Source organism: Vigna umbellata, chromosome 8 (assembly GCF_029865625.1).
Source record: "Vigna umbellata cultivar VRB3 chromosome 8, Vumbellata_1.0, whole genome shotgun sequence".
Classification (NCBI taxonomy): domain Eukaryota; kingdom Viridiplantae; phylum Streptophyta; class Magnoliopsida; order Fabales; family Fabaceae; genus Vigna; species Vigna umbellata.
Window position 1 is genome coordinate 40,770,352 of NC_142172.1, and position 126,868 is coordinate 40,897,219.

Here is a 126,868-nt window from a genome sequence, read left to right on the forward strand (position 1 = left end):
AACTTTTTAGATTTCAAAAATGAGTATATAGAAGTCGGTTCCCCCTACATCGAACGTCAATATGGCTGTAGAAGTCGGATTGGCGGGATCGGACGTCTAAACGGAGTTAAAAAGTGAATTTTTAGATTTCAAAAGTGAGTATATAGAAGTCGGTTCCCCCACAACGAACGTCTATATGGCTGTAGAAGTCGGATTGGCGGGATCGGATGTCTAAATGGAGTTAAAAAGTGACTTTTTAGATTTCAAAAATGAGCATACAGAAGTTGGTTCCCCCCACATCAGACGTTTATATAGCTGTAGAAGTCAGATTGGCAGGAACGAACGTCTAAATGGAGTTAAAAAATGACTTTTTAGATTTAAAAAATGAGTATATAGAAGTCGGTTGCCCCCAAATCGGACGTCTATATGACTATAGAAGTCAGATTGGCGGGACCAGACGTCTAAATGGAGTTAAAAAATGACTTTTTAAATTTCAAAAATGAGTATATAGAAGTCGGTTCCTTCCACATCGGATGTCTATATGGCTGTAGAAGTCGGATTGGCGGGATCTGACGTCTAAATGGAGTCAAAAAGTGACTTTTTAGATTTAAAAAATGAGTATATAGAAGTCTCTTCCCCACATCACACGTCTATATGGCTTTAGACGTCTGTTCCGTCAAGAACAGACGTCTATATGTTTGTTTTATTTACGGAAAATGTCACCGGTCATTTTTTACGTTGGATATTCGAGGGTCGGATGTCTAAATGGTGACATTAAAGGCCTTTTCTACACTAGTGCCACCACAGGTTGGTCACTTAGTGAACCAACCCAACCCGACTCATTTATTAGCGAGCCGAAAAAATTCGAACTCGGCTCGACCTACCACAGGTTGGTGGGTTAAACTAGTTGGCTCACTAGCTCACTTAATTATAAGTTGTTTTTAAAATAAATAAAAAATTACAATTTTTTTAACTCAAATCTAAATAAATTTCACTCTAAAATGATGTTCAATTCCAGAGACAATTCAAAGTAAAAGTATATATATCATACAATCTAAGTGTAATCCAAAAGCACAAAAGGCGAACAAAATCTATAATATTTCTCTCTCTTGAAACATATTTTTATCCTCATCTACAATATAATAAAAAAATGCTAACTAATAATATTGAAACACAAAATACTAAATAATTAAATTAAATTATGTGGGCTGGCTCACCACGGGTGAGTCGGGTTGGAAACTAGCCCACATAAAAAAATTACATGTTTTTCAAACCCAACCCGGCTTAAACCCGTGATGAGCCAAAGGGTTGGCTCACGGGTTACAACCAATTTTGACAGAGTTACTTTGATGTCATTATGCTTGTGAAAATTAGATAAAATTATATAAGACAAATTATAAAATGAAAACTCATTATAAAATCATTTTTTTGTAACAAATTGTTTAACAACGAGTATTTGTGATTTTTTTCTAGGTCAATTTCGAATTCCTTCATGTCATTAAGCTTGTGAAAATTAGATAAGAAAAAAATTATAAAATGAAAACTCATTATAAAATCATTTTTTGTAAGATTGTTTAACATGCGTAGAGAAAATGTTGGAGTAAGAGAGATCAAAGAAAAATGGTTGAAAGGAATGAGAGAGGTGAGTAAGGGTTTAAGAGTTTCTTGTTTTTTTTGTGTGAATGAAAATGATTCAAATTGACCTTAAAATTTAGAATCTATAATATACGAGGGTATTTTGGTCTACTAAAATTCGTACACATTACTAAAATGTAACAACTGAAAAACAGCCCTACACAAATTAGCGTACATTTAAGTGATTGTTTTTCTTTTTACATATTTCATTATCTATTTTGCTTTATAAACTATCTTATCAATTATTTTATCATTTATATTTTGTCACTGTTTTTTTAATTTTTTTATGAAAATATATTTTTTGTAAATTTAATAAAAAAAATTATTTTAATTATAATTAAAATAGTTGATGACAAAAGTGATACATGCATTTTTACTAGTAAATATATGATAAAAATAAATTTATTGTATGTTTTACTATTTTAATTTCACGAATTAGAAATCAAGTTCAATCTTTTAAGACTTTTATCATTTTTTTAATTATGTTTGTGAAATATACTTTGGTTCTTAACAAAATTTTAATCTTTTCATTAATTTTAATTTGAGTACATGTAGTTTACCATGGATAATGTCTTTATTTTTATTCTGTTTTTTTTTTAATTTTAATTATCTGTATTTTTTAGTCTTCAATTTCATTTTATACAGTTTTGATAATTAAATTTATGATTTTATTTCAACTTAATTATTTATTTTTTATTTTAAATACATCTGTATTTGAGGATCATACGCATCTTAAAATTTAGAAACTTAATTTATATTAATACAAACAAATATATTTTTAAAACATTTTTTCAATAAATGAACAAAACATTAACCAAAAATGAATCTTATAAGATTGTTGCATTAGGATAAAAACTGGAAATTTTTTTTTACCCTTTATCAGCTTACATACAATATAAATTACCTAATAAAGTTATTTAATAAACTTTATAATAAATACAATATTCGATGTTTGGAAGAGATATTATGTAAATTTATTATCACAAAAATATAATTTGATAATGATTTAATATAATTTGAACAACGTTAATAATAATCAAATCTGTGAAAAGAAAATTTAGAAATCAAAATTATAAATAATGTGAAACCATTTTATATTACTTATATGTTCTACTTTTGTCAATGATTACAAGAGATAAAAGCGAGTATCATAGTTCTAATATAAGAAATAATCTTCATAAAAGCATACAAGCATAGTGAAATGTAATCACAATTAATAAAAATAAAAGATAATCTTCATAAAATCTTTTTGTAACCACCCATATTTTCTCACTATAAATTATATGCAATTGACATGTAACAGAAGTTTCAAGATTTTTTTAGAAGAGAAGATGATTTTTAAAATTATATAAATTGTAATTTGATTTTGTTCGTTAGACGGTTATAACAGCAAAAACTCTATGATAACCTCTATGATTTTGTGTTAGTGTTACATAAAATTAATATTAATGTCACAATCTTAAATATAGGATATTGTTTTAATGCCTTTTTTCTTTTATTTTTCGATTTAAAACTTAATTGACAATAAGTAGAATAAAATTACTAAATATTTTAAAATGAAATCATAAAAATACAAAATCAGTGGAAAATATTCGATATACCATCAAAGATATCCTTAATTTATAATTTTATTTTACTATCTATTTAGCGTAATTAATTATTTAATATTTATATATATTTTAGGACAATTAAGAATTAATAATAATAATAATAATAATTTTAAAAAATAACTTTTTATATCTTAAATAATTATTTAACTTTTAAAAAATGATTTTAAATTACTATGCAAAACAGAAGAAACAGGTGTAACGTTCTATAAAAGCCAAATCTTCCTTCCTAACTTCTTTCTCTTCCTCAGTTCTCTATTTTCAGGAGAAGAAAAAGAATCAAAAGGAGAATGATATCTCCATATTATAACAACTAGGATTGATTTATATTATTTTTTTCTTATATATTTTCATTTCAACAGTTGTTATTCCTTATTTTTGTTTTCTTTCCATTGAGTATCAGTTATTCTTTGTGTGAAAGAATAGTGAATGGCAGCAGCGGTTTCTTCACCGATGACTCAGTCTGTGACTGCAACAGCGGCTCCCGTAACTGCATTGGGCGGAGGACCATTTTCAAATGCCTCGCTGTATGTGGGCGATCTCGACGGAAATGTAAACGAGGAGCAACTTTATGATCTTTTCAGTCAAGTTGCTCAGATTGTTTCAATTAGGGTTTGCAGGGATCAGAGCAAGCGATCCTCTCTTGGTTACGCTTATGTCAATTTTTCTAACGCTCAGGACGGTTGGTTTATTCTAAACTTTTATTTTATTTTTTTCATGATTTTTCGTGTAATATGTGAATTCCTTCTATGTTTAGATGTTTTTATTATGATCATGTTTTTATTATGATCGGTGTTGAGGGGAATTGATTTGTTTGCCTTGAATTTAATAATGTATATATTCAGAAAGTTTAAAAATGTAAATCATTTAATATTTAATATGCGTTCTTATCAAATCCATAGTTTCCATCTCAGTTTAGGTAAAGTGCAATTTAATATTTAATGTGTTATGAGGTATTGTATGCCTTATCGTGAACTCTATGTGAAACGATTGGTGTAGTAAGCTATTTGAGACTATTGGATGTGGTAGTAATGTGTAATATGTTTGTATTGTGTGTAATATAAAAGAAAATTAATGTTGGATCTTTTTATCGTTAAAAAAATAATTTTATACACTACAATCGGAAGGAAAGTCGATGTCTTTGGGGAGTCGATCTTTTATAGGATAGAAGATTCATATCATTAGAGCAACTGATAGAATAGCTGTAACTGTGTGAGAACATTGGCTGGCTGTTGATGGTTTGCCTGTGCTGTTATTTTTTCTTTCTTATTTTGCACTTTTGATCCTGTGGCTGTCTAACTTTTTGACATTTTATCACAGCAACCAATGCTATGGAACTTTTGAACTTCACTCCTGTCAATGGAAAACCAATTCGAATTATGTTTTCTCAACGTGATCCAAGCATTCGGAAAAGTGGACAAGGCAACGTGTTCATCAAGAACCTGGATACATCAATTGATAACAAAGCATTGCATGACACTTTTGCTGCTTTTGGCACTGTACTTTCTTGTAAGGTGGCTACTGATAACAATACTGGTCTGCCAAAAGGGTATGGTTTTGTTCAGTTTGATAATGAAGATTCTGCCCAGAATGCAATCAAACAGTTGAATGGCATGTTGATCAATGACAAGCAAGTTTACGTTGGACTCTTTATCCGGCGTCAGGCTCGGACAAATGGATCACCTAAATTTACTAATGTGTATGTGAAAAATTTTTCTGAAGCATTCACAGACGAGGATCTCAGTAAGTTGTTTGGCTCTTACGGTACCATAACTAGTGCAACTATCATGAAAGATATGAATGGGAAATCTAGATGTTTTGGTTTTGTAAATTTTCAAAATCCAGATTCAGCCGCAACTGCAGTGGAAAGACTAAATGGTACCGCCATTGATGATAAGGTTTTATATGTGGGGAGGGCTCAGAAGAAAGCAGAAAGAGAGGCTGAATTGAAAGCCAAAATTGAGCAGGAAAGAATAAGTAGATATGAAAAGTTACAAGGTGCTAATTTGTATTTGAAAAATCTTGATGACAACTTCAGTAATGAAAAATTGAAAGATCTTTTTTCTGAGTTTGGGACTATAACATCTTGCAAGGTATGTAAGATATGAAAAATATTTGCATTGTATGTCTTATTTGTGCAGTAACTATCACTACATTTTTGTTCATCCTTATTTGAATATATCTCATGCATCCAATTAACTTTTAATTATAGTGAATGGTCATGTATGAAATACTTAGTGATTCTACATTGAATTGAATATGTTAGGTGACTGTCGACTCAAATGGACATAGCAAGGGATCTGGTTTTGTGGCTTTTTCTACACCAGAGGAAGCAAGTAAAGCTGTAAGTCTTAATTTTGTATGGATAAAAAGATCTAGCATATATATTAGGGGCTACCTGTTATTTTTTTTTTCTTATTGAATGGATGACTTTTTTTATCGTGTTTTATATAGTTGAATGAAATGAATGGCAAGTTGATTGGACGAAAGCCTCTTTACGTTGCTGTGGCCCAGCGCAAAGAAGAGAGGAAAGCTCATTTACAGGTGATGCTTTTCTTTAATCTTATTGTTAATTATTCTTGTATGATATAAATCTTAAATACTTTCTATTAAGTAAATGGTACTCGTAGTTGACTGGCTTTTCTTTAATCGTATTTGTTGAGATATTCATCTGTGCTTTATGATGTATGCGTCTTATGATGTATATGTGCTTTATTTGTAGATTAAGGATAATCTTTTGGGGGTTATTTGAGTTTCTCCGTTTTGCTGTCATTCTTATTTTGAATTTGCATGTTGTATCCTCAAAAATATTCTTCCTTTTATACTCATCTGTGCATTTTTTTCCTGAATTTGATGGTATGATAACAAATTGACCTTGTTCAGGCTCATTTTGCTCAAATCCGAACATCGGGTGGAATGACACCTCTGCCTGCTGGCATTCCTGTTTATCATCATCCAGGGGCACCAAGACTTGCTCCTCAACAATTATATTTTGGTCAAGGCAACCCTGGCTTCATGCCCCCACAGCCTGCTGGATATTCATTCCAGCAGCAAATTTTGCCTGGAATGAGGCCTGGGTTTGCCCCCAATTTCATTACTCCTTATCCCCTTCAAAGGCAGGCTCAGTCTGGACACAGGACTGGAGTTCGACGAAATGGAAATCTTCAACCAATGCAGCAGAGCCAGGTGATTATTCTATAATTCTAGGTTTGGAACTAAATAGTTTTTTTAATCCATTTATATTCTCAATGTTGAAAACAATTCAATGTTTCAAAGCAGATGATGATACATCGTAATTCCAACCAAGGGTTTCGATACTTGCCTAATGGTCGAAATGGTCCAACTATGCCCATGCACTTTGATGGTTCTGGAATTAATGCAGCACCTAATGATGGTCAGCGTTCTGGAGCATTGTCTACTACACTTGCATCGGCTCTTGCGTCTGCCACTCCAGAAAATCAGCGCATGGTATGTATAAACTGTATCTTTAGTTTAATCACACACAAGTTAAATCTAGTATTAAATTTAGGATTGGAATTCAGTTCATCTTAACATGAACTAACTTTGAATTAAAGAGCTGCCTATAGACGCATGTATGAAAATAACATATTTCATAATTCACTGAACATTTTTTAGGATTTAATAATCTTTTGTTTGCCTTGAATGGATAAGGTTACAATGAAATTGACCTGTTATCTAATTTATAGCTATAATTATTTGTAATAATACTTGTTTAGTAAGTGTAATCATTGGTTTAAATGGTTGAACCTGAACAGATGTTGGGTGAACATCTGTATCCTCTTGTGGAGCGTCTCACATTAAACCAATACACAGCAAAGGTGACTGGGATGCTACTGGAAATGGACCAGTCCGAAGTAATCAATCTCATCGAATCTCCTGAGGACCTGAAGACAAAGGTGTCTGAGGCTATGCAGGTATTATATGAGGCTACACCTGAATCTGGAGTTGCTGATCAGATTGGATCGTTATCCGTAAATGAATGAAGCAGGTGTCAAAAGTTTTCACCAATATGATATCATTCTTTTGCGGAATTACTAATTTATGAGATGATATAGAGGGTGATGATGATACGGAGGGGCTGAAGGATTTCTTTTGGTAGATTTTTTTAGCAATTGTTTCAGTATTTTTCGACTTTTTTATCATTCTATTTTATTTAGGACTGAGTTTACATTAGAGTAATCGGTTTATTAGCTTTGGAATCAATTTTGGATTTTTAGACATTTGATTTCGGATTTTGGTAGACACATTCTTCACTCATTTAATTTCTTAAGTTATTAATTTTCTTTGTTGGAATATATCTGTCTAAGGTTGAATTATAGCATCAATGGTTTATATGGATTTGTCATTACTATTTGTTTGTGGTTTTTGGGTTTTTAACTTTTTCTGCAATAGCAATGTAATGGATGGTGTTAGTCTCAATCTTCTTAATTGTTAAAGTCAAACAGCAGCTCTCATTGTACAGTTTGGTTTAAGTTGGTTTTAAGTTTACTCTAGAATAAAACCAGTCTTTTAGAATAAAGTTAATTAGATTATTTAGATGAACAAATATATTAGTAAGTTGACATTCATGTGAATAAAATTATATAGACGTGCTTTTAAATGACAATAAATATGAATTGTTCTGTTTTTTTTTTAATTTTTATGGATTAAATTGCATATTCAAAATAAATTGTTTAATGTAGATTTATTTGTTAGAAAAATTTTATGTTTACGAAAATTGTGAGTTCTTACTTTAAGAACACTTTTAATGAGTTATTTGAAATAGTTCTTTATATATAGAATATATTTTAATATAGACCCTGCACGTATATAAAGTGCAGAGAGCTATTTATTAAAGTAATTTTTTTTAATAGGGTTATTTTTTAAATATTTAAATAATTATTATATTAAAATGATGTTTTTATTTATAAGAAACTTTCAATCAAAATGCTGTAATAAGCATTCCAAAGGCTTTACTGAACTCAATTGGTGTGACTATTACACAATTTGGTTTAAAATGCTTCTTCGGAGAATTAATACTGTATTATAGTATTTTTACCAGAAAATTAAATTTTGAGATTTTTATGCATTTATTTTTTAAAATGTAGTGCTAAATCATCTTATTTTTATAACATTTTCAGTCAAACACATTTCTGTATTGATTTTGACATCAGGCCTTCTATGAAACTTTCCCAAAATTTTGATAACCATTTTATTATTCTCTATTCTTAAAATATTTACTTTTTCAGTTGGAAAATAATAGTCTTTTTAACGTTAGAGTACAATGGTTCAGAAATATTTTTGTGATACAAATTTAATAGAAATATACTCTTAACTTTTTATTTACATATTGCTAAAACTCATCCAAAAAAAGTCATTGTCTTTGAACAAACAAAAAAGATATGTAACGACCCAAAATCTTATATATTCACTTGCACAAAAAGATGTATATTTATTCACTTTTACAAAATAATAATAGTTTTTCAAAATATAAATAGATACAAAATATATTTTCTATATTCTTTATACATATAAAATTATATGTACGGAATACGAATTTAAATAGGATAATATTACTTTAACAATATTTTTTTGACAACGTTTTAACATTATTTGTCATTTTGTGATTGGTTCAAAAATTATTCCATAATCAATAATAATCATAAACACTAACATGAACCAATCACAAAATGACACGTAAATGTTAAAATGTTCTCAAAAAAAAGATTGTCAAAGTATCATTATTCATTTGAATATTATAAAACTTTGTAATCGTTATACTCACTTGTATTCCTTTTTTAAGAATACTAATTAACATCTCATTATCATATCTCAGTCTCATATACAAAGATAAATAATTTATAAGTAGTTTTTAAGCATGAAATTAATCAATAATAACGAATTTTAACTCTTACTTTAAGAATTTTTTTTCTAATGTAAATTTAAAATTTAGTAAAGTTAAAATAATCTAATTTAAGTTATTTTATCAATACATTTCACACATAAATCATCTATTATTTCACTATTTTTCGAGAATTTCAAATATATACTCAGAAAGTCATAACTTCATACAATCTAACATAATTAATATATATGTATAAGAGCACATAACAACGTCCAATACTAATTTACCGCTAGCACAAACATAAAAACTTAAAAGAAAAAGTTAAAGAAGATTAAGAAAAAAAAAAGTCTTAAAAGAGATGAATAAAAATTTCTATTTGAAATCTTTATAATCAAACTTATTTATAGTTTGATCTTTTATTAATAAAATATATTTGTCGTTTTATTAGATCTTTTATAATTTTATAGTTATCCATTTATTAAATCTTCACATATTATACAAATAATTGTCCTAGATAAATTTCGTACGAATTTCAATTATACAAAATTTATTCCTACCATTATACACATTTTCTTAATCTTCACAAAATACTATTATTTTAAAATGGAAGAATATTTTCTACATTAACCATTTGTAAGAAATGTAACATTAATGCATTTACGAAAAGAGAAAGTATAGAATATTGAGGGAGTAAACCAAGACTTATGTGTAATTTTGGTACATTAAAATTTTGATATAATTTGCAGAAAAAAAATCTTTTAAATAACACTATCTACTAGGTTTAAGTTATATAGACCAAATTATATTTCTAAAGTGCAATACAGCACGCACATTTCTTAAATTAGAAAGCAGGAATATTTATTTAAGCAATATTAAATTCAATAGAGTAAAAAAGTGGTTTGAGTATTAGTCAACAAACAAAGTAACATTTGTTGTAATTTGTGAAATAATTGAATTTATTCTAAATTAAGTAATGAATAAATAAATAAATAATAGTAATTTTTTATTATTGGGTAGGTTGATTATTTTAATAAAATTCTAATAAATTATAGAAAAGAAGGTTGAAAAAGATACCTAACTTTCTTCAAATAGAAAGAGGAAACGGTAGAGAATCTGAAAAACCCTAGCAGTTGTAAAACATCCCATACACCCTCTCTAATGAACACGACCATGCATTCCCACATTGAGACAATTCTGTGGAGCGAGGACCAAATTTCTCGCCGTGTCTCGGAGCTTGCCGCCGAAGTTTCCGCTGACTTTGCTGGTTGTTCTCGAGCGCCCATAGTCGTGGGTGTTGCCACGGGTGCCTTCCTCTTCTTGGCAGATTTTGTTCGCAAAATCGACTTCTCAGTATCCGTTGATTTCGTCCGAGCTGAATCCTACGGTTCAGGAACAGAGTCCAATGGCGCACCCACCATTTCCTTGGATTTGAAGGTCGACATCAACGCTCGTCATGTCATCTTGGTATTCCTCTTTTTTCCTCCTCTCACCCCTCAATGTCACTGTTTTCAAATTGAAATAAAACTAATACATTGTATTTTCAAATGAGAGTAATTAGTTAGTCCACGTCCGAGCTAAATTTCTTTTTCTGTTGTTTGATAGTGTATTTTTTTTTCTTCGAACTCAAATCCCCTATGGTACTTTTTATATTATACAAGGTTGTACGAGCTTAAATGGAGAATCAAAAAGCTATACAACAATTTTTTTTTTACAAATTAGTTATAATTTTTTTTTTCCATTTTTCTTTGATTATCAAGAGACTGCGGAGAAATTACTCTAAATTGTTATACATGTTTTAATCATGGATTGATAATTAGGTTGAAGACATTGTAGATACTGGTCATACCTTATCTAGAGTCATTAAGCACTTGAAATCAAAAGGAGCATCCTCTGTTTCTGTGTGCACTTTTCTTGATAAACCTGCAAGGAGAAAAGTAAATGTTCAGCTGGTGGGTGAAGGAAAATTCTACCGTGGATTTGAGGTATGATGCATGTTTTTGGGTTTTTACAAGTATAGATTTTTTTCGCACACCAATACATGCCAATGAGCTTCATATATATCATATAGCTGTTGAACATAAACACAATGTTCTTAACTTCTATTGAGACTGACTTGGATAAACTTATCAAGTATTTTATTTTAACATATATTCTCATTTTAAGTGCTTTTTGGGAAATTTATCCAAAAGTTTACCTTGTTCTAGTATCAATGGCCAGTTACCTTTAGGGTGGAAATGTATTATAGATATGTAGCAGTTATGATAAATTTTGTTTTCAATTTTTTTGCTGTAGCTGATTCTTTAAATCCCTAGATAATTTTAGCACGAGTTTGGATATTATGCTCTAAGCAGAAATAGTGACTGCACTTATGGCACTGACATGAAGTGGTATGGTCTAATTACGAAGCAGAATGAGTTGGGAGTGATATCTACTGATTCTGTCTACATTGGTGTTGTATGCAGTGCCCAGACTGTTTTGTTGTTGGTTATGGAATGGATTTTGCCGAACAGTATAGAAATTTGCCTTACATTGGTGTTTTGAAGCCTGAACTTTACGAGTGATCGAGCACTTGTCCCAAATGGAACCTTAAGAGTGTTTAACACGGTACACTTGATTCACAGATAGAACGGAAAATAGAAGAAATGAATCTGCTTTCTGGTTTCCATGTTTATCACAAAATAAACTGTTTCGGAGCTTTACAGAATTGTGCACACCATTATATTATTATACAGTGTACTTGAAAACTAGCATTGTCGTTTATTCTTTTTTCTTTTTCTGTTTAAATGCGCGAAGTGACTCTTAGATGAAGCACAGGTAAAGATGTTTACTTATTTGGAATAATTCAAATATCACGTTAGCATACAAGTGTAGAATAGTGGTGTCTCACGGGAATAGTTAATGGAAGGAAATGATTGCCTATACAAGATAAAATCAAGTACTTTATGAGTATTGTGTATTGTAAGGATTGCATTATGGTCAATATAGTTATTTCTGTTGTAGAAGTATATTGGTTCTCTGTCTTCTGTAAATAAATTAAAAAATGATAATTAAATTTTAATTAATTTAAGGTATATGGATGTGATGAAAGTAAGCTTTTTCTAGATTTCAGTAGTTATCGGAAGTATTAAGTATAGAAAAACCGGGTTGGGCTGAAAAAGGATGAGAAAGGTTAATACTGCGTGTAATGAGAAAGGTTATCCTCGAACAAACCTCTCCTTTCATTCTTCCTCCTACTTCTTGCCTAACCTAATAATGTAACACCAATTCTGGATTGTATCATTGAGTAAGTGATAACATACCTTCTAGTCCTGATTATTTTTGGGTCTTGTAGTTTTTTGATCAAGTAGAATAGAATTTTTGACCACTTAAGTTAACAAAAAACCAAGGCCCAATGTTCACCCAAGTAGATGTCCAACAAACTAGTTTTCATTTCAATTTTAATTTAGATTTATACGAGGGAAATTCTTGCAAACGAAAGTTTTGATTGATAAAAATTTACTATATTCTCTAAATCTTTGAGAATTGATGAGCTAAGGTCAAGTCTTAGTTTTTTAGTGGTCTTAGTAAAGCTTGATGATTGAGAATTTCAGAATTTAATTACACATGCCCTCTTCTGTTTCGTCGTTCAATTTTTGACTTTTGGATTCACTCTAAATGATATGTCCAAAAACTTGAGAACTTTACATAAATTTTTGGAGTTATTTAATATTGGATGGTTAAATGAAATAGGAAAGTGATTTAGTAATAACTTATATATATATATATATATATATATATATATATATAATTTTGTTAAAATCAAAATAAATAAATTGTGTCTCTGCATTTACAGCTTTTTGAATCGAGATATATTGCCTTCTTGGATATAAGTTCAATAAAATTTTGGAGATAAACTAGCTTAAACAAAATATAAGGTGAATATTGAGAGGATATTATTTCAAGTTATTTCTGATATATAGGTATATGTAGGACTATCACATCTTTATTCTTGAAATAAAAATTTCATATGGGACTGAATAAATTTGTTAATGTATTTAATAATTGTAATGTATTAAAGCTAAAGATCTTATTATTAGAGTAGTTACCCATTATGTAATTTAACTTCATAAGTCTAACATTATTATTGAGTTATGAAAAATTTATGACATTTGAGATTTTATCAATGACCTCGTAGAAAACGTATAGATTTTTTTCTTATTAATGTTAAGGATTGAGGTATACACATTATTAAATAAAATGTTTAATTATCGAGAACAAAATTTATTATTAATAATAAGAGTTTATCGGTAATTTAAGTTTATCAATAAATTTACTGATAAATTCATTATTGATACATCTATCATCATGAATTTATCGATAATTGGTAAATTCATCTATAACTAACAATGGTCACAAATAATGGTAAATATTTATCGATGATTTTGTCCATTGACAAATATTACGATTAGATATATTTTTTTCTTGTTTTTTTTCTTTTTCCTTTTTTTTTTCTTCTTCTTCCACCTCGATCACGGTTGTGTTTCCATTCTCATCATCCTCACTTCAATTGCCTCCGAGTCCTCCTCCTTTTCTCCTCTCTTTCTATTTTTATTCATCTTCCTTTTATAAATTTTAATTTATAAACGGAAGTTATCAATGAATTTTATTGACAACTTTATTAAGAATAAATGTTTATATTGATAATTAAAAGTTTAGTATATGCCAATAAAATCAATAAGAAACTTTGGTTTCATTCACAAAATTATTTTCATAAATAAAATTGTCATCAATTACAAATTTCCTTGTAGTATATATATAATGTAGGTGTGTGCATTGTAGTATATATATAATGTAGGTGTGTGCATGGAAATGATTTTGAGGAGATTATATTAATTATTTGTTCTTGTATTATTTATTTTACCATATTAACGATGGGATTGTTACAGTTCTTCCACAATGAAATTTTGTTTCAGATAGTATTAAATATACAAGAAACTAGTTTCTGTCAATGAATATAACTTTATTTGTCTTATTATGTAGTCATGTTCTACTTTGAGCTATATATGTAATTTATGTGTTTTAGTTCAAATCAAAAAGCATATACAAAAGATGAGAATGAATATTTATCTACATTTTTTTATTGTATAAAATACAGGTTTTTATCCTATTTTTTTGAAGTTATGACATGCAATTCTTCATTTTCTTTTTCGTCCTAATGCAGGTTTTATCTTCATAAAAAAAAGTAAATATGATAACTTTCATTAAATTGATATTAATATTTTTTTTAAGAGTAATGATATGACTTAAATGACACATTCCAGACACCTTAATGTCAAGTTAGATAATCCTAACCACACGACATTATTTACCCTGTCCATCACGTCATCATTTTATAAATAATATCAACTCCAATTTAATAAAAAGATATCATATTGATTTTTTTTTAAAAAATAATATTATATTAAGCCAACAAGATTAAATTATTGCATTGAATTATTTCGACAAAGTTTTTTTGAGTCAAAACAGCTATTAAACCTAAAATCTAATAGTTCTATACAAAGTAACAATAAATAAATAAATTTAACAGATAAACTTGTCAAAATAAACATTGAATGTCATATTTAGGAATAGGAAAATGATACTTGAACAATCATTTTTAACAACATTTAGACACGCGCACACGTGTCTAAATTTGAGTGATCCAGTTGAAAAAATTAAATGAAAATGGACCACTCAAATTTAGACACGTGTGCGCGTGTCTAAATGTTGTCAAAAATGGTTGTTCAAGTGTCATTTTCCTTAGGAATATATGATTTCAGAAACAACACCATTAGTATATACAGAGATTGAAATATTGTTTTTGCACTGCGTTTATCTATTGAGTTAGAACTTCAACTCGCAACATTTCTCCATCTTGATCTGTCTTTTTTTTTTTTTGTTAGAAGTATCAAAAGGGTCAATTATACCTATTGAATTATCTATATATATATATATATATATATATAGCTAAACCCACTGAACAAGACGAGTTAGTTCTTGTATGGTAAATTCGATCCAATGCATTGCCTCCCTTTTAGATTTTAGCTTTAATCTACTTTGGTCAACCACTACTTTTTATTGACATGCATATCCCAATATCTATCAAATCCTTCAATAGTATGCCCTATGTTGTCATTCTAGCTTAGACTCATAAAAGTTTAATGGTCTCATCAATCCTGCTACAGCTAATCACCCTTAAGTTTCGTGTTGCACATGCTTTATACATACTGGCCCAGACTTCCCTGCTTAATTATTGAAAGACCAAACAAAACAATTATTAAGCATTTAGTTTTGATATTCTAATACTCCTTCACACCATTAGTCAATGTCTCTTCTGAAAAACCCAAATTTTACTTCACCTTCTCAGTTTTAAATCTAACATATCAGAATAAGAGAGAAGTTTACAAGATTGACCAAATATGCAAATGTACGAAAATAATTTGTAATACCAATCAATTTGGCATTATACATAAACCATTTTTCTCTAATAAGAAAACATAAAAGCAAAGTCGGAATTTCTGATCTCATATCTAGGAAAATAACAGAATATAAAGGGAAAACTTTGTAACAGCCTTAATTAATTATATGAAGATAACTTCATTCCGAAGAATTGTAACAACCTGTTCCCTACCTAAACCTTAGAAACAAAAGTGGTTGGTGATGACTCTAGCTTTAAACAACTTTAATTCAATTAGATGCTCTTAAAGGAAAGGTTTTCTTTTTACTCATTTACTCCAATCATTACTAAATTATGTTTTCTCTATTTGATTAATAATTTTCTTCCAGACAAACCTTCTCTGTTTCTAGCTTTCAATATCCAATTTACCCTTAAATTTTTATAATCAAGTCAAAGTCATTTTTATTCCCTTAATTCAGCAACTATCACGAATTTGATATTCTATTTACACCTCAATCTACTACACGGCATTGACAACTATAAACGATTATGTAGTGGAATGAGAATGTGGGTGGCTATTAGAAATTTCGTGTCACTCCAGAATAACGTTTATGAACACAGCTAATCAACTAGCTACAATAGAGGAATATAAGTGCTTCCTCAGCTTGGGACTGGAGCTAATTTAGTTGGGAAACGCTTAGTTGTCGAATTATATTGTATTATCAAACAGGCCCAACGAAATTTCATAAGGGAGCAATAGTGTCCACGTTTCTTTCATGTTACAATTATTGATTATTGATGTGAAAAAAAAGTGTTAGAAGCTGACTTTGATCAATTGCTTAAACCAATAAATATTATTTTATCTATAATTGGCGAATGCTTAGTTGCCAACTACGCTTCTCGCGCAAAAAATTATGCGGCAACTTGAACTTGATGCCGGTTTGACAACATCGCATGTTAAAACTCATCATTGATGAACCACATGACTGATAAAAATATTGAAGAAAGAAAAAGAATGTAGTAAAGTGAAACAAAGTTGTTGGTGAAATTGTTCCCTTCTCATTCTCATTCTCATTCTCCGTGTTTGTCATATTCGTCCAAATTCATTACAAATGAATAATTATGGATATACACCATTTTTTGGAGTTACCTTTGGTCAAGATAGGCAACTGAGAGAAGGGGAAGTAGGAAGGAATGATGATTTATATGTTAATTAGTTGTTGGGGATTTGAATGGAGCCCGATTCTGGCCATGTGGAGGAAAACATGAGTTTACAAAAAGAGTGCTTTCGAAAGTTCACAAGGCCAGCTAGGGACTCTCTTAATTTAAAGAATCAAAATCAAAATGAAACCAATTGAATAATTTGAGGTCTCTCATCACAGCTCCCTTTTAACGACTCACTCTCACTATAAATATTTCATGCATGCAGCTTTTCTCAACACTCACTAACACCAAACCTCTTCCCTCTCCTCTCTGCACTCCCAACAACAATATCTATCATTGAGGATCTCAGCAGCATTGGGCAGAGGTGATAAGTTTTTTTCTTCTACACATGACTGCTAGGGGCACCGACCCCAAAAGGGGTCGTCTTTGGCCACACATGATCATGGCAATGGCCATTGCTTTGATTTCTACTACTGTAGTTTCTGTCCATGCTGATGGTTACCCTTCCTATTCTTCACCACCACCACCTCCTCCAACTTATGAATACAAGTCACCACCTCCACCTTCACCATCACCTCCTCCTCCTTATGAGTACAAGTCACCACCTCCTCCATCATCATCACCACCACCTCCTTATGAGTACAAGTCACCTCCCCCTCCTTCCCCATCACCACCACCTCCCTACTATTACAAGTCTCCTCCACCACCTTCTCCATCGCCTCCTCCTCCATACTACTACAAGTCTCCTCCTCCACCCTCTCCCTCCCCGCCTCCTCCATACTACTATAAGTCCCCTCCTCCACCCTCTCCCTCACCACCTCCTCCATACTATTACAAGTCTCCTCCACCACCCTCTCCCTCACCACCTCCTCCATACTACTACAAGTCTCCTCCACCACCCTCTCCCTCTCCACCTCCTCCATACTACTACAAGTCCCCTCCACCACCCTCTCCCTCCCCACCTCCTCCATACTATTACAAGTCCCCTCCACCACCCTCTCCCTCACCACCTCCTCCATACTACTACAAGTCCCCTCCACCACCCTCTCCCTCACCACCTCCTCCATACTACTACAAGTCCCCTCCTCCACCCTCTCCCTCACCACCTCCTCCATACTACTACAAGTCTCCTCCACCACCCTCTCCCTCCCCACCTCCTCCATACTACTACAAGTCCCCTCCACCACCCTCTCCCTCCCCACCTCCTCCATACTACTACAAGTCCCCTCCACCACCCTCTCCCTCACCACCTCCTCCATACTACTACAAGTCCCCTCCACCACCCTCTCCCTCACCACCTCCTCCATACTACTACAAGTCCCCTCCTCCACCCTCTCCCTCACCACCTCCTCCATACTACTACAAGTCCCCTCCTCCACCCTCTCCCTCACCGCCTCCTCCTTACTATTACAACTCCCCACCACCACCTTCACCACCTCCTCCACCACCCTACTATTACAAGTCTCCACCTCCGCCTGAAAAGTCTCCATCTCCAACTCCATATTACTACAAATCTCCTCCACCACCATCTCCAACTCCTTACTACTACAATTCTCCACCACCTCCATACTATTATAACTCTCCTCCTCCACCAGTTGTATATCCCCCACACCCGTACCCACATCATTACCACCACGCATTGATTGTTAAGGTAGTAGGTAAAGTTTACAGCTATAAGTGCTATGACTGGAACCATCCCGAGAAGTCCCATAACAAGAAACACCTCAAAGGTACATCATATTCATTTCATTATCTTTTTGTTTAGATATATAGTTTTGTTATGGCTAGAAAATATGACTAATCAAGAAAAAAATTTATATACTCAACATCTTACTAGCACATTTTTTTGTCATTTTACACTTAAAAGAGAATATTGATTATTACATTTTTAATACCTTAAAATGTTTGTCCATTTATATGTCAATTATTATATTCTTAATCCTATTTTATCTTAGTTAAAATCTTAAATGTTTTAAAAATAAAAAACTAATAATGGTAGATAATTTATTAAAAAATTTAAAATAAATAAAGATTTTAATTGAAATTCTTATTTTGTGTCATCTCCAAAGTTGTATACATAAAAAGAAGAAAATAAGCAATAATATATAATTTGATTAGAAGAGGCTAAAACCTATATATAATTAATAGATAAAGAAAACAGTTGAATTGAGAGAAAGGTAATTATCATAATATTATAATGTTGACCAATATAGTGTACTTTCTTATAAGAATAGTTTAATTTATTAACATGTACAAGTATGTTTATGTGTGGTAATTAATCGTTTTGTGGGGGAATGTAGGTGCTGTTGTGGAGGTCGAATGCAAAGCAGGGTCGAAAGTGATCAAGGCCTATGGTGAAACTAAGAGCAATGGAAAGTACAGTATCACAGTTAAGGATTTTGACTATGTCAAGTATGGACCCACAGTGTGCAAGGCCAAGCTTTATGCTCCACCTAAACACTCCCCCTTCAACACACCTACTCAATTCAACGAAGAAACCAAGTTGAAGGTGAAATCTAAGGACAAGTATGAAGTGGTGCTTAAGGCTAAGCCATTTGCTTATGCTTCAAAGAAGTATTTTAAAGAATGTGAAAAGCCTTCACCCACTCCTTACTACTATAAGTCACCTCCTCCTCCAACTCCCGTTTACAAATACAACTCTCCACCTCCACCATCACCAAAACCTACACCATCATACTACTATAAATCACCACCCCCACCTTCACCATCCCCTCCTCCTCCATACTATTACAAGTCACCTCCACCACCATCTCCATCACCACCACCTCCTTATTATTACAAATCCCCTCCACCACCATCCCCATCACCACCACCTCCTTACTATTACAAATCCCCACCACAAGCATCCCCATCACCACCACCTCCATACTACTACAAGTCCCCTCCACCTCCATCTCCATCTCCACCACCTCCCTATTACTATAAATCACCTCCACCACCATCTCCATCACCACCACCTCCTTACTATTACAAATCTCCTCCACCACCATCCCCATCACCACCACCTCCATACTACTACAAATCCCCACCGCCACCATCCCCATCACCACCTCCTCCATACTACTACACATCCCCTCCACCTCCTTCTCCATCTCCACCACCTCCCTATTACTATAAATCACCTCCACCACCATCTCCATCACCGCCACCTCCTTACTATTACAAATCTCCTCCACCACCATCCCCATCACCACCACCTCCATACTACTACAAATCACCACCACCACCATCTCCATCACCACCACCTCCATACTACTACAAATCCCCGCCACCACCATCCCCATCACCACCACCTCCATACTACTACAAATCCCCTCCACCTCCCTCTCCATCTCCACCACCTCCCTATTACTATAAATCACCTCCACCACCATCTCCATCACCACCACCTCCTTACTATTACAAATCTCCTCCACCACCATCCCCATCACCACCACCTCCATACTACTACAAATCCCCACCGCCACCATCCCCATCACCACCTCCTCCATACTACTACACATCCCCTCCACCTCCTTCTCCATCTCCACCACCTCCCTATTACTATAAATCACCTCCACCACCATCTCCATCACCGCCACCTCCTTACTATTACAAATCTCCTCCACCACCATCCCCATCACCACCACCTCCATACTACTACAAATCACCACCACCACCATCTCCATCACCACCACCTCCATACTACTACAAATCCCCGCCACCACCATCCCCATCACCACCACCTCCATACTACTACAAATCCCCTCCACCTCCCTCTCCATCTCCACCACCTCCCTATTACTATAGATCACCCCCACCACCATCTCCATCACCGCCACCTCCTTACCATTACAAATCCCCTCCCCCACCATCCCCATCACCACCCCCTCCTTATTACTATCAAAGTCCTCCTCCACCAGTAAAATCGCCTCCACCTCCAGCTTACACCTATGCTTCCCCACCTCCACCTATCTACAAATAAGTTGCGAATGCGAAAGCACCACTCATGATAAATCACGTAAGTTTACGATCCTTTCTTCCTTACACTCAGAAAGAAATAAAAAAAATCATTACCGGTATATGCATAAATTTTTGTAATAAAAGTTACTATTTAATTTCTTACAGATTCTTGTTTTCATTGAGGAATAAAGACAATCTCCATTTAGAGCCAAGTGATCTACCTTCCTATTTAAGTTTTTTGAATAAAAGTCTGAAGTTGTGTGTCATCTCTGCACTTCTATACTCGTGATTCAGACCCGATTGATTCTATCTGTTTGACGGTCGTCTTGCACGTTCCAATCTTGTTGTGTTTAAATGCCTCACAGCTCAGAACAAGAGAAATTTGAAATGTAAATGACAAGTGAAAGTGAAAAATATAGTACACTTTTAATTTATTTGTTCCTAGATTAATTGGCCATGTACGATTGGTTTTCATCTATGCGGCATTTCTGTATTGTACCATGTCGTATTTGTGATAACAGTACTATTACATTAGAAATAAAGCATTTAAGCATCGCATTCAGCTTTTCTCTTCCCAACTGCTAGTACTAATGGTTACCAAAGTTTCAAATAGCTCCACTGTTTGAGAGTCTTCTAAACATTCTGGATAGCAAAAAATAAATCTGCTGATAAAATTTTTAGTTATTTTCAAATTAACTCAAACAAATAAAAAGTGAAAAACATTGATTTCGTTACTAATTACTATCAGAGTGTCCAACTACATCTTAAATTTTAGCTATTCCAATAAATAAAATGCGCAACAATAACTAAATCACAACAGTAGCAGTGAACTGCGCATAAACTTTATCTATAACACTTACGTAGTTTTCTGTAGTCTTGGAGATCACAGACATATAATAGTGTTGTTCTAACCATATCTCATTGAATCTACTGTTGTTACTTTTCTTCTCTAATACAGTTTCTGAACTCTTTCTTCTCTAGGGCTCCATATTTCGTGTTCTTCCAGTATACCTATTCCTATAACTATTTCTTTTCATATCAAATTTGTCTGATAAGAACTGCATGGAATTGAAGGAAAGGGATTCATGCACTACAAGAAAATTTGGTTTTAGAAACCAAATTATTAGTCTCTAAAATGATCAAATTAGTCACTAATTCAAGTTGAGACCAATTTAGATTCTAATAGTCATAAGTAGCTAAACTTTGGTAGCTAATGCTAGACACCAATTTAGCTTCTAATTTAGAAACTAATTTTGTGACCAAATAGAAACTAATTTAGCAACTAATTGCATAGAAATTAATTTAGCAACCAATTATATCAAAACTATTTTAGCAAGCAAATATATAAAAACCAATTTAGCAACCAAATATATAAAGATCAAAAGATGGTCACTATATTGGTCTCTAAATAATGATAATTTGTTTTAAAATATTTTCTTGTTATTTTATCTACCTAATCTTTCATATTTTTTATTTATTTCTAAATTTAATTTCAACAATTTTAAAATAAATTATCAATAACTAAAATTTACTTTTTACTATAATTTAAATTATTCATTACAAATTCAAATTTAAATATTTTAATTTAATTTTCACCACTATGATCAATTTCGTATCACAAATCACTTTCAGCGAGTAACATGAACAAATTATTCCACAATGTTAATTACTGTAAATTATCAACAAATTAAATGATATTCATTATCTGACTACCGTCGGTTATCTAAACGATAATATATCTGGAATTATTGACTTTAAAAGTGCATTTGCTTCTGTCTCACGTCTGCTAGACGCTATAATTAATAGCTTCGCATAATAGGTACATTGTGACATGATTTTCTCCAGAATTAGTTTTTAAAAACATGCTTGTCTAGTTTAGAATTCACTTCCCAATTTAGGGAAGGACCAGCAGAGTGCTTCCTATGAACCAATCAAGACCTGTTTTCCACAACTGGTGCTATAACATATAACATTCAAACAGAGCAAACCTCACATATATATATGGTAAGGAACGGTAGTAAACAGAGCAAAATACCTGGAAAGGTAGTAAACAGAGCAAAAACGACACTCTTCAAAACACAGCTTGAAATGGTTCAGTCGATGATACAAAATGAGATTTAATAAATCACTTTCACAATATTACCACGAACGCAAATAACGCCTTCCCCCCGAATCTTCCTCCAGTACCTTCACCGATTTGCGCCAATGTGAAATTAAAAGCAATGAATAGGTAATTTGTTATTAAGAAGAGATGTATTGAAGTTAAATGGAAGAGAAAACTGAGAGAAATGTAAGAGAGGAGACAAACCCTAAGACTCAAATGGCAAGCCCTGAGAGCTCTGAGATTGTTTGGTCTTCTTGCAGAATTTGGAAAAAAAAGTAAGCGTGGCATGCAAGAATCTCCGTATCATATATCTCTCCTCAGGTGATTCTCTTTCCACTTACTATTCGTCAGGTTCTTCTATGCAATAAAAAAAAAGTTTATAATTGTATAATGTTTAATTATTAATTATTTCATAAACAAAATCTAGATCTACATAATATATTGACTCAAAATTTAAGTTTCTAGTGGTGTGAAAATTACAAACCAAACAATTAGTTTTTATTGATAAAAAAATTAGTCTCTAAGATAAAAGTGACTAAAAAAACGTTTCCAATTATATGTTAGTGAGTGACTAAAAAAATTATCTTTCAATAAGTAAATAATTTTTACGATTATTAGTTCCAAAAACTTTAATGTCTAATTATATTATACATTTTTATTAATAATATATATTAGTTTAGATAGTAATAACTTTTAATTTATAAAATAGTATGTTTATTTAATGAGTATAATGATTAATCATTTTTAATCAGTATGAATACTTTAACTCATCAAATAAAAAAACAATTTCATTGACATCAATAAAAAAATCCTGACTGACATGATAAAAGAAAAAAAAACGTAGTTTTTGTCATTATTAATTAAAAAAATTACTAACTATTAACATCAATAAAGAAATTTAGCAAACCCATCTTTCAACATAAAAAACAAGTAAGTTGAATTAAGTAAAGTTTTTGTACTTTTTGTTAAATACAATTTAACTTAATTTATTCCTAGATGGGTGTGTCATATGTTATGATTTATTCTAAATTTTCATTTTAAAATATCGGTAAAAAATAAGTTATATTATTTAGTAGTTAAAATATATAATAAAGTAAATGAAATAATAATTATATGGTTATTATTATTATTTAATTATTTCATTCGGATCAAGAAAAGTTCAAAATTAAGCTAAATTAGTTTGAGTTGAATTTAATCCGACTGAAAAAAGTTAACTAAATTTGTTCGTATTAAAGTCATACAATCTAATAAACAACCTTATTAACACTAAAAAGTAAAAGTTAAAACGAACAAACCCTAAAAAAAAGTAAAAAATAAAAACAAAAACAAAGGCTGAGCTTTATTAATTTAATTTAATCTTGAAAAGGAGCCAGGGATCCTTGATCTCTGGCAGAATCGTGTTGTGGTTCCATTGCAGACTGTGGTTCTTATTCTTCCACTTTCAGGTTTAAGCGCCACTCTGTGTCTCTTTGTCGCCGCTGCAGCTGGAACCTCAACTTTTGTTGTCACCAAAAGCAGAATGAGTGGCCGATGGAGGTTTTCCCTCTTCTACGCATTCTTCAGAACCCGACACCCTTTTCGCCAATTCCCAATTGCCCCCTTCACTTCATCGACCCACCCTGCGTGCACCTCGAAGTTCCACTCTTTTTCCTCAATCCCCAGCACCCACTACGCGATTCGGCACAATCCAAGGAGTTTCAGTGGTGGGTCGGCCGAGTTAGACCACACCAAGGAGGTGGACACCATCAACCTTAAGTTTGCCGAGGCGAGGGAAGAGATAGAGATGGCGTTGGAGTCCAAAGACACCGTTTATTTCAACGAGGAAGCCGAGTGTGCACGCGACGCCGTCAATGAGGTTTTGGGCATGTTCGAGAAGTTGTTGGCCAAGTTGCCGGAGAAAGAAAGAGGGGCTTTGCAGAGGTCTATGGGTCTCAAGATTGAACAATTGAAGGCTGAAGTTGCACAATTGGATGAGTAAGATTTTGGTATTTGATGGTTGTGACTTGTGCCCAACATTTTTTAACCATGAGTGGCTAGTTGAATATTTTTAAGGTGTTTCATTGGCTGTAGTTTTGAATAATGAACGCATTGGAAGCCAAGCCAACGGTTCATCACTTATTTGCGAGGACTGACTATTGTTGTTCTTTTCATTTAAAGGCATGTTCGTTTTGTGATACAAACTATTGGATTTTTGTGATAGTGCCAGGAAACTAGTTTATTGAGGTGCTTATAAGATATTAGGAACCTGCAACTAACAATCAATAAACTTATTTTAGTAATGATAATAACTCTTGCTGTTGTTTGCACTTCTCTCATCCTCTGCGAGATACTTGTTGTTCTGTTTATTTTAGCTGTGGGATGAAAATTTGGATACTCTGCTTCCAATTTAGAACATATCGGTATTTTATATTTTGTACCATTCTAATGTAATTTTTTAACAATTTTAGAAAATGGGAAATTACATATTACTACTAATAAATAGCCAAACATTTTTCAAGCCTAAAGACTTCAATTCACACTTCCACTTGTAGCTGTTGAGTTTGTTGCTGCATAACTGATTCAATGTGATGATTAACATATTTAAGTCTATAGACTGTGGAAGTGCACGAATTGTCTTTATTTACAAAAATTGTTAGGATGGTTCTATTCTTTTAGGCATAGCTTAACTTATAGACATCTCTGCACTCTTTATAAGGTTTAGTTAGTCCCATAATATTATGATACAGAAAGACAGGTGTGACTAACATGAAATCTTAATCTCGCTTGAGTTGACATTCCCTGAAGCAATAAAGTGAATAAACCTCAGCTGCTTACTACAGATAGGCTTTATGGCCAAAGGTGTTCTTGTATCTGATTTCGGTTGATTTTGGCAATACTAGTTCAACTGACTTAAATTATGGATTATTAGTGGTTGTCAACTTTTTTCTTTAGCGTAATTTCATGTGTTTGGTGTCGGTTCTTACATACAAAACACAAATACGTGTGTGTAAATATATATAGTAATAATTATCATTTTCCTTCTTTTAAAGATACAATAATTCTAATTGTGTGGTTTTTTACATAAAGACTAATTGAGTGTCCATGTGCTTGTCATTCCTACATTTTTTAACAATGTTAATAGCTGAACATGGAAAATACGTGTAACATGGAAACAATAATTTGTAATTTTGGAGTCTTACTCCCAAGTTTGGTCCTTTCTGAAGACCCATTAAGAAACCATTTGTCCTGCCGTATGGTCTGTCTTAGATAATAATTCTAGGTTGTTCTACGGTTAATATATAAGAGGAAAGCTTGTAGTAGCAAATGGAAAATATAATAACGAATATACTTGTGTCATTCAAAAGATTGTGAATTCGGTAATGACCAAGTGATGCTAATATGAAATGACAAGGTGAAATTTTAGAACTAAAGATATTTCTTTTAAACTACAGTTAGGAGGAAATATTATTGTAAGGATTCTCGAATCAGAAAATTTAGAGGAGGTTTCCGTGATCATCGCAGTTCCACTGATAGAGAATGAAGGTATAAAAATTGGAAAGTAATCCTTGTGTTAGCTCCTGTAAGAATCCATTTTCTTAAATCAGTATTGTTCTATACAGTTACCTTATGGTCAAAGAATCAAGGAACAAATGTTAAAGACTTCAGACATGGTATTACGCATAATTATGAGATGCCAACTTCTTGATAAGTTCAAGATTAGCAGGGAAAATTATCGCAACATGAAAATTGACACATAGTCCCAAGCTCGTGAATGAAAACATTTTTGAAGGACCTGGATTAAATTTCAACAATCACGGGCAAAATTCAGGACCATATTACTTCTTTTTTGTAAAAGACAAAGGTTACATTATTGATGAGGAATACAATGGATACTCAACCAAATACAGTCTTACAGAACAATCCAAAGAAACCAGCTGAGACACAATTTGCAATAACAGTGTTGTAGTGAAAGAAAACAGAAAAAGAAATCTAAAATAACACTTTTTACTGTTGACAAAATTTGCTATCATACAAAAAAGATGGAGGTCCTTGGAGGGATGAATGCAATGAGAATTAAGGGAGATTCAGAGAGGAAACTGACGAGCATGACGATTCTGCCTTTTGACGAACATTGTCTGACAAATGAACGCGCAATGTAGTGTGTCTGATAAGACATGGAAGAAGGAGGGGAAAGCAAGACTTTGTTTCCTTTTGTCTCCTTACACGCTGTTATCTTGGCCCCCACACCTAAGCCTCTCCATATGGGTCCTGCCTCTGTAATGACCCTAAAAGTCGATTCTCCAAAGTAAAAAATAAGGCTTCTATTATTCTACTTCCTACTTCATGATCTGATAACCATTCCAACTCCAAGATGTCTCGAGCCATTGAAGGCCTTTGCGTCTCGTCCATGATAAATATCAAGACCCGTCTCGTCTTACATTCAGAAAACTTTACAGTCATCACTTGTTCACCATTGGAATAGTACTTCGTTAAAGAAAATAATTGAATGAAATTCAGCAAATGCGATGACAAGATGTGTAAACTTAAAAAAATCAGTTCTTTCATTATTGAAGCTTTAATTTTCTCTGCAGAAAAGCATGCCCTTTGTCTGTAGCCATTATTATTGCTCAAGAAATTTCTGAGCCAATGGGACCTAAGGTTCCGAATTTTCCTATTAGGTCACCTCACACCTTTCGGCTCTCTCTGGTCTCTTGTACCCTTTTGTTGATGCGAAAACTAATGTCGCCAAAGAAATTATTTATGTAGAATCAGAATCAGATCTAAAATATTTTTTAAAATAAATGATTAAGTGCGTGTTTAAGCTTCGATGTGGGAGACTTGGAATTGGAAGCGACATAGACAGATCAAAGTGGAGGCAGATAAATTCAGTCAAGTTTTAAGTGCTTGATTTCTATGTCTACAAGAACTTGAGACAGTGCTCAATGAAAACGGGCCTATTTGCCGCTTAAATCAAAGTAAAAACCTTGTAGATTCTTGTGATCGGAAGCTTTAACTCTATAATTCTCAGCTTTGTAAAAGAAAAAAATCATTCATTTTAGTTATTTTTAACTCATATCTTCTGTCTTTCTGCAAGGAAAAAGAATAAAGTGAATTTTACAAAAGTTAACATGTGGATTTTATACAGCAACAAGAATAAGGGTGTTTGAAAAAAAAAAACAAAAAGTTGGTTCCTACCTTAAAACCAATTGGTTGAAGAAATTATCCGAAGAATTTCAAGCAGATAAACTGGTACCATTCAACAAGCACGTAAATGGTGTCGAAACACAAATAGTACTGCTTCACGATCTCGTGATGTGGATAACTGACATCTGTATTTCTAAAACTGTACAACAATGGCCGTTTCAGCGAAACATTAGTTCCTCTATAGCTCCCTACTCTCGAATTTCCACGTTAGCAGCACCATCGTTTCCTTCTCCGATGAGATGAAAATCAATCACACTAACCATTGGAGTTTAGAAGTAAAAAACACAGAAAAAATAAAGGGGTGGAATCAGTTTTGATTTAAGGACTGTTTTATTAGAGGTTGAGAGGTCTTGCCCATCTCCTCAGGCTGGCTCTTCACCTCCATTAGTAGTGCAACCACTTCCTTCATTGTGGGGCGCTCTGATGGGGAAGAGTTCACACAAAACATAGCAATTCCAAGTGTTTGAAGCATCTCTTGCACCATTTGATCTGGTAGACCTTGCAGCTTTGTGTCTAGTATTGATATAACTGGTTCAAAGCTTCCCATCTTCCTCTTCACCCATTCCACTATGTGTTGCCCATCTCCAACATGGGATTCGACAGCACTGCGACCACTTAGAATCTCTAGCAAAACCACCCCATAACTATAGACATCACTCTTCTCTGTTATGTTCATGGAGTAGCCATATTCTGCGTTAGTGATAAAAACATGGTTAGTTTTAAACCAATAGCACCACTAAATGATAAAATATGGATGTCCATATATTCCTGGGCTTCAATTGAATGTGTGCACATTTTTTCTACATTTAAACCAATAGCCTAAGTATTAAGGGCGTTGGTTTTATCAATTATGTAAAGGATGTAAGAAAGGTTCGAGAAAGTAAAGCAAGCTAAACGGACTTACCTGGGGCAATATAACCATAGGAACCAGCAACTCTGGACATTGCATGATGATAATTTGGCGAATGCATTAGCTTTGCAAGACCAAAATCTGCCAGATATGCCTCAAATTTGGAGTCTAGAAGTATGTTATTGCACTTGACATCTCTATGGAGAATTGCAGGTACGCAATCATGATGAAGGTAAGCTAGACCTTGAGCTGATCCGACAGCAATCTTGTATCTTGTTTCCCAGTCTAAGTTCCTGTTCCCTTGTAAAAGCTGTCGCAGATTACCATTTGGGATGTAGTTATAGAGAAGAAGATTAACGCTCCTGTTAGAACAATAACCTATGAGCCTCACTATGTTCCTATGCCGAATGTATCCAAGAATCTGTATCTCTGCAGCAAAAGAATCCACTATTTCATCTGCTTTGCTTGCTTTCCAAAGCTTCTTTACAGCAATCAACTCCCCATTTGGCATCTCAGCCTTGTACACAACACCTGAGCAGCCCTTTCCAATCACATTTTCATCCTTCAAGCAATCCAAGATATTACCGATGCTGAAGTTTACTTTCTGAAATGGGATGAAAGTCCAAGGGTAAGAGAAATCTTCAGTTCCTGATGTGGAAGTTGATGCCCCCAATGTTTTTTCAACCTTGTATCCATGATTACGAGTTACTAGAATCCAGGAAGCAATGAGAATTATTGTAACCGAGGCTAGAATGACTGTGATCAAAGCAATGGTTTTTGCAGATTTCAAACCATTTTTTCGAATCAGACTAGAAGAACAGGTAGCCCCATCAATGGACTGACAAAGCTCAGGGTTCTGGATATATGAATTGGAGGATAGTGTTCTGAAGAATGGAGTTACTGGGATAGGACCTGAGAAATTGTTGTAGGAGATATTGAGAGAGGTGAGGCTAGTGAGAGACCCCAGAACCTTGATTTCTCCATAAAGCATGTTATGAGAAAGATCAAGTGATTGTAACTGTGTCAAAGCAGACACTGATTCTGGGATTTCTCCTGTAAATGAATTGTAGCTCAAGTCCAAGCTGATGGTTAAGCTTGTAACATGACCAATCTCTGGGGGTATTCCACCAGAGAGGCTATTGTAACTCAAATCCAGAAGAGTTAACTTCTGCAAATTTCTAATGGATTTTGGGATTGGTCCTGTCAGTACGTTATTGTTGAGGATGAGCTTGTTCAAATAGCTGAAGTTTCCGAAGCTCCAAGGAATTTCTCCTGTCAAACTGTTTCTACTGAGATCAAGCTGCTCCAAATTTTCAAGCTCCCCCATCACAGATGGAATTTCCCCAGTGAGGTAGTTGTTGTGAACATCTAACAGCTCAAGAACTGTGATATTAGCAATCTCCACTGGTATGCTTCCAGAGAAATGATTCATGTACAGGTCGAGAAACACCAGATTCTGCAATTGACCTATCTCTTTAGGAATCTGGCCTCTGAGCTGGTTCTCTCCAACCCTCAACCTCACCAAAGACTGGCAATTTGCAACACTTGGTGGCAATCCTCCTGTTAATGAATTGCCCAGAAGCAGAAGCTTACTCAGCTTCTTCAAGCCGAAAATCTCTTCTGGTATAGAACCTGTTAGCTTATTCCTTGAAAGATCAAGTGCGTAGAGCTCTGTGCAGTTTCCAAAGGATGATGGTATGGTTCCAGACACTAGATTACCCCATAAGAAAAAGCTCTGTAGAACCTTTAATTTACCTAACTCCCAGGGAATAGTACCTGATAACTGATTCTTGTCGAGCTGAACAGTAGAAAGGCTGGTACAGTTGCTCAACTGCCATGGTATTTTACCTGTGAGTGAATTATCAGATAGATGAAGCTGTTCCAGAACCACCAGCTTCCCAAAGTCCCCCGGTATTTCCCCAGAGAGGTCATTAGAAGAGACATCAAATATAACAAGTGATGAACAGTTGGAAAGCTCTGCTGGGATTGGACCAGTTAAGGCATTGCCCCAAAGTAGCAAGCTAGTAAGTTTTTGCAACTTGCTCAATTGTGGAGGGATAGAACCAGTGAGCTTATTCATGTGCAGATACAGATTTCTCAGCTCAGAACACAACCCAAGCTCTGGTGGCATTGAGCCAGAAATTTCAGTATCATAAAGTGCTAGAGTCTGTAGATTGATCAAGTTACCGAATGTAGAGGGAATGGCACCAGAAAGTCCCGTGGCAGCTGCACCAAAAGTGGTGAGGTTGGTGAGTAGGCCTAACTGTGAAGGGATTTGTCCAGTGAGATATGGATTTCCCCCTATCCGAAACTGCTGCAATGATGTCAAGGAGCCTAGCTGTGATGGGATTGAACCGTTGAGAAGATTGTCTTGGAGGCAGAGAACTTCAAGTGAAGTGAGATTAGAAAGATGTTGAGGAATGCTTCCTGTCAATCTGTTGGAGTTCAAGAAAAGGAATTGAAGTAAAGAGAGGCTTCCAAGTTCAGCAGGTATGGAACCAGTGAGAGAGTTTGAGGAGAGGTCAAGCAGCTGAAGATGGAAAAGTTGACCAAAAGAGGGTGGAATGGTGCCAGAGACATTGGTGGAAGAGAGATTGAGAAGTTGAAGCATTGATAAAGAGGATAGCCGAGGGGGTAAATAGGAGAGGTTGAGAAAAGTATCTGGAATAGAGAGGGAGATTACTCTACCTTGTGGGGAGCAAGTGATACCTTTCCATGAACATGGTGTTGAGCTTGATGGGTTCCATGAGGAGAGAACAGGTGATGATGTTGCAGCAGGGCCTGCAGCAGGCAGAAGAGAAAGAAGGGCTTGTCCATCGGGTGAGAGACAATTGACTCCTACCTTTGTCAGGGTGAGGCAGAAAAATATCATGGAAAATAACAAAGCGGTAACACTCCGGGGAACAATGCTTTCCATTAGGACTACGAAAATGGCTTGGTTTTGGAGATTAAGAACTTGGTCTAATGGAGTGTTGGTTATAGTGTCACCACGTCAGTCTTGCAGCTGTTGAATGATGGTAATCGGTGAAGCTGGAGCTGAAGAAAGTCCACTCTAGGAGACCAAGTGCATGTGAAAGAGGGTCTCTATTGCTTAAGTTTCACACTAGCGTTTTCAATACTAGCATGTGAAAGACTGCATCATTATCTTTAGGAAGATTGAATAGCTGAGATAGACAGTGAAGAATGCAATCTATTTCCCTCTTACCCCAGAAAGTGGCTCTGCTCTCACTACTACCAAATGGTAGAATCAAAGCTAGGCTTCTGATGATGCTTCTGGCTCTTCTGATGCTATGCAAATGGTGGTGGAAATGGTGGCATGGCCATCTAAGTTCTGGCACTTGTGGTGCATGCACTGTTGTTGGTTTCCATGATTCGCGTGACTGCTTACAGGTAATAATAACAAAGGAGAATACCTCAGCGGTGGTAAGTGCGGTGGCTGAGCTTTTCTGAGTTCAATGCACTTTGAAAACCTCCACTCTCAATATCTCTTTTACATTTAAATAGTAGTTAGTGTAGTTCTAACTTCGTTGTTTGGCTGTATTCATTGTTGTGTACATGTACCAAATTGACCCTCCATTATGTAGGATATGTAGTCTGTGAATTGAGATATTGCCCTCTTACAAAAACCAAATTGTTCTCCTATCACTCACTGACACTCCCTTACCCTTTCATTATCTTACTATTTAGGGAGGAGTGGGGCTTCCCTGTTTGTTCTTGTACCTGCTGTAGTGCCACGGACCAAAATTCTCACGCCATTGATGTATCCTGTAACTACATAACCTACAAATTTGAGTAGTTTAATTCATAAAAATACATGCCAAATATCTATTAAATTTAACTTGGATACACTTTCAACAGTGTAAAGTACTCCAATTAAATTTCAAATAATACAAAAATAAGTTTAAATGAAATATCAAAGTTAAATACCATATTAAAAAATATTCATAAACTTAATGTATCAAGATTTTAAATTAAAAGTGTCATCAATTTCTTAAGTGAAAAACTGTGAGGCTTGTGACAATGAGAACAACTTTGATGTAAAGAAGTGATACCTAAAAGGACAAAAGGCCCTAAGTAGACCTGCATGAATTTATCAAGGTTTTATATAAAATGAAAAACAGTACTTGCATGAATGTGACAAAATTAGGCATTGTGGATAAGTTTCATCTATCTAAAATCTGCTGGTAAGAGCTCCGATTGGGACAATGCAAGAGATTCAGAGCTTTATGTGCAAATGTGTCCATGGCGTTGGCATGGCAGTAAGATTGCCTTCTTGGGAAGAGGAAGAGCACTTTGATGATAATATAAGAAGAGAGGCAGCTTAGGAGATCGTGAAAGGTTAAAAGTTTAGAGTAGGAAAAACAACTTCAATGTCTTTTTCTTTGCATAAACCAAGCATCATTAAACGTGGCCTTGGTTTTAAGGAAGTAACACTTGTTATTTTAAAAGGGCATGAAGGGTAAGGTAGCGTAGTAACAGAGGAATTCCTACGTGGGAGGGGTGAAAGTGGTATGTAAATTTTGTAAGTTTTACATTGTTTGTTTATGCTTTTTTAACAGTGTGAGTGATTAGTGTTTGAAGATTGGATTAAGAAAGGGAAGAGTGATTTGGTTACCGAGGAGGAGGAGGTGGGTTTGTTTTGGGAGTGGAGCAAAAGAAAATTGTATGTCACATGACAGAGAGGGGTTTTTGGAATAAATTAGGGCACAGGTAACGATTAGGGTTTTTATTTAGCTTTAGGTTTTGACTGTTTTCTAATTTTTCACCTGCACGAGGCTTGTCTCTCATAAATGTCACAAAATTTTAGAATTCGGAACCTATTGGAATGGTAACTATGATATTCTCAGATAACCAGTGCCCTTGCACCACTCAGAGCAGGACTACGGGTTCATAACATGGCAAATTCTTTTCTTTTTTTTTCTTAAATTGAGTGAGAATATGAAAAAATTAATTATATGTATAATTCTTTTTATTGTATGATTTTAAATTAAAAAAAAAAAACTAATTGCGTTAGTTTTCTTTTTATTTACATTTATTTTTAATATGATTTTATCCAAATTTAAATCATTTCTTTATTTACAATATAAATTCTGTTTTTATTTTATTATCATCATAAACATAATAATTTACTCCCGAGAGTGAAGTTTTTGGAAATTAAAAGTTAGTGTGACTTGTTTTTATATTAATCGGTGAATGAATTGAAATAAAAGTTAATAGCATTTGTGTGAAATGATCAATAATGCTGACTTGTTTTTTCTCTCTAATCCGTTCATTCGTGTAAAGAAAGAATTCAATCTTCTCCTTGAATTCATCTTCACAAATCAGCCAAAATCGGTGAAAGTATCAATCAAATAATTTGCTCTCACACTCTTAGAAATAGTAGATTTCTTGAAGTGAGCATAACAAAAATGTTCGAAATAATTAATGTTCAAAACTTATGCAAAATGTAAGATGCATGAGACCATATTTTTCATTAGAAAGTCGTTGGTGTCAAAGTATTTTTTTGCATTTCGTAAGGTAAAAGCATATCATTGACTGAATGGTGTGTGTGGATTGGTCTCAGGTAGCTTGAAAAATGGTGAATTCGTGAAAAAAATGTTAGTGTGTGTCCGTCCTTTAACGTATATTGTAAACCAAGATCTTCGTATTTAATGTATACACAGTCGAACTAAAGATACACATAATTACGTCTTCTTTTCCTCCTTCTGGGACTACACCAATTTAAATAACGATGGATGACGAAAGACAATAAATAATTTGACCCTGCAACTAAGAATCACTTGAAAAAGATTCGAATACTTTAATGCGCCGCTAAATGTACAACAAGTATTAATACAAAAAATAGTTTCAATTTTAGAAACAAAATTTTATTTGAATTGCATTATGGTTCATAATGGTGTATAGAATTACATTATGTGGCATATCCCGATAGGACATGATGAATCCATTAAGATAAGAAGGTGGACTGAAAAGAAATCAAAGACAAACCTAGGCTTCTGCACTCTGCAGTGAACTACAGAGGGAACATGAATCTATTATTTTACGAGATTTGTATTTTAAAATGGATGCTTTGTTTTAGCGTACAAGTTTAAAGCTTTTATCCATTAAAGTATAGAATATGGTAGGACATAAATGCAATAGGCTATAAGAATACGTAAAAACCCTAGCTAGAGAATGGATGGGTGGGGTATATGGAGTGTATTGGGCTCCCTTGTTTTCCGGGGTCCTAGCTAAGGGTCATGAAAAAACAAAGAAAATGGGCATATTATGTGCTGTGTAGCCCCTCCTGCTTCTACGTCACAATAACTCCCGTGTTTTGAAAGTTCATGACCATATGTATATATTCTAATCATGCTTAAGTTCATAGAGCCCCAAACCCTATGATGAGGTAAGGGGCTTCCAATTTTATCACTAAGATTCTTTATATTAGGATCAGTTCTCCAGTTAGTGAATCAATTTTATTCTATCAGACTTATCACGTTATTCATTCATTTTCGTAAACTTTCATTTGAAACATTTTCATTTTTCATTATATTGTTTATAATTTAAACAACTCCTCTTTTTCTCTTCAAATTCACTCTTTTAAATTCATTACATTTATTTGATATATAGAACCATCTTTTTTAATGTAGAAAATGTATTTTTACTAATGATAATTTTTTGTTGTTAATGATAGGTTACACGATTTACGAATATTATGTTGAAGATTTTTACAAATTTTTAACTTTTGAGTTTTATGAGGATGTTGTTAACAGTAAGATGTGAAACTGTAAAAATCTAATATTTTAAATATAACACATTAAACCTTTTTAGAAAAAAAAAATATTTCATAAATATAATTTTGTAACAAGTTTTATGTGACAAAGGATCAGTATAGTGTTGAAAGAATAAATGGACAAATTAAAAAATATATATAACTAGTATTGATGTGGCTGAAGAAGAGATTTAAGTAATTTGAGAATATATATATATATATATATATATATATATGGGTTTATTTTTTTTAGTTCTGAGAATGAAAATTATTAAAATACTCTTAACCTTAAAATTTAAAATCCATAATATATAAAAATATTTTTGTCTACTAAAATTCAATACACATTACTGAAATACAACTGAAAGTACACGAGTTAACAAACCTATATATATATTTAACTTCAAGTACATTACAACTAATTATCGTGTATAAAATATTATCCCTCTAACAGATTCCTTTAGATTTTTTTAACATTTAAAAACATCTTTCAAATATAAAACTGATGCCGCCAAATTTAAAATCTATATGCATGAAAAATAAAAAAGCATTACTATACAGTTGAATCGAATTTTATTTAGTTTATTTTTTAAGAATAAAATAATTTGAAAAACTTAAAGGAAATAAAACTATTTCCTATAATAGAAAAATGATTTGAAATAGGTTAGCTAAAGAATTATGATCTAATACTTTGGAAACACGCGTTACCATAAGATATTTTCAGGGAATGATTGTTTATTTTTCCAAAAACCTCTTAAGCCATCCCCACAAACACATGCGCGCCTTCATTGCTTTTGCTTAATAAGATTTTCCTGTTGGAACTTGTGTTTATCAGGCATCTCTCAAAAATACGTGTTTATTTAGACATATTGGATTCTTACTCTTTACCACATTAACATGATTAATAAAATGTATATTAATGTAAGGTAAGAATTAGATAATTTGTGAAATTTATTTAATGTAAAAATTAAACTTGTTCGATAGGCATCTAAAGCCCGGTCCATGCATTTAAACTCAACTCTAACATCTTTAGCAGGAAAATGAAGGAAAAAAAATAAGACAACGACGAGAGAAAGAAAAGGAGGAGAAAGAACAAGATAAAAAGAATTACATGTATTTCTCTTTTCATTATCTAGTATAGAATATTTTGGTGGGAATATGACAATAAGTAGATATTACATCAACTTAAGATTGTAAATTAATAAGTTTATGATTTCTTTTATAAAATATTTAATTTTGGGTTAAATATCTTTTTGGTCCCTTAACTTTTATTCAAAATTGGAATTAGTCCCTCTTTGAAATTTTGAACCAATTTAATCCTCAAACTTTAGAATTTAATTTTTTTAATTAAATTTTGTTAACTTTATTTTATGTTTCAAACGCATTTCTTAATTAACATTAAAACAAAAATGTGTCAAACGGTTTAAACAACTCAAATGCTATTCATGAAACGCACTTGAAACATCAAATAAACCTATCAAAATAATGACTAAATTCACACATTTTTTTTAAGTTTAAGAACTAAATTAGGCCTAAGTTTTGAAGAGGGACTAATTCCAATTTTCACTAAAAGTTAAAGAACCAAAAACATATTTAATCCTTAACTTTTTTATTTTTATTTAATATGTGATTTAAATTAATATTTAAATTTTCAACTATATGATTCATTTAACCTGATTATTAAAATAAACATTCAATTTCGATATTACATAAGTCTCATAAGAAGAATTCTCTATAAAAATAATATCAATGAAATATGAGTTTAATCTATATAAAAAATTGTAGTAAAAATAATGACTAATACTCAAACCGCAATTTCCTGAGGCGTGTAGATCACTGTCCTTAAGGACTTATCCGCGGTGTATTGCGCAAGCCCCCCAGGATACAACAGAAACTTCTCAGAATTTCTGAGGATCTCAGAACTAGCAAGGAACTCTAAAGAGAGTATAAGAATAAACCCAGAATAATTTTAGAAGAGGAAAAGAAGAAAAGAAAAGGAGAGAAAACTGACTTGGGATGTTTTTGGAATGGGAGAAAAACACTTTATTTATAGAGTTAGGAAAGAATATAATCAATAAAAGCCATTAAATATTTTGCCGTTGGAGCACTTAATAAAATGAATATGAACGTTGTTGGCAATTAAAGTTTTGACCGTTATAATCCAACGTTTTCTTTTGCAATAATCTAACATTATTACAACAAAAATTACACTATTATAATTCAAAATCTTTAAGGTATGTGGGTTTTCTTCTTCACAATATATCAATCTTTTTCATCTTGTCGTGACTTAATCTCATACTTTGATTACTAGCAAAATAAGATTTTAAATCCCACATTAAATAAAAATAAAAAAAATTAAAACCATATAAGAAATAAAACTCATAAACTTAAAGTTATGGTTTCACATTTGTTTCTTATTATACGGTTTTTAATGAAATTTTAAATGTGAAATATATTGGTATATGATCATATATAATTTTTTTTATAAATATTATAATTTCCTGACTAAGTATAATTATTTCTTTGTAAGTAGTATTTTCATTCTTATATGATAATTGTGTTAAATGAGACGTAAATGATGTTATCAACTAAGACAACATCCTCTTAGTATGAACATCTTGGACATAACAATAATATACACCTCAACCATATTTAGATTCTCAAAAAAAGGTTAGTATGATTGATAAAAAATATTAAGATAAATATACTTTAGTGAAACCTTAAATTGTTCAAAAAAATATCCTAACCCGCGTAATACAGGTCGATTACGTAAAAGTTCGTGAAGATACTATAAATAACATTGTTTACTAAGTGTATATATATAATGTAAATATAAATTAATTTAAAAACGCTTATTTTAAAAAGTTATATAAACACAAATGTATATTAATGTTAAAAGTTTCAATATGCAAAGTCTTAAAATTAATGGAAATATCATTGTTACATGATTGCTTTAGATATGTTTATTATAATACTAAAACTATTCTTTTTAGAAAAATTGCATCGATATGTTTCAATGTTCCACATTCAATGTTCCACATTGAGCTTATTTATCTTTTATTTAATCGTGTTATTTTAAAATACAGAATAATAAATAATCTTAGCTATATGTAAAAATCAATTTTAAAATAAAAATGGAAGTAATCGACGTACACACGCTAGTTGTGTAGAAATTTTGTGTGATTTTGCCTGTTAGCAAAAAGAACAAATCCCTGGACCTAACGCTTTGGAGTCCAGCATGAAAAGCTTAAATATCTTTGGGCTTTCTCCTTTCGTAACACATTGGTGTTAAGTTCACGTATCATTTTTGTGAGAAAATTTTAAACGTAACATTCAGAGGAAACTACACATGTACTCACTTTATTTAGGTAATATATTACATTATTACTCTCCCCGTCTTTTTACTCTGCAATTTCATAATGTCTTCCCTATTTTAATTTCGTGTTTTGTTTGGAATTTTTTATTAGTATAAAGTCATCATTAGGATGTACATATTGATTTAATAATATTGGATTCTTCAATTAACACTGCAACAAGTTTTGGAATATGTAGGGAGGACAAATCCAAAAGCTACACACTCATAATTATGTATAAATAAATTTATATAAGGGAAGACATGGGAGAAACATCAATAGCATTCCGTAAACTTTATTGACAATAACAATGATAAAAGTGTTGATAATTTCAGGCATAATTAATTTTTTTTCTTTGAAAAATTCAAAAAGACATAAAATTTTCTTTAGTGTAATTAAATATTACAATTTTTAAAACTAATTCAATTGGGTTAGTTTTGTTAGATTTATATATGTTACACATCAACTCAGTATTTTTAATTTAATTTAATTTTTTAAAAAAAAATTAGTTAACACGTGTCAAATTATTTTCGCGTGACAGTGTCACAATAATAATATCACATGATAATATTTTGTATTCAATTTAATCTTTATTTTTTAAATGTTAACTTAATTTAGGCGTTGTTTTTTTTAATAAAAAAAATGTTGTCTTTTTTTAAATGAGATCAAATTAATAATGATATATATATATATATATATATATATATATATATATATATATATATATATATATATATATATAATAAAATAATTATTTTAAATTTATATATCAAATTACTTCCCCTAAATATTAAAATTAATTTTATTTTATATGTTTTTTATTTTAATAAAAAATAATATATATTTAAAACTTATTCCAAAAAGACTTCAAAGTCACCCTAATAATTTAGTTCTTTCACTTGGTCATAGATTCATATATTTTTTGTATTAACAATTTGCTATTAGATTATGAATCTAAAACAAATCAATTATTAATGAATAACAAATCTTTTAATTAATTGTGAAGCCTCCAATACCTTAAGAGTATATAAAAGCTTATCTAAATTAGTTGTCGGAAACAACATAGATAAAACCAGAATATGATGTTTCAAGTATAGAACACCTTAAGTTTCCTTTTGAAAAATACTTTATTTGTATAATCATTTAGGCGAAATTTGGGTTATGTTTTTATTTGGACAAATTATGTTGTTTGTGTTTGTTTAAAAATAATAAATTCATATTATTCTTAAATTCAAATGTTGTTTGAACCAAATTACTTTTGGCTAATAATAATCTACCTATGCTTAATATGGTAACTTCTTGTAATAAATCCTTAAATACAAAATTATTTGTCAACCTAAATTTTACTTGACAAACCTTGATGTTTGTGATGAATACGTTAAAGATAAGCATAGCAAAACAACTAGATTATAGGTTATAAGTTTTATAATCTCAAATTAAAGACAATTTTTGTTATATAATAAATGTCATATTCTTTGATAATATTGAATTTTAGGGAATAGTAAGATTAACGACTATCTTAAAAGATAAAATTTACGACAATTTCATATCTTATTCATACAATTGTTTTTCTCTACAGACGCAAACTCAATACCCTTAATAACCTATGCTTCATAAGCTAGTATTTCTACGAGGATTTATGAGAGAAAGACAAAGTGTTATTGATATTTCTCCAATAAAATGAGAAAAATAATAATATAATGAAAGATGACCCAATGGTCTTCCATCAAGCTATGCAAAATCTTATTTCAGACTAATGAATTAAACAATGAACAAGGGATAGAAGTTTATGCAAGACAATACCGTTTGAGAACTTGTTCGTTAAATCCATTACCAAAAAGTGAATATTTAAGAGTAACATGAATTTAAAAAATAATGTGAAAATGTATAAATATGTTATACTTAATTTAATAAAATATATCTATAAAAAAGAGCACATCTTGGAAGATAATTTAAATCGCAACAAGGAAAATATTCCAGTTATAAATTCTAACCACATGTTCAAGTAATATGATAAACTTAAACCACAGTAACATCATTTAATACAATTTTTTACTGTGGAAAATTGAATTTATTCATAAGGTTTTGTAAAATTAAAATTCCTATATTTAATAATTAGAGTTCTTTAAAAAATGGGGAAAAAACTCATGTTATGGTTTATGCAATTTGGTCACAAAAATTTAATCACAAATTTAACATGATTTTGATATTAATTGTTACATACGAATAAAAACAGATCAATTATTAATAAGTAACAAACCTTTCAATTAATTGAGGAATTCCAATATCCCATAAAAATACTATAAACCTCGAATGACCATTAGCCATTGGGAACAACTTAGATGAAACTAATCTTCCAACTCTAGACCACCTTAGATCCTCTCTTTATTTTTTTCCTGTGATGGATAGTGAGAAAATAATAATAATAAGAGGTCACCATAAACTTTTTATGTAACCTATGTTACTTTTTCTAAAAATTAATATTTATAATTTATTCCTCGTTAAATTAGAATATGATATCTATACATATTTAATATTTAATGAGATACATGCTCTTAACTAAATATATAATTAATTAAATCACTTTAGTTAATAATACAATGACTCTAACCCAATTAAGTATTTATTATATATATATATATATATTAAAAATGACAATTTTTTTTTCATATGTCAATTTATTTTATAATTATAGAATAAGCTAACTCAATTAATTATTTAATTTTAAAAATAAAAAAATTTCTTCATGTCATGTGAATTTCTTTCTAAATAATAGTTCTTTATTATATTTCATTTTATTTATTCACACATTTCTTTTCATTTTTTCCTCAATAACAATAAATATTACAAATAAAATCTTATTTCCATGTTAAAAAAAAATGCTATTAGAAGTGAATTTTTTTCTAAGATAATCAGCAGTTGCTTTTTTCTTTTAATGTAATCCAACCTCAGAGGGGTTATTATCCATATATGAAATAAAGACTATAAATTTAATGAACTTGTTAGACTATCAATTGAAAAGATTAAAAACTAGTGGTGTCAAAATGAGTGGGTTGGGTTTGAAAAAAATGTAATTTTTTTTTGCGAGCTAGTTTTCAACCTGACTCACTTAGAACTTGGTTCACCGGATTGAACTCGTGGTGAGCCGGGTTGGCTGACCAACCCACCAAGTTTAATTTAATTATTTATTATTTTGTGTTTCAATATTATTAGTTAACATTTTTTTTATTATATTGTAGATGATGATAAAGAAGAAGATATTTCAAGAGGAAAAAATATTATAGATTTATGTATTTAAGACTCTAGATTTAACAAATTTTTTTATTTGTTCGCCTTTTGTACATATTTTTAGATTACGTCAGGATTGTATGATACTTTTTTTATTATTTTGAATTGTGTTTGGAGTTTAACATTTTTTATTTTAAAAAAGTTTATAATTAAATGAGTTAGTGAACCAATAATAAGTCGGGTTCAAATTTTTTCAGCTTGCTAATAAGTGAACGGGTTGGATTGACTCACTAAGTGACAAATCCGTGGTAGGTTACCCATTTTGACAGCGATGAAAACACATGATTTAGCCTTTTAGGAAAGAGTAAATAAATAATGTTGTATTAAACTGTCATATGGATACTTTAATTTGCATTTTTTCACATACTCTAATACTCATGGTTTTGAATCAATATTTCATCATTTTTTATATAATGAGTTAAATTTATCACTTATTATTAAATTAATAAATGAATTTTATTATTATTTTATTGAAAAGCTAGAAAACAAAATAATAAAATACATTCACAGGAAAATAAGGAAATTATATTATCATGACACCATTCATATCTATTCAAGGCAAGATTAGCCAATTAAATATTCATGTCTAAATACAGGTTGAAATAACATATAAATTTAATTTTTATGTTATTGTAAAACACTGTCTCACGAACGTTTTGAACCCAGCTCACGTACCGCTTTAATGGGCGAACAGCCCAACCCTTAGAACATACTACAGCTCCAGGTGGCGAAGAGCCGACATCGAGGTGCCAAACCTTCCCGTCGATGTGAGCTCTTGGAAAAGATCAGCCTGTTATCCCTAGAGTAACTTTTATCTGTTGAGCGACGGTCCTTCCACTCGGCACCATTGGATCACTAAGGCCGACTTTCGTCCCTGCTCGACGGGTGGGTCTTGCAGTCAAGCTCCCTTCTGCCTTTGCACTCGAGGGCCAATCTCCGTCTGGCCCGAGGAAACCTTCGCACCCTTCCGTTACCTTTGGGGATGCCTACGCCCCATAGAAACTGTCTACCTGAGACTGTCTCCCGGCCCGTAGGTCCTGGCACAAGGTTAGAACATATTGCACACCACTTTACTACATATTTTGGAAATTGGTATATAGTAATTTTATGACTATTTTTATAAATATGTTAAAAAGATTTAAGTTAATTTATGATTGTTAACATTCATAAAAGTAATTTTATAAAAATTTAACCAGAATTTTTTGTTTTTGGTCAGGTTTTATATTTTCTCATTTTTCTATTAATATATTTTTTTCCGACAAATGCGTGAAAATCTTACAGAAATAATATTTTATAAATAAATAATCAGAAAAAACTCTAAAAGAATTGCAAAATATCTAAAAGAACAATAATAATTGCTAAATTGTAAGAATAAAATTAATAATAAAGTATTTTATAATAGAATAGAATGAAAATAGTAATTTTAGAATTGGAACTAACAGCAAAATGTCTCTTTGAAACAAAAATGGCAATTTGCTTCCCAATTAAAAAATTAATTTTATTAAATATAAATAGATTTTAATTACTTTTACTTTATTATAGAAAATAAATGAATATTTGGTTTTTTATTTTGTTATTGTAATAAATTTTTATAAGAAATATCAAGAGACTAATAAATTTAACATAATTAATTATTATTTTTAATCCGTGCATATTTTTTTTTTATAAATTATAAATAAATGAAAACAGAGAGTAACACTCCCAAATTATTACTTTTTCTAAAAGGTTTATAAAATAAGCCTCACACCCACACTTCATTCCCATTCACTACAGCACACAAACCAGGCTATACTCAAACCCTTTCTCACTTTCCAAACCCTAGCAGCAGCACCACACGTTCTCTCATTCTCCAAAGATGTCGAGCGCCGATCCCGAGCACCGAGAGGAGGAGGAGACACCCGTCGCTGGTGATGACGAGGACACTGGAGCCAACATCGCTCCTATCGTCAAACTCGAGGAGGTTGCTGTCACCACCGGTGAAGAGGACGAAGATCCAATCCTAGATCTGTATGTTATTTCCTTCTCTCATTTTTGTCTATATTTGCTTTTGGATTTAGCCGTCTGTACACTGATCGGTGCGGTTTATACGTGTTTATCTCTGATCACAGCAAATCGAAATTGTACCGTTTTGACAAAGATGGAAACCAGTGGAAAGAAAGAGGCGCAGGAACTGTGAAGTTTTTGAAGCACAAGGTTACTGGCAAGGTTAGGCTTCTCATGAGGCAGTCCAAGACTCTCAAGATCTGTGCCAATCACCTCAGTGCGTGTTCTTTTTACCTCTTATCTTTTGCATCTGTTTTTTATTTTTTCATAATTTCCAGTTTGAGTTTTAATTTTGGTTTTATCTGTTCTTGATTGTTGCAGTTTTTTATTTTTTCAGAATTTCCAGTTTGAGGTTTAATTTTGGTTTTATCTGTTCTTGATTGTTGCAGTTTTGCCTACTATGTCTGTCCAAGAGCACGCTGGGAACGAGAAATCTTGTGTCTGGCATGCTAGGGATTATGCTGATGGTGAACTTAAGGATGAACTTTTCTGCATCCGATTTCCTTCTATTGAAAGTAAGTTCTTGGGTTTCTAGCTCAGATTTAAGCGGAGATATTTTTTTTGTGAATCTCTCGGTTTAAACAAATTTTTTGATTGGAGGATTTGTAACTCTGCATCTACTTGCTACTTGCTTTGAATTATCTGTTATCATCGTGTTCCTATGAATCAATTTGCCAAATTCTATTTGATGATAGTTGGGGTGGTTGCAAAATAAATATGTGAAATTATGAAATCCTTTTCTCATAGTTCAATTTGATGCATCCTTCTTAAAACCCCAATGTAAAGTTTGTGTGAAGTCTTCTGATCAGTTCAGGGTTTTATGAGCTATAAAATCATGATTAGGATGCCTTTTCTTTCCATAGTGTGAATTTGTGTGTGCTTGTAATACCTCATAGAATTTGTTTACCATAAACATTAATTTTGATCTAGACTCAAAGGAAGGTGAAATGACCGGATTAGCTTTATCGAGTGCCACTAATATTCATAATCTATTTATTTTTATATTTCCTATCATAGGTAGTCTGAGACCTTTTTGATAAAATATCTATGTTGTGTATTGTCTTGAATTGTTGTTTTAGTAAAATTTATCTTGAGCATATTCCCAGTTTCAATAAAGATCTGGTTCAGTGAGCAAAAATGATTTGGGCACATTTTCTGGCCTTAACAATGATTTTTTATTGGCTTCAAATACTACAATATTATATGGTATGATTCCTACATCCTACTAGAAGTAATTACCCTTTATATATTTTTTGGTTTCTACATGGGTGGCTAATATCTGACTTAAGTTGACCTATTTTTATGGGTTATAGAAAATTAATTTGATGTCTTTGGCAATTCCATATTAAGTTTATGAAATTATTTGTCATATTGTATTTCATAGCTTTCACTTTTAAGGAATTTAGTATGGCAAAGGGTTTTGTGTATTTCATAACATAGATACATAGCAATATATTTCAACTTGCCTACGTGTTTCTTTGGTTTTTAAAATCCCAATAGTGTGTGAGGGATATTAGACAATCACTAATGTTCTCTCCTGTACTTTTTTTGGCTGAGGGATATTTTTAATGTAATATATTTTAGACAATAGCTAATGTTCTTTTTTGTATTCTTTTTGGCCTAGGGTATTTTTGTGTTGAATGGCTATTTCTACTCATGAATATCTTTGGTGTGCTATCCATAATTGTAGATATTGATATATTTTAACAATATTCTCTTTCCTTGTCTCCTTTAGACTGCAAAAGCTTTATGGAAACATTCCAAGAAGTTGCCGAATCCCAGAAGGCAGAGGATGACAAGGAATCATCTGCAGCAGCTGGTCTTATTGAGAAATTAAGTGTTGAAGAGAAGGCAGAGAAGAAAGAAGGTGAAGAGAAGTCTGATGACAAAACTGAGAAGGAATCTGGAAAGGAAAGCAAGGCGGTTGAAGATAAGAAAACTGAGCCTGCATCCTCAGCATGAGTATTTCTTATTCATGTTCTATACATGGCAATCTGATAAGGTTAGGTGGTTGTTGTTTTTGCCGCCCATATCTTGGAATATTCTCAAACTTAATAGTTGCCAGATTGTGTCACTGAACTGAGCTGTTTGTGTCCTCGTGAGTTTTTTGTCAGCTGGCAAAGTTAGGGTTGGGTTTGAATTTTGAGGCTTGAACGGTTGAGCTTTCGGGGTCTTGGGAGTCTATTATTATTGTTATTTTCATTCTACATATGTATTTGTTGCGAGTAAGGAATCATGTTGGTTGGGGAGGGTGCAGTCAAGCAATAGTCAAACTTATAAACAAAGGTTTTGGTACAAATTGTTTGAGTTTCAAATTTCTTTTTCATGACTAAAATCTAAGATTTTTTGGACTGTTCCTGCTCTACCTAGTTTTCTTTGTAGGTTTTTCGATAGAGGTGCACTTTTATCATAGTGCTTCTGAGAGGAAGTGAGACGTGAAAATAGGAGGACTATTGGTGTTGGAGTATTTGGATCACCGAGAATAATATAATGGAAGAAATTTACAAACTATTTTTAGAAAGCACATGCAGATACTGACACCGAAGATAAAGTAAAGAAATGGTCAATGTAACAAACTATTTTTAGAAAGCACACTAATCTCTGAATATATAAATAAGAGTAGCTTCCAAGCTTGGTAGTATTTTTAGCATGTTTGAATGTTGCCTTTTAAAAATGCTTTTACACCATATCAAAAAGCTATCTAGTATATATGGTGCAGGATTATGTGATGTATGTATCCAGTAATTATCTCAAACACACTATGAGTTGGTTTAAATTTTGCCAAAGCATTCTTTTCACTCATGCCTTGAGGTCATTGCTGGTGTGGTGTCAACAAAAAAACCGTTAACAGATTGAATAAATTGTTGTGCGAGATTGTGCAAAGTACAGATTCGAACGCCCAATCAATTTGGTCTTCAGTTGTGTTACACTGGATGTATGTGTCAAGGGCCTTTAAGAAATCATCACCGTGGTGGTACCGGGCGGAACCTAAAGGTCCAGATATCATTCAAAACCTAAAGGTCCAGATATCATTCAAAATTGTTGCTTGGCGTACAAGGACAGTGTTTCCACACTAATTCTTGTTGCTTGAAGTATATAGGACAGTTTTTCCACACTAATTCTCAACGCAAAGAGTCTTAAAATCTTAAAGCTTTGTAGGTCCAGATATCATTCAAAATTGTTGCTTGGAGTATAAGGACAGTGTTTCCACACTAATTCTTGTTGCTTGAAGTATATAGGACAGTGTATCCACACTAATTCTTGACGCAAAGAGTCTTAAAATCTGAAAGCTTTCTATGTTTACGGTATTGGAGGTTTTGAATTTTAAACAGTCAGAGAATTTCACTCTTGAATATCTTTCTTGTTGATACTCTTGAATCTTCTGGTATTAAACTTGATAAATCTGTCCTGAATATTTTCTTGATAAATCTGTCCTGAATATTTTCAAGTTTTTGACAATAAATTTTCACTGACAGTTTAGACATGATTAATATTCAAATTTTCAAATTTAGTACGATAAGGGTATGTAAAAAGTTTATAGTGATTATTTTTTATAATCCTTATTTTGGTAACTTTATTTTTTCTTTTACTAAATTTTTTTATTTTAATGGTTTGATTTTTTAACATTTTTCAAGTTTGTTCAAATCTCTATAATATTATTTTAATTACAACTTTATTTACATATTTTATTGTGATTTTTTTAAAATTGTATATTCTATTTAAGGAACTACAAATCTTAATTTTATTGAATCAAATGATTTTTATGACATTTAATTATTTATATTTCATTTTAATATTTTATTTATTGTTTTTTTTTCATAAAATATTTTATTCTTACTTTCTAATATTCAATTATGTAAACAATTTTTTTATGTAATAACATAAAAATATAGTCTTTTTTGTTTTTTTTAACTCTTAGGTTCATTTCATTTTTGTTTTACTTAAAAAAAATAGTTCCTTAACATTAGATAACCATCAAGTTTAGTTGTTTTTTTCTTGTCACAATTTTAATTATATATTATTTTATTTCTTTGTATCATTTATTCAAAAGATGCATTGCATGTTACATATTATTTTGACTCTTTTTTTTGTCATTAATCCAATTATTATTTGACATTCTATTTTAATATTTATACAATTATAGCATCTTAATTTATACTTGTCTCAAGAAGATAAAAGTATATTTTATTGACATTGAATTTTTTATTATATATATATATATATATATATATATATATATATATAATTTAATGGTTTGTTTAAAATTATAAAATGTTTTTTTATACACAAGTTTAGGTGAGTTGAATCTCTATAAGAAACAAATGTCAAAATTCGAAAAACATTTGATCAAGTATAAGGTCTTTCAAACACATCTTCACACAAACCCTTTGTCATTATATTTATTATTTTATACTGTTGTAGTTTTAATTTTTGTAGGGAAATGAACTTAAATGTGGTTATGGTAAATTCTTTCTATTCCTGTTAAGTTTTAGTAAAATGAAATTTACTAAAACTACAATCATACAAAGATTTAGTTTCTAAATAAAGATTCACCTTCTATATGTTTTTAACGAGTGACGATATTTTTTTTTTTGTATTTTCGTAAAATAATACTTACTTCTTTTATATTACTTAAACATATTTATATTAATTAAAATTGTAGTTTTGTAGGGAAGTGAACTTAAATGCGATTATGGTAAATTCTTTCTATCCCGGTTAAGTTTTAGTAGAATGAAATTTACTAAAACTACAATCATACAAAGATTTAGTTTTTAAATAGAGATTCACCTTCTATATGTTTTCAAGGACTGAATCATTTTTTGTTTGTATTTTCATAAAATAATACTTACTTCTTTTATATTACTTAAACAAATATTTTTATTAATTAAAGTTTAAATAAAAAAAAATCTTATAAATAAAATAAAAAAGATGATTATCACCGTATTGAAAACATAAAGAATGTTAATGTTATTTGGGAAGATGAAAGTGTAATTAAAATTTACAGAATGTAAATATCATTTTATTAACAACATAAAAAGTATCTATTTTAAAATTAGAAAAGACAAATATTATTCTATATAGACTCGAGGAAAGTAAATATTTTTTTTTTATTGTTTCAAGACTTAAAATAATTATAAATTCTTTCATAAAATAATTTGTTCCTACTAGCTCTCTTTTCAACCCTATTTCATTTACCTACATAGTTTAAGCAAATTTTCTGCAATCCTTTGTCAGCTAATGCTTTTGTTTTGACAAACGTAACTTTCATATAATTAACCTCTCAGGATTCCAAAAAAATCACCTCCAATTACCTGGGAATGCTTGGTTTATTCAAAAAAATAATTTATATCCCAAAAAGGGTCAGAAGAGCAGAATTTCAAGTTGAAGTAAAAAACTCACGAAAAATTAAGAAAATGAATGCAATACAAATTGGATCTGATTTTGATCTTCTCCTGTAAAACATTCACACTGTCATTTAACACTGTTTGAACATCAACAAGTTTCTAACTTAAGAGGCCAAAAATGATAGTGCAAAAAGGTTTCACATGTGTTAATCAAAATTAAATTCAAAATTTATCCCAGAATTTACATAAAACTACATGAATCTATCTATAAAATGATGTCCCACGAGAGGAAATTAAGATGAAAAGGAAAGAAAGAAGAATCTTTCTTGGTTACAGAAAAAAGAATAAAAGTTAATTATGCTGTGACCCTTTTTATCTCATAGTGGTTTGTAATCTTTACGGTACTCATCAGGAGAACAATGACTGCATCAAAACGAAAACCACTTTAGTCTTCTGATGTTTTCTTCCAGAGAGGCACGCCCCCATGCAGTGCCAAGTTCTCTGAATTGAGTTTCTGTCAGTGACTAATATCATGCTTTTGTGTCAACTTGTTTCATCACTATTTTTCAAACTTAAACCACTTCCAGTTTGCATAAAGTGCTTCATTTTCAAAAGGTAGGGCACTTGTAGGTATGTGTTCTAATCGTCGAGTTTCGACAGAAGGAGGTAGCTTTTGCTTGTATTTCTTTGCCATCATATCAGCCTCCAGATAAACTCTCTTTTCATGATAAAAAATATTACACGTCTATCAATATCAGTCCAACTAAAATCAAATAGAACTTTGACTTTGTTTGGATAAACTTCTCAATAATCACTAATAGAAAAAGAAAATAAGAGAACAAAAATGAAATAAACTTTTCATGGAACTTAAACGAGATAACTTTTATAAATATTAAGGTGCATAGGATGTTTTTAGCTTATGTGTTACCATCTCATTTCCTTCTCTTCTAAGAACTTATTGAGAAGTTTATCAAAACAGTGTCTTATTAGGAAAATAATAAATATATACCTCTTTATTTGATAGAAAAAGGCCAGGTTCAGTTTCAAGTTCAGCAATGCTGCATAGCAAGAAGAGTAAAAGGAGTTAAAGTCAGCTATTAGAGAAACAGGAATAAACTGAATGTACCCAACAATTACAGAAGAAAGTTAAAGTCGGTAATCCATTACCTTAAAGCAATTTTATCAGGAAACATTGACCTCATAACAAGAACTTTGACATTCTCATCAACAGATAGTACGTCACTGACAGAAGTAATTTCAGCTCTAGAGATATTTGAAACATGCAGCAACCCACTGAAAGGCGTCAAATAGTAATATTTAAATTTTAAAATGTCATGTCTTTGTAAGCTGGCTTAATCCAACTTTAAGAATAAAAGTCATGAAGTTGATATATAAATCTTCATGTCGATAAAAATGTCTAAGAAGCCTCTTAACAACGATGCAGCCAAACCATGGGGCAGATGAGATAGATCAGTGATATAACAGATGAGAATGGGAATAATATAAAACCATGAAAGGTAGGGAAATAACAAAGAAGATTATGCAAGGATTGATAAAAACCTTATTTTTGTTCAAAGTAATAACTTCTTTAACAGAGTAATAATTAGGGTTTAAACAGAAAACTAACAGGTTATAACCCTTGAATAAAAAGGGTAAGAAGTCTGCATAAAAGCACCCCTTCAGGGTAACCTGAAGGGAAGCAATGAAAATATACAGTTTGCAGTAATTCTGTGAGTGCCTACATGTCTGAGTTCCACCATAGAGCTGTGTGTGGGTGTTCTGCGCTGAGCGAAAAATCAGAATTGGTGATTAAAAGAATATAAAGGAGTGATAAAAACCTTACTTTTGTTCACTTCATTTAGAAAGAGAATCCATGTTCAGTACAAGTTGCACGAATACCAATTAAATTTACATTTATGCTGTGTCTACTTTGGGTTTAAATACAATGCTTAAAATGGTCTGATAAAAGCAATGCAGACAATTGAGGAAATATTTACATCTTTTATGTTGTTTTGAAATTTAAAGGAAAACAATTCTTATGAACCTAAGACTGCTATAGTGCTGCTCAAAACTTCAAATGCTTCTTTTGGAACTTCAACATTTCTTTTTATGTAAAGTACACAATTGTGCTCTTATCTGTTAAAATGTAACTTTTCCTATAGGGGTTCAAGATTTTTATTTTGCATCTTTTTCCTATTAGTGAGCTCTGAAGCATGAATTACTACTTTTTCAGGCTAGGTTGTGAAATTTTTTTAAGAAAAATGGTTAAACATTGGTTACTTCAGGCAGACACCTCAAATAGGAGATGGACTACCGTTTTACACGAATTTCAATGGATCCGTAAAATGGGGCACACTAAGTTCTCTAATATTCTCTTTTTATATTAAAGATCTCAGAGGAATCTAGTCAGAAAGTGACTCGTATTAGTACCTTGAATCTAGATATGTTACAGAATAATATCATCTGCAGCAGAGCTATTATTCACCAATTGATCATGTCAAAGATTATAAAAGCATGCTATTATCTAACGCAAATATTCGGTTATGAAAACACTTGTAGCCATGTATAGGAAAAGGACTTGAATCAAGTTTTCTTTTCTTCACATTGGAACCATTCAATGATTCTCTACGATGGGGTCACCCTTGAAAAAAGAACAATACCTAGGGGAATCCCTTTGAATCAAGTTGTGATTTATCAAACAAGATAAAAAAAAATGGCTAAAGCAATTCACATCCAATCAGTGACTGACCTTCTGTTACTTTTTCCTAGCTTAATTTGGGCTCCATACGGTAAGATCTTTTTCACAGTCCCATCTAGAAGTGTTCCCTCACGAAGATTCAATTTTTCCTGAAATATATTGTGCACTAGAAGTTTCAGAAGACCAAGAAGAAAAAGGAAGGCCTAAAAATATCCCTTGAAAAAATAAAGCAAAAGAAGAAGGAAGAATAGGAAATAGGAAGAGTTGAATACTAACCCAAGCTTCCTTTTCACTAAGTATTAAATTGTTTTTAGTTTCATCTATCTGAGTAATTTGTACATACATGCGGCGCCCCACCTACGTCATTGTAATCAAGTGGTGGTAAGAAGCAGTGAAAAAGAAACAATAAATACAAGAAATAATGTTTTTGTAAAGAAATACAGAATCTTTTCGGCTAATTTGCTGAACACTTGAAATTGTAATGTATACCACCAAGAGGAAGCTCATAAAGCAATACCCTATTATGCATGACAACTTTAAGATCATCACTTTTCACAATATAAACCCCATAATAATATATGTGAATTTAAATTATGTTTGGGGTATTTTAAAGAATACAGAACAACATAAAACATCATTTTGACTACTAGGTCTGAACTTCCTTAGATGCTTAACCACTAATCACTATGCAGTATTCAAAATCTTTAGCTACTCACTCGAGGAGCGGACTTGTATAAAACCTAAAAAAAGAAACTAGTTTTACTTAAAGCATAAATTTGCACTCAGACAGCGGCTATATAGGAATTAAACTTAATGCAATGGTACCATTTGTGAAGCTATACATATTGTTATCAACAGATCTACCAAATAATAGACAATAAAATAAGAATATCGGCAGAAGCCATCCCAATAAGAAAAATGTTTTTTTTTCCATGGCTTAGTGGAAAGTTCCAAGGCTGCAACTTACATGTTCTTTCAATTCTGTAAAGCTAGTTGCTTTTTTTACAAGCTCAGCTTTGGGTAGGAAAGCTCGCAAACCCTGCCCATACAAATTCAGAAAGAGATAAGCATCTACATGAGTGCCACATGAACATAAATTTCAAGTCAATGGCACAGACCTCAATCCTTGTTAGCAGGCCCCCAGTATTCCACTCGGTGATTCTAACCTCTATAGGATCATTGAGCTGTTTTATCTGCCCAAAACATTAAAAAAATTGTAAATTTAAATCTCACCAGCATCAGAAAAATGTTATTTGACTGTACATGGGATAAGATTGGAACAAGGATAAGACAGCATTCGTGAGATCATGGGCATAGATTTTAGTATTAGATCAAACTATGTTTTCCTTCGCACTAAAATTTCAGGATAAATATGAATAAAGAGTAACAACCTGTTCCTTTCCGATTATTTTCTGTTTTTAGGAAGAGTGAATTTGCTTGATAAATAGTTTTCCAAAACTGTTTCGAAAAACAATCTTTCTTTGTCTGTTTTAAAATAAAAAGAAATAAAACATCCCTAAGTTGTTTTGGTTTTCTACTATCAATTTCCTATTACTCATATATTCTTCCTACATTGTCCCATCCTTTCACTCCTACTCTGCAAAAATTAGATTTTGAAAGTTGTTTGATAAAATACTACCTCTGGTCCTTTTTTTAAGGACCGAGAGAGGTAGTTTTAGAAACTTAAAACAACAAAAACACAATCTAGCACACCGTAAATGTCTAATTTGGCCTGTTAAACATACACAGTATCATATTCGTCCTCAATTTATAATACATTAATATCAAAATTGGTCATGCAAATACACAATGCAAAAGTGATCCTTCAATCTCATATTTGTTCCATCAAATTAGTAATTAAAAACACACAAAATTGACCCTTGAAAGACAAAATTGGCATCGAATATCATAGAAGGACCAATTTGTTGTCACTATTAAACGGAGGACAGATGTCATTTCTTGAATATTATATTTTTACAATTAAGTAGCCATAAGAACTGACAAACCCAAAAGGAAGCATGGAGAAGGCAACTATCAGATACCAGGTGTATCCTATTTTTAAGATATAAAGGATATCATATGTGAAACACACATATATGGATATGCATAAAAGTCATAAAACATACTAAATATTTAATTGCAGTTTCAAAAAATGCAAACTAAGCATGCTTCACCAGCAGTACTAAAAATAGAATAAAAAATTATAAATTATGCTGTAATAAATCACTGCCCATTGCCAACAAGCAGTAGTATCAATCTTATTTTCTCCTTGAATATCATTCAAAGAAGAAAAGGAAAATTTCCTTGTTTTGCTCGTCATGTGCCTGCAACTTGTGCTCTTTCCAGTGACCAAGTTCTAATTTTGATATATATTACCAAGTTATAATTTGTACATCTCATGTCATATAGTGAGAGGAAAATGAAAAATCAGAAAATTGAAGGATCCATATTGATACATATCCAATCCAAACTCCCTCTCTCTAGCCATATTGCGGAGTATCCAGCAATCTCAGATTTTCAAAACAAACAAAACAAAAGGTTTGGACATTTCACGAATATGCAAACGTAATGTATCCAAATGTGTCTAATACGCATCCATTACAGATACACCAAGAAAATGCAAGAATGTCTCAATGCCTCGTTAAAAAATTCTGCATAGAAGTTGGAATATCTACCATACTGGTGTGGGAAAGAAGAAGAAAAGATAGAGAAAAACCTGCCTCAGTCGATGCCAGGCAATCCGGCGAAAGAGTCTTCTGGTGGAAAGTAATGGTCGGCCACTAAATGTCCTACCTAAAACCTCAGCAAACAAAACGGTTCCAATTTCCACAACAGGCCTTCCGGCCACTGCTACTCCACTTATTGCCTCCTCATTCTTCACAATTCCCATCTTCCCCTGAACCATGAAATCCTCGGCATCCCTGTTCACATCACACAACAAGCTCTCCATTTCCTTATCGTATAAGGGAAGCACTTCCTTGGTCAACATTGTACCTAGCAAGTCTGCCCCTATATTGACATCAAGCTTGTTTTCATTACCTGAAACAACAACACCCACCACAAAATCTCCAAGTTTTGGGTCATAGTACTCAACATTAACCTTCTTATCTCCCTCTTCATTCTCAACCTCCAACCCCTCCCTCTCTTCCTCGTCATCCTCCCCGGAATTTTTACCTTTGAAAAACTTCAAGAAAGGTGCCAAAGCCTCCTCTTCCGAGGGCTTTTCTTGCTGTTCCACTTCAACTTCAGACGATTCAGATGAAGGCTCTTCTGTAACAAGCACAGGAGAAGGCTTGTTTAGTAACTCAAGCTTCTCAAGTTCTTGAGCGGTGGTTTCATCATCGATAGCCTCTTGAGACACATCAGTGGAATATCCACCAAACCCATCACTCCTGGAGCAAAATGTGAAGTGGGTATAACCCAAAATTGAATCTTTCTTAGAAACTATGGATGCACGGGGACTGGAAAGAGTAATCTTAGCAAAAGAACGAAATTTTTGGTGCTTACTGGGAATGGTGTTTGGTTTCTTGACGAAGGTGTTGGCCAAAAGAGTGGTGTCCTTAACTGGTATTGTTGTGCAGTTGGGAAAGCAAAGAAATTTAGAAGGATGAAGAATAAATGGCATCTTGGAATGGTGGTGCACACAGCATCACCCTTGGTTTTTCAGACAGACACAAAACAAGAATATTGATTTTTGTTTTATCCTTTTCAGGTTTGGTGTCATGTGTCTCCCTCTCTGCCTTTCTTCTCCTTTGATATTTTTAACCTTTAAATTAAATTCTGGAATCTCAAATTCTCAATAGATTTTCCCTGCCCAAAGGAGAAAATTTTCAAGCAGTTCAAATCTGGAACTCAACTATTAATTGTTTTTAATAGAAAAAATTAACTATTAATTCAGGATGATAGAATACGTTTTTATACATAACTATAACTTAAAATTAATATGTATTCTTAAATTTTAGTTTTATCATATAATTTTAATAAATAAATACTTAGTAATATAAATTACATTTTTAGAATTTAAAATAAATCGTATAATTTATAGTATTAAATTATTTTTAAATCAATAGATTATCCACTATATCATTTGTTCATTTTTTCTAAAAATTAAATATCATTAATTTGTATTTTATTTTTCGCCATTTTCATTAACTTATTTTTCCTCTCTGATAGAAATAAAAAAAAATCATTGAAAAATCAATTTCTTTACATAATTATAATATATGTTAAGTCTTTAAATTTAAAGGTGAATTTAAAATTCGTTATTGTTTTAAATTTGAATATACTTTTTATCTGAATTTAAAAAATGAATAAATATATATTTTTCAATCTAACGATATTAATTTCTTTTAGAAAATGTTAAATATTATAAATTGTTCAAATTTTAACCTAAAATACAACTTAACATGTCAATATTTTTTACATAGATAGTTCATAAGATTATATGTATTCATTTTTTAACCTTAATACTAAACTATATTAAAGTTTGATACATAAAAAAATTGTAATTTTATATTGAAGTTTAAAGTTAAAAAAAACTTATTTTAGCATATAAAAACATATACTTACATACTTACAATGATTTTTGTCCTTTTAAATATGCACTTCTTCAAGTGATGTTTTTTAAAGTAATAACACTTTATTAATACTTATAACTTAATAAAATATATTAACAAATTATTGCCCTTGATTATCCACCATTTTCTTTTCATTTCTAACTTTTTTTTTTAATTATGTTTACTAAATGTAACTTAGTACACATATATGAGATAATGCAATAGTATTTTTTGTTTGTTGCTTTTTTAAGTTTTCTTTAACTGTATAGTAATTTGACATGATTAAGAGATATACTGCTATAACATTTTTAAATAAAAGTATTTAAACATGATAAAAGATTTATTAATTTGTTTTCTAAAAAATAAGTTTAAAGAAACATATTCATCATCAAAATAAAAAAACATAAAGTCTTAAGAGTTTTTAGTTAACAAGCTATAATAAGTAATAAATGCATAATATTGTGTCAATGCAGTGAAAAGTTGTGAAGGGTTCATTTAAACATATCCCAGAATGAAAGTTTTTTTACATGATATTGTCAATTTAATTTTAAAAACTTCAATTATTTCCTATTATTTAAATTAAAATCAACATTTTTAATCTGTGTACTTTGATAAAAAAAAATGTTTTAATTTCTTTGTACAAATTTCTGAAAATCACTTTTAAAAAAGATAAAATAATTATTTTAAAAATTGAGTTAAAAAAATTGTGGAGTTGCATGAGACAAAAGCCCACTACAAAAATTATAGTAAACCTAAGGGTGTTGCTCCCTCCACCACCACAGCCTTCTCCCTCCACCTCCCCTTTACTATTTTGCCCCTCAATAAAATTTTATTTTTAGAATTATTGTTTTTTAATTTTACTCATTTATAACATATTTCACTGATAACCTACGTAGTTCCTTGTATGAGTAAAATATTTTTCTACAAAGCTCAGTGATCGTGAAAAGAATTATCAAGCAATCTTCCTCTTGCTTTCGGTGCAGTACGTGGTGCAGTGCGTTTGTGGTGTAGTGTGCTTGTCGTGGTTCCTCTCCAGGTATGTAGTCATAATCCTTCCAATAATCCTAAACCCTAAACCCTAAACCCTTCCAATAATCCTTCCAATAATCTTTCCAATAATCCTTTAACCCTAAAACGTAAAATGAAAACGAAGCTTAAACGGATGACATCCTTCAACGGATGTCAACATCCGTTTAAGGCAAAACGGATGTCGACATCCGTTTCGCCTTAAACGGATGTTGACATCCGTTGAAGGATGTCATCCGTTTTGCCTTAAACGGATGTTGACATCCGTTGAAGGATGTCATCCGTTTAAGCTTTGTTTTAATTTTATGTTTCTGTTATTATTTTATTAGATATTTTAATATTTTGATTTATTATTTTTGAATATCTTTTTAATGTATTTTAATAATATATATTTATATTAGTTTATATTTAAATATTAAAATATTAAAATAATAAAATAATAAAAGTAAAAAATTTTAACTTTAAGGATATAATTGGAATTAAAGATAATTGGGGAGGTGGAGGGAGAAGGCTGAGGTGGAGGGAGCAACACCCTAAACCTAAAATGAAGCTTTTGGGCCTGCACGTGTTCTCAAACAAACAAAAACATATAAAATGTAAGGCTATTGTTTTCTACACCCCCATCAAATTTCTCATCTAACCCATCAAGGTTTCCTGATTTTTTTTTCCGTGATAGAAGGGAAGATTGCTTTCAGAAAAAGAAAATCCGAAATTATTTATTGTGTTCTCAAAAATAATTTCCAAGAGTGATAGGATACTGGAAGAAATCTGATGGGATGGAGGAAGTAATAATCAAAATGTAGAGTGTTATAGTTTTAGTACGTGACCTTAAAAATATTCAAAACAATTTATAAAAAATATCATTTTAATTTCTATTAAAAATATGTAAATGTTATTATTTTATTTAATTATTTGTGATTGAGTGATAATTTAAAAACATTTTATATCATTACTGTATGATATTATATTTATTCTTTATTATTGATAATAAAATTAATACTATCATTTCTATTAAATTTTCTAAATTTATTATATATTACAAAATGACCTGACAGTCATACTACTTGTACCTTTTGTGATCGAGGAGATTTAAGAGAATTTGAAAATAAATTTTTTATTGTTTATTTGAGTAGATTTTGAGGTTTGAAGGTAAGTGGAAGTGAATTTAGAAGTAATTTTTTTAATCTGTCATCAAATCTTACACTAATTTTTACAAACTTTACCTCAAAATTCACTCTCACTTACCTCCAAATCTATTCAAATAAACAACAAAATTTACCTTCAAATTCTCTCAAATCCCCTTCATCACTCTTCCCAAATCCACTCAAGTGAACAAATTTTAAATAGATTTTAAATAAATTAATAAGAATAGAAATTAAATAACTGATAGTTTATGAATTAGTTTTTCATGTGGTAGAAGTAACTTAAGAAAGTGAACGTAAGGTATAAGCTAGTAAATAAAATAAGTTCACGCATCAAAAAGCTATTATTTTTAAAATATTAAGGGGTTATTTGCGATGTTTGTTTTTATTGTTGTGTTTTTTTTGTTGTTATTGTATACTTATTATTTACATTACTTTAATTTTTTAAAAATATTTTTAAATAATGACTATATATTTTATTTTTAAATTAATTTTAAGTTAATAAGTAGTTTAGAAGTCCAATTTTTTTTTAAACTAAACTATAAAGAATGGAGTTTAATTTTCATTATAAGCAATTTAATTCTTTTATTCAATATAATGCAATTAATTTATAATTCAATATAAGCAATTTAATTCTTTTATTCAATATAAAGCAATTTTTTCTCATTTTCTAGTTGATTATTGTTGCATAAAAAAATATTGTTAAATTATTTTTTTAACTACTTAAATATTAACTTGTTTGAGTAAGTACTTAGTTATAATTACATGTCATAATTCTTTTTAGTAAAATAAAGAAATACTATTACAGTACTGTTTGCCTTTTCATCTCAAACGAAATCTGATTCCATCCATCCACATGGTTTCTTTTCTTTTATATATACTATGCCTTTTTTTCCTCTTTAGGGGAGGGAATATTGTAGCCACTAAAACTTAAGAAGTTAGTATTAGAGTTCAAGATACACAACACTACATTCTAGAGTTTTATAGATTATGCTTTAAAATTATTTTCTCTACTTTCATACTATTCCTTCGGATTTATTTCATGATTTTCCTTCTATTACGATTTCTTTTTTTTTAATATTGTTAGATTTGTAATTAATATAGAGTAAGATATGTGTATATTTTAGGTTTCTTAAAAATATCAATACATTATAATTCATCTTAGTCAATATTAATTAAACATGTCATTTCTTTATACAATTGCCGTTAGTTTTTTTTTTTAATAAAATAGTACTTCCAATAATAAACAACAACTAGGTCATTATTATTGATAATTTTATCCTTAGTTCGAGTATAAACTAAATTTCTGATTTAAATTACATCGATATAACTAGTTAAAAATTAGTAAATCATTACAGAAATTATCACTTTAATTCCTTCTTTACCAAGTACCTTTCAAATTTTCTTTCATTCTTTCCGGATATGTGGCTCATTTCAATCTTTTTCTCTCATTCCCTTCTCTCTCTAATTCCTTTCTTTTTTACACAATAGATTTCAACAAACGAGTATATAAAAGAAAATAGTGAAAAATAGAGAAATTAAGAAAAAAGAAAGAAAAAAAAAGTGAAGAGAAGAGAAACCATCTGAAAATTATTTCAGAATTTACTAATTAATGATAATATTTATTTATACTACAATTATATTTTTGTATATACGAATGCAGTTCTATATTTATATTCGTGACATTTTGACTCAGAAATAAATTAGTTATAGATTTTAATAATGGTCACATAATAAAATAAAAAACTCTCACTACTTAGTGATTATTTTACAATAGATTAAAATAATTTCAACATATCAATTTCAATTTTAAAACTTGTATCATTATATAAAAATGTTTTACTTGAAAACGCAATTCACTGTCTAACAACAAACAATTTCAGCTAATCTTCCTCTTAATTAAAATTTTAAAAGACTTGGATTTTGGTGGACAGTGGCACAAGATCAAGCAAACCTCGAATGACTAAAAAACAATGAAACAATTGACTTTGTCACATGGTATGTCTACGAATGCCATGATTAAGGGCAACCATTACGTTTCTTTGTGGCACTTGGCAAGAATTTACACGTACACTAAATTAATTAATGGAATTAAGCATATTGAATATAATAAAAATATTATTTTTAAAACCTAAGGAATCATAAAAAGTTTCACTTATTTTCCTGCAAATTGTTAGGTACATTTTAAAAGGGTTAAAGTTTAAACAACGAGGAAAGCTTTGCGGGCTTCGTGACACTTGTTAATAATGAATTTTTTTTTCCTCCACTCGAAATTAATATTAGCCGTTACGTCAGGAATATGACAACTCCTCACTTTCTATTATGTCAGAATAATTATTTAATAACAATTATTTGGATGGTATATTCAATTGATTTTTTTATTGATAATTTTTTTAGAGAAAATTGAAGTATACACATAACAAGAAGATATGACATGAGTTTAACTTATATGTGACACATCATCTTTAATCTAATTTTAAAATTTAAAATAATAAATTTATAAATTTTATTTCTTAAATAATACATATTACCATTGAGAGGTTTTTTATCTGTCAGAAGGTAACTAATAAAATAATTATTGAATATTTTTAATAAATATCTTTGCAAAGAGTTTACATTTAAATATCATGTCATTTAATGTAATAATAATAATTATTATTATTATTTAGCTTTATTTAAACATTCAAAAAATTATTAAAATAAAATCACTTAACAAAAAACATTAACTATTTAAAAATGATTTAAAATTTGATTATATATTATTTAGATCTCTAAAATTAATTTTGTTTTTGAAAAGTTATTTTTTTAAAACGTAGTAATTTATTTAAATTTACCCTTTTTTAGAAAGATCAAACTTCTTTGTACTGATATTTTATTATAATTATATTTTTTTATCTAAACTTATATTATAAAATTTTACTTTTAAATAACATTATTCAAAATTAAAATAAAAAAAATCATCAATATTTATGGATATCACATGTATAACAAAAGTTCGTAGATTTTTTTTTTCCGCAAATTTCGATCACGTGGTGAGGTCCTGGATAGGTTATGATAATCATGGCAACGTTGTACCTGAATTTGTGAAGTTAGGACCAAAATACTTTTCAAAAATCCAAAAAATATCAATAATTATAATTATTTTAGTTAATAAAAGTTTTATAATGCTAATTATAGAAATAGATAATAAGTATTGGATTCGTCCGTTAATTTTGATATTACAATTGGAAATCAATTTACATGTGAATTTGAAAACATTCCATGAATATACGTAGTTTTTCTAAAAAAAAAAACTTGCAAAAAATGGAAGCTTCCACAGAAACTTGTGAAATAAGAAGATTGTTTAGTGATGATCGTAGCCATTAACATGTGTTTGCTTCTCTGAGTATGTTTCCTTGGCTGGTGCTGTCATCATGTGAGAGTTTTGCTCTCTTCAAAGATCAAGAACCACATTCAAAAACTACCACACATTTATCTTTTATTCATTTTAAGAGCCACGTGTACCACAGGTCAAATCGACAAGATGTTATATTCATCGGTTAATAATTAAGCCAAACATCTTCTTCCGACACACAAAAAACATAAGCAAAAGAGAAAACACTGGACCGACAAGAGTAAGTTCTTCTCTCTCTCTCTCTGTATATATTTGTGCTACATAGCTACCTCACAATACAGTTTTCTTCAATTAAGCTTAAGCACGATATAGTTAAGCCTTTTTCGTTTCCCTGAAGAAGCCGGAAAGTGAGGATAGCATCAGCAGCAAGCACACTTCCTCGGTCTGTAAATTAACCTCGTATATACAAAGGTATGGTCTTACTTTAATCCGTTTTCTTCATCATAATCTTTGTGCTTTATCTGTTTATCTGTCGGTAAAGAAATTAATGCATACATATGATTGAATATGGAAAATACGACTTTGCTTCTTCCACATCTTTCATCATGAAAAACCAGAATAATTACTTAGGATTACAACAACAATGTGATTTAATTCCATATTTTATACAAACTTCTCCGACCCTGTTAATTGCCTAGATACTTAATTCTTTTACCATAGACAACACTTTTTAAGACTATGAAACTAAAAATTATTACTATTACTATTATTATAATAATAATTATTAATAATCGTATATTTTTATAAGAGTGGAGATATAGGAAAACGATAGGTTTTGATTACAAGCTAGAGCGTCGGTTTGTCCCAGTGTGGGTAATCTAATATTATGTTAAATATTCGTCAGGTCATTCTTATATATATATATATATATATATATATATATATATATATATATATATATATATATATATATATATATATATATATATATATATATATATATATATATATATATATATATATATGGGTTTGCTAACGCGCGTACGCCTGTTTTTCAGTTGGTACATTTTAACAATGTGTACCGGATTTTAGTAGGCAAAAATACTCTTATATATCATGAATTCTAAGTTTTAAGGTTAAGGGTATTTTAATAATTTTCATTCTTAAAACTTAAAAAAAAAAAAAAAAACCCCGCAAACCCTTACTCACATCTCTCATTCCTCTCAATCCTTTCTCTTTCATCTCTCTCACTCCAACCTTTTCTCTGTCATCCCTACGTAGCCCCAATTGAAAAAATCAGAAACACTTGCCTTTAAACAATTTGTCTTTCTAAAGAGTTGAGTCATTGACATATTCACCTTGAGGCAAAGGTTCATTCAAGATCTCTTCAATTTCACCATCTTCACTAATTTCTCTAATTTCATCATCTGCATATCTTAAATCATCATCTCTAAAAAAACCCTCCAGACCAATTACCAATTCTTTCGGATGTCATTATGCTTGTGAAAATTAGATAAAATTAGATAAGACAAAAATTATAAAATAAAAACTCATTATAAAATCATTTTTTGTAAGAAATTGTTTAACAATAAGTATTTCTGATTTTTTCTAGGTCAATTACCAATTCCTTTATGCTTGTGAAAATTGGATAAAATTAGATAAGACAAAAATTATAAGATCAAAACTCATTATAAAATCATTTTTTTGTAAGATTGTTTAATGGCAAGTGTTTCTGATTTTTTCAATTGGGGCTATAGTAATGTTTTCAATTGGGGCTAGAGTAGGGATGTCAGAGAAAAGATTGGAGTGAGAAAGATGAAAGAGAAAGGGTTGAGAGGAATGAGAGAGGTGAGTAAGGGTTTGGGGGTTTCTTTTTTTTTTTTTAGTTTTGAGAATGAAAATTATTAAAATACCCTTAACCTTATAACTTAGAATCCATGGTATATAAGGATATTTTTGTCTACTAAAACCCGGTACACATTGCTAAAATGTACCAACTGAAAAACAGGCGTACGCGCGTTAGCAAACCCATATATATATATATATATATATATATATATATATATATATATATATATATATATATATAAATAAGTGATTTCATTTTTTTGTTATTCGTATTTGATTTTAATTCTATCTCTTAAATAGTTTTTTTGAATTAAAATATTTATTTTATAAATTTTACTTTATAAGTATAATTTCTTTAAATTTAATAGTTATTTAGATTTAACCATTTTCTAATTATAAATATAAAAAAATTATAATAAGATCACAAAAAATATTTTAATTTTATAATTATAATAACATATCAATCTAGAAATGCTATATTTTTATATTACATCTGGTTAATAGGTGTAATGGAAAAAAATTTAAAATTATGAATTAAAAATAGATTGGTAGAATACACGAAATAAAAAATAATTAGGTTAATTTATGATTAAATTTATTATTTTCTCAAAAATATTATCAAAAATTAATTATATGTTTTATTTAATAAATAAATAACGCTTATAATTAATCATATAAGTAAAGAAAATAACGTTTTTAGGATTTACATCATCAACTATATACTTATCTCAGGGACACATATAATGATATAATTGAATTGAATCAATCGGTTTGATAACAATATTAACTGAAATTTATTTTTGTTAAGACGTTGCAGAAAATTACGTCCCCAATTATTAAATGCATACATCTTTCTTTTTGTCAAAGTTTGGGTGATCATATCATAGCACAAAAAGAAAGCTAAGGTAGTAATGGCAGACGAGGTCCAAAGCTTCATTTTAGATAAAAAGTAATCAAGAGACGGGGTTGTCTTTTTCATTATAATTTTACTTTAAAATTATTGTATCCTTGTTTTTTTTTTTTTAAATCACCAACATGAATTAAGTTATTTTTAATAAGTACGATCTTTATATTATTGTGGTTTACAAATATAAAATTACCGGTATAAATTAGAAAAAAAAAAAATACTATCATAGAGGTATAACTTGTGACATTGGTATTACTTTTTAAAGGCTAAGTCAATTTGATACTTTGAAAAACAATCTTTAAGGATAGCAAAGCTGAAAAAGTTATATCTTTACAAATTTGGTGCTTGGGCACGAATGAGGTACATCTTTATCAATATTATTATGGCAGACCAAATTTACATTTCCCACCCATTATTATTCAGTTATTCGTAATCACCCGTAAATTATGGGCAATGCTACCATTATACTACTTTATTATATTTTTATGGGATTTTTAAATTAAAGTATATAAAATATATGTAATATATACTTTTTTTCCCTTTTTTTATGGAGAATTAGCGATAGCCATTGTCGCATTTCTGTATTTTAATTTTTATTATGTAATTAAAAACTAATATAAAAAATATTATAAAAACTTAGTGACTACAATTTTTATTCACAAGTAATATATATATATATATATATATATATATATATATATATATATATATATAAAATTTATAAATCAATAAAGGATGGTTATATTGTATTTATGTAATTATGAAGCTATATAAATTGCTATAATTTTAATACATATATAATAGTAATATACATTTACAGAAAAGAATTTACCTAGCATATCAATTACATAAAGTATAAAGGAGATCACAAAGGTTAAACAATTAACTAAAGTAAGGTAAGTAAATGATTAAGAAGTAATAATAACTCATAAGTAATATAATGATATGAGTGCATGAGATTAAATAATTTTCATACACACATATACACACATATTATACACATGATAAGACTATTGTTGACCTTATCCCAATATTATTTACTTACGATAGTCTCATAACATGTCTCTAATATCCTCTATCAACTTTCTCATTATATGATACATTAACCAACATGATTAAGGTTACCAGTGAAACTTAGGATATCATTGAATCTAGTCTAATATAACTCGTCACACTAAATGTAATTAAGTTGTGCCTCGTCTCCTGCACACATTACTTTGACACAAGGATCTTTTAATTTTTTTAATTTGTCTAAAGTTTCTAATTTTAAAACATCATATTATTAAATATTTTATTTTTTAAAATAGACTATATATTTAATTTTTTAAAATAAATAAGTTAATATTTTAAAATACATATTTAACTATTGAATAAATCACATTACATTCATTATTATTTAAATTTCGGAATCCATATATAAAAGATTAAGAAATTAATTTAGTATGCTTAACTTGGATTTAGTGGTCAAATCATCGGAACTTATAAATATTATCCTCTCGAACTTACACAAACTCATCTAAAATAGACATTCTTGTGAAAGACTTTGCCCACACTTTGTAAGTGGTGATAGACTTGAATGAATACCAATCATTTGTCAACCCTCTATGTACATTCTGCCTTCCCAGCATAAAACTGTAGTAAAAGTCAACTTTCCACATGTGAGACACAACAATGTTGTCTTAATGATCAAAATTAATAGGTTCCCCAAAGTTAGGACCCCTCATCCATCCAAAACCAAATACTCCTTCAATTGTGGATATTCCAAATAAATTTGATAAAAAAAATGCTCATAAACAAAAACACCCCATCAATACTAATTAATGATAGGATGTTCTTTTTGGGATACCACAACTTGAACATGTCATTGTTTTTTGGCTAAATTACACACAGATATTTTAGATACACTCTTCTCTGGTGCGATTACATGAATACACACATTTCAAATTCAATTACTCAGTTAGCTACCTCAGTTATTATTATTATTATTATTATTATTATTATTATTATTATATCATAACCAATAATGTGAGACATTTATGTTTTCCACTATAAAAAAGTTATGAGTGTTACAAAAACAAAAGAAGGAAAAAGTGACGACAAATATTGTCTTTTATCTGAAACACAGTTTTGTTACGTAAAAATCTAAGTGTTTGGACCAATTTTGTTTTGGGAACGAATGGCTTGGTGTTTATGGATATGAGAAAATGATTGTGTGTGGGACATATCCCAGTCAATGTCTGAACACGACATGCATGTGCCTCCTTGAAGCTGATTTTGTAGCACTTTCAAATAATGGATAATAATAGAAATGAGAACAAATATTTACATCACTATCTCATTTTTTCCATCAAAGGAACTTTTGTTTTTACGAGTTTTACAAATTTTTATTTTAAATAAAAATGAAAATTTAAAACTTTTTTGTTTGTTATTCTTTTTCAGTCCTATTATTTTCAAGATTCCAAACGAAGGTGAGGTAAGTCACGGCCTCTTAATTTGCATATAATCGATCAAATTTAAATTTCATACTGTTACTTGATTATTATTATAACTTTCAAATTTAAATTTCATATTATTATTACTGTATTAATGGTGAAAAATGTTGAAAACATGTTGAGATATGTTTTAAGAAATAAAATTTGCATCAATTCATAAACTAAACTATAAGCAAAGTCCTATAACACTAATAAACTTCTATACAAAATGATTAACCCAAATTTTTCTTTAGCATTAAAAAGGAAAAAACAGAAAATAGAATTCCGATGCGAATGTATTTCCCCAATGTAAATAAATTGAAAATAAAATAATTTTAAAGAATATAAAAAAAAGAAAATAATATTTTGATACGTATAAATTTTTTTTAAATATAAAAGTTTAATTTTTTTATGATATTTTATTCATATATTATATATTAAATGAATTTAATAACGTGTTACTGTGTTCTTACTTAAAAAAGAATATGAAAAACAAAACTCGAACCAGCGAAACTAAAATTTTCTGATCTTCCAGCTACTACATATCCGTCCATTATCAGCAATAATTTTCTGGGTACTTTAATTTTTATTCGTCGTACGGTTCTTTCTTTTTTTCTGAATTTGAAGCGTAAACAAAAAAAAAAGTAGATGTCAGAAAGTGTACTTTTAGATAAATATATATTCAATTTGATTTGAAGTAATCATGGTTTACCATGTGAATTTGAAGCTAAGGCTTACGATTCTAATTACTATAATAAAATTCTTAAACGAGACAAAAGAATTATAATAATTAATTTAAAATTATTGGTCTCTAAAATAATTTTTTATTTATAATAATTATTTTAGATACTAATAATTTTTATTTTAAAAATTAATATTTAAATTAGTCAATATAATAATTAATATTTTTTAAAAATTAAATATTTTATTATAGTGAATATTATTGGTGTCTCTTTAAATTTAAAGGCAATCATAAATACTATTAATATAATAATGCCATATAATATAGCCATTCAAAAGATGATCATCCTCCATTTGAAAACAGAAATGATTATGACATAGAATTAATGAAAACCTGTTTAAAGTAGGAATGTTTACAACCTTAATTTATCATTGACAAAATGGGCATTGCACTGTGACTCTTATTTTACAACTGCCACTCATCCCAACTTTGAATAACAGAGATGACTTTTCCCATTACAGTCGCTTTTCTGGTTTGTTTTTTTCTAGGAAATTTAATACACAATAACTCAGTTCCCGTACAAATTTTATTAGGATGCAATTTAATAATATATATTAAAAAAACATCTTATAAAATAGAAAACTGTTCTTGACTTATATTTCATAAATTGGGTTTATATTTATATTTAGTTGATGTAAAACAAAAACGTAAACATACTGTACAAAAGAGTAAATCTAAAGCTATAATAACTTATGTATCATAAATTCAACAAACTGAATAATTATATAGACATTCTCTAATTTTTCTTTTTGATAAGTGCAAGTTGGTACCTTCATTGAAAGCTGGGGTCGAGGGATTGTGTTACATGTGATGGATTCAGTTATTTCTTGTAGTCGTGCGTCCATTTCATGTCATGATGAGTTATCTTTTCGGGCATTTTCAACCAATTAGGTTGAAGAAGAATGCAACACTAATTTGCCCTTCCACCAAAGAGTCGCCCTTTAATTGGTTGGTTGCTTTTCACGCTGTCTATTAATTAATCCACATATCATGAATGTGGGAAAAAAGTTAACTTAATTTAACTAGATCAATCACTGTCAATTATACCTCAAAATTTGTGGATCAATAATAGTGATCATTGCTGCAAACAGGGTATTAGGTCTATTTATCTCTCTGTTTTCTTTTTTTCTTTGATAAAAGTTTCTTCCTTTACTTCGCTTAAGAGTAACTTAGAAAACAATTTTAAAACTTCTCACAGGAAGGAAGTCAGTTTTTTATTTTATTCAAATAAAAGAAGAATTCAATTTTAATTAGTTAATCTTGAACCATGAAATAATTAATAGAATTTAATGTCATACCACATAATTTATTAATGAAATCGGCTTGTCGTATTTAATGTTTTTCTACAAGATTTGTCTCATGGCATGCCACGTGTTGGGGAGGTTTGACGTGTGGGAGTATGGTTGATCTAATTTATTAGGACAACCTCCAACTGGCAACCTGTTAATCATTAATGTCTGCAACTTGCTAATGTCCCGTGATTTTGGCCACGGACCCGCATTCTGCCATCTTTCCTTTGTCACACGAAGAATTGAATTAAACTATCATCATTTTTTTAATTTTTTGTATGAATGAGAAGTAGATTAATACGAGCCACTAGATAACGATCCAATGATGTCATTTTTCGACTGAGTTGGATCCTCTTTACTTATGGAATAATCTCTGATGGTGTGGTAATAGTCATGTTTTAAAACAGAGTATTTTTTTTTGTTTCCAAGAATTCTGCGAAAGTAAACAATAATTGTTAGAATCAATACCCTGTAATTATTACTCTAGAAGAAAAAAAAAATCGGTAAGAAAAACCCAGTTTTGCTACTTGAATATCAACTACTCACTTTTTCCACTTGGTAATAATTTGACAACGTTAACAACTGCTTTGATGTGTTTTTTTATGTTCCCATTCTTACCCATCTATTTGTAGGTACCTCAGCTCAGTTTCCGCCTTCACTTTCTGATTTCTGCTTCAGCCAAATATAGCCAATCGTAACAGTGATGAAGCAAGGATCAGCAGTAAACAACCAACAGGTACTGTGTTTTTGTCTGTGGGTGTGTCTACTCTGAACCTGTGCATGGCTTGTTTCTGCATGCCTGTGCGACTTGTGTTTAGTGTGTTGGGGTTAGTTGATATTGGGAAAATGATGCACTGTGCAAAGGGCTTGGGCTGACATGGGCTTTTTGGGTTCGTGTTGCATGCAGCTCTTGTGGGCTAGAGTGGTTATGCGGAAATGGTTTAACATGAGCAGCAACGAGCCTGATTACAGTGCTGACCCTGATGATGATAATGAGGATGACCCCGAGACTGACTCAGACAACGAAGGTGAGTCTTTACAACTATCTTTCTATTGTTTTGAATATCTTCGTGTTTGTGCGTCTCTGTGTGTGGGTTTGAAATTTCTTAGAATCTGGAAATTGAGCATTGTGATTATGCCATGTTTATCTGAAACATGAGAATTGAGACTGTTCAACTCCATTTCAGTTTGGGTGTTTGTGATCTGTCTATGCAGGGTGGGGAAAACAGACACGGTTTTGGGACAGCAGAGAGGAACAAGCACCGACTGAGACAAATGGTTATTTAATTTTTTCCTTCTCACATATGCAATTGTAGCTTCTGATTTTCTTCCAATCTGAGAATTGCAAAGATTGGTATGCTGCTTTTCCTGTTTGTCTTTATCACACCGTCTAAATATCTGATGAACTGCAGAATTTCTTCCAAGGTTAAGAAGGCAAAAGTCGCTAACTGTTAGGTCTGAATATATAAACAAGAAGGAACTGAGGTGAGGAACTAGTCTCGTGTTTATTTAGAAACAGAAGACTCTAAATGCTATGAATTGAAAGAGTAGAAAGCATAGTTCGTTTGTTGGTATCGCTCAAGCCTCTCTCATCTGGATTCTGGTGAATATTTGTCTCTCAGAGTATGTGTTGGAACATGGAATGTCGGGGGAAGGCTTCCACCTGATGATCTTGATATTGATGATTGGCTACGCATCAACGAACCGGCTGATATCTATGTTCTTGGGTAAGCTGTAACTGTCCCTTATCATTCTTTTTATGCTTCTTATATTTTGTATGTTCACCCGAATACAACATTTTTCAGTCAGAATCAATATATTTTCTTTATACAGACATTTTACTCTTCCTTGCAAACGAACATTTGTCTCCCTTGTTTAACCAGAACATAACACATTACAATGCCCCAGTCTTCAGGAGATCGTACCATTAAATCCTGGTAACATTTTTGGTGCCGAAGATACTCGACCAGTACCAAAATGGGAAAACATTATTCGAGATACACTGAATAGAGTTAGACCAAAAGCCCCAAAGATGAAATCCTTCAGTGATCCTCCGTCTCCATCAAAATTTAAGCCATCGGATGATGTGGCAGACATGGAAGAAGAAATTTTACTTGAAAGCGACAGTGACATTGGTGAGGAAGTCCTTCCTGTGGATGAAGATCACAACGTTTATGATGGAGGCACAGATAAGCCGAACACAGAAGAAGAAGTCTTGGCTTCAGATGCTGCTGATATTGGCAACACAGTTGGCAATGATTTACAGAGACAGTTTTCTGAAGGAAGGAGGTTGAGTAGGCTAAATCATTTCCGTGACGAAAATTTTTCCCAGAAAACGGGAACCTCATCTTCTCAACAGACCAGTAAACTATCCAGAATGATTAGTAGTTCTGATAGAATCGGTTTGAGTTGGCCAGAGCCACCACTGCATTTGCTATCTCAACCATTGAATAAACCAACTTCTTTTAAATCTATCAGATCCTTTTCAGCATCAAAGTCTTTCAGAACATGTCATTCTTTCAAGCCAACCATGGATGACATAATTTCTCTTGCTGAAATCGACCTCGAAGCTTTGATGAAGCGGAAAAGGAGATCATCGTATGTAAGGATAGTAAGCAAACAGATGGTTGGGATTTTCATCACCATATGGGTTCGTCGTAGCTTGCGTAAACATATCCAGAATTTAAAGGTCTCAACTGTTGGTGTCGGTGTTATGGGCTATATTGGTAACAAGGTCTTTATCCCTTTCTTTAGAATATCTGTTTTTTTCTTTTCTGCTTGACTTCGCAATGTTTGATTGTTAAATCATTGCATTATCATTATCTCCGACACCTTTCTCTTGTTCCTTTCGTTCTGTAAAGTTTTCTGGATTACTTGCTTGGCATATTAGGCTCAATTGTGGACCTGAATACAACAGGTATGTTTGGTGGTGCCATTGCCACATAAAGTAATGTACTATGTGGTTGATATATGGTGTGGGCACCAATCAATGATGACACTTTCGTTGTACTGATTATCTCATTCATTTATTCCACTAGGTTTTCATCATTAGTGTTTAGGCAAACAAGTTAATCCACCATTTACCTTAACTTTTAGTTAGGATATTGTGAACTCTTCGAATAAGGTTCTTTGTAAGTATTTTAACAGAGAAAAATATGAAGAAAGAAAAAAAAATAAATGACTTTCTTCATTATCCATAAACTAATTATTAGAAACTTCCTTCGCAGAATTCAAGTTTTTCTTATTTTTCTCAATAAGTATTTGTATATGACCCTATGCATATAATTCTTGTTTTTGTCAGTGGGTGATTTATTATTGGAAATATTGGGTGATCTTGGCATCTATCAGTGTTGATGTGATTATCAGATGATAAGAAACTCCTAAAATTTTCAGGGATCAATATCTATCAGCATGTCTATATACCAGACACTCTTCTGTTTCATATGCACCCACCTTACGGCAGGTGAAAAGGAAGTCGATGAACTTAAAAGAAATGCTGATGTTCGCGAAATACATCAAAGAACCCAGTTTCCTCTTGCTGATATTGGAGTTCCCAGAAAGATCCTTGATCATGAGTGAGTGAATGTTTTACATACCAAGATAAACTAAAAGGATGATTATTTGACTTTTCAATGGGATTGTTTTCATGATGATTATTCCCTTACTGTATGCTTTTATTCTGTATTTACAAATTTTGCCTAAAAGAACTCCTTGATTGATTCCAATTTATCTGCACTTTCCAGAAGAATAATTTGGTTGGGTGATCTGAATTATCGAATCAACTTGTCATATGAGAAAACAAGAGATTATATCTCAAAAAAGCAATGGTCAAAATTGATTGAGAAAGACCAGGTAACAGTTACTGATATACTCTTACTCGATGTGAACTGCACAATTTTATATGGTGCATATCTGCACCTTTGATGAGAAATATGCTTCCCAGATTTTTCTAGTAAGCCTGATATAACCAACTTTTTTATGACCTGATTGGGTAACTTTACGAATTTTTTTATTTCCTTTTGTCTAGGAAATATAAGTATGTGCAACAAGTATTTCCAAAATAAATAATTATAATAAAATTTATTTTTTTCAATCAATTATTTATTATTTGTTGTAACTTTTACATCAACTAAAGATTATATAAATAGATGTAAAGCTCGTCTTAAAAAATAGTTTTGTATGGTTGAATTATGTTTAATATTCACTTCTTAGTAATTTTGTGTTATATTTTTATTAAATTATCTATATTTATGTTGGTCATAGTTTGTTAGCATTTAACATCCTTTACCTAAAATTGAACATTTGTCTTGGGACCGTTTTAATGTAAATATAACTGCATAGTGATGATATTTTAGTCATGTATCCTATTGTAACTTAGATAACAGTGTTCAAAAGACAACAGTATCCAATAACCATGCCAACATGTGGAACTGTTGGTTGTAAATTCTCAATGCTTCCAAGTTGAAGCAAGATATCCATGCCATTTTTCATTTTGGTACGTGAAATTGATTAATGTTGAAAACCAACATAAAAAAGGAACTCAGGTAAAAGGTAGTTCTAGCTGTGTATTTTATTGACATCTTATTATGACAGCTTACAAAAGAACTGGAGAAAGGTGTATTTCATGGATGGTCAGAAGGTGCATTAAACTTCCCACCAACTTATAAGTATGAGATTAATTCAGAGAAATATTATGGAGAGGACCCAAAGGTTGGAAGGCGAATACCATCATGGTATGCTCAAATTTATTTTAATGTTTGTTTCTAAATAAATCATGTTAAACATCATTGTGAACTTTGACATCTGAACCAAGGTTATCAAATTCGAGAGTTTGCGTAAACTCGTGAGAGTCGAGTACTCGACTCGTAAACTCGTAAGAGTTTATTTCAGATGAAAAAAATTATATAAATAAGTCTACAAAATTATATAACTTTAAATAAATAAAATCTATAGTTATATGGTTCATAAAAATAAATATTGTAAAACATAAATACTTAGATTATTGTCATTAATTTTGATGTATTTCATTAAATATAAGTTAAATATGTTTTTAGTCCCTAAACTATCGAATTTGTTTTTAGTCCCTCCTAAGATACATTTTAGTCCTTCTATTTAAAATAAAAGGACTAAAATGTACCTTAAGAGGGACTAAAAACAAATTCCCTTGATAGTTTAGAGACTAAAAACATATTTAACCCTTAAATATATAACTTTCAAGCTCGCAGAATCGCTCCAAACTCGCGATTCTACGTTATCCTACCAATTTCACAGTCGATTCTACCGAGTTTATGCAGAAAACGAGTTTACTTTCGAGTTAACTCGGAAGCCATGTCTGGAAACGTAAACTCATAATTTACGAGTTAAATCGAGAGTTTGATAATCATGATCTTAACTAATATTCCAAAGCCCACCAATCATTTACAAATTCAGATTTAATTGCCTTTTTTCTCTTAATAATTAGAAAAGTACTTAATATGGTATATTGATCAATCTTGTTGACAAAATCTTTGTTTATATAAATGATTTTGCTTTGTAAAAATTTGCAATTACTTTCAGGTGTGATCGTATTCTTTCTTACGGCTTGGGAATGAGATTACTTAGATATGGAAGGACTGAACTTAAATTTTCAGACCACAGACCAGTGACAGCCACATACATGGCAGAGGTTGAGGTGTTCTCTCCAAGGAAGCTGCAGAAAGCCCTGACTTTCACTGATGCAGAGATTGAAAATGAAGAAGTCATGGCAAATTTAGGTATAGTTGAAATTGAAACATATATAAACAAGTTCCCTTACATATATAAACATAGCTTACTTGTCTGAAATTTGAACTAACTGAGACTGCCATAATCTCTATTTTCTGGTGCAGAGACACTGTACGAGTTCTGAAGTATTTATTGAATTTGAAGGAACAACAATGGTAGCGATTGCAACTTCATATTGGATTTTTCATTTTCATTTTCTTTTTACTTAGCATTTTACAGAAAGCAGTTGTATGATTTTTGTAAAGCATATGATGAATAAGATGTAAAGCTTGTTGGTAAATTGGGTATATTCACTTGAGTCGTTTGGATTAGTTTGCATAAAGTTACAAACTTCACTGCACTCATTGCACTAAAAAGAAGATTGCTGCAGTGTGATTAACATTGTATGTAAGACCTTTAATGGGAAAATCTCTGTATGCTTATAAAAATAAACAGAATATGGCAGGTATTTTTCAGATTTAGTTGTGTAGAGAGATGATTGCAATTGCAACACACTATTAGGTGATATACATATATGCAGAATGTATAAGATAAACTTTCTTGTATTATCTCATTGCTATTACTAAAAATTTTTTTGTTATAATTGTGAAAGAATTTTATAGTTTTTGTTGTTATCAAAGATGAGTACTATATATTAATGACTTACAAGACTTAAAAGATTGTGGTCAGTTTTGGCTTTTTCTACATCCCTTTAATAATTTGACTATGGTATAATATTTTTATGGAGGTTTCAGTATCAAGAGTTTCGAATATCATAACTAATTGAATACTAATTTCATAAAGTTTCGAATACGATAAATAGTTGAATACCAATTTCATAATGTCAGTCAAACCTTTTAAAGAATGAATTCAGTTCATCCATTTTGTTTTTGGTAAGTTTGGGGATTGTGTAATTTGTTTTGTTAAGTAATTCTACGGTATTATTCCCCTTTCAACTAACTAGCTCTTCCTAGAAACTTTAATTATTCATGCTAAAAATTATAATAATATAAGCATCAATTATATTTCTATTATATCATTATTTTACGTCATGGGAAAGAGAAAGATTAGGTTTGACAAAGTAGAAATACTTTAGTGATAGAAGAGATCCCCTACCATGTTGCTACTTTATGGAGTCTGATATCATATTAGAAAATAAATTTTAAGTCTAACTTAAAGGTAAGATTTGCACCTCACTTATACATTATTATTTAGCCTTATCTCTAATCGATGTGAGACTTCCAACAAAAATCATTATCATATTAATATCTAAAGTGTTCTTTTAAAATTTATATTTTAAACTGCAAATAATTTTATTTGATAAATTAAAATTCAATATTAAAATTTGTATTAATTTTAATTTTTAAAGTAAAATATCCCAGTCATAGAGACAATATTTTTTCTAATTCTTTTGGGCAAGTTCTCTTTACAACTTTATCTTTATTTTCATAATTATTATATTAATTATTTTATCAATTTTTTTCTTAATTATGTAATAAAAATGTGAAGAAACCATGAAAAGAAATATAATAATAAATTAAAGATAATTTTGTAAAACTATGATATTTACCATATAGGTTGATACTCTTAAACCGCAAATAATTTTATTTGATAAAATTAAAATTCAATATTAAAATTTGTATTAATTTTAATTTTTTAAAGTAAAATATCCCTGATACAAGCCGTCTCTACTTTTGGATATTCATAAAGACAATACTTTTTCTAATTCTTTTGGTTAAGTTCACTTTACAACTTTATCTTTATTTTTATAATTATTATATTAATTATTTTATTAATTTTTTTTCTTAATTATGTAATAAAAATGTAAACACACCATGAAAAGAAATATAATAATAAATTAAAGATAATTTTGTAAAACTATGATATTTACCATATAGGTTGATACTCTTAAACTGCAAATAATTTTGTTTGATAAAATTAAAATTCAATATTAAAATTTGTATTAATTTTAGTTTTTAAAGTAAAATATTCCTGATAAAAAATGCAGTCCTTTCTACTTTTGATTATTCATAAAGACAATATTTTTTCTAATTTTTTTGACAAGTTCTCTTTACAACTTTATCTTTATTTTTATAATTATTATATTAATTATTTTATTAATTTTTTTCTTAATTATGTAATAAAAATGTAAACACACCATGAAAAGAAATATAATAATAAATTAAAGATAATTTTGTAAAACTATGATATTTACCATATAGGTTGATACTCTTAAAAAATTATAATAATTTCTAAATAATTTCATACTATATATAATATGAAATTTGATATATTAATTATGCTAACATTCCATACTCTATCAATAATTTGCTATCACATTAAAGTTTATTGAAAATAAATAAAATAAAAGAATATAAAACATGAGAGATCACACTAAATCTAGAATAAAAATTATATTTCATGAAACACAGGACAAATTATACTTGTTATGAAATTTTTTTAAATAAATACATAGAAAAAAAATATTAACTTTATGAAACAAAGTTAAATTATAATTTCCTTTGCAAAAAACATGATAAACTTTAAATTATGCAAACATTACATAACGACTGGAACTTATCATATTACTTTTCTAAATGAAATCATCTTACTTTCTTGATTTGGATATTTTTTAAAAAATTCAACAAAAAATAAATTAAGAAAATATTACTTATATGTTTTTTAAATTTATTTTCAGTCATATACACTATAACTCCTTAATTTAAAAAATAACATAAAAAATACAATTAAATATAATCATTTCACGATTTAATATATTAATATATATATATATATATATATATATATATATATATATATATATATATATTTATTTATATGTATAATTATAATATTTTATTTAAATGAATGTATTTTATCTTTTGTTGTGTCAAATTATAATTTTTTTTACAGTCAGTGCGTTTTCTTTTTCAGTTCGCTTATATGCCTTTTCTTTTTCTATAATCCTATTATGAACTCTTCTCATCTATATTCTATTAAACGGCCAAGTGCATCACAGAATACAATTACGTTTTAAAATGGATAATTTCATTCCAGTAGGAGAAAAAACTAATATAAGTGACATTTTTTATGATAGTTACTATTATTATTATATAGTGAACATTTGAAATTTAATACTTAAATTAAAATTGTATGAATTTATATGAATGCAGGAAGAATGGTGGAAATCCCGGGAAATCATGAAAAGAGTAAGAATTGGCAAATAGCTGGCCACTAAACTCGGTTACATGATATGATTTGGCTGTGTTTGTGATTGTTGGAATCATGCGACGAACAAACTTAATGTCTCCACATGCCCTCCATCTCAAAAAGCCTAAACCTTTTGCTTTTTTTACTATTTCAGTTCCATAACCACTAACACATTCAATATCTGGAAGTGGGGCACTTAACATTTCATCAAATAATTTGGCACACTTTTGCAAAAGATGTTAGTTTTACGTTGCCAAACATTTTTTTAAAGAAATTAATTTGCACTCTCAACCAATAAAACTTTGGCTAAAAATTTCGTTCAAGATATAGCTAAAATGAATCATTTATGCCCTGTTTTATTTTCGGTGTGTTGTGTTTGAAGATCCGGCCTTCAAAAATAAATGAAAAAAAAATGTTAACTAATGTTAGTTTCCTACACTAAGAAATGGAGTTAAATAAAAAGTTCTAATATAAAAGTTTTTATTCGTTAAACTTATCATATTATTTATTATTGAATTATTAGACTATTTATTAATATCTAATTTTATATTTAAATGTGTATGTCTTATCACAGAGAAAGAGTGTATTGGAATAGATTCTGTATTTACTAAATAAACAAATCTATAATTCGATGTGTGAATAAAATTTAATTGCATTATATCTTAATTTAGATAATTTGTATACATAATTGCATTAGTTGAATGATTTCATCATGTACTATTTTTGTTTCGAATCATACATTTGAGTTTTGTGTTTTTCTTGTAGATAAGTATTTTTAAGTGTTAAAATCACAACTTATAAGAATTGATGTTTTTGTCTCGAGAGAAATAGATTGCAAACCAGAGTTCCACAACTGAGTTGTGACTTTTTTCACAACTTGTGGATTTACTTTAGGAAAGTGAAATTGAAACTAGAGACGAGAGTATAAGCAGATTGTGAATTTTTTTCATGAGTCATGAAATTTTTCAGGATAATTACTAACCTCTCGTGTTATGTGGATTTAAAGAGATTTAAAAAATAGATACATGAAGAACGGTTACTTAGAGACAGGAACTATTCTCCTAAAAAGAGAAATTAGTGAAAAAGATGGTGAACATTTGGGATGTGATTAGAGCACGAACATCATCATATATTATTTGAATTTCCATTATTTATTTATGTTCATCATTTCATTTGATATTTTTTGTTGCTCAAAATTACGTGAATTGGTAATTTAGTACTTAGTTCATTCAATTTCAGAGATGATATTTTGTTACTACAATATCGATTAGTACCTTTGTCAAACGTTCATCACCATATATTACAAAATAAGAATAATAAACTTAAAAAAAATGTATAAGTGTAACTGTAAATGGTATAACTTGTATTAATAATAGGATGAGACCAGTAAATATTATCTGTATATGAAAAATCTTTGTAGCAAAACTTTGAGAGTTACCTTAAAAGGGCTGTAGAAGTAATGTTGATGTTAATAGTGATGAAAGGCTATGGCAGATAAATGAAGTTTGGCATTGTTGTTTGTTGATGAGTTAGCTTGTAGTTCATATAATAATGTATTTGCAATCCCTTTGTCTGCAGAATGATTCATGGAATGCAAAAGATGATGGAAGTCAGAACTGGGATTGGAACGTGGTGGCAAGTTGCGCACGCTAAGGAAGACCAATGACCATCATTATTATTTCAGCAAAATGTAGAAAAATGAAAGCTATCACAGCATAGCTATGATTGCCAACTGACCCACATCACAGCACTTATATACTTCCATGTATTTACTTCAATCATCAAGTCAACCCACATTTCTCCACAGCTGTACCCTAACCTAACCATCAACCGTTCCCTCTTTTTTTTTTTATTTCTTTTATAAATTGCGTCTACCCACATTAATCACTAATTCCCCCAATAGTATCAATATACATAATAAGTCAAAAAGTTCAAGTTTAATTACACTACTTTCTATTCAATTTCTTTTCGCATGGTTACAATAATGTTATACCTAATCATTAGATGTTAAATCTCTTTCATTAATATAGCCTTTATTTCACAAAAGTTAAGCAATTAGTGTAAGCGTATATTATAAGTTTGCACTAATAATGTATTATGTTAACTTGCAATTCTGTTATCACTATGTTATATTAATATATAGCTGTTGATATATATTTCTAGTAGAGTTGTTAACATGGGTTCATTATATTTGTAAATGTGGTCCACTACTGGTTTAAATTAGGTTGGGTTAAAAATATTTATAAATTTTGGTATGGAAAGGAACTGTCTGTTGAATGGGACGGGATGACTCCTGCTCAACTCTTTTGTCTGGACGAATGTAATCTCTCCACTATGCTCCGGGTGACGGGGGAGGTTAAAGTTAGAATTTTTCTCTGGAGGTATAAAGTAATGCGATTATAAAAGCGTACACATTACCTCGAAATTAAATATCTATTTATAGAGTTTATAAGAATTTGACAAATTAATTTACCTTTTAATGGTCATTAATACACGTCTTAACCAGTCATTAATAGCCATTACAGTATTGATTACGCTTTAACTCTATCCAATTGTTGTCGTAACTGAACGGCTACGAGGGCCTTCTCCATACCTCGACTGGTCGATCCATATGACTCAGAGTACAGTTGTACCCAATCGACCGACTCTCAGCTATAGTAACAGAAACTAAACCTGAACTTGGAAAGAGACATAATAGAAACTCATGAATCAATCTATAATAATAATAATAAAATCTATAATAATAATAATAATGAAAAAGTATCTCAACGAAACCTAACACTAGTTCAACATATCTAAAATAAAGGAGGTAGGCGAAATATACATGATTTCATGAGTTTCCTTTCTCCTCTTTAAAAGTAAAAATAAATCATTAAACTTATAATATATATTTGTGTCTATTAGATCTTAAAAACCATTATTACCATTGACATTTTTTTAGCATACAAAGTTTTTTTAATGCCCTTAAGTTTGCACGTCAAAGTTATTTAGAAACAGTTGTGAAGAAGTCAATATGGCTTTTGTTACTTGCTTGCTTCGTTATTTGGACAACATATTATTTTCATTTGAATACAGAGTATTATTTTGTTGTTTTATGATTTGAAAATAAGAAAAGAAAGGGTGAGTGAACATGAGATGACATGAAACTTGGTGGTTGTGGTTCGTGATAATGTACATTATTATTTTGTTGAATTGATGTTATTACTTTTTTAAATATTGGTACGGCTTTGACGATAGGGTTATGGATTTCCGAAGCGTGATAACTCAAAATGCCAGCCTGCTATCGAATGTTGCATTCGTCATTAGCCCAAAGTACGAACCTGCTAAAATAAAGTTTGCACTTTTAATGACGACGAATCGTAAAAAATCATAAAACTCTTCTCTAAACAAATATTAATTCCAAAAAATCAAACTTTTTCTTTTAATTTTTGGTTTGTACCTCTCTTTAAGACGAGATAAACATATCACTTTTTGTTCAGCATTTTCATCGTTGATGTATGTTTGAATTAGGGGCTAATGATTCTATCTCGAAGAGATAAAGTATTTGTCACTTACGTAATGTTTATGGGCATGTGCAATCAGCCTATCGATACGAGGGTAAGGAATAATTAAGAGTAATGATATACTAAAATGATTATAAAAAATAAACTTTTATGTATATTTTAAAAAATAATAATAATATCAAATAAATATAAGAAATTTATGTGTATTAAAATATATTTTTTAAATCATTAAATCATTATGTTCAGTCTTGTTAGTTGTTGGAAAGCCGAAGTGGGACCTTTTACCTGCCAGTTGAATGGGAAACGATATATTGTGTAACTGACTTATTCATTAGCATCACTTCCTACATTAATGTTTTAAGACACAAATGTAGTTACAGTAATAACTCAATCATGGGTTGAATAACTGTTGCGTGAAAAAGGAAGAAAATATATAAATAACAGGAATTCTTGAAATAGGAAGGATAAAATATAGAGAATTTAAACATTAAAAAGAGAGATCATTTAGAAATAAGTGTTTTTCCCTAGTGGAAAAATCACAATTTTTATTGTTTCAACAATAAAAATTAACGTACACAACACACATTAGCATAATCTGAAGTCGTTAAACCTCACTGCCTTAAACTTCAGTTCAAATAATTAAAATTATTATTTTTTATCAAAATCATAGAAAGACGTAAGTAATATGTGCTGGAAAAGAAAACAAAGAAAATCATTATATATAAAATATAATATAATGTGATGTAACACAGCGCATGAATAACTTATGCTTATTGGAGTATCACAAAATAATATTATACATATAGAATCACGAGATAGAGTAAAATAAACAATAATGCAAGGCCTTTGACTTTTTCATTATGATAGTATTTTTACCTCTATTATTTAAGTTTTTTTAGTACAATTTATGATATTATTCTTCGTTTTCTCATTATTACAAAAGTTTGACAAAAAACGGTACAAACCGTGAAATTGCCGGGACAGCCTACTTCTGTAAAGTTTACGAGGATGTTTTTATATATAGGAAAATACGGTAAACATTTTTAAATAATTAAAAAACCAGTATAAAAAAACATAAAATGTATCATCATTTCATAAAAGTTAAAATCAATTGATGTAAGTTATTTGAACATTTATAAAGTCACCGGTGCTGGCATAGGACAAGGAGGTCGGAATTGGAGTGAGTTATCATTACAGAATAATATATTTTTTCTAAAGAATTACTGTATTAAAAATTAAAAAGGAGAAAGAAAAAAAAGTGAAAATAACGAAAAACGAGAACAATCTTTTTCCATTATGGAAGCAACTCGCCGACTTTAATTTGTTGTATTTAATAATGAGATTGATGGCGTAGCATATTAGCATAGACCTCATTAATATAATTCGTGTAGTAGTATTAACTAACGACTCCTCACTTCTCCTCCATTCCCATTCTCCTCGTTGACCACCACTTTTCAGTTCCTTCTCCCTCCACCTTCCACCGTCCACCGCCACTTTTCTCTTTCTCCACCGTCTTCCAACTTGTTTCACAACCTTTCTCGCAAGTTTTCCTGATTCCATTCCAACCTTAAAATCTCCAATTACATCGCACTCCCATCTTCATCATCATCACATGCTCCATTTCCACACTTTCTTCTGACCTCAAACTTCCCAACCCTGGCTCCGCTCTTTCCTCCCATCATTCCTTAACAACACATTTATAAAAACCATCCAATTATGTAACTCTTCCCTTTCCATCTCAAATCCTTCCCAAAAAACCACAAAAAAAAAATACTTCTCCTTTTCTCTCCTGCAAAATCATGTAGTGCATCGTTCACTGTAATATCCAATTATCTTTTTCTACTTTTCTTTTATTATATTTTCGAAGTTTGAAAAGAAAAAAAAAAGATGCCGGAATCGGAGACAGGGACGCCGACGGCTGCTTCGGTGCCGGCGACGCCAGATACTCCCGGCGGACCGCTGTTCACGTCGCTGCGTGTGGACTCGCTGTCGCACGAGCGTGACTCGTTCACCATGGCCAGATGCAAGTGCTTGCCGAGCAAAGGTAACACCTGCTTCACCGATTTCTCCGTTGGTGTTTCACTGCCCAATGTTTCTCTCACTCAAAAGGTAATACCAACGAAACCCTTCTTTCTCCGTTTTTGTCAACGCTACCTGTTGCATTTTTCTCGCATTTTCTTTTCTTCCAGTCGGTGATATTGTACAACTTGCTTCTGTTTTCTTTTGGCTACTGTTTATAAAATCCAAATAACTAATTGAGAACAAAATTATTTAGGTTGTGAATAATGACGAATTTATCTTAAATATATATATCTTTTCAGATTGCTTTATTATTAATATTTTCTCTTCGTTGTTTTCTTCTGTTCTCCTTATCTATTTCTCTCACACACCTTCCGTCATGTCATGCCTCGAAATGCGGTTTTATATGACAGTGATGAGAAATGTCCGGAATTAATTAATATAACTGCGGTTATTACACCTCCAACTTTCATAGAAATTGCCTTAGGAGAGGTTTTTAATACGTAGAACATGGAGTTGTATATTTTTTTCTTTTTAAAATCACAAAAATTAACAAAACTAACGTTATTTTTTTAATAAATATCTTTCTTAAGTGTCTATTTTTTGATAAATTATAATAGAGAAAATGTTAAAAAAACGTAGTGTTAGCACTTTTGAGATACTGGTAAATTGAACTTATTAGAAAAATAATGTTTTCCTAGTCATTCGGTAAGTGTCAACGTTTATATCGGAAGCATCCGTGCCTTATTCTATTTCCTGTATAGTTGGCTGTACATATGTGCTTCCATTTACAAATAATTATTTATTTAATAAAATAATAAAAAACCTGTTTTTATTTATATGTAATCATTTAAAAGAATTATTTTAAGTTTGAACACTCATTACCATGTAGAGCCATGATCTTTCTCTATATATCAATATTTCATATATTAATTAAGCAAGATGCATCCAATACCTACTCTTTGTGTGGTTAATTCAACATTTTGACTCAGGATTTTCAAGGGTTCTGTTAATGACACTCCCTTTCTTTTCTGCGTTGCTTTCCTCTCACAGTTGACGTTCATGTCTATTGGTTTCTTTCCTTCATGTTGTCCTTTTTCTTTAACATTTTCTATACACCTTCAGTTGTCTGTGCTCAAATTTCCTATTCTGTGACTTTTATGCACATCATCATTATTGAATTCGAGTTCTCTTGTTCACCGAGTATGGTGATAGGTTAAAATTTCATTTTAATTTATTGCCTGTGAAAAAAAAATCATATTTGTTTTTAAAATAACGTCTTTATTGCTTAATAAATATTATTTTAAAGTTGTTTTTTTTTCTCTAACATTTACGTAATACATTAAATGATGAAATAAGAAAACATTCATTAAATAGAATGGTGATTATTCAAATTAGATAACCTTCAAGTGACCACAATTTTGAGACAACATATATAATTGTGGCTAATTTAGAGCACTGGCATTAGGGACATGACAATACATACGTACCCCCTTTTTTTTACTAAAGAATAAATAACCTTTTATAGTTGACTTTAAAAAAAAAATACTATGCACAGGCGTATAACCACCATAACAATAAAACCAAACTTTTTAAAAGTTAAAAAAGAAAAATTACTTTTTGTAGAAGTTGATATAGGAAAATTAATTTTAAATAAATTATTCTATATATTTCAGTGCGATAAAAAAAAAAGGTTACTGAGTTATAATCAGGATACGATTGAGTTGTGAAAATTGAATTATTTCAATAAATCGTTAAATGTATACTTGATTACGGTTATAATTGATTACCATCACAATAAATTTCTATTTAGACAATCTCGGTGAAAAGTGGTTTTAGAATAATTAATCTCTAAAATACGATAAAAAAATGTGTTTTTAAACATATATAGATATATGTTTTGGGGAGTGAGGAATACTGAAACGCATGGTGTTTAGAAAAATATAACCTTTTAATTTGCGGAGAAGAGAAGTAAAATGTTGAATTAAATGTGTGGAAAGTAGAAAGTAAGTTGGAAGATGCATTGTTTGTGATGATGAAAGGTGGGAGCAGAGTTTGTGGGGACATTCATATTGATATTCGCAGCAACGGCTGGACCGATAGTGAACAACAAGTACAACGGAGTGGAGACTCTGATGGGAAATGCAGCATGTGCAGGGTTAACAGTGATGTTCATTATCCTCTCAATTGGACACATCTCAGGCGCACATCTCAACCCATCACTCACCATTGCCTTCGCCGCCTTTCGCCACTTCCCTTGGACCCATGTCCCTGCCTACATTGCAGCTCAAGTCTCCGCCTCCATCTGTGCCTGTTTTGCTCTCAAAGGCGTTTACCACCCTTTCCTCTCCGGCGGGGTCACCGTCCCTTCTGTCACCGTTGGTCAGGCCTTTGCAACTGAGTTTATCATCACTTTCAATCTCTTGTTTGTTGTCACTGCTGTTGCCACTGATACACGTGCGGTGCGTTTTCAATTCTTCATCATTATTACCTTCTGCTAATTTTCTTTCTCTTTCTCTCGTAACACATTCCTTTGCTGCTGCTATGCAGGTCGGTGAATTGGCGGGTATTGCTGTTGGGGCTACAGTTTTGCTCAACATTCTCATATCAGGGTTAGCAAAATTATGATTGAAATTTAGGAATAAATTTGTCATCTACCTTTTACGAAATGAATGACATGCCATATATATGTTTATAGGCCAACAAGTGGTGGTTCGATGAATCCAGTGCGTACGTTAGGTCCTGCCGTTGCAGCAGGAAATTACACGCATATATGGATCTATTTGGTGGCTCCTACGCTGGGTGCTCTCGCCGGTGCCGGCGTTTACACGCTCGTCAAGCTCCGTGACAACGAGGCTGAACCACCGCGGCAGGTTAGGAGTTTCCGTCGCTAGTTCGGCAACGGTAACTTCACTGTTCTTCCTCCACCCCACACGACAACGTTTTGGTTGTTACTTTCCAGTTTGATTTTACATGTATAATAATAATTAAATAAATAAAATGTGGGGGGACTCGGTAATGATCAAATATGTGAATTTAAGTGTGTATGGTAATAGAGTGTTTGAGTTTGTATTGTCATGGAACTAATGTTCTTAAAGACCTAACTAAACCCATCACTTGTTTTCTTCTTATTTGTGCACCTAATAATATCTATATCGTTTGTGTGTGTAAAACATTCATTATTTCTTTCTTTTTCTCTAAACTTTCTTTCTTCCAAGTTGTAGAAAAATTAACCTTTATGTGATAAAAGTTACTGTCAAAAATTTTGCATTCATTTTTTAATAGATTTTAAATACATGATTTTCTTCATATAATTTGTAAAATATTACCTGAAGAAAATATAGTTATAAACTTGAATAGAGTGGCTGCTTTGATAGGCATTCTTAATCATATTCTTCAATTACTATTTTGGTCATTTAATGGAAGTACTTTTATTTTTTACAAATCTCTCCATATTCTTCCAACATATTCAGGCAGTTCATTTTTTTGTGACCATGACAAAACTGATTAATGATTCTATTAAAAAAATATAAATTTTGAAGGTCATTTGAAAAAAAAAAGTTCATGATCCTACTTAAAATTTACTAAACAGTTCACATACCTAAAGTATTAATTTAAAATTTCTTAATAAATATTAAGTAAATGAACTTCCATCAAAATCTGCAAAAGTTGATATTAAGAAATTAATGTAGATATCATTTTCTATACACATGAAAGTGAAATATAAAAGATTTATTTGACATGTTACTTAAGCTAACCATCCATAAAATAAAGATACATCAAATATTATAACCTATTATGCAGAAACTTCTTGATTTCATGAAACATTTTGATATTTGATAAATTAATAAAAATTAACTTATATAAAAGTTAAAAATTAAAGTTTAGAAAAACTATACTTTTATAAATTAATTAATTTATTTTAAAGAAATTAATTTTAATTTACTTTCATATTTTTTAAATAAAAGAGCCTCCGTTTAGATTAGGAGTGAAAGATAAGTAGAAAAGGAAAAAAAAAAGAAACAAATAGATAGAGTAAAAAAAGTATTGTTGTTTGGATTAGAAATTTTTTTAAAAAAAGAGAATTGATCAGAAAATTTGTAAATGATTTAGTTAATATGTAGATATATGTAGTAATTTGATAGCGTAAATAATTATTAAGGTGTACATGTATTAGTAATAGGTACGATTAAATACATTTGACTATTCAAATAGATATTTATCACTTCTAAAAACATTGTTTTGTCACTAGGTAAATATCTGTTAAAAAAATAGGTTCAAATTATTTAATAAGTTTTCTTATTTTCGTGAATTTTTTTTATCTTATTAAAACTTTTAAATAATATTATTTTAAGAATTAAATTATATGAAAACTCAATTGAAGAATTGATTTTATGTGATGATTTTTATAATCCTCGGTTAGTATTATCATTTCTTTTAATTTAATATTTTGGATTTAAATATGAGAAATTAAATTTTGTGATGTTTCTGACTAAATTATGTTCAATAAGTTGTGAAAACATAATGTAAATGTATAATAATATTACTTTTTATGAACTAGTAAAGTAAAAGTATACACTAATTAATAATTAACTTTAAAATTGACACTTGAAATTAGTTTTGGCTAATTATAAAAATATAATATTTCATAAATCTTTCAAAATGAATGAAAGGTCATCCTTATACTCAAATGTTCATACAAATTGATTTTATTTTTATGAGAGTTATTTTAAAGAATTTAAAATTAAAAAAAATAGTAAAACTTCAAACACACTCTCCACGTTTAAATTAATTTAATTAATGTAATTTGTAAATAGAAAAACAATAATAGGCTTTAGTGATGGAGTTGACTCGTGGGATAAGGACTGTATGCAATAAGTCAACAATAATAATAATGTGAAGAAAATTGGTAATGTATAGGAGACTTTAGTAGCACATGAACCTATTATAGAAGGACAAAATTGATATTTCGGCCTTCTAATGTTAACTTTATTTTATTTCTCAAGGCTCACTCACTTTCACTTAGATCTTCTTCTCAAATCTACTCATATCCAAACACAATCATTGTCAATTCACTCCATTACTTAAACAACAGCAGTAAAAACAAAAACAGAACAAAAGCTCGTCAAATAACGAACCCTGCATTATAGAATCTTCAGGTGTGTCTGCTTTGCAACAAATTTAGTAATATTGCAAAATATGTTTTTTTAACAAAAATGGTTTTTATATAAGAGTAGTTGAGCTAAATTACTAAAAACAGAATTAGAAGAGAAAATACTTATGTAATTATTTTTCACAAAGTATACATATGATAAATGAATGATTTGATTGATTAAAATTAACAGTAAATAATATATATATATATATATATATATATATATATATATATTTATACATATATACATATTTATATATATATATATATATACACACATATTTATATATATATATATATATATATATATATATGTATATATATATATATATATATATATATATATATATATGTATGATATTTTTCATATAGGATTTATTATCAAATTTGAAATATATATTTTTTATGATAAAGGTCAAGAATGTTGGGACAAAATATTTTAAGAGGGTAATTATTTTTTTAACAAATTATTTGAAATGTTTTATGATAAACTATGTTGGTTGAGTATGAAATTTTGAAACAAATAGAAATTATAGAATTATATTAGTAATATATATATATATATATATATATATATATATATATATATGAAATTTGCTAACGCGCGTACTTTTTTTTTCAGTTGGTACATTTTAGTAATTTTCATTCTCAAAACTAAAACAAAAAGAAACCCCCAAATCCTTACTTAGGACTCTTATTCCTCTCAACCATTTTTCTTTCATCTCTCTCACTCCAACTTTTTCTTTATCATCCCTAGTGTCGTTTGAATTGAAAAAATCAAAAACACTTCTCGTTGAACAATTTACCTTTGTAAAGAGTTGGGTCATTGACATATTCACCTTCACGCAAAGGTTCATTCAAGATCTCTTCAATTTCACCATCTTCACTAACCTCTGTAATTTCATCATCTGCATATTTTGAATCATCATCTCTAAAAAAAACCTCTAGGTCAATTACCAATTCTTTCGGATGTCATTATGCTTGTGAAAATTAGATAAAATTATATACGACAAAAATTATAAAATGAAAACTCATTATAAAATCATTTTTTGTAAGAAATTGTTTAACAAGTGTTTCTGATTTTTTTCCAGGCCAATTACCAATTCCTTTGATGTCATTATACTTATGAAAATTAGGTAAAATTAGATAAGACAAAAATCATAAAATGAAAACTCATTATAAAATCATTTTTGTAAGAAATTGTGTAACAACAAGTGCTTCTGATTTCTTCCAGGCCAATTACCAATTCCTTTGATGTCATTATGCCTGTGAAAATTAGATAAAATTAGATAAGACAAAAATTATAAAATGAAAACTCATTATAAAATCATTTTTTTTAAGAAATTATTTAACAGCTAGTATTTCTGATTTTTTTTCCAAGTCAATTACCAATTCCTTTATGCTTGTGAAGACAAAAATTATAAAATGAAAACTCATTATAAAATCATTTTTATAAGATTGTTTAACCGTCAGTGTTTCTAATTTTTTTCAGTTAGGGCTATCATAGGATTACACAAAAAATGTTGGAACGAGAGAGATGAAAGAGAAAGCGTTGAGAGGAATCAGAGAGGTGAGAAGGGATTGGGGGTTTCTTTTATTTTTTTAGTTTTGAGAATGAAAATTATTAAAATACCTTTAACCTTAAAACTTAGAATCCATTATATATAAGGGTATTTTTGTCTACTAAAACCCGATACACATTGCTAAAATCCAACTGAAAAACAAGCATACACGCGTTAGCAAACTTATATATATATATATATATATATATATATATATATATATATATATATATATATATATATATATATATATATATATAATTTATAAGTAGGTTGTCATGGATATATTTAGAGACGAGAATGAGTTAAATCAAATATGATATTATTTATTTGTTATTTGATTATAAAAGAAATTTACTCTGTTATGTTACTTATTGATTTCTGTTTAAAAAATATTTGTAAGTATTACAGAACTTATAAATATTTAAAAAGAAACTATTTTATAACATTTTAAAATATAATATAAATAAAATTATAAAAAAACATATAAAATAAATTAAATATAAATTTATTTTTAATTGAATTTAATATAATAAAATATAAATTAATTTTAATTTTAACTAAATTTAACTTAAATATAAATTAAATTTTAATTTTAATTTTTTTAAGTAATGGAAATCTACATACTATAAAGGTATTGAAATACCTCTAGATACTAATTATACTAATTATTCGTCATGATTTTATTCGGAGATGTCCGTAAGCATTGATATTTTTGTCATCCTAAATATGTGTTTGGTAGATTCTATTTAACTTGACGTGAGATCAATCTAGTTTAATTTGACATGTGTTGACTCGATACTTTTAGTTTAACATGCTTTTAACTTGATGTTTCAACCCAACACATATCTAACTTGGTTTGATCAAACCTAACTTAATTTATCTTAATTATATTTTAACCATACTCAAATTGGACCTAATCAAACTTGACTTGATTTGATTCCGAATTAACTCAAAACTTAAATCTGAACCAACTTAACTCTATTAAGAATTAAATATACATCATTTAAGTTAGGCTTAACTAACTTGATTCAACTTGAGTTTGAGTTGAATTAGCTTAACTCTATTCAATTTGATCTTACACGAGTCCAACAAGACAATTTGACCTAATATTAAGTTTGGGTTGAATTAGTTTAACTCTAACTCAATTTCACCTGACATGAGCCCCATAGGACAAACTGACCTAATTTAATATTTCATTACTTGAAAATAATATTGTTTAATGTAAATTAAGACAAATATTTTACAAATATAAACTAAACAAATATTAGGGGTGTTAACAAAAAGTATCATTAATCAAGATTGCTTACAAAATATTATCAAATTAAACTAAAAATTAAAATTCACTAAATTTAAATTTACCTATCTAAACAAAACATTTGAAAATTAAAACAATTTAAAATAAGATAAATTGAAATTGAATGTATTTAAATGTCTTTAAAATTATGAAATTCAAAGCAATGGATTACAGTTTGAAGATAAGGAGGAGAGGATGGTAAGCATATTAGACGAGAGGAACTATTGAAAATAGATTTCAAGAATATGCAAGAGACATGTATAAATATTCCATGTCAGAGTGAATAATTTCAGATCATAATAACCTCAGTTAGTGTGTAAAGATGAGAAGACAAATCCATCTGTTCTGTATATATGCATATGCCATCATTATTGCAAACAATACATAGACTGCATATCTCTCAACTCACTCCAAAAGTGACGGATTCATAAAAATTACACATTTATGCTGATTAAATAAATTTACATATAGATGGTGTATGTCATATATCTTAGGTGTTATTCATATGTATACTATACTATATAGTATAATACTAAGACTAAACTTCAGTAAGCAACTGAAGCAAAATCACGTGAAAGATGGTAGAGATTCATTCAGAGTTTGGTCTTGGGAAACGATGCTTGGCGAGTCCAATAAATTAGCCTTCCTTAACCAGTATTGCTGAAACCTCTGCCTTGCATACTCCTTATAGTCAAAGTCTATTTTATTCACATAACTCTGCATGTGCATGCATAACATCTATGTCAGTGTATCTATACCTTCTTTGCTGATCCATTAAAAAAAGTGTGTGTATACCTTTACCTTCATATTAGGCACAAGTAACCAAATTCAAATAAAACAAAAACTTACCGAAATGAGTCCCCACAAACCCCAAAATATATGGTTTGCTGCAGTGTAGTTTTCAGTTGCTTTCACTAACTGGTTCACTTTAGCATTGCTTGGTCTATTGCCTGTGTACAAGGAATTGCCAAAATAAATTTGAGGGACTTACGAGATTTAGAAATTTCACCTTCCATAACATGATTTTGACAACACAAGTTGAAGAGTGAATGAGACATCACATTCATACATACATTGAAGAGATAATGAGCTCAGAATAAAATAAGCTAATAACTACTTAAACTGTGTAAAGATAAAACGTTCTAATTATTAATTTCTTTGAGGGTTTTTATCATCAGGGGGTAGATTAATAGCAGTTATCTATACTCAGATTTATGAGAATCATGAGTGGTCAAATTAGTGGACTAACCTTCAAAACTCAGATAGATGCGGATAAATCTTTGACGTTCCTCTAGTCCTGGTTTATCATATCCAATTTGGTGTGTCAGCAATTCAGAGTGATTTCAGTAATTAATCATTGTGGAAATGTAATTTATGCAGCAAAGAATTTACAAACAAGAACTTTACCTGGATATTTCTTGAAGTCAAGAACATGAGGTGTGTCACTGTGGTAATCAGCTACCATTTCGCAGAAATGATTTGCTATGTCATAAGCAATAGGATTATAACTTGCATATTCATAGTCCTGTATAATGAAAAGAAATTAAAAAAACAACAACAAAAGGTAAGTTTGCAATAATATCTATATGATCGATAAAAGATGACAAGAGCCTGTAAAAGTATGTCTCAAAGTTGATACAGAAAGTGTTCGTAAGTCTTATTATCATGCACAAATTTTCAAGGACACCAGAAATAACAGAGGCAAAGAATATATGACCGGAACTTACAATTATAGTGATTAATCTTGTCTCCTCCTCCATCATTATGTTACCATACTGTAGATCATTGTGACAGAAGCCAATCTCTTGATATCCTTCAGATAACTTCTTCTCCAGTATGTTTATTTCCTCGTCCAGATTGTCCAAGCCAAAATTTTTTGCATCCTTTGGAGAGCACAGACTCTTGGCTTGGCCAAGCCAATTCCTAGGAAATAACACAAGAGACAGTGTTTAATATTCAACATAGAAATGAAAAAGGATGTTAAGAATGATCTGACCAATAGTTACCTCAATCTGTGCCAAATTTGAGCCTTCTTAGCACCAGGCATGTGAAGATTATGGAACTCTCTCATCTTAGATGCTACCAAAGCAGATACTTCAGGGTCACGCAGGTCAGCAGCTGAGAGAGTCTTAAAAAAGGAAGATAAAAAAAACAGACATGTTATACACAACCATTGTACTAGGAACATAAATAACACTGCATGTATAACTCATCATCTTCACTTGTTCGATTCTTTTCTACTGAAATCATGAGGAGTTCACTTTTTCAAAAATTCACAAAGAAGTTGTTTGAAGTCTTCACGACTTTGCTTTTAAAGTCATCATGAATCTACACCACTTATCCGTAATATAATATTTTTTTGACTTATATATTTTCGTAATATGTGGACAAATTTGTCCCAGATATAAAAAGAAAAAAAAAAACTTCATAAATAGACAGGCTTGAGTGGACACACATGATTAAATCTCTGAATGACACTGTTAATGCAGAGATAACAGAAGATGAAAGTGCCCTTTTGGGTTGAACTCTTCAATCCATCCAGAAGTGTCCGAAACAAAGGTGACAACATTTTTTTGACAGCTGCTTAATTGCAAAACTACGAAGCTAGGGTGAGAGGAAATATGACATCCCAAGTCTGATATTTTCAGGTATGCATACAAAAATCCAGATGCTTATTCCAAGTAACATCGATGTTTTATTGTGTTTCTTTATTTCTAATAGAGAAAATAACATTTTGCAAAGTAGTAAGAAGAATGATAAAGGCAGTGGCTAAGAGCACCAGATCCCACTGACTCAACACCATTCAAATGAATTTCTAAAAGATGCTTCTTAATTATTAATCCTAAACAGGTAATGTTATTGGTAACCCTCCATTGCTCCAAATACGAAAAAGAAAGAGCATCAGCCTAAAGAAAAGCTTTTTGACTACAGAAAAAAAGCAGAATGGAGATCAAAAGGTTAATTTACTTTCAAACTCAGCATATACTCTCTAAAGATCAAGCACCAGTTGTAATAATCATTGCAACCACTGATACACGCATAGAATACACGATATAAAGAGAGCAAGATACGATACTTGGAATATATATATTCCTCGAATTCAAATTGAAAACTTATTTATTAGACACTACACGGAAAAAATAATTATTAATATAAATTCCTTTATATCATTTACGTATATCCTTATTTGATTTATGAAGAAATAATATTTTTACATTACAAATATATGATTCATGTAGTTTTATTTATGAGATTTAAATACCGTAAATGCATAGAAGTTTCACAAATGTTTGTTAATGAAGTATCTAAAAGTATCAATACTAAATACGCAAAATAAATGGAAAAAAAGTATTGGTAAGTGTGAATGTTTACAATAAGTGAAGCAAATTAAAATATTGTGTTTCATACATAGACACTAAAGTTTATGGTCGTATAGGTAGTTTTATGCTGGGGTCACATATGGCTTATTTTTCAAGGAGAGTTTTTGTATTTAGAAAACCAGCCAACAACGGTGCCAAAAAGGCGTTGAAACTCAGCCAATTTGGATGACTCTGTCATCCCAGTTGCATACAATTTTTAATGTTAAGCTCCTTTTCATTCATCCAATTACACATTAACACATCATTAAGAAACATTAAATAACCATATATATAAAAATAAAAATTATCTAAAATGCACTAAATTGCAAATTCTTTTCTATGTCGTTACCGGATCCCCAAGTTAACTTTTTAATGGATCAAAATTCAACTCCAACTATTTCATCTCGTCAGCAAGGATAACTTTCTGAGGCCATGTAACAATCGTGTCCTTTTTTTTAAAAAAAAAATGGAAATATTAAAAAAGAAAGAAGATAAGAACATACTCTGGCATGAATAAACTCCTCAACTCTACCAGAAGTGAAACGACCAAGAAGGCGAGGTCCTTGACCATGCTTTGAAATGCACTCAAAGGTTTTCACTTCTTCTTCCCTGTCGAAGAAAACTTCAACACCTTCCCCATATAAACGAACCAGAACCTTTCTGACTTCACCACCATTTTTAGAAGGCCATTTTACCTGGAAAACCTCATTGGTCATTGCACCCTTCAGTGGAATCACCTGCAAGCTGCTCACATCATCGATCACATCACCCATATCCGACGCCACCGCAGCAAGCACTTCCATTATCTCTTCCTGCGATCCGCATCCTTTCAAAAGTTCAATTGTCTTGATGGCCATCGTCGAAAAACAGAACCCAAAACAGAGGAAGCTGAAACAGATTTTGGTTAAGTGCTTTCCTGCATGCACAAACACATGAAAAAGATGCCGGTTTTGAGAACCCAATTGCGAGAAAACTTCACCAACCGATTACCCTTTAAAAGAAAACTGTAAGAAAACGAAGTAGAGTTGCGTGTTCTAAAACACAACCCCAAAACAGAGACTTACAGAGTTCGAAAACAGGAGAAATGCTGCGAGCGAAAGGGTTTGAAAGTAGAGAGATTGCGTGGAAAAGACAGAATCTTTTTTGCAACCCAGTTGAGGAGAGGCGTCAGGAATCAATGATCCGTGAAGAATGATAAAAAGGATGAGAAAGGGAAAGAAAAAAGAAGTATAGTTAAGAGAGATTGGGGTACTTACAAAAAGGAGTCGGTAGCAGAACCAGCAACAGAGGAAAGAGTTCAGTAATGATAAACTGACACTTCTGTTGTATGTTGGTGTGAAGTGAGAAATCTTGTAGCATGTATTTATAAAAAGAGAGGGAGAGAAAAGAAGACAAGTATCCTATTAGCTAAAGTCTTGGCCGTTTACAGTGCGAATTTATTTGGTTTTTGTTTGACCACACACCTTTCTTTTTTATCTTTAACAAATCATTTATATTGGTAGATTACACCCAAATATTTATTCAAATTCCAATAGTCAAACTTTCCCATAGCTAATATCTAAGCAAAATAAATGAGAATAGACAGATAGTAATTGACTAATAGAAAAAAAATCAACAAAAAAGAGTTAATGCAAGATACTCACGACCCTTTCAATATAAAAATAAGTTATCAAAATATCGAATATCAAAGTAAGATATTATTATTATAAATAACAAGATTTATTTAAGAAAACTATTATAACGTCACATATAATTTATTATGGAAAAATTTCACGTTTGTAATTTTAATTTTTCTGTGTTAAATTACATTAAAAGATGAAGTTAAGCATGACGAGGAAAATAAAACAAAAGGATGAGGTCGAATAAGAGATTTTTAGAGCAAATAAAAGGACAAATTGGGCTCAAAGATGAACCGCGTCCTCACGAAACGCGTGATGAATTGAGGACAGAAAAAACGGCATTCTGAATCGCTTAACACGGTTCCAAAGGAATAGCTTTTTGTTTATTAAAAAATACGAATATATTGTAAACAAAAATAGGACTTATATAACTATTTGAATTTGAAATAGACGAACATTTTCTTAATAATTCAAGGCAAAATTAGAAAACACTTTTTTAATTGTGTTGAAATGGATATGGTAACAATGTAGCTGTATCTATCTTCTCAGATTTCAAATTGAAAACGAGCTTTTGCTTTTGCCTTTTCGGCCATCATCGTTGAAAACGGGTATATCAAAATCACCACACAGGCGGTTGTGTCTGGCGTTACACAAACATTATAAATTGATGATGAAATATATTGTTTTTGTATTACATAGTATTAATATATTAAGATATTTAAAACAAAATAACTAATATTACCTTAAAACATTTTTTTATGACGTAGGGGTAACTATCAACGTTTTAAGTCAATATTTCAACTTTCATTTAATTATAAATTATTTGGAGGGTAAAGTAACCCTACAAATACAAACACGGAATCAAAATGTGTGGGTCCAACATCACATGTCACGTACTCACTACCACAAATTTTGTTATCACTCACGATTCTTCCCCTTCATATGCTCTTCAAGTCAAGTGATTCTAAAACTTTTATAGCATGGTTCGTGATTCTTCCAAAAAATAATTAATAATAATTTAACTTTTTAAAAATTATATTTTAAATTTAACTTAATTTTATAAAATTTAATTGAGAAGTAATTTTTGTACTTGTTTGTATTAATCTCATTCTATTTATAATTGATCTATAATAATCAAACATTGATGATAATTTGATAATAATCCAATAACACATAACATAATAAAACCATTAAATAACAAATATCTTCTTGAGTATAAATTTAAAAATTAATAGTATCGATAAGGATTCGAATAATAAGTAACACGATAAATTAAAAAGATAATAAATTTTATTAAAATAAGTATTTTATGATTCTGATATTATATTAAAAATAAATTTTAAATCCAACCTAAATATAATTTATAAAATGACGTGATTCTACTTTATCGTAATCGACATAAAATCTCAAACACCTTTTAAATAAACTAAATTACTTTAAAATATTTAATTACTCTAGACGGTTATTGTTAAATTAATTTACTATAAATTTCAATTAGTTAATAGGCATTAATTATGTTAAATATTTAAAATTATTACATTTTACTGATGGGAAAGATTATAATAAGAAATAGAAATTTGCAAACTTAGAACCTGGATTCAGAAGAAAGGGAAGCTTATTGTGAAATACGAGAAAGAAAGTTTAGTTGAATGTTCGTTGGTATTGTGTTTTACATTTTATTACGGCACGTGCGAGATAGATTTGATCTTGTGATGCATTTGCTCACACATTTATTAGAGATTATTGGTCTTATCTGTGTATGTCCCCACCACCATGAATGGTACTTGATGTTTCAACATTTATCTGAAAAAAAGTTAATTTGTACATTAAATGTCCATTGTCGCGCAGCTATTTCGCATGCTCTACAATATCATGCTCCAAAATATTATAACGTGGATAATGTTGTTGGAGAAGTTGGATATGCACCCGGTTAAAATATTATCTGTTTTTGGGTTAAACAATCGGATATTTGCTTTTAGTATCACTTTAAAAATAAATTTTTATTTGATGTAAAATTTATTTATATTTAACACTTTTTTTTTAGATAAAGGATTATGATTCTTCGCTTCTTTTACAGCGAATATTTTAATTCAGGAGTTAAAATTAACTAAAATTGAACCCAAGTTCATGATTCTTAAAGCAAATTTTTGCAGACCATTTTTCAGAAATTTAGTTTTTCTTTATGCAAAGACAGTGTTCAAATAAAAGTTTCAAATGTGTTAAAACTTAAACCAGGATATAAAATAATAGTAGTTTATCTTACCTTGGTTTTCTTTATAGTTTAAGAAATTAGAAAGTGAAGACGGTGAAGTACAACACCCTACGATCTCCTTAATCAACTTTAAAATTCAAACTATAACCATAAGCACCCAAAAATCAAACTTTGACTCGTACTTCCTCGACTAAGACATTGAATATATACTACTTCATAAGCTATTAATATGAGTGAAAATTTGGTGTGACTCTTTCGATTTAAAAGACATCTTCTTAAATTTAGTGATGGATAAGTATAACCTACTAGTCAACTTATCGCATTTCTCATTTTATTTACATTTTTCAGTCGATTTCTTTTTGATATTTAATTAAATCATTTTACTTTAAAAATTCTGTTTGATGTTATCCCTTTATCTTCATCGACGTCATCCGTGGTAGTTTGGATAAAAGGGCAATAGGGAACATTAAAAAATAATAAAAATGATAAATTAAACATTTTAAAAATGGAAAGATTTAATGAAATTATGTAAAAGAAATGAAAACTAAAAGAGTACTTAGTATCTTATTACCAAAAGAAATCAGTGTCTCCTCAACCGAAAATGTGGGGATGAGGCAGTGAGTCTTGTAGCAAAAAGTAGAAGGGTCACACCATACGGAAGAAAAATACAAAGACATAATTTAATACCTAAATAAAATAAAACCATGATATGAAAAACACAGTAAAAATATTTTTTTATTTGAATATTATTTATAAATATTAAAAAATAATATTCATTAAGTGACAAAACAATTTTATTCCAGATATTAACGTAATAGTATTTTTTAAATAAATTTAAGGTTTAATAACTTATTTTGTCCTTAGTTTTGCGGAATTTTGTCAATTAAGTCATTCCTTTTAAAAGTGTGTCAAATTGATCCTCACTTAGTAAATTTTGTCTCAACGTCGTCCCTTCTGTTACATAGACACAAACAACATTAACTTTTTTCTCTTTCTACTCTGTTTTCTTATGTAACACAGCAGACATTTCTCTTTCTATTGTCAGTGTTTTCTTTTCATACTTTTGCAATACCAAAAAAAGTTGTAATTCAAGACATTCCTTTTAAATCATATAGAAAAACATTCATTCACATTTTTATTACTTTTCAACCTACCTTCATATTACGTCTTGTCATTATATGTATTATTAAAATGGCTTAATTACCTACTTAGTCCCCATGTTCAGAGGTAATTTGCTGTTTAGTACCCGATTTTAAAAATGTAGACATTAAGTCTCAAAATTGTCAAAATTGTATGAATTGAGTCCCTTCCGTTTAAATGGGCACAAACGGAGTTAACTCCAGCTGACGTGGCGGAGGAATCTTAATTTTTTGCTTCTCTCTCCTCTGATTTTCCTGAAATGCCCCATCCTTTTCTCTCTTTTTTAATCTCTCTTTTTTTCTTCTTTTTTAATCTTCTCTCTCATTTTCCTGAAACGACACATTCTTATAGAATTTTAAAATGCAAAACTGATTTGATTAGTTTTATATCACATACATGTTTTGTATTATAATATAATTAAGAAAATGTATTTTTGTCCGAATTTCAATTATTTATATTTTTTAATTTTAATAATTGCAACAAACACAAAAAAAAAGAATTTCTTTTACAAAAGAACACTAACAAATAAGTTTCACGATTTTCACTTTTTTGCTGTTTCTTTTTATTTACAGAGGAACATTGTTTTCAAATAAAAAAACTAGCATGTTGAAAATTTAATAACAATATAACAGTATATTTTCAACAGCTGTATGGCAAACCTCTTCAACTTTCTGCTTTCAATCAAATAAAACTGCACCTTCTCGGACAACTCTCTCCTCTTCCGATCACACCCTCTTCCTCTTCTGATGTCACCAAAAATAACTTCTCTTTTCTATTTGAGGAACCAAATCTCACCTCATCTGAATCAAACTCCATCTGTTCCCAATCTTCAACTTCTCACTCATCTGCAATAATGGACCATTTTTTCTCTGACTTTTTCGACTGCCCAACTACTTCCACGGAACACCAATTCTCTCGTTTCAAAATTGAGTCCAAACCCCAAATAAGATCACCACACTCCGAAACCAGACCCTCAAACATCAACCTCGGATTTCACGTTTCCGAACACACCTGCCCCACCGTCGTGGCCGGGGTCGAATTGGAGGAGGGAGACGGCGCCAGAGCGGGAAGAAGGGGTTTCAAGCCTTCAACGGTGAGCCACAGAGATCTACGTTTCCTGCTGGCGTTGTGTTCCAAGAAGAGGCCAGTGAGGTGGGTTAAGTTGTTGACGAAGAAAAGAATTTGACCGGAGAAGTTGTTGGAGGATAATCCAAGTGAGTGAGACGAACAAGGGCAAGTGAGACAAGCGAAGGAACTCATCAGAGAAGTGGTTGTTTGGAGGTAGAGGTTGCGGAGGAAAGAGAGAGAAAAAAATAAATATTTAATAAAAATATAGGAAAGAGAGAAAAAACTGGGGCATTTCAGGAAAATCAGATGAGAGAAGAAAAACAATGAAGATTCCTCCGCCACGTCAGCTAGGGAGTTAACTCCGTTTGTGCCATTTAACGGAAGGGACTCAATTCATACAATTTTGACAATTTTGAGACTTAATGTCTACATTTTTAAAACCGGGTACTAAACAGCAAATTACCTCTGAACATGGGGACTAAGTAGGTAATTAAGCCTATTAAAATTGTTCAACTAAAATTAAAAACTTTTAAATATTATACTTGGGTTTGTTCTTTCAATATTTCACTTAGTTATTAAATAAAAATATATTATTATAAATTTTAAGAAATATGAAAAAGTATAACTAAAATCAAAATGATTTATCTTAACGAAATAATAGGTGTATGTCGGTTTAATTTGAGATAATATAACTAAATAAAAAAACAAAATGAATTTAGCATAGTATAGTTAAAAAAAAAAATCTTTTAGCTTTGATCAATTAGTTTTAGTATATAACAAAGGAACTAAAAGGTAGAAAAAGATAACAAATTATAATTATAATATCGATATAGATTATGTAATATGATTACATTTTTAGTTAAGAATATATTTTTCATATTTATATTATTTATGAAAACTATATTTCGTTTTTAATTAAATTAATTATATATTTGTTTTGTTTCTATATGTAAATATTATTGTTGATATACGAAGAAATTTTATATTATTTTATAAAATTAATAGAGATGAATTTGGAAGACTCAAAATGAGAGAAAAATTACAGAAAGAAAAGTGAGAGTGAAGGTGTTTGATTAAAAAAATACAAGAATTCAGAAAAAAGTTTATAATTATTTTTAAACAATTTGATAACATAAAAAATTTATAAAACTTTGTAAGCAATTTTTATATAAAAGATCCTACAAAATGAACATAAAATTGTCAAATATTTAATATGAAAAAGAATGTTTAATATCATAGCTGGTGATCCCAAATAACAAGTAAAAATAAATTTAGTTAATAACCAATTTCATTACAATAAACTTTAATATCATTAATTTCATTATGATAAATATTTGTGTAATACTATGTTAAAAGATATTTAAACTTAACTCAATATTATATAAATGAGTTATAAAATAAAATTTGCGATATCAAATAATTTTATTTTTAACCGGTATAAAATTTCCAATTGAGGAATAAGATATGAGAAGTTTTGAAGAGTGGAAGAAATAAAATTGAGAAGTGCGGTGGTAAGTGGTAATGGTGCAATGAAAAGGTTTTGGGATTTGCAAAAATATGAAAAGATAGCACTGACAAAATAAAAAAGAAAGGTATGCTGTGTTACAGAAGAATAGAGAAGAGAAAAAAAAAATTAACGCCGTTTGTACGTATTTAAAAGAAGGGACGACGTTTGTGCAAAATTTAGTAAGTAAGGATCAATTTGACACACTTTTAAAATGAAGGACTTAATTGATAAAATTCAGCCAAACTAGAAACAAAATAAGGTATTAAACCTAAGTTGAAAATTTTCCCAAATAAACCTAATTGCAAAAGAAATTACTCAAATAAAATACCAAATTCTTTACTGATTTTTTCTGCCATGTTTTTCTTTTAGGTCCAATATATCTCATGCATCTATGCTTACACTTATTCATACTCAACCAAAGTAGAGAAAATAATAAAGACATTTTCTTATATTCAAATCGCAGTGCAATTTTACTGCCACTGGGATGCATTGTGATCATCGTTACCATCACTATTATTTATTTTAACAAAATCAAAATTCAAATTTTGAAGAATCAAATTCCAACTTATTTTAAATTGTCTGAAAGTCATTTTAGGTCACAGAAATGGATTCTCTTAAAAGTTCTGACCGGTGGATAGGTCTAGTTATATAATTATTTAATAAGTTTTTTGGATAATTATTTTGGGAAATATTTGATAAAAAGAAATCGTAAAAGTATTGACAATTGATTATTTTATTAATAGTATTTTTCTTAATTTTTTAAAACAATCAACCTAATTTTAACCTTATTATTAGATAAATAAATAAACCATCTAAAACCCATCTGTTGCAGGATTTGGCTTCTCCACCCGCCGTAAGCGAGTACAGCAAACTTGGTTGAATTGTCGGAAAAAAAAAATTTATTTGATAAAGCTTTGATCTTTGCACACTGCCCATGAGCTCGAAAGTTCCCTCCCCAGATTCAATTGGTATTCCACTCTTTCCCATTTCGTAACTGAGAATCATAGTAGCCATTACTCTGTCGCATTCGACGTGGGTTTTCCTCAAATTTCAATTTGTTTTTGTGACCTTGACTTTCATTCTGACTCCATTGTTAGCCTAAAGGTTCTTCATGCTGGTCCTTTTTTTCCAGAGTCTCAGACTCAAGGAAGACTATTATTTTTAAGTTAATATTTTAAAAGTAATACCTTGAAATTGCTGTGTCAATCTGTTGCCAGAGGTTTTTGCTTGTGCTTTGCATTACTTATCTTGAACAAGTGACTTGTCTGTACAGATGCATTGAAGTCTAAAATGTCTGTTCAAAAGGACACAGATAAGTTCTTCATGTCAATCACTGAAGGAGAGAAAAAGCCATTTGACTTTTTACGTGTTCTATATGGTAAGTTTTTCCATCCCAGTTGAAGATTGTTAGATACATGGATAAAAGAACTGCAATCCCTTGTTGTTTAAACGGTGTTAGATACATGTTCGTCAACGGTGTCATTGCATTATGCCTATATCGCGTGTCTATGTTACATTTCGAGCACATAATGAGACCAGTGACATTTATGGTGTTAAAAATTTCAAAGCATTGAAATTGTAATTGCTGTTAAAAATTAGTTGACGATGTTTCTATTTCTACGCATAGTTATGGTTCGTGATGCAGGGTCTGGCATTGGAACTCAAGTCATTAGTTGCATCTAATCATGCATCTCTAATTGTCTTTTGTTATTAGTATTTTGTTGTATGACATATTTACAAATATTGATCTAATTGTAGATGGTTGCATTGCTGGAGGTGTTGCGGGTGTCATGGTAGAGACAGCTTTATACCCCATTGATACCATAAAAACTCGACTACAGGTGAATTATGTGTATATATTCTAGACCTTTAAATCTAGTTTTTCTTTGTTATCATCTGTTGGGTGACGGTTGAAGGGAAGGAAGGAACTAGGAAGGAAACAAAAATAACCCAGTTCATTTACATAGGAGGAAGCATGTATTGTAGTTAATGAAAATGCAGTTATCCAATTACTGAATTCTTTTTCCATTTTATTGTGGATTCTAAATGTTAGTTCATGTCAAAGTATGAATTTGTAAATGTAATAATTGTCACTTAATATGTGATATTCAAATTGTATATTTGCGTGGGATATTGACTTTGTTCAACATCCATTGTACCTTGTTTGATGTGAACTCTGATGCTAATGGAGCACTGTGATGAGATTGCTCAACTTGTGATATTTTAATCCTCATAGGGAAGAAATAATAGAATGGTTGAAATTATGGTGTTTTCAGCATAGAATGAGGAAGATAGAAAAAAGAGAACGAGAAAATGAATTGATATTAGTTCAGTATGATGATGTTTATATGTTCATAAAACCAAGAGTACTAATCCTTATGTATAAATTTTATTCTAATCGTATCCTATCTCATTGGGGAAACTAATCATGATGGGATAAGAAAATATAGTAGCCAATCTTAACAAGGGAATAAAGGAACTAACTTTCGAGGATAATCTAATATATGATAAGATATTACATAAATTCTAACAACAATACTAGTTCTGTTGTATTTTTTCATTTTCCCTTCACCATTTCTTCTTAGAATGAGTTTGTCGTATAAGCCACTAAACATAAATCGACTTTGTCCAATGCATGGAATTCTTCCTTTTGTGTGACAAAACTTGGCCATTTTATCTTTCTATAGTTTCAGCGTCAAAATTGTAGAACAAACACACTTGCAGCAATTTTGATTTTATAACTCATTCATTCCTATATCAGGTAGCTCGTGATGGAGGAAAGATTGTTCTGAAGGGTCTGTACTCTGGGTTGTCTGGAAATCTTGTTGGTGTCTTGCCGTGAGTGAACATTTTTTTTTCATATTTACATAATTTCTTAAGGCAGTTACTTTTTTGTCGTTATCTTGAGTTTTTGTTTTTCACTTTATTCTTTTCCACAGCAAACTTATTTAGATTCGAGCTTGTTAGATGCTTTTGCTTATGTGCCATAAATTTAAGCGTGTAAAATTTCTATTTCTAGTTTTACCTATTAGGAATTGACTATAGGATTCTGTTTTTATTCTATATTAATTTCTTGAAATATTCTGTAACTACTTGTTCTGAATAAAGAATTTTTTTCTTTATTTTCTTGAAGGTGGTTTGTATATTTGTATTGGGGAAAAAGATGGATTGCATTCTGATTTTAAGCTGAGTAAATATGCAATAGCATAGACACTACCCGCTATTTCTGTACTCAGAACTATTTCAGCTTTTCTGGAACCTGGAGCTCATTACTAGTATGATTTAGGACACAAGTTAACATTAATGTTGTTCTAACTTATAATAACAGTATAAGCAAAGCATTAGAAAGCATAATTACCTTTTATTATCAGTGGCAATAGTTAGAGGGATCTATTTTTTGAGCATTTCTTGCTTTCACTCTTCTATATCTCAATGAGGAAGATAATAATACTTTTAATCTATCTACTGCAACAAGATAGTTTTTCCAGGATACATTGACCTTAACATTCTTTTATTTTGTTAAAAACATTGGTTCTTAATTGATTATCAGCATGTATGCCTGATAGACCATTCTTCCTCCTTGCAGAGCGTCTGCAATTTTTATTGGAGTGTATGAACCCACAAAGCAGCAATTGCTACAGTCATTGCCTGAGAATCTCAGTGCTGTGGCTCATTTTGTAAGTTGGCTATCTTTTCTAAAAGAAACAATCTCTTCAAATTAACTATGCAGTGACTTTATTTGCCATGTGCCACCAACTTCCACCTTAGATATGTATGTGATTATGCTCTTCGCCTGCATACAATTTTAGAATTCTGATGTTAATTTTTATGACTGTATGCCAATTTTCTGGTTTCATAGCATTTCTTAGCAAGTTAAATCCTAGGATACACAAACCAGGAGTGACAGCAAGATGAGTAGATAACCAAAAACATGAGAACCCAATTCTTTGATGTAGATATTGATGTGAAAGGGTACCACCAAATCATATTTACAAACATGTTCTATTATTTTATATGCATATTGAAGATACTTTTCAACCTCTGTAAACGATATGGGGGAAGCCATTGCAAAGTAAAAATGTGATGATTCCCCAAAGTCAATCTCGTCCAATTTTAAATCTTTTAGACCTATCATGATATCTGATGTTTAGTAATTTTGTTTGTTCTCCAAATTTGCAAGAAATTTCTCCAAAAAAATTTATTAACCAATCCAATAAGATAGCAGATTTATAATATTTTGCCAGTTAGCCTCAGTCTGCATGAGGTCCGGTTTAGATGAGCTCCTCAACAAGCACTTATAAGGGAATAAAATAAAGAGGTAAAATGCATCAAGTTTTTCTCATTGGTTAAAATCAATTTATGTACCTCTGCTTCTTTAGAAGTTCTCTCAAGTTTCATCTAACTTATTCAAAAGCCGAAGTGTATAACTTGATTTTAATTTATATTTACCTCCCCATTTATTCATTTGCAAATGCTTACTGAGAAATTTATCCAAACTATGTCATAGCTGGAGTAGCACAGGCTGAAGATGAACAGTGATATAGATTTTGTACCTAGGCTTATGCTTGGCTTGAAAGGGGATTTTCTAGTTTGATGTGCACTTTATGCATGTTTGAGCTTTAAATTGCCGTCAATTTTTATTATTTCTCGAGCATAAATTTGCATTATTTTTGGTGCCATAGAAAAAAAAAATAGAATGCATATAAACAGAAACAAACAAATAGAAGTTATAAAACTTATTAATGATTAGTTAACCAAACTTTTTGGTGAGTCATGTTAATCATCCGAACGTCAAGCTTGTATGATTAGCACACAAGGCACTTAGCCTGGTGCCCTGGCCTTGAAGTTGGGCTGACATTTCTTTTCAATTTTTGCTATTTTGATATTCTGAAGCTGATTGCAGGCTGCAGGTGCTATTGGAGGCATTGCTTCTTCTATTGTTCGGGTTCCAACAGAGGTAATTAGCTTTACTTCGTTTACTGCCAAGCATTTTCTGCTTTCTTGAACTTGGAATATGTCCATGTCTTTCTAGGTTGTTAAGCAAAGGATGCAAATTGGGCAATTTAGATCAGCTCCAGATGCTGTTCGTCTCATTGTCTCAAATGAGGGTTTTAAAGGTCTTTATGCGGTATGTATGACTAAATTTCACATCTTTGGAATCACCATCTCTGGAAGGCAATATATGTAAGTGAGAAGAGATACGTTGTTCCGAGTGATCAGAACCATAATGCCTTTTTACATTATTTTTTTAGCTTTCCCATTTTACATGCTATTTTAATATTATATATATGTGTGTGAACTTTTCTTTTTTTATTTTTTGCCTCCCTTGATATCTATTTTTTGTTTATATGATATTGTAGGGATATGGTTCTTTCTTATTGCGAGATTTACCATTTGATGCCATAGAATTATGCATTTATGAGCAGCTCCGTATTGGGTATAAATTAGCGGTAAGCTTGCTATTTGAACTGTCAATTGATTTTTATAAAAGTTGTTTTTGATTTTAAACCATCTACTAAAAAATGAAGCTCCTGTTTCATGTAAAATTGTATATCTGATTTTGTGTCAGAGTTGAAGAAAAGTAGTGCATAAAATTAGTAAGGTTGTGCTTATTGGAAACTTTCTGATGATTATTAAAGTATTTATCGAATTTATGGCATCAATTTGTTAGATATTATTGTAATTAGCTCAGGAATAAGGATTTTATGTGCATTTAGTTAGCTTTCTAATTTCAAGCATATATATTAATACTATAACATGTATTACAACCAAAGCTCTTTTTCTTTGCTTGAATGAGGTTACAACAAAAGGGTGGGTAGTTTGTTTCTGAATTTTTGTTTCTTTACAGGCAAAAAGAGATCCTAATGATCCAGAGAATGCTATGCTTGGGGCAGTGGCTGGTACCAAATATCTATTAAAACCTCTGTTCTGCTGAACTTGAGTTGTTTGATTTGAACTGAGAATGGTGAATTTGATACCTGACAGGTGCCATAACTGGAGCAGTCACAACTCCTCTTGATGTAGTAAAGACCAGATTGATGGTTCAGGTGAACACAATTTTTTTTTTCTTTTCATTATTTGAAGGAAATCTTTGGGATGGCTCCCAAGTGAAGATGTTTTTTTTTGTTGTTAACGTTTTGCTATGTTGATTTGACTCTTAGAAGATGCTTTATTTGAAGTATTTGTGACTAACTTCAGGGATCACAAAATCATTACAAAGGCATCAGTGATTGTGTGAGGACAATAGTTAAAGAAGAAGGAACTCATGCTCTTTTTAAGGTATATTCATTGTTCTTACTTTTCTTCAATTCAAAAGCTTAATACGATTAACTTTGTACATTTGCACTGTCCTTCAGGGTATTGGGCCTAGAGTTTTGTGGATAGGAGTTGGCGGTTCAATATTTTTTTGTGTTCTTGAGAAGACAAAGCAAATACTTGCTCGGAATCGGCAAACCAAAGCTGAGATTCGGAAGTGAGTTTCTTCTGGTTTTTCTTCAGCTTCATTCCTATATTGGTGCCGGGCCTGAAAGGATGAGCTCAAGACAAGCCCTTCTGGACCTGGAAATTGAAGCCTAAATTGAAATTTGGGCTTTGTCATAAAGCCTGACTAAAATCTTCCTGGAGCTTTCTCTAATAGGCTAACAAAGCAGAGATTGGAACAGATGTAGATCTGTTTATTTATTTCATCTTCTTTTATTTTGTTTTTTGCAGCGCTGAAAAATTATTCTCTTTCGTTTTATTCAAAATACGAGACAATAGAGTGCAGAGATATGGAAAGAGAAAATAAAGTGTAAACATGAGTTTTCAACCTGTACAACCTCTGCGTAGAGAATGTAAAATTGAAAGGCTATTGCTTCTTTCACCCCACAATTACTAACTAAATATCTTTCACCACTGACAGTTGCAGAGGAAGAAGAGAGATGTGAAAAAAAGAATGGTTCCGGAAAGCTCTTTCTTGAACATATTTCTTATGCGAAACTTATTCCAGAAAATATTTGTCCAAGAAAGTTAGTTCTAGAAATCTCATTCCAGGAAACGTATTCCAAAATGTATTTGATGCGTTTCAAAACTTGTATTTCGAAATTTTTATTCCAAAAAATGTTTCAAAGATCTTATTATGAAAATCTGAGTCGTTGAATAACCCTAGAAGGTTTCAATGGTTTTGGAAACCCGATGAACAAATTTTATTTTTTTTTTAATTATTGAAAACCATGTTGAATAGGTTTGGAAAATTGTTGAAGATCCAATGGTTTCCTCTTATAAACAATTTTTTTCAAATATATTTTGCAAAATAAATTATTAGATCTACAAATATTTTATCTAGTTAGAAAGATTCTATAAATATTTTTTCTAATTAAAAAGATTTTATAAATATTTCTTCTAATTACAATAAATTTATATTAATTTTATTTGAAATATTTATTTTAAATTTAAAAAAAATTGTTCACGACAGAAAATCATTAACAATTTTCCAAACTTATTCAATTGCTTAATGATTTTCAATAATTAAAAAAAAGAAATTGTTCGTCAGAGTGCCACAAGAAGAGAGGAGAAGAATAACTAATAGAAAAAGAATAAAAAAGAGAGGGGGCAGCTCTAGGTCAAAGAGAGAAGAGAAAAGAGAACAAGTGAAAAAAGTTTGAAAGTAAAAAGTAAAAATAAATTCCTATAAGTTAAAACTCCAAACTATTCATAAAATTCATTTTCTTAGCAAACAAGTTTCGAATTTAATTTTTATAAAAACATTTCAAAAAATATTAAAATCTTAGTTTCTTAAAAATCGAATTCTGAACCTGTTAAAAAATGTGCTATATAAGTAAATATAACACACAGTATGTTATATGTGAAATTAAAATGTCATTAATGAAAAAAAAATCATGAATTTGAAGTGTCCAAGTAGAAAGTCAAGCTTATGTGATTCACCTAGGCTCAAATGGTGCATTTATAATTTCTCCAAACATCATGGCTATATGTCTGAGTCTGTTGGACCGTAACCATTAATTACCTGCCAGTTAATACATTGGTCAGTACAATTGAATATTTTGAGCAACGCTCTTTTAATTTCCGTTTTCTTCCTTTCACGAACAGAAGTGTACCAACAATTGAAACATTGAATAAGCATGAACGAACATTATCCATCTTCAGAAATATTCATATGAATATTGTCCTACTGTCTTCAAACAGCACCATTTAGCCATCTGAAGGAATCGAACCTTAATGTACAACAAATCTTTAATACAAACAACATTTCAATAACTTTAAACCTCGACAGTTTTTTTTGACCCCGATAACTGTCTGCTTGTTGGAACTTTGATTTTTGCTCTCCTCCGAAATAAAAAAAGCAAGAATCCTAAAATGACAATCAAAATAAAGAAAACTTCCAAGTGAGCCCCCCATAGAAACTGAACAAATTCTTGTGTGCTTTTACTGTTACAGTCACAGTCATAGACATTCTGCAGTACACTTTCTTTGATACTGACTTCAGGATCAAGAACAAAATCCAACGTCACAGGTCCATCATCCAACCAAATAGTTGTATTCTTTGATTTGTAGCCAATCATGGTAGCCACCACTGCAATTTATATTGAGAAATTGATTAGAAATAATAAAGAAACTGAAACTAGAGTAAGGCTGAAAAAAAGATGATATTATCATCTGGATTGGGATGACATCTATATTCCATCCAGGAATTTTTCAATAATGCACAGTACAACCTGAATTCCCTTTGTGTTCAATTTAGAGTCCAAAGTTCCACATGAATTCAATTTGTTGAAATAATAGGGAACTAAATGTCCTAGGTCTTTTATTTTTTATGTAATAATTTACTTGTCTTTGGACGACTTGAGATCCCACCTGGATTTACCAAATCCTGAGAATTGCATTTTTTTTATTTAATTATTTGAGAACGTCTTCAGGGTAGGCTTCAATCTATACTGGAAAAATAATTTGAATTAAATATAATAATACCTTCGTATTTATCTCTTGGGGCAAGAAAGCGATGATAGTCACCTAAAGTTTTTCCGGCTGTAACCTGCTAGTTCAGATAATTAACAGATATACAAATTAAACCATCAAAGTGAAGAGTGAATCAAACATGCATTTGGGAAATATCAAGAATTGTACCAAAAACAAAACAGCCTATAGGCTATCAATTAAAACACGAAGTTTAAACTTAAAATATCATTTTTATGCAATAAATTAATCGGTCAAATAATATGCAGTACAACTACAGATCAGTATAAAAAAATTTCGCATTGTTATCTAATTGAACACAAAATGTGCAGATATATTCTTCCTGCGTGGAAAAGACCTACAGAGAGGAGGGGGATAGAGACAAATTTAAAAGGAAAAATGAAAAAAAGAGCATAGTCTCACATACTGTATAATTTATTCCACTGACAGTTATAGAGCCTGGTAATGGCTTTCCATCGGCTGAAGAGTATATTCTTCCATGCACTCCTGTCTAGAGAGTACAAAACAAAATGGTGAATCGACCTAAATTCGAAGCAGCTGGAGCAACACTTTAGACATATGCAAATATAAGAATCTGCTAACCGATCTATGCATATTTTTAACATAACTTAAAAGGTTATCTTTTAATAAAAGAAAATATATCTAGTGGAAAGGATAATACAACTGAGCCCAACAAAACAAAATATGCAACTGTGAAAATATTATTGCACATCTTATTTCAAGCATTTTGAAACTGAATCTTTCAGGTTTCCTTCAATGTTTGTAAAATTCGAAGGGAAGAACAGTATACATTAGAAATCAAAGGAAACGAATCTGTCTGGATAATGTACACATGGTAGTAACTGATAGAAAGAAGTTCAGTGTGCTGAAGCTCCTTTTTAAACTTTCATTTTCCTTGTGCACATTGCCCTTCGAAAATATTCTGAGTAGATGACCACCAAAAAAAAAAAAGAGAGGCTTAACAACCTTAGTTGGTAAATTTGTATAAATAGTATAGAGGATACATGATACAGTAGATTCATAGTTGCTTGGTTATGACATGCCTGAGAATTCTTGGAAGTTTATGTTCTTTGCTCAGGATACATTCACACTGCTTAAATACGTTTTCGATCTACTTTCTATTAGAATGGGATCTGAAGAAGGGTCAGAGTAATTTCTTTTACGTGTAATGCTTGCATTTGATGCGGATTTTCAGTGTTAACTGTAACTGAAATGATGGGAGAAATCCAGTTCCATTTGGGAAAACATGGAATTAAGAACTTACATCTCCTTATTGTCATATTTTATGTCAAACGGTCTCTATCAGCATTCTCCTTGTGCACAAAAGTGACCATATATAGGGGAAGTAATTTCAATAGTAAAAAACAAAATATGATTTTATCACTAGGAGCTATTGAACTAGTAGCCATTATAGTATATTGTATGTAATGTGATTAGCATGTGTTCTCAGACTACACACTTTTATAAATGACGGTAAAGAGCCTCATTCTCTTTATAAATTAAAACTTATACATAATGTCAGAGATCACTTGTATACAATTATACATTCACTCCGCTTGTTGTTTCCTACATCCTCTCTCTTGACTATTAACAAGAACCATTGAAGGGCTTCTAGAAAAATTCTGAAGCAAAAGACAGGATAATTTCACATTAATTCTTTAGGTGTAAAGCATATGAACAGAAACAGCATACCTTCACCAGGCTTGCCACAAGATTAAGCAAGCTCATTTTGTTGTATTTCCAAAGAATAGGAAGCTGCACATTAATAAAGTAAACATGTGTCATCATAAGAAACTTTTAAAGTAAATTATAACCAATTATACGTAGATACCAAGCATGCAAACCAAGTATCTTACAGATACATGGAGCTAGAATACAAAAATGGAAAACAAGCTCCTCGCATGCAGAGTTAGATAGAACTCTGTTGAGATTGAAATTACAAAAGAAAACACAAGGAAGTAAAAGAAATTTTGCAGATGCATAGAATACTCCACCCTTCCCAAAGCCCCTCCTCCAACTTTCTCATTCTTGCCAAGCGTTGCTTCTCTTCCACTTTCTCCTTTTAATAATTTTCTATGACAAAGTTCACACTTCACTCGTCCCTACCATATTATTCTGTTGCTCCCAAGAGTTAATATTCCTTTTAACCACCACACTGTCAACGTGAAGCTAGTGCCTTGGGGTCATTACTTCTATATGCCTACCACTATCTCATTCTCGTGCTTATGTTGGTCAAGAGCAAATCCAAAGCAGTGCAGTAAAAAGAAACTGAAATACGTGTCTCACAAAAATTCAAGTCCCACTTCTTTTTAAATAGAATGGGAGAAAACTCATGATCATTGAATCTAGAGAATTATTTTTAATAATGGAGCACGTAAGATCTGGGTTAAAATATTAAAAATGGATGAACAGTAGTAATTGTATTGTTAGGTCTCCAATAGATCTGACAATGTCACCTAGAAACATGTCCTCTTATCCTACTTGTTTTGACAATCAAAACTTCCAATTGAATGCTTGAATAATGTCAAAATGCATCCCAAGTTTATCTGGGGGTTCTTGGCTGGACCACTATTCCTATCACTTACGATTTTCTTGCTTTTTTTTGTGTTCTATTGTAATAATTATTTTAGAAAAATTACATTCACACCCCAAGGTTTAATATAGTTGCACTCAATAACTCCATTTTTTTCACCTTAAACAAACCTCTCTTAATTTTTAACTAACATATTTCCATATACATTTCGTATTAACACAGACTTCCCCCATTTCCCCCATTTCTTATGCATTTATAATTATCAAGGGAAGTCAAAGTAAACAGACAAGAAAAAAATATCAGGTGTAAAATGTAATTTGTCTTAATTATTCTTTCCTATTCTGCATATACTTCTGTAATTTTAAAGACTGCTCGGAATTAAAAGTTAGAACTAACCTCAGTAGCATTAGGCCATTTATTATCACTAATTTCCAAGGTCAACTCAAAACATCCAGCATGTATGTAGTTCCAATCTTGCATTCCGCCATATAGAGGATACCTGGAGAGAGTACCATTTCTAAATTGTGCACACATTAAAAGGAAACAAATTTCAGTAATAAACTACAAAACAATACATTCAGAAAACAATACCATGCTGCTCCATTTGTAATTCCACTGAGAAATTCTTTGCTTGAAGACATGTTGTAATGAGAATGACTATAGATACTTGCCATGAAGCGAAATGCATCATCATCAGGGCACCCATAGTACTTTGTCCTGCAATTTATTCATATCAATAGACATATTCAACACAATTGGAAACATGTCATTATACATTTCTAATGTAATGCACAGAAGATGACCTGAATAATTTCTTAATAATTTCACCTATAGTTTTCTTGGTCTCCCTTTACCTCTAACAATAGGGCTATTTTCTATCTGATTTACTCCCCTTATTGTCAGCTTCTACTAGTTTTCTTCACACATGCCCAAACTAAGGCATGTTTCTACCATCTTTTCTACAACGTACTTTAACTTTTTCTTTAATGCATATATATTGTTATCCTATGTTGTCTAGTATGTCTACTCATTCAATGCAGTATTATCTTATCTGCTATAGTGACTTTTTCTCTTACTTTTTACCATCCAACATTCAGCTCCGTAAGTCTTATAGTTGAGGTAAAATTTTCCTATCAGAAGAAAAACGGTGAGCTACTGAAATAGCTTTTATTATGACATAGGAAACACATAATGAGTTGCAAAGTAGACACAAAATGCAAATTAAAATAGTGAGAAATGAATACACCAAAGTATTTTACGACCTTTTATCTTCAGAACCATCCCACGGATAGTTTGCAACAAGTGCACCCTGAGGTTTCAAAGAAAAAGACATCATTAATGACCAAAATCTGCATAAATGGAAAATACTAATGAAAACGAGCTATAATCAATTCTAAAGTATCAACTATTCTGGGTTATTTCACATTTTCAACCATAGAATGAAAATAGAGTGAATGCCAGTGAAGAACTGAACACAAGTTTCAATGACTTTTGACAAATTTATCTTGTTGCCATTAAACAAACCCATAAAATTCTGCTTAGCAGTATGTATATCTAATGGAGAAAATTGAAAGATTTCCGAAAGAAACCAAGGATGTAATTTTTAGGGTTTAGGGTTTATGTATAGCAGGATCCCTGTGTATGCAAGAAAAACTGGAAATGAACAGTTGAGTCCAGAGTATACTTCACACAAATTAGTGAATTAATAAATCAAGCAAACAAGATATTATGTGAATCCAAAGAATGAATACCCCATGCAACGTGGCAGATGCTGTGAATCGTATATCTCTCAACCAATTCATTATTGCTCTTGTCTCAGGCTGCCGGGAATCCTCATCATCATTTACAGAAAAGAACTGATTTTTTAAATTCAAACATTGCAGGATAACGTTTAGAAGATAGTTAGCAAGAAATAGCAGTAAATTTAACAAACAATTTGACATACAAATTGCAACTTTAAACTTAAATTAAATTCAAATAAAAGGTAAAAATATTAGAATTTTATGTCATAATAACAGTGAACATCAACCAATCTCATCAACATATATATATATACCTGGTCAGGAAAATCCCGATTCAAATCAATATTATTAGCATTACCACGCTTTCTTAAACTAAACCCATCAGGATTCATTGATGGAAGCAGATGAAGGTGCACATTCTCCACAATGAATTTCGCCTGAAACATTTTAAAAGTCGGACAATGTAAAAGTAAAAACAAAATAATAAATAAACATAAAATAATTTGCACTGACAAAATGCAAGACATGAACACTGAAGCAGATTAAATGAATTCCAATATACCAAAATATAGTTCATATTTATATATTAAATGAATTGGTAACATGAATAGTCGTTTAACATTCACTCGTCTGAATATTCATACTGACAGCAGGAAGGGAAAGCCTTATTTGATGATTTTCTTTCTATTTTTTCATTATAAAAGATTCAAAAGACTGGCAAAAAATGAAGAAATTGTTATCAGGCTGTCCCCAATTTTTCCACAATATCAAGGATGATGAGACTACAACCTCAATTTAAAACCTTTATTTCAACAGCTTATAATCTTCAAGAATTTGCACCAGTATCAGTAATGTTCTTTGTGTTGTCATAGTCAACTATTTATTAGAAATTACACTTGTACAAGACAGATCTGTCTTTAGGATGTTATTACTACTTAACTAGACATTATAATTCTACCATCATTACTATTTAGTTAGACATTACAATTCCAGTGCATGTGGCATGAACAACTGTGATGTCTCCTTAAATGTATCTATCGTAAAGTTCAGATAAGTTTTCCCCAAACAATATTCCTAACTATTTCTTATGTAGTTCTTATGATTTTCTGACAGTATCAGCAATGTATCAGCAAAGGCACATAACTGTCAAACATGGGAAACATATCAGATTATATCTGGGCAAATAAAGGAAAGAAAAATACCAAAGGATCTTTCAAATAGTTATCACATAACCAATTGGCCAAACTTATAAGAAGCTCGCGGCCCACAGGTTCATCACCGTGCACATTTCCTATATACTGCATCAACATAATTTTGGTCAGAGTTGCTGAATACAAGACCACAGAACATTGCACAGAGATTTAATTAACAAAGCAGAATATGACAAAGGACACAAAATAATGGCAAAAAAAATGAAAACTCAACTATTCCATATATCAGTAAAAAAAACAATAAAGAATTATTTATTGAGAGAAAAAGCAACATATTGTTAAACCTTATATGCACAAAAATCCCAAAAAAAAAATAGCGTAGTCCCTCCTAAGATTATTTTGCATCCTATTACAGTTTAACTGAGATAGTTATTTTAGAGGGGCATTGAACATGGAGTGGGATTCTTATGACCAATGTCGTCTACGCACTTACAAATCAATGATTTCTTTTAGACTTCAAATCTTTGAATTATTTGATCACTTACTCTGAAAAACTTCTGCCAGTTTAGTAAATTGATGCATGCATAATGCATTAGTGTTCCTAATAAAGAACAAGAAAATTTTGGAATATCAAGACAAGTATACCATATGACACAGATAGGAAATTAATGAACAAGAATTCTTAAGTAATAACCGTTTAATAAAGTTGGGAATAAAAAATGATGAAGATAAATGAGTGGAAAACTTATTTCAATCTACTATCCAATGTATCATCGTATTCTTAGGTTAACAGTTTTAAGTGTATGTAATATTTTCCAGTCAAAAAAAAGCAAAATTAGATAAAATAATATCATAAGCTAGTTGTTCCACTGGTATTGGGTCGCAAACACTCGCCTTAAAAGCAGGTTTAGTCTCTTCTTCTCCTGGCTTGTCAGAAATCTCTATCACCAACTATAGAGTGGAGGAACACAAAAGGCGATGACAATCAGTAATATGAAACTTATTTAGATTTAAGTTTAAGCTATAAATGAGTTCCTAAAAGGAAAAGAAATTACCAGTGGAAATCCATTTACACTATTCCCAATACTGATAGCCCATTCCAAGAATCCCTCAAAGAGAGAAACAAACTGCGAGTCAGTTGAGCAATTGCAAGAAGAACAGACCTTTTAAGAAGTTCAAGTATTCGTAAATGGAGGATTGGTGATCAGTGAGCTCTAATGACCTCTGTCGAGGCATAATTTGAGATAGATAATTGAGAACTGTAACAGTATGAGGAATCACCTGTATATCCTGGAAATGTTGCTGCATCTTTGTCCAAATTCTTTGATGGCCCATTCAAGGTCATCATTGGACATGTATCCTTGTGCCAAATCAACACTGATAAATAACATAATAAATAAGCATTAAAAATGAAAACACATTAAATGCAGAACAAAATAAAGTAATATCTACATAGCAATCCAGGAGAAGATTCATTATGATTACCTTATCTGAGCCTGAGATTCATTCTCTAACAAATGCCTTGTACGACTTGCATTACTACAGTCATTGAATTCTTCTAATACCGAGAAAAGCACGAGTTAGAAACTTCAAATTCAAAATTCAACCTTCCAAACTAAACAGCAGAGGTTATCAAGCTACTCATTATGACAGCATGTAAATTCTGAGCCCGCCCCAACGTTGAAGCATTTCACTTCAAACTCCTAACTCAGGAAATTGAAACAAAAATAAACAGAATATAAATTCAGATGCAAGTCAAGATAATTTCCACAGTCTCATCCGTTCAGAACCTCGAGAAGTTCAACAAACAATTATACCGAGTAAAAAATATCCTAAAATAAAAAGTTCCGAACCTTAAATATAGTTATCACAACTTAATTTCGAATGCAGCCAAATTTACTCAAATAACGCAACGGAACGGAGTTAATTCAAATCAACTGAAATAAAACAAATACACAAAAGCAATTAGCATGGTTTGAGTGACGAAGAATACCTGAAGGAAGAAGGGTTTGTTGCAAGGAACCCTTGGCAAGAGAAGAGGAAATTGTGGAAGCAAAAAGGATAAGAAAAGATAGCAGGTTCGTCTTCATTACCATGGACGTGGACGATGATGTCGGTTTCAGGCATCAGGCTAAGGTTGTTTGTTCGTTTTCTGCGATTTAACTGGGTCACACTCACGTGACGTGAAAAATCAAAATTTTCAAATTCAAGCAATGTTGTTACCTTTTCTCTATTTGGGCTCTAAGTGGCTCCCTCTTTCCACCTTCAGCCACTTTCTTCCTGCACCTCCATAACTTCCTTCTGACCCTTTCATAATTTTCTTTTTCTTTTATTTTATCCTTTTTATTCTACAATTTAAAAGTATTTTTTGAGATTTAGATTATCTAATTCGAAAAAAATTTAAATTTAACTGTAAACCATTTTCTTCTAAAACAATTATTTTAATTACACAATTTATAAATTAAAATTAACTTCTAAATTATATAATTTAAAAGCCAAAAATGATTTCTAAATTATATAATTTGAAAGTTGTTGTTTTTCAAAAAAAAAAACGTTTAAATTACATAATTCATAAATTATTTGACAAAATTTGAAAGTTATTTTTTACTTTTATAATGTGAAAAAATAAAATGGGAAAAAAATTATAGAACTGCTCAATCTTCATTCACCCGTCTGTGACTTTGGAAGGTTCATCAGATTCTTTTGATATATTCTTTGAGAAAACAGCTTTTCATATCGTAAAAGTTATTTTCACCTTTTACAAACTTTATGACAAAAATTATTCGTTCAACTAAACTTTAAGCTGAGATAACCTATTATTCTTGTAAGACCTGCTACTTTTTTTGCTTATAATATGGTGCAGAGATGCCAACGTTATTAATCAATTATAGCACTATCTTAATTAAAATTTGAATTTACGTGTTCAAATACGGTATTTATAGAGAAATTATGCGGTATTCATACCGTATTATACAGGTTTTCATCTTTACATTCTCATGTTTATACAAAAGACAATGCATCATTCTTATATAGTGTTCTTAACCTGTGTGATTTCATATATTACTTTCATCGTATTTATATCTTAAAATAATTAATCCTTACTGATTAATTACGGTACCTTAATGTGTAGAAGTTATTTCACTAGATGCTACAATTAAAATCTAAATATACCATTAATCAAACCAACCCTTTTAATTCCATTTGAGCCATTTCACTTAATGCATTCAGACAATACTGAATTGATTTATCTGCTGAATATGTTGTCCCCGTGTGTTTCTGAGTTGGATAAACCAAGTTCGGTAAATGATTGTTTTATCCATTATGCTTGAAATAACGCATGCTCAAATGACTACCATAATCACGTTGGGATAAAACTGTAGCTTCAACTTGCAAGATTTTCTTTTATGCCAAATTGCTTTTAAAATGGATAAGATTGTATTTTTCTAACAAAAAAAAAAATACAAACCAATATCCCATTACAATTCACATCGTTATTTGATTTGGATACTTTTGTGGATTGCATTTGCTTCACAAAAAAACCTAATTTTCTCATAATCACGTCCATATACTCTCATAAATCATATTAACCTGAGATTTATTTGAAAATCTAATGACCATCATCATTCATCTGCTTACAACAAAATACAGTTAGACACGGACAAATCTGAAAGTAAACAAAAAAAAGAAAAAGAAAAAAAAAAGTAGGAAAGTGGAAAACGAAGGAAAACGTTACATCAGAGAGTGATTAATTCCTCTTATGCTAAGTAGCCGCCCAAAACCTTTATTATAGCATATCAGTTGCCGACACAGTGACGATTGAAGCGCGTGAGCCCACACATAAAGCACCTAACACCCTAATTATGGACACGTGTACGGTGAATGTGACACGATGCCATTGTTAAGGTATTTAATCGTTAAGTCATTACGGTAAGAGATTGTTTGGGCGTTGAAACTGACAAGTGCTACCTGGCTATCGTTATTCCGTAACCGACCACCTTCTTCTACCGCGCAACCTTATTATCATCCTTCTAGATTCTTCTAATGATCACATACAAAATTATAATGACAGTCTTTATTAATGCATCTTTATTGTAATTTCGTACATGTCTATATTATGTAGTTCTTAATTAGTATTTAATAAACAACGGTTAGCAAGACATTAGTTCTCACATATGTTTTCTTAAGATATATAATTGCATCAAATTTATATCACCGGGAGATGTAAACTTTTTGCAAAAGTAACACTGGAATAAAAGAAACAATTCTAAAAAAAACAAAAGTAATATACTAATGTTACTTTTAATTTCGAACTATGCCAGCAAAACCTTCATCATGTTGTTGCATGTGAGTTTGCCATTAAGGTTCCCATAAATAAATAATTATTTATTAGTTTATTGTCGAAACAAAGATTGATGGTTCTCTTGGACTGCAGCAAATGGGACCACTCTGTTTTGAACACTCTTTAACATTAGCCATTTTTTATAATAAAACATATAAATTCTTTCTAACCAGTGTCAGCGTTTTTTTTTTTTTTCATTGAACTGTTACTTTCAAAATTAATCACAGCATTAATTGTTAATACTGATATGAAAATGAAAAAAGATAAAATAGAAAACATTTTGTATTTAAAAAAAAATCATAAACAACTTTTAGAAACCAACTGAAGAAATGTGATATTTTTACATGATGCACGTTTTAATGCGGGTTTATAATATACATTAACAAGAAGAAGTTATTTTAATATGTTTTCTATTTTCCATATAGAGTTCAAGAAGTAAATGCAAAAGAACATACAAATAATTTTTTTAATTGGATAAATATTTTTATAATAGTTTTTATTTTCTTCATTTAGTTGCATGAAAAATTGTTTTAACTAACCCCGAGGCAGAAAAGGGTGTTTTGGTCAAAGAAAGATTAGAGGAAAGTGCGAATCCCAAGCACGTGAAGACAAACCACTTAATGGAGCCAATGAAAATGAACCAGCCAAACCATACGGGCTATAATATTATTTGTAGACAGACAATGCTTTTACAATATCGTGAGAATTTGAAAGTATAACATTTTGGAGAGAGAAATTTAGAAGATGACATGATGTGGATGATGATGATGGTAGTGATATGATGATGGTGGAGGAGGTGGGACCCAGGTGGAAGTGGGGTTGGAAATTTGAATGTGTGAAAGAAGTTAAGCACAGTGAGAGAATTAGATTTGTGTATATCTTAAAATGAGAGGTGATTGGGTGTGGCGGAACCGAGTTGACACGGTGGACTCGGAGCGAGTGAGGAAAACAAATATCCTAGGGGTGCGTGCCTCTACCACCAGATATTTCTTAGCTGCCCCAAACGCTGCCCCGGGATCTCCCAGCCACTAGTGTGCCACGTGGCGTCTCAAGGCAGCGCGATGCGTTCTCCGGGCAGGGACATGTTAATGAACAATTCTGACTCTACACTCTCCTCCTTCCAACTGCCATTTTCAAATACTCACACAGATAAAATCATGAGAAAACACGACACTACACTCTTTAAGTGCGACAAACTTACTTATAAAACTTAGATATTAAAATTAACTTAAAACATCGTCTTTAGAGTTTTTTATTAATAAAAATATTACTTTAAAAATAACGATAAATGTAGTATGTGTATTGATGTATCAATTATATGACCAATAAAAGATTTCCAAATCCAATAACCATCGTCAACCTTATGATAGCATGAAAAATAATTATTATTTTATTATGTAATATTTAAATTAAAGAATACAATTATAAGTTAAATTCTAAATAAATATTATGGAATTGGGTTATGCATTTTTACTAATATGTATCTATCTTCACTCTTATTTTAATATGAATTCCACAAATATTAATTTTACATATTCAAATTCAATAGAAAAAATCATTTAAAATTGGAAAGACAGTACACTAAAATCTTAAATAATATGTATGAGCTTGACAATGTAATAGTTGATTTAGAAGACACCATATATGTAATAAAAGTGCACTTTAAATTATAACTTAAATTAATTAAGTATTAGACACATTTAATCATATAATTGAAATTATGGATATTGAGATATTAAAGTGTGAAAAGTTAAATGAAATTATTGATAATAATATTGGATATGATCAAAGCTATACATATTGAGATATTGAAATATGATATTGAATTGTGAAAAGGTAAATGAAATTAACGATAATACTATATAGGCTAAAATTTAATATTTACATGTGTTAGAATTTGGTGATATGAGATTTTTAGATTTTGATGATATAAGATTTTTATCTGTTATTATATTTACACAATATATTTTTTATATATTATTTGAGAAATTTACTTGTAACATTTTTGTTATCATCAAAAATATATTTGAGAGGATTTTTTTTTCTTCTCTTGACAACATGACAAATATTTTAATTCAAGAGGTTAAAATCAAGGCTTTTATCTTGTAAAAAAAACAAAGTACATTATAAATCGGTCTAATATATTTTTGTTACTAAGTTATAACGAAATATGAGTTAGAATTGGTTATAATGAAATATTATAGTTGGTTTATGTTGGAAACATTGATTTTGTTTGTTTCTCTTGTTTTTACAATAATTTTAGTTTTTCATTTTCAATTGCATTAAATTCTATCTCATGTGATCAATAATGTTCAAATTAAGGATATGCAATGTTGACAAGTATAGTGACATGTCTACCACGTGTTCATTTGACTCTTTTTTAATGAAAACTATATATTTTATAAAATGTATAGCTATTTGTTAATGTTTAAATGTCTCAAATTCCTTTAATAAAATAAAATCAACACGTGAAAAATATATGTCACTCTGTGTATTAACATTGTTGATGCTTAAGTAAAACGTTTACTATATGAAATAAAATTTAACGCTATTGAAAATGAAAAATTAAATTTATTACTTTTAAAAGTAAAAAAAAACTAAACAAAATAAAAGTTTCGTACAATAAACAATTACAATATTTTGTTATAATTTATGAATTAAAAACATATTTAATTTATTTAAAAATAAATAAATCGGGGTTGAAATATGCATAAATTTTAATATATCACTCGTGTATACATTTATTGGTATATTTATATGACTATTACATAGTTTACATCTTTCTATTAAAAGCATTTGACTAAATAAAAATGTATAAATACAAGTATGAAACTATATACTTCTGAGACATGGGCATTGACATGTTAAAGGTACATAATGATGGTAAGTTGGAAAGAAAACCGCAACTTGGAAAAGCACTTCCCCTAGTTTAGTTTAGGTTGTTTTAATATTTAATTTAAGACATAAAACAAATAGTATACGGAAATCACTTTACACAAAGGAATCTCCCGTCAAGTAGCACTAGCAGCTACCGATGGTATCTTTCAACCCCCACTAAACAACGTGTCTATTTTTTAAATCCAAAAAGAAAATGCACTACTCATTCTAAAACAACATTACGCACTTTCAACAGATTTAATTGAATCATCAACTAAAAATTCGTTTCTTTGTTTCATGAAAAAAAAGGGTTATTGAAGCCAGTGAGTTTAAGTCAACCCTTTGCCTGATATGCCAATAATACAAGTTGTGTCTGCCACGTATGACCAGTCAGACCAATGTTCACTCCAACATTATGGACCTCCCAATTTTGTTAAACACGTCTTTCGTTGACTTTTGAAATACATCATTCTTAAATTATATTTGCATAAGGAAATTTTGGTCATCTTCTTTTCCTCTTTTGATACATTCAAAATCTTATCTAGTAGACCAATTTCAGGAAGTTATGAGAAGCAAAACTTATATGAAAGATGAACTCGAAAAGAGTATAAATGAGAAAAATGAACTCGAAAAAGACTTTATTCGAAAAAAGTGATGTAATCACTTGAATGAACTCGAGTATGTTTCATTAGTATAATGTTTTCTCAAAAATTATGTAGAATTTTTTTTCTAATAATATTAAAACTAATAATTTATTTTGGTGACCGGTTAAAAAGTTACTGTATTGAAAATTTTCTTAACAGATATTCAGACAAATATTATAACGATATTTACTATTTAAAATGTTTTTACTCGAAAAGATGTGTCAATATGAAAAAATTGAGAAAAAGATGATTGAGAATCTAAATGCTTAAATAATGACACGAAATGTAATCCATACGTAGAAAAACTATTAACTTGTTATATTAAGATTTTTGGTTGAATATAACATTAATTTTATATAAATTCGAACGTTGTCTGGACTATGTTTTTTTCATTAAATCCTGTAGAGAAGTCTTCACAAAAGAGTTTTGTGGTGTGGGGATCGCAAATCAAAGCCTTGGAATAATTAGAGAATCGGCAGAAAAATGGCATAATAAATAGGGACGTTACTCCCAAATGACCTCATTAGTTTCCTCACAACACCAAGAAATATCTATCACAGTGCACTCGACAGCGCAACACACCAAACAAACAAGCCAACAAAACCTCACCAACTATTTTATTCTATTATTCACCTCTTCTCCCTCCAATAATTCTACCTTTCCTACACCCACTTTCCTCGTTTTCATTCTTTTCTTTTCTCTCTTTCTATATTTTCGTTATAATATATTGCCAGTGCGGTAAAATATTACAGAAAAAAGTTCCAAAATCCAGAAAAAATTCAACTACAGTTTAACTATTTACGTTTTAATTCAATCATGTATTATCGTGTGTTTGTTAATTATTTTAATACTTATTTAAAAATTGTAGATACTTTAGTCGAAACGAATCTGTTGAATCATACCGTAATCGTCAGATAAAAACTGATGGTCCAGATTAATTTCACGTGACCTTTACATTTAATGGTTTTATAATTAAATACAGGAACACGATCGAACTAGTTATTTTCGTTTAATAATCACGATTTATTTTTCCTATAGTTTTACATCTGTTCACGTGTCTTGTGAGTGGAAAATATATTATTTGCGATCGATTCCGTTTTAGTGTGGGTACGAGAACAAAATAGAAACGTAATATGAGATAACACGACATTCCATATATATATATATATATATATATATATATATATATATATATATATATATATATATATATGATCATATTGCTAATTTTATTATTTAAGGGACTTCGTTTAATATCTAAAAAGTTATATAACTACTTCTTAAAAATTAAATAATCTGATTGAAGATTTTATTAATAAAAAATTAAATTTGAAAAATAATTAATATTAAGATAAAAAAAGAATAATTAAACCTTTTTAGATTATTATCATTTTGATTTTTTACAATCAAGTTTTTCCTACTGTCTAATGTTAAAACGTCTACATAATGATGTGGAAAAAACCACATCTAACATGGTTTAATAAACTATTAAATGTGGGGATTGAATCCTGCTGTAAAATCCACCAGCAACTCTATAATTGTGAAGTTGATATGTCTTTTTGATATATATATATATATATATATATATATATATATATATATATATATATATATATATATATATATATATATATATATATATATATATATATATATATATAAAATTAAATACTA

The 126,868-nt window shown here is 30.5% G+C and overlaps 12 protein-coding genes and 1 pseudogene across 21 annotated transcripts; 9 read left to right on the forward strand and 4 right to left on the reverse strand.

Annotated features, from left to right (window-relative positions):
- Positions 1–3,462: 3,462 nt before the first annotated feature.
- Positions 3,463–7,595, forward strand: LOC124838012 (polyadenylate-binding protein 2-like). The gene is made up of 7 exons (XM_047313514.2): positions 3,463–3,903; positions 4,542–5,314; positions 5,488–5,565; positions 5,676–5,765; positions 6,105–6,407; positions 6,501–6,689; positions 6,998–7,595. Exons 1-7 carry the CDS (start codon positions 3,651–3,653, stop codon positions 7,223–7,225), a joined length of 1,914 nt encoding a protein of 637 aa, XP_047169470.1. The 5' UTR covers positions 3,463–3,650; the 3' UTR covers positions 7,226–7,595.
- A 2,562-nt stretch (positions 7,596–10,157) lies between these two features.
- HGPT (Hypoxanthine-guanine phosphoribosyltransferase) lies at positions 10,158–12,071 on the forward strand. Its single transcript, XM_047313499.2, has 3 exons — positions 10,158–10,530; positions 10,884–11,048; positions 11,529–12,071. Exons 1-3 carry the CDS (start codon positions 10,225–10,227, stop codon positions 11,625–11,627), a joined length of 570 nt encoding a protein of 189 aa, XP_047169455.1. The 5' UTR covers positions 10,158–10,224; the 3' UTR covers positions 11,628–12,071.
- A 4,836-nt stretch (positions 12,072–16,907) lies between these two features.
- On the forward strand, positions 16,908–21,170 carry LOC124838011 (uncharacterized). The gene is made up of 3 exons (XM_047313513.2): positions 16,908–18,375; positions 18,946–20,666; positions 20,774–21,170. The coding sequence occupies exons 1-2, from the start codon at positions 17,034–17,036 to the stop codon at positions 20,628–20,630; spliced, it is 3,027 nt and encodes a 1,008-aa protein (XP_047169469.2). The 5' UTR covers positions 16,908–17,033; the 3' UTR covers positions 20,631–20,666; positions 20,774–21,170.
- Positions 21,171–24,065: 2,895 nt separating this feature from the next.
- Positions 24,066–25,022, forward strand: LOC124838020 (embryogenesis-like protein). Its single transcript, XM_047313526.2, has one exon. The coding sequence runs from the start codon at positions 24,232–24,234 to the stop codon at positions 24,688–24,690; it is 459 nt and encodes a 152-aa protein (XP_047169482.1). The 5' UTR covers positions 24,066–24,231; the 3' UTR covers positions 24,691–25,022.
- Positions 25,023–27,231: 2,209 nt separating this feature from the next.
- LOC124838007 (Leucine-rich receptor-like protein kinase family protein) lies at positions 27,232–32,475 on the reverse strand. The gene is made up of 2 exons (XM_047313510.2): positions 28,801–32,475; positions 27,232–28,586 (listed from the first exon to the last, which is right to left on the reverse strand). The coding sequence occupies exons 1-2, from the start codon at positions 31,661–31,663 to the stop codon at positions 28,204–28,206; spliced, it is 3,246 nt and encodes a 1,081-aa protein (XP_047169466.1). The 5' UTR covers positions 31,664–32,475; the 3' UTR covers positions 27,232–28,203.
- An 11,412-nt stretch (positions 32,476–43,887) lies between these two features.
- Positions 43,888–46,537, forward strand: LOC148194702 (ran-binding protein 1 homolog b-like). The gene is made up of 4 exons (XM_088097407.1): positions 43,888–44,148; positions 44,250–44,401; positions 44,574–44,699; positions 45,920–46,537. Exons 1-4 carry the CDS (start codon positions 43,997–43,999, stop codon positions 46,144–46,146), a joined length of 657 nt encoding a protein of 218 aa, XP_087953533.1. The 5' UTR covers positions 43,888–43,996; the 3' UTR covers positions 46,147–46,537.
- A 3,171-nt stretch (positions 46,538–49,708) lies between these two features.
- On the reverse strand, positions 49,709–55,945 carry PDE338 (Nucleic acid-binding proteins superfamily). Of its 2 annotated transcripts, none has more exons than XM_088096907.1 (8): positions 54,944–55,945; positions 53,346–53,420; positions 53,195–53,266; positions 52,504–52,584; positions 52,279–52,376; positions 50,697–50,792; positions 50,539–50,587; positions 49,709–50,247 (listed from the first exon to the last, which is right to left on the reverse strand). In XM_088096907.1, exons 1-8 carry the CDS (start codon positions 55,850–55,852, stop codon positions 50,089–50,091), a joined length of 1,539 nt encoding a protein of 512 aa, XP_087953033.1. In that variant the 5' UTR covers positions 55,853–55,945; the 3' UTR covers positions 49,709–50,088. The 2 variants fall into 2 exon arrangements, with proteins under 2 accessions (XP_087953033.1, XP_047177056.2); XM_047321100.2 differs by having other exon boundaries at positions 50,697–50,822; positions 54,944–55,941.
- A 6,576-nt stretch (positions 55,946–62,521) lies between these two features.
- LOC124827951 (DNAse I-like superfamily protein) lies at positions 62,522–75,762 on the forward strand. Of its 5 annotated transcripts, none has more exons than XM_088096767.1 (13): positions 62,522–62,565; positions 62,683–62,756; positions 70,175–70,278; positions 70,450–70,570; positions 70,758–70,820; positions 70,955–71,027; positions 71,165–71,269; positions 71,451–72,276; positions 72,936–73,117; positions 73,286–73,394; positions 74,136–74,275; positions 75,099–75,295; positions 75,410–75,762. In XM_088096767.1, exons 3-13 carry the CDS (start codon positions 70,246–70,248, stop codon positions 75,427–75,429), a joined length of 1,869 nt encoding a protein of 622 aa, XP_087952893.1. In that variant the 5' UTR covers positions 62,522–62,565; positions 62,683–62,756; positions 70,175–70,245; the 3' UTR covers positions 75,430–75,762. The 5 variants fall into 5 exon arrangements, with proteins under 5 accessions (XP_087952893.1, XP_087952892.1, XP_087952894.1 ...); XM_088096766.1 differs by lacking the exon at positions 62,522–62,565 and adding an exon at positions 67,480–67,513 and having other exon boundaries at positions 62,600–62,756; XM_088096768.1 differs by lacking the exon at positions 62,522–62,565 and adding an exon at positions 67,480–67,508 and having other exon boundaries at positions 62,600–62,756.
- A 7,598-nt stretch (positions 75,763–83,360) lies between these two features.
- NIP5;1 (NOD26-like intrinsic protein 5;1) lies at positions 83,361–87,205 on the forward strand. The gene is made up of 4 exons (XM_088097775.1): positions 83,361–84,106; positions 86,059–86,478; positions 86,567–86,628; positions 86,715–87,205. The coding sequence occupies exons 1-4, from the start codon at positions 83,885–83,887 to the stop codon at positions 86,908–86,910; spliced, it is 900 nt and encodes a 299-aa protein (XP_087953901.1). The 5' UTR covers positions 83,361–83,884; the 3' UTR covers positions 86,911–87,205.
- A 5,150-nt stretch (positions 87,206–92,355) lies between these two features.
- On the reverse strand, positions 92,356–96,797 carry CK1 (choline kinase 1). Its single transcript, XM_088096850.1, is given in 10 exon segments — positions 92,356–92,608; positions 92,610–92,747; positions 92,880–92,980; positions 93,280–93,327; positions 93,438–93,555; positions 93,758–93,953; positions 94,037–94,158; positions 95,893–96,305; positions 96,454–96,527; positions 96,646–96,797. Coding segments are annotated over 8 exon segments (1,110 nt in total). The 5' UTR covers positions 96,247–96,305; positions 96,454–96,527; positions 96,646–96,797; the 3' UTR covers positions 92,356–92,575.
- A 3,740-nt stretch (positions 96,798–100,537) lies between these two features.
- Positions 100,538–101,709, forward strand: LOC148194703 (uncharacterized; annotated as a pseudogene).
- Positions 101,710–103,746: 2,037 nt separating this feature from the next.
- On the forward strand, positions 103,747–109,805 carry LOC148194704 (putative S-adenosylmethionine carrier 2, chloroplastic). Its single transcript, XM_088095739.1, has 12 exons — positions 103,747–103,903; positions 104,209–104,313; positions 104,694–104,776; positions 105,697–105,773; positions 106,522–106,612; positions 107,839–107,892; positions 107,968–108,063; positions 108,296–108,385; positions 108,784–108,835; positions 108,921–108,982; positions 109,134–109,214; positions 109,292–109,805. Exons 1-12 carry the CDS (start codon positions 103,870–103,872, stop codon positions 109,409–109,411), a joined length of 945 nt encoding a protein of 314 aa, XP_087951865.1. The 5' UTR covers positions 103,747–103,869; the 3' UTR covers positions 109,412–109,805.
- Positions 109,806–111,026: 1,221 nt separating this feature from the next.
- SOL1 (carboxypeptidase D) lies at positions 111,027–119,487 on the reverse strand. Of its 5 annotated transcripts, XM_088096593.1 has the most exons (16): positions 119,328–119,466; positions 118,976–119,037; positions 118,820–118,892; positions 118,616–118,711; positions 118,390–118,420; positions 118,229–118,285; positions 117,386–117,481; positions 116,498–116,620; positions 116,193–116,297; positions 115,704–115,750; positions 115,033–115,158; positions 114,838–114,940; positions 113,601–113,663; positions 112,315–112,398; positions 111,903–111,969; positions 111,027–111,507 (listed from the first exon to the last, which is right to left on the reverse strand). In XM_088096593.1, the coding sequence occupies exons 2-16, from the start codon at positions 118,977–118,979 to the stop codon at positions 111,194–111,196; spliced, it is 1,389 nt and encodes a 462-aa protein (XP_087952719.1). In that variant the 5' UTR covers positions 118,980–119,037; positions 119,328–119,466; the 3' UTR covers positions 111,027–111,193. The 5 variants fall into 5 exon arrangements, with proteins under 5 accessions (XP_087952719.1, XP_087952715.1, XP_087952716.1 ...); XM_088096589.1 differs by lacking the exon at positions 118,976–119,037 and having other exon boundaries at positions 119,328–119,487; XM_088096590.1 differs by lacking the exon at positions 118,976–119,037 and having other exon boundaries at positions 111,903–111,966; positions 119,328–119,486.
- Between the last annotated feature and the right edge of the window lie 7,381 nt (positions 119,488–126,868).

Coding starts and splice junctions, on each gene's coding strand:
- LOC124838007 (XM_047313510.2), bottom strand. CDS start 31,663: ATGGAAAGCATTGTTCCCCGGAGTGTTACCGCTTTGTTATTTTCCATG. Junction 28,587..28,800: donor CTATGGTTATATTGCCCCAG/GTAAGTCCGTTT, acceptor TCACTAACGCAG/AATATGGCTACTCCATGAAC.
- LOC148194702 (XM_088097407.1), top strand. CDS start 43,997: ATGTCGAGCGCCGATCCCGAGCACCGAGAGGAGGAGGAGACACCCGTC. Junction 44,149..44,249: donor GAAGATCCAATCCTAGATCT/GTATGTTATTTC, acceptor CTCTGATCACAG/CAAATCGAAATTGTACCGTT. Junction 44,402..44,573: donor GATCTGTGCCAATCACCTCA/GTGCGTGTTCTT, acceptor TGATTGTTGCAG/TTTTGCCTACTATGTCTGTC.
- LOC124827951 (XM_088096767.1), top strand. CDS start 70,246: ATGAAGCAAGGATCAGCAGTAAACAACCAACAG. Junction 71,270..71,450: donor GCTGATATCTATGTTCTTGG/GTAAGCTGTAAC, acceptor ACAATGCCCCAG/TCTTCAGGAGATCGTACCAT. Junction 73,118..73,285: donor AGAAAGATCCTTGATCATGA/GTGAGTGAATGT, acceptor TGCACTTTCCAG/AAGAATAATTTGGTTGGGTG.
- SOL1 (XM_088096589.1), bottom strand. CDS start 119,430: ATGGTAATGAAGACGAACCTGCTATCTTTTCTTATCCTTTTTGCTTCC. Junction 118,893..119,327: donor ACAAACCCTTCTTCCTTCAG/GTATTCTTCGTC, acceptor TCTCGGTATTAG/AAGAATTCAATGACTGTAGT. Junction 115,751..116,192: donor CATCTGCCACGTTGCATGGG/GTATTCATTCTT, acceptor TTGAAACCTCAG/GGTGCACTTGTTGCAAACTA.
- PDE338 (XM_047321100.2), bottom strand. CDS start 55,852: ATGCCATTTATTCTTCATCCTTCTAAATTTCTTTGCTTTCCCAACTGC. Junction 50,823..52,278: donor CTAGGAAAAAGTAACAGAAG/GTCAGTCACTGA, acceptor GACGCCTTTCAG/TGGGTTGCTGCATGTTTCAA. Junction 50,248..50,538: donor TTTTTCTATCAAATAAAGAG/GTATATATTTAT, acceptor TATCATGAAAAG/AGAGTTTATCTGGAGGCTGA.
- LOC124838012 (XM_047313514.2), top strand. CDS start 3,651: ATGGCAGCAGCGGTTTCTTCACCGATGACTCAGTCTGTGACTGCAACA. Junction 3,904..4,541: donor TTTTTCTAACGCTCAGGACG/GTTGGTTTATTC, acceptor ATTTTATCACAG/CAACCAATGCTATGGAACTT. Junction 6,690..6,997: donor CTCCAGAAAATCAGCGCATG/GTATGTATAAAC, acceptor GAACCTGAACAG/ATGTTGGGTGAACATCTGTA.
- LOC148194704 (XM_088095739.1), top strand. CDS start 103,870: ATGAGCTCGAAAGTTCCCTCCCCAGATTCAATTG. Junction 106,613..107,838: donor TCAGTGCTGTGGCTCATTTT/GTAAGTTGGCTA, acceptor AGCTGATTGCAG/GCTGCAGGTGCTATTGGAGG. Junction 108,836..108,920: donor TATGCTTGGGGCAGTGGCTG/GTACCAAATATC, acceptor GATACCTGACAG/GTGCCATAACTGGAGCAGTC.
- HGPT (XM_047313499.2), top strand. CDS start 10,225: ATGAACACGACCATGCATTCCCACATTGAGACAATTCTGTGGAGCGAG. Junction 10,531..10,883: donor ACGCTCGTCATGTCATCTTG/GTATTCCTCTTT, acceptor ATTGATAATTAG/GTTGAAGACATTGTAGATAC. Junction 11,049..11,528: donor AATTCTACCGTGGATTTGAG/GTATGATGCATG, acceptor TGTTGTATGCAG/TGCCCAGACTGTTTTGTTGT.
- LOC124838011 (XM_047313513.2), top strand. CDS start 17,034: ATGACTGCTAGGGGCACCGACCCCAAAAGGGGTCGTCTTTGGCCACAC. Junction 18,376..18,945: donor TAACAAGAAACACCTCAAAG/GTACATCATATT, acceptor GGGGGAATGTAG/GTGCTGTTGTGGAGGTCGAA.
- LOC124838020 (XM_047313526.2), top strand. CDS start 24,232: ATGAGTGGCCGATGGAGGTTTTCCCTCTTCTACGCATTCTTCAGAACC.